At 39.2% G+C, this 144179-nt stretch overlaps 5 protein-coding genes and 1 non-coding gene across 7 annotated transcripts in view; 4 read left to right on the forward strand and 2 right to left on the reverse strand.

The window, feature by feature from the left end:
- The first annotated feature begins 334 nt into the window (after window positions 1–334).
- On the forward strand, window positions 335–17484 carry LOC134541483 (uncharacterized). Its single transcript, XM_063384968.1, has 5 exons — window positions 335–452; window positions 4494–4618; window positions 5098–5189; window positions 8687–8797; window positions 15907–17484. Exons 1-5 carry the CDS (start codon window positions 354–356, stop codon window positions 16038–16040), a joined length of 561 nt encoding a protein of 186 aa, XP_063241038.1. The 5' UTR covers window positions 335–353; the 3' UTR covers window positions 16041–17484.
- A 9391-nt stretch (window positions 17485–26875) lies between these two features.
- LOC134541484 (succinate-semialdehyde dehydrogenase, mitochondrial-like) lies at window positions 26876–71387 on the forward strand. Of its 2 annotated transcripts, none has more exons than XM_063384969.1 (9): window positions 26876–27051; window positions 46989–47222; window positions 48346–48516; window positions 50758–50841; window positions 58180–58420; window positions 59417–59580; window positions 61841–61996; window positions 70013–70185; window positions 70958–71387. In XM_063384969.1, the coding sequence occupies exons 1-9, from the start codon at window positions 27019–27021 to the stop codon at window positions 71226–71228; spliced, it is 1527 nt and encodes a 508-aa protein (XP_063241039.1). In that variant the 5' UTR covers window positions 26876–27018; the 3' UTR covers window positions 71229–71387. The 2 variants fall into 2 exon arrangements, with proteins under 2 accessions (XP_063241039.1, XP_063241041.1); XM_063384971.1 differs by having other exon boundaries at window positions 26948–27051; window positions 46995–47222.
- On the reverse strand, window positions 40690–40843 carry LOC134541751 (U12 minor spliceosomal RNA). Its single transcript, XR_010076686.1, has one exon. It is a non-coding gene; the product is annotated as a U12 minor spliceosomal RNA (small nuclear RNA).
- A 26191-nt stretch (window positions 71388–97578) lies between the features above and the next one.
- LOC134541491 (porphobilinogen deaminase) lies at window positions 97579–121715 on the forward strand. The gene is made up of 7 exons (XM_063384981.1): window positions 97579–97928; window positions 102908–102980; window positions 103928–104111; window positions 104654–104739; window positions 106741–106922; window positions 109515–109837; window positions 119484–121715. Exons 1-7 carry the CDS (start codon window positions 97881–97883, stop codon window positions 119764–119766), a joined length of 1179 nt encoding a protein of 392 aa, XP_063241051.1. The 5' UTR covers window positions 97579–97880; the 3' UTR covers window positions 119767–121715.
- A 9181-nt stretch (window positions 121716–130896) lies between these two features.
- LOC134541741 (mitochondrial import receptor subunit TOM20 homolog) overlaps window positions 130897–144179 on the reverse strand; it is a 16174-nt gene continuing 2891 nt past the window's right edge. The window contains exons 3-4 of the mRNA XM_063385393.1: window positions 137217–137390; window positions 130897–131647 (exon numbers count right to left, since the gene is read on the reverse strand). Of these exons, the coding sequence (XP_063241463.1) occupies window positions 131588–131647; window positions 137217–137390 (234 nt within the window). The 3' untranslated portion in view covers window positions 130897–131587. The remainder of the gene's footprint in view (window positions 131648–137216; window positions 137391–144179) is intronic.
- LOC134541740 (uncharacterized) overlaps window positions 142444–144179 on the forward strand; it is a 3399-nt gene continuing 1663 nt past the window's right edge. The window contains exons 1-2 of the mRNA XM_063385392.1: window positions 142444–143156; window positions 143243–144179. The exon at window positions 143243–144179 is cut by the window's right edge and continues 1663 nt beyond it. Coding sequence (XP_063241462.1) covers window positions 143856–144179 — 324 coding nt within the window. The 5' untranslated portion in view covers window positions 142444–143156; window positions 143243–143855. The remainder of the gene's footprint in view (window positions 143157–143242) is intronic.

Here is a 144179-nt window from a genome sequence, read left to right on the forward strand (position 1 = left end):
AACTTTCAACACAATTAAACAAGAGGCTATATTATTGCAATAACATGGTTAAATTTCAGACTTGCTTCCATCGCAAAATCGTGTTTCGACCGTTATTTTTCCAAATTCAGGTATGGCATTATTAGGATTGGTAAGATTGGCAGATGTTGTTTCCATTGGCAATCTTAACTCAATTTCACATTTTTTGAGATATGGCTCTATTACTTTGACAGTGCGAATGCATGTTGTGTACCGAATGAAATGTTTGTTGTCGCGAGCGGGTGTTTCCAGCTGACGGCGGCGGGTCGCGAGATGACCCGGAGGGGAGGCGTGTGTGATAAGAGCGCCGGCCAGAGACATGGCGGGCCAGAGTCATGGCTGGCTCGTCTGTGCTCGGAGCTCTGCTGCTCGCGGCGCTGTGCGCGGCCAAGTGCGCAGACAAGCCGACCCCTCGCCAGCTCGAGCTGCTCAAGGTAACACAGCCTGCGCTGGGCCAGGCCCTGCGCCTCGCAAGCACCATGTGGCCACATGCCAGGTGTCATTGGTCTGTGAAGTCGCTTTACGGACGATCATTTCACGTGATAACGTCATAAGTAGAGACCTGCAAAATTCGCGGTTTCGATGGCCTTCAGGATAGACTGCACATACCCCTGTACACGGGAAAATAACGCAAGTTCATTGGCTGCCGACTTGTAAGTCGTCTCAGCTGGTTTGTCGGTGATTCGATCCTTCTTTGGTTGAGGGTTTATAACTGGTTGAAATTCGTCCAGATGAACAGTAAGCCAATAGCAAAATTATCTAAGAGGTATATGTGTTTGAATTCTAGCCTACCACCGAATGAATCCGCATATTTTGCAGGTCTCTAGTCATAAGAAAACATTGATGAAAAAATTGCATACTTTTTTAATTTTCAATTACTATTTACAGTTTCTGCCAAATTTAATTTTAAATAATTTGTTTAAATATAATCACGAACAATTATTTACATAAAAATAAACTGAAATCAAATCAATGTCAATAAATTGTTAATTTGAAATGACGAAAATTGGACAAATAAATCAATTTTTTTTAATTGCTGCTTTTCAAAAGCCCGCCTTTACCTGTTTGATATTATAAAAGATTTTCTCGCACGGTGGTTGGCAGGTTCTAGCACGTTCGGCTCAGGCGGAACGTGACAATGAGTCATGCTTTTGTTTTCGTGCGTGCAGCCGGCGTTCATCGTTTTATGAGACGTTGTCACGTCAAAAACCTTTAATCATAATTAGTCACCTGACAAACCCTTAGACAGAACACATATTTTTTTTATTACTCTCTAAGCTTTGAAAAAATGTGTCTGCGGAGAAAGCGGTTCTGTCCTTGCGAAAGTATAGTTCCGCAGTCCATGAACTGCAGGGCACGAACCCCGACCAGGCCAGGTGAACACTGGGCATCGGGCAAGAGGGACTATGTCGTTGGCCATGCCCTGAGAAACTATAGTGTAGATCCGCAGAGCATTAGATTATCTGCTTGGACCACTATAAGCAGCAGTCTTTGAAGACGACGTGTACTGAGTGCTGTACGGAACCGGGGAAAATATCTCTGTCTTGCCACGTCAAGAATGAGTCTACTTTTGGAAGTTCTTCGAAAACATCTAAAATTCTCAACAACAACAAAAAACAAACATAAAAGACGATAATGTAAGCAAAAATTTAAATTTCAAATGCACAGTGGTGGGAAGTGCAGCCAACAGTTCGCTCAAAGAGATGCTGGAGCTGTAAAGCAAAGCTGATTTGCAATTATAGTAGAGCTTCATTGCTAAAAACAATTAAATGAGATAAAAAAATTAACTGTAAATAACAACTTTAAAAATAAGTTTATAACCATTCCTTAGCACATTCCAATGGCCGTGTGGTAAACTTAGGTACTGGTTTAGAGGATCTAGATGGTGACAATAGATATCTACATCTATTTCTATTCAAGTACGTGAAATTCAGAAAAATTAATGTCGCGAAACATTATCACACATTTCAGTCCTTTCCTTTGATTTATTTCGTTACAATTCTACATTTAATCATTGAAATTAGTTTCTATTTAAGTACATTTATTTCTTTATAAATGAATTGAAATTAGTTTCTATTTAAGTACATTTATTTCTTTATAAATGGGTTCTTTTGATGCTTTTTCATGTAATTTTACTTCATTTTATTTATTTAGTTTTATTTAGGTACAAATAATTCAATTTGTATTGTATTAAGTGATTTTATTTGTTATATTATGTTACCGACTCATTTCGGTGTATGTGGATTTATTTCATTTCCATTTGTGGTAAACTTAGGTACTGGTTTAGAGGATCTAGATGGTGACAATAGATATGTACATATATTTCTATTCAAGTACGTGAACTTCAGAAAAATTAATGTCGCGAGATAAAAGACTGTTGTGTGGCTGTGATACAGAATATGCAGAAACGTCGAGGAATCCTAACAATAAATACCTCTGTTAATAACTATGAATATAGTGGTGTGAATGGTTTTCATTATATTATTCGTTAACATTTCAAGAAAGTAGTTGTAAGTGAATCACTTTATTAGACGTCGTAGTTAGATTGAAACTACCTAATACTACTTACATACCTCGCAAAGGGCTGGTGAATTTATCTGTCACAGCTGAAGTATGTACTATAATCACAGAACTCAAGACAGCAGGCTTATAATAAAATCTATCTTAATATACAAAGTTATTTGATTATTTTATGTTGTAAAATGTTGAACATACTTTTATTGTTAAAAATTTCAATTACTTTATTTAAATTTTACTTCGCAACTATGCTGTACGTGTATTGTGAAGTTAGGGTAAACAAAGGGAATTTTTTAATGTAGGCCTATGTAAAAAAAACTTGAGAGTTTTGCGACAAGCTCGTGATTGTAGAACTTGTGTTATGAAAAATGGTAAAATAAAACTGGAAAATAATTTCTCTATAATATACAGTGTACATCATGTGTACGCTAAGATTTCAGATTGAGTAATGTGAAATGAATTACATTAATACATATCAAGTTATTCACTTGTGATTATAATGTTTGGCTTATTTTTGTAGTATTAAAGCTGAATTAATTGCAAGAATTTAATTTAATTGGTATTTTCCTGTACATCTAGGCAAAAATTGAATTAAAGACTAATGAATGCTATTGCTATTCCCTAAACTATATCTATATATAAAATAGGATTTTGGTGTGTATGAAGTCGATAAACTCCGAAACCGTTTGACCAATCGCCATGGATAAACAGAACATCATAGGTCATAGACATACAAACATTAATTGTGTGTCATTTCTCTATGACCACCACACTGTCATGTAGCACCGCGTACTGCAGCTATGGATAACTATTATTCTCTTTATTTGTAGGCAAATGATATTTGTATTCCACGTAATTAAATAAAATTTCACAATTTATTGGAGCCACCTGGAATACCACCCCACAAACTGACGTAGAAAATTGGCTCAATAATATTGCTCCTTCCGAATTTGAACACACCAAAATTATGCAACGGAACCAGATTTTCCGTGAAAAAACTGATGCCAAGTGTGATCGAAGCAACAATAATTATTAACGGTAAATGTAAATGAGAAGATGTGCTGTTTCAGCGCATTCGAATGATGCCCACTGATTTGGCCTTCACGTTCAAACCTTCTGTGCGACTTGCGTTCGCGATGTCAATAAACAAAGTTCAAGGGCAGTCACAGCGCGTTGCCTGCATGCTGTACTTTGTTTTTTGCCTCTAGTTTTGGTGAATTAGAATATCTGCGTTTCCTTCTTAAAATTAAACTCACCCTTCTTAACACCCCTAAAATATAAGAATTTGCAGAATTGTAAAAAAGTTATGATATTTGGGTATGTTTAGTAATGATGCCTTATAAATTTTATTTAGCATGAATACCAACAGCTATATGGTCTATTATTTTAAAAACAGTTTTTACAGTTTTTACCCCTCTTAGGTTTGGAATTCTGTTTATGCGTGTATGTGTGTGTGTGCATATATATATATATATATATATATATATATATATATATATATATATAGCCTTGTGTTAAAATTAGCCATAGGCATCATTTAAAAAAAATCTCATTCCAATCCGTCAAGTAGTTTCCGTTTGCTTCCGGAACAAATTGACAAAAATACACACAGACAAACATACAAAAAAATTTAAGAACCTTATATGTGATTTCAAAAAAATTAATAGCCTTTTTCAATAGGTTTTATAATTACATCCAAACTACAGACGTTTAATCTCTTACAGTTTTGTTATTAGCATACATGTATAGTCTACAGCTGACGGTTACTTAATGTAATGGCAACTCCAAGATTTACATAGACTACGCACTAGATGTTTACCATCTCCGATTTAATAATTTTAAGTAATGACGTGTGTTGGAGTAACACGTTCGATACAACTGGCACAAAATTATTAGGAAAAAGTGCCTCTTCGCTCCTTCTTTAACTTGCAACTGCGATATGTATCGACTTGTTCCAGATGGAAGGCACGTGGTACGTCTTGAAGCATACAAACGGCCTGGAGAAATATTCATGCGGAGAAGTATTGGTTCACGCTGGGTTCAACAATTCAGTTAGTTGGAGCGTGAGGTACTTTGACAGCACGTAAGTAAACTTACATCGGCAGCTTGCAAAGTTCTAAATGGCCTTGAACTCATGGATAATCCATACAAGACCCTTAGATCCCTTATTGGCATCTGACGTTTTTGGAAAACTGTGAACAGTCCAACAAGGACTTCAGGAGCATAAGGGGGTGTTAAGCAGCACAACAAATTTCACCTGTGATTATTATTTTGCAAATATTAAGTAACTAGCGACCCGCCCCGGCTTCGCACGGGTGCAATGCTGATACTAAATATACTACAGAATGTCTTTATATAATATTAATATAATAATAATTTTCTGCTCTCAATTTAGTTTGATTATTACGGATTCAGGCCAAACAAGTGAGACTGATACTGTACAATAGCTTAGGCTGTGTTTCAGACGAAACAAGTGGGACTAATACTGTACAAAAGCTTGGGCTGTGTTTCAGACGAAACAAGTGGTACTGGTAATGTACAATAGCTTGGGCTGTGTTTCAGACGAAACAAGTGGGATGGCTTCAGCGGGCAGGCAACCAAGTCAAGCGGCAAAGAAGGCAAGCTAAAAGCGAGTTTCTGGAAACCGGCAAACAGTAAGTAATCATTTTATTAATGGTCAAAGTTTGTCATCTTTATATAGAAGGTAATGATAAAACATAATATAAAAATTAACTCTTTGTTAGTAATATTATGCTCAGATGCACTCTCACACTTTTTTTATGCACCAATAGCTTAAATGAATAATATAGATTTCTACAGAATTTTGAAAATCATAAAATGATGCCCTTTTAACATAAAAGACAAATTCTTACCAGGAATCAGATAAAAATAACATCTACTATGAAATTATATTACCATTGTCTCAAAATACCAATGTAATGTGCCATTAAATATTAAACAGTATAGACAATGTGTATAACAATTTTTCTTTAGTAAAGTTCACGTTAAGCATCACATAATATAACACTACACATCATTGTCTTTATCAGACACTGGCCCATCCCATAGGTCTTTGTACAGTTGAGACTACTCCTCTGGTACATATTTTATCAGACGTCTAATATCACTCACTTTTTTTGAGTGCAGAGGAATTTTCCAAACTCATCCTGCATTTTGAATGCATGTAACTACCCACACGATGCTCTGACCGATGCCCTTCCTACATCAATCATTAGGTCTACGTTTTTTGATCGGGACGAAACATATAATTGAAAATCGTCAATATACTGACTGATGCCCTTTGAAAACAAAGCAATTCAAGTGCAGTCTCTTGTGCGACATTTCTTCCACTCCGGACTGGGGAGTTGCTACTTCGAGGAGACGCACGGAGAGTATACTTGGACAGCTCTATTGATCTCGCTGAGTGGCGTCCATTCTCTCCTCAATTACGGTTGACCGTCCTGATCGCTAAAGGGTGGTCAGACCAAACTCCCTCCATATATTTCGCTGCACAGTTATCGGTATTTTTGTCTTATGTACCATGAGTAGAGACCGGAACAATTAGCGGGTTCAATTACCTTTAGGATAGACTTCAATATCCTTTACACACTCGGGCAAATGCCAACTGTTCATTGGCTGCTGACTTGTGAGTCGTCACGACTGGGTGGCCTGTGATTCGACACTTCTATGAGTGAGGGTCTCTAATTGGCCCTCAGTCCTCCAGATTAACAGTGGACCAATGGCAGAAGCAGCACTAAGGTATAATTATTTGAATTTTAGCATAGCACGTAATGAACCCGCGAATTTTTCAGGTCTCTAACCATGAGACACACGCAGCTTTATCGTGCTACAACAATACTCGCAGTTTCAGCTATTGTAGCGCCTACAATTGATTGACTTCCTTTTGCCAAAAAGCCTTAGAAATCCTACTCTAGTAACTTCTATGTAACATACTCCCCATAAAATTTATAATTATCACAACATGTAAATTCAAGTTGAAAAATTAATTTAATAACAACAGCAAAAATCAACTAATGCCGCTCTATTGTTAACAAATATATATAATGGTTTTTCTTTTCTTAAACTGTATGCTCCGCCCAAAACTTTGAACAACACCATAAACGGGTGTAATCAATGGGCAGTTGCCTTCCCCTCTTCTAAATATTTCGTCTCTTAGTTAATGAAATTTTTAATTCACTTTTGCTGTTCACAACCTTAGTGAGAGAGAATATGATTGAGGAGCATACGTTGTACCCATGGTCTTGATTTTGAGTTATGTTATGGACTATTTAAAAATTGAAATATTAAGTAAGGAAATTTCTCAAAAAAAGAATTGCCATCCCATATATTATACTGTACTTTATTAGTCTCACTGAAAATTGAGTTCCCTTCTCTTACCAGAAAGATATGTGAGTGTCATAAAAGTAATTTTAACATAGGCATACCCAGGCGGAGTGTTTTGGGGGTTCAGACCATCCCTTCACAACCCCCCCCCCCCCAACAAAGAGTGTAAAGTGAAGAAAATGTCTGAAGTTCCGCACCGAGCTACGAGGGATGTGACGTCACCAAGCAGCCCCATTGGTGAACAAATGTAAACAAAGTCCAGTCGCAGTGGTTGCTTCGTGATTGGTCAGTCTCAATTTTAAAATTGTGGTGATTGAATAATCAGTACAACTCAATTTGTATTATGTTTTAGTTTTGCTTCTTAACAGAATTGGAAAGTGGGTAGCAGAAGTGATTGCAACACTGCGATTTAATTTCGTACAAAACTTCACAAAAATGTTAAAACACGAAAGAAAAAAAAAGTTTATTGGTCGTGGTATGAAGTCAGGTGAATTCATTTAAATATTGTACGTACAGCATGAAGAAAAACGTTAGATTATCGCGAGATGCGTAAATTTAAACGACAGTTACAAACAATGGAAAACTGAAACTTGAGTTTCCCGCCTTAGGTGAAACGGACCATATTGTGTGCGACGCGACGTGAAGTTGTGTTTGAGTCAGTAGCTGAGTGGCCTCAGCTCAATGCGTAGGAGTTCTGTAGATCAGTCATCGCTAGGTCGTTAATTGTAGCGCACACATTTTTTTTTTAACTTCTACGAGTGACAAGTTTAAAATTCTGGCCCTGTGATCGTAATTACATCTTCCAACACACTTTTTTAACATTTTAATACATATTAATATGATAGTATAGTACAGAGAATATATTTGGCTAATCTCCACTAAAACAATTTCTAAATCGTGGCGCATAAAAAGAGGTTAGTTTTAAAACTTGTTTTTTAAAATTGTTTTACTGCACTTTAATTGTTAACACCCTTACAAACAAATTATACGTCAATTTTATTGGCTTGCCAACATCAAATTACTAGGGATAAGTTTGTAAAGTGCCTACTTTGGACATTTGGGTTAATTAATTAATTATTTTGGCAACAGTAGGGAAAGTACTTTAATTATTTTATGTATTTTTTTCTATTAAGGTTGTATTGGTATTAAATATAGTAATGTAAAGTTACTTAGGTGAATTGAAATAAAAACTGCATACAAAATACAAACCTAAAATAGCCCAGGTTAAAAAATAATAATTTCCAGATATTCTATATATTTACTTAAGAAATAAATACATTTATTGGAATAAAATCAAAGTTTGAAGATATTTTTTTACTAAGTTAAAGTTTTATTCCAGTTTAAAATTTTATTTTGTTTAGTGTTTTTTTCCCCAGGTAGGTCAGTCAACGACCGCTTTCCTTACATAAACTAACATAATTAAAATATCACACGTGTTCCCCAAGTTCCAGGTTATCAGGATGTTTAATTTTTAGGTTCGAATATTTTTTTAACTTTTAAGTTATAACTATATTTATTTGTTGTTTTTATAGGTCACATTGTAGAATAAATTAATGGAAAAAGAAATGGAAAATGAAAAGTCTACGGTCTTTTATATATTATTATAAAGAATTATTATTGCCATCCATGGAGTTTTTCTTAACAATCTGGATCGACAACCCCAGAAAAAAATCTTGGGCACGCCTATGAATTTTAAAAATCATCTCTTATCGTTTTCTGTGCCAGACAAATTTTACTGCCAACGATTTAATATTTTTATTGCTATGCACTACAGTTAAATCTCTATGAATTAATCTGAATGTTTCAGGTGATGACATGTTCTCGGAGCTCGTTCAACATAACTTGGACACTTGGTTGCTCAACAAGAAGTACAATGACTGGGCTGTCTTGCGGACATGCAGGGAGGATAGCGATTCAGGTAAGGACTGGGCTAACACGATAGGACAATTTGCAAATGATATGCTTATTGACCCACCAGCTAAACACTGCAATTGTTGTAAGGTCCATATTTGGATTGCGGTTTTCGTGATATTTTTACAATGGTGAATCTAGGTTAATGCATTGCGCAGCCATGATATGGTGCACTAATGTGCAGTCCACAGGATAAAAGCACTTGACAAACCATGCGCGGGAGAGCAGGCAGTGGGCGCTGGTTCACCGCATAAAGGAAAACACTGACAAGGCTGAAACCCAGATAAATTAAAATGACAGTTCCTGCCAATTTTTTATATTACCTAAAATATATAGCGGGCTTCTTAGTTCCAGCGCTAGAACAACCAACTCCTAAACAACGAACATGTGAATCTAAATATTTACTAACTGTAAGAACTAACAATTGCAAAATTATTAAAAGTATATTGTACATTTACAAAATTTAAATAACTTAAAAATGTATAAAATTCATAATTCATTTTTGTAAGTTGCCCTAAGTTTACAGCAATATTATAGAGCTTGCAATGGTAAGCTGGAATTTGGATACTATAATTTTTTAAATAATTAATAATCACTTTTAACAAAAACACTTAAACCTGTGCATGCCGTCTATATCAATACTTACGAATTTAAATCGTTGTATTAAATTAGTCGTCCTTCTTATTATGAGTAAGTATATGTCGTTCAATAGAAGCCTTTTTGCACACTCACGATTGAATCAGGAATACAGCAATTTGCGAGAGTGTTCTGCTCGTCAGCATTTATTTAAACACAGAAACTTGAAGACATTGAGTAGAAAAGGTCTTTACAGATATTTCACTTCTTTAAAAGACCATCAGAATTCAAATACAAGGGATATTATTAAAATAAAGTCCGTTTAGTCACTAAAAAAAATTAAACTGGCGAGAAAATGTTTTTGACAGTTTTAGTTTAATTCATATATACTTAATTTTTTCACATAATCGCCATTCAATTCCAAGCACTTTTCGTAACGCTGCATAAGTTTCTTTAGCTCCTCTGCATAGAAGTTCACCGCCTGGAAATGAAACGGTAGCCTTGACCATAGGCATCACGGACTACCGATACGCAGTGCGTGTAGCCTGAAACAGGCGCTCAGTAAACATCTCCGGTAAACATTTCAGCAATCTCCGTGTTAAAGAAACTGGTGGAGCGTTACGAAAAGTGCTTGGAAATGACTGGCTATTATGTGAAAATGTGAAGTAGATATGTAGTAAACTAAAACAGTCAATAAATTTTCATCTCAATTTTTTAGTGACCGAACCGACCTTACTTTGAGAACATCCATCATAACATAAAAGTAGTAACTCTTAATTTAGCTATTCAATATATAAAAGTGATTGTCCATTTCGAAGCATTTCTTGTTGCCAAAAACAATATTATGTAGTATTAAAGATGAAGAATGTTTATTTTCTTCAATCACTAAACTGGTCGTTCACACGATGAATATTCAGCACAATATGCTTATATGAGTTGCACTCAGACGTCCAGTTATGTATTAAATTTAAAAACCAATCTTCATTTTGGCAATTTAAACAATACTATTTTCAACATATGAGTACAAACGACAGTAGTTCTGGTTCAACTTCAGAATATCGCTACACACACATCTATTATTGATGGTGTTTGAACACATACTAAAACTTTCTTAAAAAAACCAACTTAATATCTTACACTTAATAAATATTTGTTTTACAAATAGAATTCAGCTGGTAGAATTATAAAAACTAAAAATTCCAAATGAAAAATAATGACTAGCAAGTTCAAACTTAAAATGTTAATGCGGGTAAAAGAAAAGCATATAGACTGAGACAAAATTTTTAAATAGCATTTTATAACAAAATTAAATTATTTGTAACATAAATCTTTGAGATTATTTCTCTGCACATTTTAAATTTCCTTTTAAAGAAGTCAATTTCTCAAAATCATGACCTAGTAGTTATGATCAGGTGGACTTCAGAATAAAAACTAAGAAAAAATATTTATCAACAAATACGAAGAACAAAAACCGATGCTGTAACGGAAAAACAGCATTTTCTTTAATTATAATATTGGTTTAGACTGGCCAATTACGTTTGCTTGATATTTGTCACTAGTTAAAGCTTCACAATAGAGTGTATACTTATTTACTAGTAAGGCTGGAGAGTTAATAAAATATTAACAATTATTATGGTTTTCAATTTGTGCTAAAATATTTGTACCAGATTCTTGATTGGATGCTACCTGCCTCTTGATCTGCAGCATTGACATTTTTTAGAATAATAATTAAAATATGAGCAATCCTTTACATATATGTTTGATTTAATATGTTTCTGTAAATTAATAACAACTATTTGCTTAAGTTCATAATAAATAAGTATATTACTAGATTTTTTTAATGCTGGCACATAGCTTTATTGACAATTTATTGCAAGTTTGAGGAAAACTAAACGGGGAGACCTACTTTAGAAACGTCACCAGCAATCGCGAGGAGAGGGGATGGAATACCCTTGAAACATAACCACCACCTGTTGGGTTAAAAAACATCACCTTGTGAATACGAGCCAGACATGCTAATTGGTATCTTAATATTGTAAGTTACACCTGAAAGTATGCTCAATTTATATAAACACATAAAATACATGACAAATTAAAAGGAAATTACTTAATCAATTTCTTTAAATGCCATTTAAGTGCAAACTCTCCATATTAATTACACGTTGTATAATAGCTGCAGTAAAAGGCTTGGTAAATTCTTTAAAGCACGATTGAAAAGGTGTTACTAATTGTTTGCGAGAAGGGAAGGGGTATAGAAAAAAAAACATTCAGCAGCAAAGAAAGCCCTGAATGCAGCAGCTCTGAAATAAAAGTCATCTGCGCTGGTTGTGTGAAAACTGTCCAGACTCAAGACTCTGCCGCGCGCTGTCATGTCTCAGCACTCTGCCGCGCGCTGTCATGTCTCAGCACTCTGCCACGCGCTGTCATGTCTCAGCACTCTGCCGCTCGCTGTCATGTCTCAGCACTCTGCCACGCGCTGTCATGTCTCGGCACTCTGCCGCGCGCTGTCATGTCTCAGCACTCTGCCGCTCGCTGTCATGTCTCAGCACTCTGCCGCGCGCTGTCATGTCTCAGCACTCTGCCGCGCGCTGTCATGTCTCAGCACTCTGCCACGCGCTGTCATGTCTCAGCACTCTGCCACGCGCTGTCATGTCTCAGCACTCTGCCACGCGCTGTCATGTCTCAGCACTCTGCCACGCGCTGTCATGTCTCAGCACTCTACCACGCGCTGTCATGTCTCAGCACTCTGCCGCGCGCTGTCATGTCTCAGCACTCTGCCACGCGCTGTCATGTCTCAGCACTCTGCCACGCGCTGTCATGTCTCAGCACTCTGCCACGCGCTGTCATGTCTCAGCACTCTGCCGCTCGCTGTCATGTCTCAGCACTCTGCCACGCACTGTCATGTCTCAGCACTCTGCCGCTCGCTGTCATGTCTCAGCACTCTGCCACGCGCTCTCATGTCTCAGCACTCTGCCGCGCGCTGTCATGTCTCAGCACTCTGCCGCTCGCTGTCATGTCTCAGCACTCTGCCACGCGCTGTCATGTCTCAGCACTCTGCCACGCGCTGTCATGTCTCAGAACTCTGCCGCGCGCTGTCATGTCTCAGCACTCTGCCGCTCGCTGTCATGTCTCAGCACTCTGCCGCGCGCTGTCATGTCTCAGCACTCTGCCGTGCGCTGTCATGTCTCAGCACTCTGCCACGCGCTGTCATGTCTCAGCACTCTGCCACGCGCTGTCATGTCTCAGAACTCTGCCGCTCGCTGTCATGTCTCAGCACTCTGCCACGCGCTGTCATGTCTCAGCACTCTGCCGCTCGCTGTCATGTCTCAGCACTCTGCCGCGCGCTGTCATGTCTCAGCACTCTGCAACGCGCTGTCATGTCTCAGCACTCTGCCACGCGCTGTCATGTCTCAGTACTCTGCCACGCGCTGTCATGTCTCAGCACTCTGCCGCTCGCTGTCATGTCTCAGCACTCTGCCACGCGCTGTCATGTCTCAGCACTCTGCCACGCGCTGTCATGTCTCAGCACTCTGCCACGCGCTGTCATGTCTCAGCACTCTGCCGCTGGCTGTCATGTCTCAGCACTCTGCCACGCGCTGTCATGTCTCAGCACTCTGCCGCTCGCTGTCATGTCTCAGCACTCTGCCACGCGCTGTCATGTCTCAGCACTCTGCCACGCGCTGTCATGTCTCAGCACTCTGCCACGCGCTGTCATGTCTCAGCACTCTGCCACGCGCTGTCATGTCTCAGCACTCTGCCACGCACTGTCATGTCTCAGCACTCTGCCGCTCGCTGTCATGTCTCAGCACTCTGCCACGCGCTGTCATGTCTCAGCACTCTGCCACGCGCTGTCATGTCTCAGCACTCTGCCACGCGCTGTCATGTCTCAGCACTCTGCCACGCGCTGTCATGTCTCAGCACTCTGCCGCGCGCTGTCATGTCTCAGCACTCTGCCGCTCGCTGTCATGTCTCAGCACTCTGCCACGCGCTGTCATGTCTCAGCACTCTGCCACGCGCTGTCATGTCTCAGCACTCTGCCACGCGCTGTCATGTCTCAGCACTCTGCCGCTCGCTGTCATGTCTCAGCACTCTGCCACGCGCTGTCATGTCTCAGCACTCTGCCGCTCGCTGTCATGTCTCAGCACTCTGCCGCTCGCTGTCATGTCTCAGCACTCTGCCACGCGCTGTCATGTCTCAGCACTCTGCCGCTCGCTGTCATGTCTCAGCACTCTGCCACGCGCTGTCATGTCTCAGCACTCTGCCACGCGCTGTCATGTCTCAGCACTCTGCCACGCGCTGTCATGTCTCAGCACTCTGCCGCGCGCTGTCATGTCTCAGCACTCTGCGGCTCGCTGTCATGTCTCAGCACTCTGCCGCTCGCTGTCATGTCTCAGCACTCTGCCACGCGCTGTCATGTCTCAGCACTCTGCCACGCGCTGTCATGTCTCAGCACTCTGCCACGCGCTGTCATGTCTCAGCACTCTGCCACGCGCTGTCATGTCTCAGCACTCTGCCGCTCGCTGTCATGTCTCAGCACTCTGCCACGCGCTGTCATGTCTCAGCACTCTGCCGCTCGCTGTCATGTCTCAGCACTCTGCCGCTCGCTGTCATTTCTCAGCACTCTGCCACGCGCTGTCATGTCTCAGCACTCTGCCGCTCGCTGTCATGTCTCAGCACTCTGCCACGCGCTGTCATGTCTCAGCACTCTGCCACGCGCTGTCATTTCTCAGCACTCTGCCGCGCGCTGTCATGTCTCAGCACTCTGCCGCTCGCTGTCATGTCTCAGCACTCTGCCGCTCGCTGTCATGTCTCAGCACTCTGCCGCGCGCTGTCATGTCTCAGCACTCTGCCGCGCGCTGTCATGTCTCAGCACTCTGCCGCTCGCTGTCATGTCTCAGCACTCTGCCACGCGCTGTCATGTCTCAGCACTCTGCCGCTCGCTGTCATGTATCAGCACTCTGCCACTCGCTGTCATGTCTCAGCACTCTGCCACGCGCTGTCATGTCTCAGCACTCTGCCGCGCGCTGTCATGTCTCAGCACTCTGCCGCGCGCTGTCATGTCTCAGCACTCTGCCGCTCGCTGTCATGTCTCAGCACTCTGCCACGCGCTCTCATGTCTCAGCACTCTGCCGCTCGCTGTCATGTCTCAGCACTCTGCCACGCGCTGTCATGTCTCAGCACTCTGCCGCTCGCTGTCATGTCTCAGCACTCTGCCACGCGCTGTCATGTCTCAGCACTCTGCCACGCGCTGTCATGTCTCAGCACTCTGCCGCGCGCTGTCATGTCTCAGCACTCTGCCGCTCGCTGTCATGTCTCAGCACTCTGCCGCTCGCTGTCATGTCTCAGCACTCTGCTGCGCGCTGTCATGTCTCAGCACTCTGCCGCGCGCTGTCATGTCTCAGCACTCTGCCGCTCGCTGTCATGTCTCAGCACTCTGCCGCTCGCTGTCATGTCTCAGCACTCTGCCGCGCGCTGTCATGTCTCAGCACTCTGCCGCGCGCTGTCATGTCTCAGCACTCTGCCGCTCGCTGTCATGTCTCAGCACTCTGCCACGCGCTGTCATGTCTCAGCACTCTGCCGCTCGCTGTCATGTCTCAGCACTCTGCCACGCGCTGTCATGTCTCAGCACTCTGCCACGCGCTGTCATGTCTCAGCACTCTGCCGCTCGCTGTCATGTCTCAGCACTCTGCCACGCGCTGTCATGTCTCAGCACTCTGCCGCGCGCTGTCATGTCTCAGCACTCTGCCACGCGCTGTCATGTCTCAGCACTCTGCCACGCGCTGTCATGTCTCAGCACTCTGCCGCGCGCTGTCATGTCTTAGCACTCTGCCGCTCGCTGTCATGTCTCAGCACTCTGCCGCTCGCTGTCATGTCTCAGCACTCTGCCACGCGCTGTCATGTCTCAGCACTCTGCCGCGCGCTGTCATGTCTCAGCACTCTGCCGCTCGCTGTCATGTCTCAGCACTCTGCCGCTCGCTGTCATGTCTCAGCACTCTGCCGCTCGCTGTCATGTCTCAGCACTCTGCCGCTCGCTGTCATGTCTCAGCACTCTGCCACGCGCTGTCATGTCTCAGCACTCTGCCGCTCGCTGTCATGTCTCAGCACTCTGCCGCTCGCTGTCATGTCTCAGCACTCTGCCACGCGCTGTCATGTCTCAGCACTCTGCCGCGCGCTGTCATGTCTCAGCACTCTGCCGCGCGCTGTCATGTCTCAGCACTCTGCCGCTCGCTGTCATGTCTCAGCACTCTGCCGCTCGCTGTCATGTCTCAGCACTCTGCCGCTCGCTGTCATGTCTCAGCACTCTGCCACGCGCTGTCATGTCTCAGCACTCTGCCGCTCGCTGTCATGTCTCAGCACTCTGCCGCTCGCTGTCATGTCTCAGCACTCTGCCACGCGCTGTCATGTCTCAGCACTCTGCCGCTCGCTGTCATGTCTCAGCACTCTGCCACGCGCTGTCATGTCTCAGCACTCTGCCGCTCGCTGTCATGTCTCAGCACTCTGCCGCCGTGCTCCTCCGTGTGCAGTGATGGTTTGTTCCAGAGTTCTACCTCGTGCTGTCCCGGAGACGAGGCCTGATCACGAATGAAGACGTCACCGCGAAATTCACACAGGGGGACATGACAGACGCCAAGCAAGACAACTGTGATACGTACAAGACTTTTGGAGGTTTATAAGCAGATATCTATTTACTCTCATTTAAATACATTCTTACATTTAACTGACATGTAAATTATGCAATGCCAAAAGTTTTAAAAAACTCGGCTAGAACTGTTTTTGACAGTAAAGTTCTAAACTTATAGTTTTTTTTTTACAAAAGATATTTGAATAAATGTATAATGTATTAATTTAGATGTACTTATTCAACTAAACTGTCGTAGTTAAACATGAAATAAAAGTTTAAATTTGCACTTTTAATCACAGTGAAGGATAACATTAAATGAACAAAAATCATAACTGGTTGATGATTATTTTTTAAAGTATTTTAATGCATTACAGAATAAGTTCTTTTATGGTATTTTTTTTCGTTTTTCAATTAGTGTATGTATCTTTCATGCGAACATAAAATGTCTATGTAATTAATTTATTTCTCTTTGTTGTATTTTGTTACTATAATGTTAAGTTATGATGGAAATGTACAAGTTTTTAGTTTTTTTTTCTACTGAAATTGATTAGTTGATTCTGTAAAAAATCCTGAACAAATTAAACTTTGTCATATTTTACAAGTTTGATGAAAATTAATTAATAATTCATAATTGATTAATTAATGAATAAATAATTTTGCCTTCCTATACCACGTTTTTGGTGGTGTTCCTATTAAATTGGTCAAAATAAAATGAAGTTTGAAGAGATATTTTTACAGTGTAACAGGGTTTTAACTAACATTTTTCTAAAACATTTTGGGTCTACGCATGTGTTTGCCTTAAAGAGATTGACGGGAAGAGAATTTTATAGAACAAACTAACTTAAAAATATGAATATCTTGGAGTATTGCCAATTTTCTTCAAAATGTTTCGCTACAAAAATGATTACAAAAACTACTGTATCACTGAGACAAATTTGTATTTTGTGTGTATAGTAAATTACGTACTGAGAGTATTATATAGGTCCGGTTAATAAAATATAAGAAATTTATTGTTAAAAATGCTTTATGTTAATTACGCTTATAAAGCTATAAAAAACTTTTTGTGTATTATTAGAAGCTTTGTTTTTAATTAATTCCTCTAGTTCATAATTTGTTCAAAATTGTAAAGAAATACGCGAAGAACAGTAGACAACTAATATATTTATACTTATATATAATTTGTTTTTAATTTTTAACCTCTTCTATAAAAATGTTTAAGAACAAGGATTACATAACTGATAGTTGAACGAGAGTATAAAAGTCCTATATTACTGGATTATTTACGTCAAACCACGCTTCGAATTTACTTGTTACATGGGAAAAAATATGTACCATTTATGCGTTAAATATTTCGGTAAAAAGTGTCACATATGTTTAAAAAAGAGTATTTTGATGTGATGTTAAATTTTATATTTCTACAAGCACAAAAGTAGTACTATTAAACATGTTTGTATACAGACTCAAGGAAATAAATAAATGTTTGTGTTTCTTCTTAATTTGAAATATATTGCTGGCTGTCTACTAAGTAAGGTTAGTAATTTAACAAACCGAAGGTAATGTTCATTAATGTACAGGGTGTTTGAAGTCACATCTGGGGACTTCACTCACGGGACTCTGGGCTGGCTGCTCTGTTCACGGGAAGCCTTCATTTCACAGACGAGAGAGCCACACCCGAAGTTCCCCGAAGTTCATGCTCGCTTTTTTTTCCCCCGTTCAATCTCATTGTATAAACCGGTGTGGCATTAAATTTTGCGGTCGATTAGGATAGGTTAGCTACATTATAAATACTTTAAAACATTGTGGATGGTTGGTTACATTAGGTAAAAGTATAGCTGCATTAAAAATACTGTAAAATCATTTTATGGTTGCTTAGCAAATAACTTTTTAATATGTAGCTATCCAGGGCTAGGAAACCGTTTACCTACATGATTTTACAGTATCTTTAATGTAGCTATACTTACCTAATATAACCAACCATCCACAATATTTAAAGTATTTATAATGTAGCTAACCTAACCTAATTGACCATTAGTTATCATGAGTTACAATGAGACCAAAAAAAAAAAATCCCGAAGATGCACGATCGGGAGTTTGGCTCTCTCGTCTGTGAAAAGAAGGCTTCCCTCTGTTCACGCCCGGCGCAGATGACGTCATCTCGCGACGGCCGCGGGGCCGGGCGGTGCGCTGCGGGCATGCACATGCACATGCACATGCGCATGCCTCGCGCTCGCGCAGTCACGAGCCGTGGTTGTCAGGCTATGCTTGCGCTGCAGGCCGCGCCCAGGGGAACCACACATAGGTAACTTAGAAACACACAACTTAGAACAGTCATGACTTAGAAACCTCGAAAAAAATCCACGTAACTTAGAACTGTCATAAGTTAGAACGATCATAACTTAGGAACACGTAACTTAGAAACACGCGACACAGAACCACACAACTTAGAAACTTCGTAACGTAGAAAGTCATAACTTAGAAATATCACAACTTATAAACACACAACTTAGAACTGTCATAACTTAGAAACACGTAACTTAGATACACGAAACGCAGAACCACACAAACTTCGTAACGTAGAAAGTCATGACTTAGAACTACAGTATCATAATTTAGAAAATCAGAACTTAGAACTGCCATAACTTAGAAACACACAGCGCCGAACCACATAACTTAGAACTATCATAACTTAGAAACATACAACTTATAAAATTCTATCTTGTGTGTTTCTAAGTTGTGACAGCACCCGCGCGTAGTGGTGGGGAGGGAGGTTGGCTCAGCTGTCCTGGTTAGTTGTGTTTGTAAATTATTTGGTTTCAACAACCGAGGATTGTTCTGGCATAGGCGCGGGGCGCGGACGGTTTTCAAGCGACAGCGAAAGTAGGATCGAAGCTCACTCTGGCGGAGGCTATGCCTCTCTCCAGTGGTAACGAGTCCGATAGTTTGTAATGTGTTCAAGTTGAAGCTCACTCTAAATGGTAACAAGTCGGTAGTCGTGTTTAGGCTCACTCGGCCGGAGACCCTGTTCTTCGAACAATGGCACCGAGTCCTTTTAAGGCAAGAGTTTTAGTCGATTAGGTCGTGATGCTGTCCATCAGGATATTTAAGTCGAGAACTCGTGACTGTTTGAATAAAGGCAGAGTTCGTGTTTGGAGGGGCATAAGAGACCCTTAAATTAATTCTTATCGGGATAAATCGAAAACTGGTGCAATGGAGTTGAAAAAGTGAGTACTTAACCATCTAATTTTTAAGTTTAAAAATAAATCATGATTTTAGAGGAGATTAATTTAACTTGTAGATCAGACTTATCGAAGAGTTAGGTGATTTTTTCCCTCTAATTACATAAACTGACTTGTCTTAATTTAATTGTAATTTACTACTGACGATACAATCGTAGCTGTTTACTCTTTATTTTTAATGAAGATTAATTTGACGTTGTAATGACTACTTGTCCAGGAAGACTGAATTTATTTCAAGTACTTGTTAAGCCTTAAGATAAATGATAGCCACTTTTGAATCACTTTAAAATAAATTTAAGTTGTTTTCTAAATGGTATTAAGTTATTTAATAGCTTCCATCAGTAACCGCACTGTATTGAGCGTAGAAAAATAGTCGATCTTGTGCTCTCTCTCGCTCTAGCCAAGCGAAGTGTTTCTTTTGTTGAGAGCTACATTCCCCCCAATTTTATTTGAGATGTATTGATAAAGTTGTTGTAGTTACTGTAATAGTGAATCTCTAATGTATGATTGTAAAACTTACAAATTTTTTATTTTTACTTTCATGTATTAATTGTAACACACCACATTACAATATTCTTCCTTAACATTTCATAAAAAGAAACATTACTGTACTGCACAGTAATAATCTCATTTTAAACACCGAATAAAATCGAACACGTTATAGTACTACCATGAAATTACTTTTAAAAATTTATGTGAACAGCTTCCTTTCTTGCATTTGAAGTGTTCTGATACTCGCTTGATCCCAGTACACAACAAACTGTTTAATAAACATACAATAATAGCCCCGTTCTAGTACGGGGAGGCAACAAGAAAATGAATTTAAAACATATTGGATCCACGGAGCATACATAAGTTACAGTTCTGCTTAGTCTTACAGAAGCCGATTACTAAATATTAACGGCTTAGGGGACCTAGTTCTGATACAAGGAAGCAGAGAAGTATGTGTGGTACACAGAAAATTATCAATGCAAATACAATACTTTTATAATGAAATATATTCATTAATCGTAGTTACGAGATAGTTGAATGACAACTCGGAGTGTGGGGACGAGCCTTAATAAGGGAGAGTTACACTAGACGCCACACGCGTGGCACAGCCAGTCGATGGTGACTGTCCAGTCGCGAGCCAGACGCAGAGGACAACACATGCCTGTGCAGCTGCGTCAACATCTGCAGCTCCTGTCGGGCCTCGGAGTCTGTGAGCCTGTGTACATGTACATATACGCATCTATACACTGATGCATTGTATATACTCGACTGTAGCGCGTGCGCGTTGGGCTCTTTTTTGGATGGGTAAAATCTTGTGAGTTCGCGTCACCGACATGCTGTAGTAGCAGTGAGTGAAGTAAAATTGACAGCGTTGAGTGATTTTCTTTTATTTATTTACTAAGTGAATGTTGGTTATTTGTGGATTTAAGTTCATATTATTTTTCGATTTTTCAAGGATAAAACTTCATTTACTCTAATTTTAAAATTATAAGATTTCTAATTTTTTCCCGCGGAAATTTTAACGTTATTGTGTGGTACGTATTGCGGGTATAGGCTATTTTTAGTAGGTAGTTAAGTCGAGGTTATGTTTTTTTTTCTTTTTTATATTTATTTACGTAGTGAATTTCTTCTAATGCCAGGTTATTGATTTATGAGAGGTAATGTTTATTATTTGTGGATTTAAGTTCTTTTTTTTTCAATGATGTAAATTTAATTTCTCTAATTTTAAAGTTATTATTGGTAGGGGAAAAACTTATGGGTCATAATTAACGATGGTGTGCAGAGAATATCTGTGATGGACGCACTATAGCAGTTTCCTGGCGTGACTGGCCACCCGGCCTCGAACCCGGGCCCTCTGGAGTGCGAGTCCGGTGTGAGTGGTACGAGCGTGAATGTACACTGTATATATTTTTTGTTAAAAGAGGAGGAGGGGAGAGACACAAGAGAGAGAGAGAGAGAGAGAGAGAGAGATGCAAGGAGACTAATCTAGCATCTAGAAGAGCCAGACGAGGAGCAAATGCCATCAACATCCCCCCTCCACCTAGGGTTACCAACTATTTCACCCTGACCATAAGGGACACTGAACCCCACCTAATAGAGTTGGGGGGGGGGGGGGGCCTCCCCCGGAAAAATTTGAATTTCTAGATGCAAATTGGTGCTGTTTTAGCAGTTTTCGTATCTGAAAATAAATTATGCCCCTGGTTGAAATATTAATTCTTTTTTTTGTATTGGCGTATAATTTTTTGAGTGATGAATTTAATACATAAAGATATTTTTAGTAAACAAAGTATAAAAATTCCAGACAACTCATATGTGAATGAACATTGGTAAACTACTCTCCAATGCAAAATGTGATCAGGAAAAAAGTGGGGGAAGGGGAGGTTGCTAAAGCCACTTAGCCCTTCCCCCGCCCCCCTTAGATTAGAACCACCTCTAGGGACACCATAACAAGCAATTTAAAAAAAAATATATTTTAATAAATGTACCTATGCCTAACATATATTTTCTCATTTTTCATTTCACCAAACCCAACTTTAAATTAAATGTCATCTCGGGTATAAAGTACACAATATGCAACATGCAAGACACAAAAAACAATGTTTCACAAAAAAACTGAACTTTGCAAAAAATGTTTTACACAACTATTTACATTGACACGGGGCTATTCCCTACTTGCATGTAGCAAACTCATATTTTTCTACTTTTGTTGCTTGAAGGAGTATTGCTTGGTTTTTTTTTTTTTTTTTTTTTTTTTTCAAAATATTCCTGAAAGCTGTAATTGTAATTAAGTGTGACAAGAATTTCTGATTTAATCAGTTTCAAGGAACACCTGTTTCTGTCATTGCACCATTTTCTTTTTTTCATAATAATGGTTCAATTATTGAAAACACTCAACAAATGAGTTTGAGCCAGGTATGCTCAACACAAAATAAATTAGTGTGTACATATTGGGGATTTCAATGATGGAAATTTTTTTGAAAATATATAACCATTTCTTCTCTACACTATCAAATGACAGACTAGAAATTTCTTTCAGAGTTTCTTTACACTTGCAAAATTCTTCATAAAAATCATCCGAATTAAAATTTTCGAAGCACACAAAAGATTTCAAGGAACTGACTACTTCTTCAAACATTGAAACTCTAGTTGGTTATGCGTTAGATTCACAACACATAGTTGTTTTAAAATATTTCCATCACTGAAATCAAAAGACTTGTCCAAATATGAAAGGCTGGCATGGTAAAAAGTAAGAAGATTGTCAATAACTATTGTTGTTAGTGGGGCAGAAGATTTTTAAGCGATGATTTTGCCTCTGTACCCACAATTTTGTCATTAATTCTGTTATCAAGTTTTTCTCTGAGGTCAACCATAACATCGAAAGTTTCAGTGACAGCTAATTTACTTTCTTCTAATTTAAGTATTGCTGAATGAAAAATTATTGAAACATTACAGAAGGCTAAATAAACTTTAAGCTTGTCTTCCCTTGTTCTGTCGTCATTTTGAAAAAAAAACTGTTTCAAATAATATGGACAGTCCGTTATACTCTTAAAATAACTAGATACTGCATCAAAGTTCTGCCAAAGTCTGTCGACAGCTTTTCCTAACGAAAGCCATATTGTTGGAACATGCCGTAATAATTCACTGTATTCAATTTCCACAAAATCAAAAAAATTATATAAGCTCTGCCCTTTTCTTAGCAGGACATGAGAAATGACCATATGTTTTTATGATAACATTTTTTACATCAATAGCAAGAACATCACTAGCATGTTTACAACAATTATGAATCACATGGGCATTGCAGTTCGCTTTAACTATCGTACTATTTTCAGATTGCAAAAGTTTATATACACTTTAATTTTTATCCAAAATTCACATTAGCATTATCTGCGGATTATGACACCATTTTGTTGGGCGAGAGCTCAAATCGCTGAATACAATCCAGATTTTTGTGTATTTTGGCTGAAGACTCGTCAGAATCTTCTATGAAATCCAAAACCTAAAAAAAGCAAAATGAGTTGTGAGTGAAGAGTGTTTTACAGCTTTTTAACAAGAATCTTAAGAGATCTTAAGAGCCGATGTGGATATGGAGCTGGAATAAAGGGTGGAGGTAACGGGACTACTCAGAGAAAACCCACCCAACCGCATCTTACAGACACGATTCTCACTTGCAAAAATCCGGAGATCCCAAAGCCGGGACCCCTTAAATGAGATAATGAAGGCTAGGACTACATAAAATGTAGATCGACAAAATTAATATTAACGATAAATTGCTTACCTTCCACTGAATTCCCCAGCAGGCATCCAAATAACGTACACAAACCGGAAACATTTTTCTATTTCCTTTGTTCGATGCATCTGTAGCAATCGAAAATAACTGTACACACTTTTCCGGAGATTTCAGAATTTTTACGAAATCATCTACACTTTTAGGAGCCATAACATTCATAACAAATGCTTCAGCTTTTGTTCTTCCATACGATAATTTCCGCGCTATTTCTGAATCACTGCCAAAAACATGCCGTATCATTTTTGTATTACAATCAAAACTGTTATAATTTAAACCATGCTTCGTATTGTGATAACATAGAGATAGTTCAGATGCTACAACAGAATTTTGATCGCTAGTGCCTTGTTTTACGAAATAACTGTTTATCTTAATTTTTTCACTCTCATTTGCTTGTTGAACCGTGTTTCTATGTAACAATGTTGAAGCGTGCTGTTTTACATCGTTTTCGCCGCCGTGTGCTATTGAAAACTCTCTTTTGCAAAGTACACATTTGGCTTTGTAACTATTATCACTATATGTTAGCCACTTATAGTCATGTTCCCATCGAACTAAATAAACGCACAGGCTTATCTTTTTTCGCGGTGGCGAAACGCACATTTTTTCAACTCAACTTTACCCGATTTACTCAACTTTATTCGTTTTCAACTCAACACAATATCAACATAAACATAACAGACTAAGCGCGGACGAGTGATGCCACCTGTCGGCATCAAAATGAACTATTTGGTGGCCAGTGAACTGCGGAGTAAATGGAGACTCGCATTGTCGCAATAGATATAACAGGTGGTGCGGCGCAGGCGGGAAAATACTTTTTCAATTTTATGCAGGTGTATGAATTGAACTTTAAGCAAGATACGGGGTCCTGCCTACGTACGGGATAGTTCTTTTAGTCACAGAATAAGGGAAATCCCGTACAATACGGGACGGTTGGCAGCCCTACCTCCACCCCTCCGCCAGGAGACGCGGCTGTCCATCACTTACGAGGATCTCTCACGCCGGAAGCTGGGACGGGCGGGGCTGGACCCGTCCTGGCCTCCAGAGGGCGGGGGTAGTCTCGGAAGTAAACTCCACGCCGCGCTCGGATAACATTTGGCTCATCGTCCGAGACATCCCACCCCGCAACATTCCTCACCACCTTCACCAATTGCGACGTTCGGCTTGTGTTGAGAAGAGCTCTGATGCGCTGAAGCAGCTCGTTTCCCGCGGGGAATCACGCAACCAGCAGCGCCCCCCGTGAGTCGGGATGACGTAACGTGCAGCGCTACCAACACCACTGGCGGTCCAACATCTGGTTCCCCAGATATCATTTTCGATGCTTGGGTTTACCCTGGTAGGATCGGTATAAACTGTCCGACTGTTGAACTGTTCGCCAGTGTGTCGAAGACACGCCTACTATTCTACGAGCCAATAGAAACAGATGCAGCCCCCGCCCACCAACATGTTACTTTTCTGGTAAGCCAATAGGAACTCTGTCACCCCCCACTTCAACACCTTTTTGGGGGATCTAGGTTATAGGACGGGAATACAGCTTTTCGGCCAATGAAAATGACTTCACCAAGGGCTCATGCCCTCTAGTAGTCCGGGGATGAAGCACCTAATGCAAGGACTAAGAACAACCCGGAAACTTAGGTGATCAGTTTAACAGTCGAACAGTTTATACCGATGTTAAACTGTTATACTATCACAAGACTAATGCTAATAGAGTTCGAATAGCATCCAAAATACGTGTCAAGTCACATTAATACTGTCTCAAGTGCCGAAATGGCCAATAGTAGGGGTTATTTTTCTAAGAAGTTTTCAAATAATGAAATTGAGGTTTTTGAGATTGCTGTGCCTGAGTGGTCGCGCCACTCACATGCGACCCAGCTACTTTGCCGGCTGGGTCGCACTGGTTACTTTGCACTAGGAAAACATGGCGGACGGTGCTCACAAAAGTGGAGAACATAGCCCCAAAAGACTAAATATACTTTAAGTTAACGCTACTTGTATTCAGGAAATAATAAAAAATTGCTACTTTGTGACTGTAACGTAACTAATGCATTTAACAATTCATGACTAATAATATTGCACTTAATTAACATTGAAAAAGTTAAACACTCATTTAACATGTAAATGAAAAAAGTCCTACCTTCTTTCTCGGTGACCAAATAATAATACCATTCTCAATGCACGATACATAGCTGATGTGCGGTATCAATGACCACTTACCTGAAAAAAAAGAAAGAAAAGTATTAAACACACTCGAATGTTTCCTTAATAACTAAAAAAATTATAAGTACATAGTGGATCTAAATGTACTAAAGATCACATGTGTGCTAAATTATAAGATACACTCACGCTTCCAAACACAAACCCCATTCAGAGGACGGGCATCGAGAAATAATGTCGTGGTTGGAGGGATTTTTATCTGCTTCGCGAGTGTTTACGTTGACTTCCGTTTAAATCAGTTGAATAATTGTTAAAAGCATTTGAAGTATGTAGGTATATACGTTTGCTAGCTTGTATTTGGAATTCTAACAGATCCACGCTTGTCTATAATTATATACACACACACATATATATATATACATATACAGTGCAGCAATTAAATGTTTTACATAACTAATATATTCGAACTATTAAAAACTCTCTCTTTTTTAATTTGTACAAAGTTTTATAAGATCGTATATAATCTCAACAACGAGCCTGCTGAGTGAAACATGCTTACGACTGTTCTATTGTAAGATTTAGTCGTTAAAGTTTGGGACCACGCGTTTTCTAAGGCTCAGTGTGTTCCATAATCCGTTCATGCATTTTGATCTAGAAATGCTTCAATTTTTAATAAATTAAATATCTTATTATAAAGGTTTACCCATGGCTTAACTACGTTTGTTGTTTGCATTTTTACGCTTTAGAATACCAATAAGCACTTTATGCAGTTAAGCTGCTACAAAATACTAAAAAAAAAAAAAAATGGTAAAATATCGTCCCGACACTTAATTTTCGGTTGATCGGATGGAAACAGATAACAACAGGCACGAATTATCAGATATAAAATAATTCGCTGATTCCTTATTTTGTAAACGCTATTGAAGCTACTAGTCATTAATTAGTGAAAAGTGGTAAGGGAATCATGAGTTGAATTCGTGTCTTATCTCATGCTTCGAGTCTCAATATGCACTTTTCTAATTTTTTTTTCCGCACTGACAAACAATTTACTACTAATGTAATCGTATTTCGCTGACGTGTTTTTTTGATGATAATGCTTGAGATGACTTAATATCCCAAAGCGCCATCGTAAGCAAACATAATTAATTGCGATAAGCTGTTATCCGAACATTTTTCATCTCTAAACGCAACGCAGTCAGTCGTTTACTGCAAAATCATGAAAATAATGACAGAAAGGCGCTTTTCATAGTAACAAAAAAGTTTTTAAATGCAATAAATAACCCTTAGTCATCAGGATTGGCCATGTAGTGTGGCGAACTGAAAACTGACAGGTTACAGTAGTTCGCGAACACTTGCTGTGGTGAATGGCTCGAACGGTTCGGTTTCTAACATACGAGGTGAGTGGAAATCCTTTCCGCCACTCTTCAGATTGTATTCACATCACTTGATATCTGTGCATCGTGAATTCTATTACCACGATACACATTTACAGCTTATAAAGTGGAATAATCGCTGTTAGCAGAGAGTGGCTCTCAGGTCAGTTCTATCTGTCTGTTCGTTCACTCTACGATAGTTGTTTATACACTAGGGGCTGGTATCTGTCTAAAAACATATATTTAAGCGATTTCACAAGTTTTTGGAATATTCTCCCCTGACATGCCACTTTTGCACACTGTAATTATGTTTTTAATGTAACAAAATATGCATGTAAAACTCAGATATTTGTAGAGTTTTACATTTACAGCTGTATCACAACAAAATAGTGTTCGCAGAAATACTGGGTTCGGAAATTAGTACTTTGTGTTGTTCCTGCGATACTTGCAATAGTTAAAGTTATTTGTAAAACTTCCCCTGAATAACTTTCCAGTATTAACTGCGCACATTAATAACCCAAAATAAACAAAATATAATCCAGTTATCGAATATTCAATTATATTTTCCATGGTTTAAAAAATTATGCTTGAATGAAATATCAAATAAAATATATAATTATGGTCCAAATTTTCGTAAGAAACGGTATAATGTTGAAAGAGAATTTCGTATATGCAAAACAGTCATAGTGTTTTTCAAAATTACAATATATTTCCTGTAGTATTTGAAACTATTTCTTGGCAACTGGAATCCAAAGAAATCTATTGTGCAAGTACAGATATTATTTTTCTGTTAGTAAGTTATTCTTCGGAGAGCCCTTATCGCGTGCATCTTCTCCGCTGAAGTGCTCCATGCATGTGTCCAGTGCTTGCTGACTCGACTGGCTGTCACTAGATTGTGACTGCGCCCATATCGTGTGCATCTTCTCCACTGAAGTGCTCCATGCATGTGTCCAGTGCTTGCTGACTCGACTGGCTGTCACTAGATTGTACAGCGCCCTTATCGTGTGCATCTTCTCCACTGAAGTGCTCCATGCATGTGTCCAGTGCTTGCTGACTCGACTGGCCGTCACTAGATTGTGACTGCGCCCTTATCGTGTGCATCTTCTCCACTGAAGTGCTCCATGCATGTGTCCAGTGCTTGCTGACTCGACTGGCTGTCACTAGATTGTGACTGCGCCCTTATGGTGTGCATCTACTCCGCTGAAGTGCTCCATGCATGTGTCCAGTGCTTGCTGACTCGACTGGCTGTCACTAGATTGTGACTGCTCCCTTATCGTGTGCATCTTCTCCACTGAAGTGCTCCATGCATGTGTCCAGTGCTTGCTGACTCGACTGGCCGTCACTAGATAGTGACTGCGCCCTTATCGTGTGCATCTTCTCCACTGAAGTGCTCCGTGCATGTGTCCAGTGCTTGTTGCCACGACCAGGGGCTGTCACTAGATAGTGACTGCGCCCTTATCGTGTGCATCTTCTCCACTGAAGTGCTCCGTGCATGTGTCCAGTGCTTATTGCCTCGACCAGGGGCTGTCACTAGATAGTGACTGCGCCCTTATCGTGTGCATCTTCTCCACTGAAGTGCTCCGTGCATGTGTCCAGTGCTTGCTGACTCGACCAGGGGCTGTCACTAGATAGTGACTGCGCCCTTATCGTGTGCATCTTCTACACTTAAGTGCTCCATGCATGTGTCCAGTGCTTGCTGACTCGACTGGCCGTCACTAGATAGTGACTGCGCCCTTATCGTGTGCATCTTCTCCACTGAAGTGCTCCATGCATGTGTCCAGTGCTTGCTGACTCGACCAGGGGCTGTCACTAGATAGTGACTGCGCCCTTATCGTGTGCATCTTCTACACTGAAGTGCTCCATGCATGTGTCCAGTGCTTGCTGACTCGACCAGGGGCTGTCACTAGATAGTGACTGCGCCCTTATCGTGTCCATCTTCTCCACTTAAGTGCTCCATGCATGTGTCCAGTGCTTGCTGACTCGACCAGGGGCTGTCACTAGATAGTGACTGCGCCCTTATCGTGTCCATCTTCTCCACTTAAGTGCTCCATGCATGTGTCCAGTGCTTGCTGACTCGACTGGCAGTCACTAGATAGTGACTGCGCCCTTATCGTGTGCATCTTCTCCACTGAAGTGCTCCATGCATGTGTCCAGTGCTTGTTGCCTCGACCAGGGGCTGTCACTAGATAGTGACTGCGCCCTTATCGTGTGCATCTTCTACACTGAAGTGCTCCATGCATGTGTCCAGTGCTTGCTGACTCGACCAGGGGCTGTCACTAGATAGTGACTGCGCCCTTATCGTGTCCATCTTCTCCACTTAAGTGCTCCATGCATGTGTCCAGTGCTTGCTGACTCGACCAGGGGCTGTCACTAGATAGTGACTGCGCCCTTATCGTGTCCATCTTCTCCACTGAAGTGCTCCATGCATGTGTCCAGTGCTTGCTGACTCGACTGGCCGTCACTAGATAGTGACTGCGCCCTTATCGTGTGCATCTTCTCCACGGAAGTGCTCCATGCATGTGTCCAGTGCTTGCTGACTCGACCAGGGGCTGTCACTAGATAGTGACTGCGCCCTTATCGTGTCCATCTTCTCCACTGAAGTGCTCCGTGCATGTTTCCAGTGCTTATTGCCTCGACCAGGGGCTGTCACTAGATTGTGACTGCGCCCTTATCGTGTCCATCTTCTCCACTGAAGTGCTCCATGCATGTGTCCAGTGCTTGCTGACACGACTGGCCGTCACTAGATAGTGACTGCGCCCTTATCGTGTGCATCTTCTCCACTGAAGTGCTCCATGCATGTGTCCAGTGCTTGTTGACTCGACCAGGGGCTGTCACTAGATAGTGACTGCGCCCTTATCGTGTCCATCTTCTCCACTTAAGTGCTCCATGCATGTGTCCAGTGCTTGCTGACTCGACTGGCCGTCACTAGATAGTGACTGCGCCCTTATCGTGTGCATCTTCTCCACTGAAGTGCTCCATGCATGTGTCCAGTGTTTGCTGACTCGACCAGGGGCTGTCACTAGATAGTGACTGCGCCCTTATCGTGTCCATCTTCTCCACTTAAGTGCTCCATGCATGTGTCCAGTGCTTGCTGACCCGACTGGCCGTCACTAGATTGTGACTGCGCCGTTATAGTGTGCATCTTCTCCACTGAAGTGCTCCATGCATGTGTCCAGTGCTTGTTGCCTCGACCAGGGGCTGTCACTAGATAGTGACTGCGCCCTTATCGTGTCCATCTTCTCCACTTAAGTGCTCCATGCATGTGTCCAGTGCTTGCTGACTCGACTGGCCGTCACTAGATAGTGACTGCGCCCTTATCGTGTGCATCTTCTCCACTGAAGTGCTCCATGCATGTGTCCAGTGCTTGCTGACTCGACCAGGGGCTGTCACTAGATAGTGACTGCGCCCTTATCGTGTGCATCTTCTCCACTTAAGTGCTCCATGCATGTGTCCAGTGCTTGTTGACTCGACCAGGGGCTGTCACTAGATAGTGACTGCGCCCTTATCGTGTCCATCTTCTCCACTTAAGTGCTCCATGCATGTGTCCAGTGCTTGCTGACTCGACTGGCCGTCACTAGATAGTGACTGCGCCCTTATCGTGTGCATCTTCTACACTGAAGTGCTCCATGCATGTGTCCAGTGTTTGCTGACTCGACCAGGGGCTGTCACTAGATAGTGACTGCGCCCTTATCGTGTCCATCTTCTCCACTTAAGTGCTCCATGCATGTGTCCAGTGCTTGCTGACTCGACTGGCCGTCACTAGATAGTGACTGCGCCCTTATCGTGTGCATCTTCTCCACTGAAGTGCTCCATGCATGTGTCCAGTGCTTGTTGCCTCGACCAGGGGCTGTCACTAGATAGTGACTGCGCCCTTATCGTGTCCATCTTCTCCACTGAAGTGCTCCATGCATGTGTCCAGTGCTTGCTGACTCGACTGGCCGTCACTAGATAGTGACTGCGCCCTTATCGTGTGCATCTTATCCACTGAAGTGCTCCATGCATGTGTCCAGTGCTTGCTGACTCGACCAGGGGCTGTCACTAGATAGTGACTGCGCCCTTATCGTGTCCATCTTCTCCACTGAAGTGCTCCGTGCATGTTTCCAGTGCTTATTGCCTCGACCAGGGGCTGTCACTAGATAGTGACTGCGCCCTTATCGTGTCCATCTTCTCCACTGAAGTGCTCCATGCATGTGTCCAGTGCTTGCTGACACGACTGGCCGTCACTAGATAGTGACTGCGCCCTTATCGTGTGCATCTTCTCCACTGAAGTGCTCCATGCATGTGTCCAGTGCTTGTTGACTCGACCAGGGGCTGTCACTAGATAGTGACTGCGCCCTTATCGTGTCCATCTTCTCCACTTAAGTGCTCCATGCATGTGTCCAGTGCTTGCTGACTCGACTGGCCGTCACTAGATAGTGACTGCGCCCTTATCGTGTGCATCTTCTCCACTGAAGTGCTCCATGCATGTGTCCAGTGTTTGCTGACTCGACCAGGGGCTGTCACTAGATAGTGACTGCGCCCTTTTCGTGTCCATCTTCTCCACTTAAGTGTTCCATGCATGTGTCCAGTGTTTGCTGACTCGACTGGCCGTCACTAGATAGTGACTGCGCCCTTATCGTGTCCATCTTCTCCACTTAAGTGCTCCATGCATGTGTCCAGTGCTTGCTGACTCGACTGGCCGTCACTAGATAGTGACTGCGCCTTTATCGTGTACATCTTCTCCACTGAAGTGCTCCGTGCATGTTTCCAGTGCTTGCTGACTCGACTGGCCGTCACTAGATAGTGACTGCGCCCTTATCGTGTGCATCTTCTCCACTGAAGTGCTCCATGCATGTGTCCAGTGTTTGCTGACTCGACCAGGGGCTGTCACTAGATAGTGACTGCGCCCTTATCGTGTCCATCTTCTCCACTTAAGTGTTCCATGCATGTGTCCAGTGTTTGCTGACTCGACTGGCCGTCACTAGATAGTGACTGCGCCCTTATCGTGTCCATCTTCTCCACTTAAGTGCTCCATGCATGTGTCCAGTGATTGCTGACTCGACTGGCCGTCACTAGATAGTGACTGCGCCCTTATCGTGTGCATCTTCTCCACTGAAGTGCTCCATGCATGTGTCCAGTGCTTGTTGCCTCGACCAGGGGCTGTCACTAGATAGTGACTGCGCCCTTATCGTGTCCATCTTCTCCACTGAAGTGCTCCATGCATGTGTCCAGTGCTTGCTGACTCGACTGGCCGTCACTAGATAGTGACTGCGCCCTTATCGTGTGCATCTTCTCCACTGAAGTGCTCCATGCATGTGTCCAGTGCTTGTTGCCTCGACCAGGGGCTGTCACTAGATAGTGACTGCGCCCTTATCGTGTGCATCTTCTACACTGAAGTGCTCCATGCATGTGTCCAGTGCTTACTGACTCGACCAGGGGCTGTCACTAGATAGTGACTGCGCCCTTATCGTGTCCATCTTCTCCACTTAAGTGCTCCATGCATGTGTCCAGTGCTTGCTGACTCGACCAGGGGCTGTCACTAGATAGTGACTGCGCCCTTATCGTGTCCATCTTCTCCACTGAAGTGCTCCATGCATGTGTCCAGTGCTTGCTGACTCGACTGGCCGTCACTAGATAGTGACTGCGCCCTTATCGTGTGCATCTTCTCCACTGAAGTGCTCCATGCATGTGTCCAGTGCTTGCTGACTCGACCAGGGGCTGTCACTAGATAGTGACTGCGCCCTTATCGTGTCCATCTTCTCCACTGAAGTGCTCCGTGCATGTTTCCAGTGCTTATTGCCTCGACCAGGGGCTGTCACTAGATTGTGACTGCGCCCTTATCGTGTCCATCTTCTCCACTGAAGTGCTCCATGCATGTGTCCAGTGCTTGCTGACACGACTGTCCGTCACTAGATAGTGACTGCGCCCTTATCGTGTGCATCTTCTCCACTGAAGTGCTCCATGCATGTGTCCAGTGCTTGTTGACTCGACCAGGGGCTGTCACTAGATAGTGACTGCGCCCTTATCGTGTCCATCTTCTCCACTTAAGTGCTCCATGCATGTGTCCAGTGCTTGCTGACTCGACTGGCCGTCACTAGATAGTGACTGCGCCCTTATCGTGTGCATCTTCTCCACTGAAGTGCTCCATGCATGTGTCCAGTGTTTGCTGACTCGACCAGGGGCTGTCACTAGATAGTGACTGCGCCCTTATCGTGTCCATCTTCTCCACTTAAGTGCTCCATGCATGTGTCCAGTGCTTGCTGACTCGACTGGCCGTCACTAGATAGTGACTGCGCCCTTATCGTGTGCATCTTCTCCACTGAAGTGCTCCATGCATGTGTCCAGTGCTTGTTGCCTCGACCAGGGGCTGTCACTAGATAGTGACTGCGCCCTTATCGTGTCCATCTTCTCCACTTAAGTGCTCCATGCATGTGTCCAGTGCTTGCTGACTCGACTGGCCGTCACTAGATAGTGACTGCGCCCTTATCGTGTGCATCTTCTCCACTGAAGTGCTCCATGCATGTGTCCAGTGCTTGCTGACTCGACCAGGGGCTGTCACTAGATAGTGACTGCGCCCTTATCGTGTGCATCTTCTCCACTTAAGTGCTCCATGCATGTGTCCAGTGCTTGTTGACTCGACCAGGGGCTGTCACTAGATAGTGACTGCGCCCTTATCGTGTCCATCTTCTCCACTTAAGTGCTCCATGCATGTGTCCAGTGCTTGCTGACTCGACTGGCCGTCACTAGATAGTGACTGCGCCCTTATCGTGTCCATCTTCTCCACTGAAGTGCTCCATGCATGTGTCCAGTGCTTGCTGACTCGACTGGCCGTCACTAGATAGTGACTGCGCCCTTATCGTGTGCATCTTCTCCACTGAAGTGCTCCATGCATGTGTCCAGTGCTTGCTGACTCGACCAGGGGCTGTCACTAGATAGTGACTGCGCCCTTATCGTGTCCATCTTCTCCACTGAAGTGCTCCGTGCATGTTTCCAGTGCTTATTGCCTCGACCAGGGGCTGTCACTAGATAGTGACTGCGCCCTTATCGTGTCCATCTTCTCCACTGAAGTGCTCCATGCATGTGTCCAGTGCTTGCTGACACGACTGGCCGTCACTAGATAGTGACTGCGCCCTTATCGTGTGCATCTTCTCCACTGAAGTGCTCCATGCATGTGTCCAGTGCTTGTTGACTCGACCAGGGGCTGTCACTAGATAGTGACTGCGCCCTTATCGTGTCCATCTTCTCCACTTAAGTGCTCCATGCATGTGTCCAGTTTTTGCTGACTCGACTGGCCGTCACTAGATAGTGACTGCGCCCTTATCGTGTGCATCTTCTCCACTGAAGTGCTCCATGCATGTGTCCAGTGTTTGCTGACTCGACCAGGGGCTGTCACTAGATAGTGACTGCGCCCTTATCGTGTCCATCTTCTCCACTTAAGTGTTCCATGCATGTGTCCAGTGTTTGTGACTCGACTGGCCGTCACTAGATAGTGACTGCGCCCTTATCGTGTCCATCTTCTCCACTTAAGTGCTCCATGCATGTGTCCAGTGCGTGCTGACTCGACTGGCCGTCACTAGATAGTGACTGCGCCTTTATCGTGTGCATCTTCTCCACTGAAGTGCTCCGTGCATGTTTCCAGTGCTTGCTGACTCGACTGGCCGTCACTAGATAGTGACTGCGCCCTTATCGTGTGCATCTTCTCCACTGAAGTGCTCCATGCATGTGTCCAGTGTTTGCTGACTCGACCAGGGGCTGTCACTAGATAGTGACTGCGCCCTTATCGTGTCCATCTTCTCCACTTAAGTGTTCCATGCATGTGTCCAGTGTTTGCTGACTCGACTGGCCGTCACTAGATAGTGACTGCGCCCTTATCGTGTCCATCTTCTCCACTTAAGTGCTCCATGCATGTGTCCAGTGATTGCTGACTCGACTGGCCGTCACTAGATAGTGACTGCGCCCTTATCGTGTGCATCTTCTCCACTGAAGTGCTCCATGCATGTGTCCAGTGCTTGCTGACTCGACCAGGGGCTGTCACTAGATAGTGACTGCGCCCTTATCGTGTGCATCTTCTACACTGAAGTGCTCCATGCATGTGTCCAGTGCTTGCTGACTCGACCAGGGGCTGTCACTAGATAGTGACTGCGCCCTTATCGTGTCCATCTTCTCCACTGAAGTGCTCCATGCATGTGTCCAGTGCTTGCTGACTCGACCAGGGGCTGTCACTAGATAGTGACTGCGCCCTTATCGTGTGCATCTTCTCCACTGAAGTGCTCCATGCATGTGTCCAGTGCTTGCTGACTCGACCAGGGGCTGTCACTAGATAGTGACTGCGCCCTTATCGTGTCCATCTTCTCCACTGAAGTGCTCCATGCATGTGTCCAGTGCTTGCTGACTCGACTGGCCGTCACTAGATAGTGACTGCGCCCTTATCGTGTGCATCTTCTCCACTGAAGTGCTCCATGCATGTGTCCAGTGCTTGCTGACTCGACCAGGGGCTGTCACTAGATAGTGACTGCGCCCTTATCGTGTCCATCTTCTCCACTGAAGTGCTCCATGCATGTGTCCAGTGCTTGCTGACTCGACTGGCCGTCACTAGATAGTCACTGCGCCCTTATCGTGTGCATCTTCTCCACTGAAGTGCTCCATGCATGTGTCCAGTGCTTGCTGACTCGACCAGGGGCTGTCACTAGATAGTGACTGCGCCCTTATCGTGTGCATCTTCTCCACTGAAGTGCTCCATGCATGTGTCCAGTGCTTGCTGACTCGACTGGCCGTCACTAGATAGTGACTGCGCCCTTATCGTGTGCATCTTCTCCACTGAAGTGCTCCATGCATGTGTCCAGTGCTTGTTGACTCGACCAGGGGCTGTCACTAGATAGTGACTGCGCCCTTATCGTGTCCATCTTCTCCACTTAAGTGCTCCATGCATGTGTCCAGTGCTTGCTGACTCGACTGGCCGTCACTAGATAGTGACTGCGCCCTTATCGTGTCCATCTTCTCCACTGAAGTGCTCCATGCATGTGTCCAGTGCTTGCTGACACGACTGGCCGTCACTAGATAGTGACTGCGCCCTTATCGTGTGCATCTTCTCCACTGAAGTGCTCCATGCATGTGTCCAGTGTTTGCTGACTCGACCAGGGGCTGTCACTAGATAGTGACTGCGCCCTTATCGTGTCCATCTTCTCCACTTAAGTGTTCCATGCATGTGTCCAGTGTTTGCTGACTCGACTGGCCGTCACTAGATAGTGACTGCGCCCTTATCGTGTCCATCTTCTCCACTTAAGTGCTCCATGCATGTGTCCAGTGCTTGCTGACTCGACTGGCCGTCACTAGATAGTGACTGCGCCCTTATCGTGTCCATCTTCTCCACTGAAGTGCTCCATGCATGTGTCCAGTGCTTGCTGACACGACTGGCCGTCACTAGATAGTGACTGCGCCCTTATCGTGTGCATCTTCTACACTGAAGTGCTCCATGCATGTGTCCAGTGCTTGCTGACTCGACCAGGGGCTGTCACTAGATAGTGACTGCGCCCTTATCGTGTCCATCTTCTCCACTGAAGTGCTCCATGCATGAATCCAGTGCTTGTTGACTCGACCAGGGGCTGTCACTAGATAGTGACTGCGCCCTTATCGTGTCCATCTTCTCCACTTAAGTGTTCCATGCATGTGTCCAGTGCTTGCTGACTCGACTGGCCGTCACTAGATAGTGACTGCGCCCTTATCGTGTGCATCTTCTCCACTGAAGTGCTCCATGCATGTGTCCAGTGCTTTCTGACTCAACCAGGGGCTGTCACTAGATAGTGACTGCGCCCTTATCGTGTCCATTTTCTCCACTTAAGTGTTCCATGCATGTGTCCAGTGCTTGCTGATTCGACTGGCCGTCACTAGATAGTGACTGCGCCCTTATCGTGTGCATCTTCTCCACTGAAGTGCTCCATGCATGTGTCCATTGCTTATTGCTTCGACCAGGGGCTGTCACTAGATAGTGACTGCGCCCTTATCGTGTCCATCTTCTCCACTTAAGTGCTCCATGCATGTGTCCAGTGCTTGCTGACTCGACTGGCCGTCACTAGATAGTGACTGCGCCCTTATCGTGTGCATCTTCTCCACTGAAGTGCTCCATGCATGTGTCCAGTGCTTGTTGACGCAACCAGGGTCTGCCACTAGATAGTGACTGCGATGCGCTTATTGTACACTAACGATCCCCTACACACCAACATCCGAATGTCAGTCACATTCAGAGATAAATTATGAGTATTTTTTAATAATGTGACTTTATGAATAAACTGAAATTATACTTTCTTAATATTATTTTTATTCGTACAGTATTTTAATTTTGAGAATATCTTTAAATGTTTTTTTTAAATACATTTGCGAATCAACACATAATAGCCATCAGATTGAAGTATTTGAATTTTTATATTGTTCTCGTCAAAAGATCGTATTTTGCATATGCCTGTCTGATGTATTTAAAATAAGTAATAGGATGCATGGTATTAAATAATGTATAGCGCCTAAATTTAAACGATTTGGGAGACCTATGTTTAAATACCAACATTTATGTTAATTTGATTGTGCCCATTTGTGTTGAATGTAAGTATCAGTTCATTTTTTAAGGCATGGTACATTCCTTTTTGCTTATTAGTGATATTTAAAGCTATCACTTTCAATAAATCACATTTGTGTGTTGTGTTGGATGGGCAATTATCTAAATTAATATCGCGATTTTACGAGCCAAATATGGTTATGTATTGTGAAACAACTAGGTAAACCTAACATTCTTTAAAACCATCAGCGAACACCACTTTCTGTCTCTAACAAAATCTTATCAAAATCCTTAATTTTTGTGTAATTAATATGAAGACACGAAAATACAATTTCGACGACATTTCATTAAAACGTGTAAATGTATTAAACAGGCCTATATCTTGAATCCGAAGAATTCGGTAATATAGCCTAGATCCTGATAGCGTTCGGGACAAAACTAAATTTTTTTTAGTGTGGTTTGTAGTGTTAGAATCGTTTGTGAGGGATTTCAGATAAAAAACTTATAGTTTAAAAACTAAAAAAAAATAATAATGCCTGTATCGTGGGGTGAATTAAAAAATAAAATTTTAATTAAGATTTTAGTACAACAGCCAAATAATGCACCGCAACTCTGTATAACTAAAAGCTTGGGTGCATTCTTCTTTCATTTTCGTAGAGACTATATTTTAAAATTAGTGACAGAAAATTGAAGACAAATTATATCCAGCAACCTATTACTAATTTTAAGTTCAGTATTGTATTAATTTCATATAGTCATTTTAGTAATATCTATATCCTAAAATTTACGACTGACTATGTCCTGAAATTTTCGTACTGACTATATTCTAAAATTGGTGATAGATAATCTATTACAAATCATATTATTATTACTGATAGAAAATTTAAGACAAATTTATGAAGCCCCCCACGCTTTAAGTTGTACAGAGTTGTGGTGTATTATTCGGCTGTTGAAAAAAATTAAATTTGAATTTTATTTTTTAATTTTTAGTTAATTTAACGATAAAAGTTTCTTGTTTTATATTTTTTAACTATAAGTTAATTTTATTATTTTTAGTCTCAAAATAGAGGTTATAGTATGTAAGTTTGAATGTAGGGGGTAAACTATGAAACAACAGAATCGATTCTGACAATTATTTCACTAATAGAAAGTTACATTAGCCCTGAGTTTCATAGGCTATTTTTTAAATCTGATACAGATGTGTTTTCAGTAACAAATCACAATAACTGTGATTAAAAGTAGTATATGAATGTATTTCCCAGCCCAGGCTTCAAGAATTATGTGCCTGGTGCCGACCGCCATCATGGATTGTGACGTCACGGCTGCCATCTTTGACACAAAATTCCTCTAAATGACTCAAATATGAATCCAAAAAAAAAAACTCAAAATTCCTAGAAATTTCCCTATTTCAAGAGAAAAATTCCCTTTTTGATGGAAAATTTTCCGTTTTATTCCTCAAACATTCAAAAATTCGGAATTAGAAAACTCCCAAAAAACTTTTGCCTTAGAAAAAAACCAAAATTACTTAAAACTGCTTAAGAGTCCTAAGAGCAAGCCGTCCCTAAGCCTCTGGCGGGCATCTTGGATGACCTTGACCTTGACCATAAAATTAATATTCCTTAAAATTGCCCAAAAAATTCCGAAAGAATTAAAAAAATATATATATAAAAAAATCCTACTTCAAATTTTTAGTTACTTAATCTATTTCGGTCCTTGGTTTGATTCCCAGCGAGAGTAAACATATAATTTATTAATAATATATTTTTAAAAATTTTAATAAAAATTTCTTACGTCACAATCGCCATCTTGAATTATGACGTAATCGCTGAAATTATCGTTAAGAAAGCCATCCTGAAAATCAGTAATTTTTATGTTAGAAATTCTGGAAAAATTTTAAAATTCATAAATAAAATTAATAAAATTTGAATAAATTATTATTTAAAAAACACCATTGCACATTTAGTTACGGTCACCATATTCGATTCTAGAAACGGTACACGTTTCTTTATGCCCGCCATCTAGGTTGTGTATTATGTCATCGTTGCACGTTAGTTAGGACAGCCCTCTTGGTTTAAATATCGTTGCAATTTTCGTTACAGCCGCCATATTGAAAATCCCTAATTACGTAATTAGTATTCTATAAAATTGAGAAAAATTATAAAACTTATAAAAAATTAAAAAATTAAATAAAAACTCTTTGCTATCTTGGATTATGACGTCACGGTTGCCATCTTCAAAATCCGATATTTATTATAATTTTTAATGGGAAAAATTTAAAATTTATAAAAAAGTTATTTACCAAATTTTAATAAAGCATTATTTAAAAAACCCACTTACGTCATGGTATCCTCGGTTCGAACATTTAGAATATTTTTGTGATTTTTTACTGATCTGGATTTAAGAAAACGGGCGTTAGTTTTCTCCGTGTGCTCCTGATTATTCCTGTCATTATTTTGTTGGTTTTCGCCATGTGCTCCAGATTAGTCTAGTAAATATTTTGTTGGTTTCTCCAAGTTCTTCTGGTCATTGATCGTGACGATTCTTTTGGTTTTACAACGTGTGCACCTAGTTATTCCTGCCAATATTTTGATGGTATTCTTCGATTGCTTGATATTATTCCTATCGAAACTTCTTCTGATGTTCTCCGAGTGCTTCTGGTCATGTCTGTGAAATATATCTCTGCATGAAATTTTTTTTACCTACTGAGACATGCAATTTTATTCAGTGTTACATTTAATTAGTGAAATCTGTTCCAGTAAAAAAAAAAAAAAAAAAAAAGCACCTTACGCAGTTTGGTATGTAATGTATAAGTATGTTTTCTACAAATTACGAATGTTGCGACGCCGCGACGTCATACTGTACGCGTAAGCAATACGACTCGATTCGTTGCTCTAACATAACATAGCATGTTATGAGGTATCAGAAGTAACGAGTAACGTAACGATACGATAGTAACGAGTTCTAATTGTTATAGTAACGAATACATACGGGTACGCTTTTTTTCGTTACTTTTACACCTCTAGCGATGTTACTTATTGATTACCAACACTATCTGAACACAAAGCGGCTTTAATGCTTTTATATATATATATTATTACCTTTAGAATTATGGCAATTAGGATGTTGAGTAATGTGATCAGGCAGATCGCTATCACTCGAACAGGCAGCAAATGTAGGCTGCCCACTCAGAGGACGATCTGTACCTATACAAAAAGTCAAATACTAGATCTGCCTAGCTGAGCCAAGCGTCACCAAGGCTCTATATTTTCCTTACTCATTAGTTTAAGGCACGACGAGGATAACAAAAATGTTATTTAATTATATTTTAAATAACTTTTCATCATTTAACACAATGTACGTATTTTCCATATTTAAACAGTTATTTTTATTAAAAATTAAGTAGGTCGTTATAATTTGTAAAATAAAAACATTTTTGAAAAAAAAATTGTACTTTTCCTTGAAAAAATATATTGTATTGCATTCTTATTTACTTAAATTTTATTAACTAAATATGTGGCATCTTTACTGTAACTTAAACACTAAATTATAAGTTTATTTATAATTTTCACTGTTAGATAGCAGAAGCGTTTTTCTTTCACATTTAATTTAGCTGCCTAGATGGTGCGGCTGCCGCTTTATTCGGTCTTTAAAGTTCCATATGCACACAAGAGATCGCAGTACTATACGATGGCACCAAATTTTTGTCATGCCATTCGTTTGGTATTGGGACCATTATTATGGTACGCAAGTGAATGGTTCTTGGGTTTAATAATACAAGGGACAGAAGCACGGCCACAGTCAGTTTAGTTCGAGGTCCAACCACGTCGCTTAGTATTGACGCTAGTGGCAAGTTTTTTTTTCACCGCCATAGTTCCGGCGGCAATATTTATTGATATGGATAACGCATGGATCGTGTTTGCATTTTGAAAATAGATGTTTATTTTTTAACGTGACAACGTCTTATAAATCGATGAACGCCTGCTGCTGCACCCACTAGCGGCGCGTGGCGGTGGCGCACAGAACCAATTCATAAGCTGTCCAAGCCGGCCGCCAGAGCACTCGTAGCTCGCTGTTGTTTCGCCGGCTCTTCGTTCCCCTCGAGGCGTCCGTATCTAGAACGGCGCAACTAAATAGGCGGAATATGACCAATAAACAAATTGTGCGTTTGAGAAATGTCAGCATAAAAAATTAAGTTTTACATATAAAGATAAAATAAACATGACTTACATTAAAAAAAAATGTAATTTCACAGACATTATTATTTCAGATATTATGGAATGGTGTATAAACGGAGAGGTGTATTGAGTAGGTATAATTGTAAACTATTTAAATTAAATTTTTTTTGAGAATGTTCAATTGTCTTGGTTGCAATGAAATAAGCATGGCTACCATGTGCACATCAGAGATTAGGAAAGTATACAGATGGAGCCTAAGGCTGGGTTCACAATTTAAAAAATTAAGCGAGTGCATAGCAAGCCATGCACACGACCTGTGCACACGACCTGTGCGAACTGCGAAATCGGTTCACAGTTGAATTCTTACTGTTAATTTCAGCAAATGAAATTTCGCGAACTATGCGACATCTGTTAATTCATTTCACTCCTATGCGCACGACCTCGCTCCCATGCACACGACCAACTTTCTGCTATTGTGAATCGTTAGGTTAGGAAACATGGCGTTCATATCCTATGCACACGACATACTGTTACTGTTACTGTTATTTTTTCAATTGTGAACCCAGCCTTAGCCATCCCCATCAGACATAGCTTTTATTTCCCCCTTTTTTTTTTCTGATTTTCAGATACAAATATGGCGGATGATTGTTTATATTTGTATTAGCTGTTCTAGCCTGCTTTTATTAACGACTGTATTTAAGCTGTTAGGAAGAAAATTAGACCAAAATATTTATAACTGTTAATATATATATAAGTCCAAAATAATGGTCATTTATTTAAATACCTATAATGATATGTGTTGACATTTTGCTCCAATTTAACCTACAATACAGGTACAACTGATACATTTGTAAACAAATGGCCGCCATATTGGTACATGCTGTACACTGAAATCCCACTACCCTTTTGGTTTCAGTCCTCTTGTCGATAATCGGACCTTATGCTCTATCTTTAATTTTCCCTCATCTCTGGTGCCATGTGCAGGCGTGTGCTCATGTGTATTTTTTTGCTATTCAAACTGATGTATGATTTTCATCATTCATACTTTGCAGCTATGAAATTTTTTAGTTTTGAAACAAAAGATAAATCACTTTAACATAGTGTTTTGGTTGTTTCGTATTGGAAAAAAAAATCTGAAACATTTATGGTGAATATTCTCAGCAATGGATGACCAAAAAAAAAAAAAAAAAAAAAAAAAACAAGGTAGCCAACATTTTCTTCAAAACTCTAACGACTTTTAGGTAGTTAGGCTGCCGAAAAATACCGCACAATTCACTGATTTCCGAATAAAAAAAGAGCGCTAGTCATAACAGTGAGTTGCGACTCTCTATCTCCCTTGCTTTGTGTCTGTATACATCTGCCGATGAAACTGTTTTAACCTTTCATCTGCACCACAAGGAGCCTGGCAGGTGATGTGTGAGCTCTCCCACTCGTGGGATCTTCTCACAGCCGGGAAAACAACAGTGATTCTCTTCAGATGGTCACCTATCTACTGCTCAATATTCCCAGCAATCCTGATGCTCCTCAAGGCTGGACACAGCCCCCGCAGGATTTCCTGTTCAACCCGCTGTTTACTTTCAAATTTTTTCCTTTCGTTGGTGGGAATCAGGGCCTGATTAATCATTAGGCTAATAAGGCTGCAGCCTAGGGCGTGAGGATCGGGAGGGGGGGGGGGGGTCGCTGAAATCGTGTCTCCGCATGCACTATTGATCTAGCATCATTGCATCTACCCTACATATTTCAACTAGACCGAGACAAAGCACTAAAACTAAATGCGCTGTGAACTGAAAAATCTTGGGACTCCCTGATTTTAACAATAAATTTTGAAATTTTTAAAAAAGCGCGTGTAAAACGAACACTGACTTGTCACTCTAATCGGTCGGTGGTCGAGCGAGTGAGTGAGCTGGCAGCAGCGCAGCTCGCCGCGCGAGATGAAACACATCAACTTCCCGGTGGTTAAAAGTTAGTATACTTTGCAGTCACTTGTCATGACTTTGGTCGTATAATGCGTGCGGTGCTTTGCCTTTATGTACGGTCAGCTAAAAAAAAAAAAAAAAAATGGTTTGCCACCCTAAGGTTGAATGTCGTGCAGATTAAAGGACAACGTTACTTTCGCTTGCAGATCGATCTGAAAACTTTTATAGGTATTTTGAACCATGTTAAAATTGTCACACTGGTAAACAAAGTCAGAACTAATATACTACATGTTAGGTCGACCGTAACACACACACCTGGCGGGGGCGCGTCCTCATATTTAGCCCAGGGCGGTCAGGACCAGGGGCGCAACAACTAAATTTCCAAAGTGGGGGCAGTATACCTTTTTATAAAGAATCATCGATCCCCCCTATTGAAGCGGGGGGTCCGGGGGTCCTCCCTCGGGAAAATTTGTATTTCAAGGTGGAAAATGGTGCTATTTAAGCAGTTTTATTATCTAAAAATTGATTACACAGCACTTTCTTTGCCCCCGTTTGCTCCCACTTCAAGGTTTCAGAGGGGGCGCAAAATACCCTTGCCTCCCCCCCCCCCCTGTTGTTGCGCCCCTGGTCAAGACTCTTGATCAGTCGCCGGTGGAAATATTAGAATTGTGAGTATTTGCGGGGGATCGCCTACCTCCCAGCCCCCTCTGCAGCAAGAACAAGCCATCCACTGGTGCTGCAGGTTGCGATGTGCGATGTTCTCTGCTCCTCTGTGCAAATATTATACCCGCCTTACACGCTGTCACGGGAATCAACGCAATGACATTGAAGCTAAATTACGTACTTTTAAACTTATGCCATGTTTCCAAAACAGCCTTATAGAATTAAATATTAGTCAACAATGCTATATGTAACATACAAAATTTCACAGCAATATCGATTTCTTTCTACTGTTGTAGATTTGTTCTAATTTCTATATAATAATAACCCATTAAAAACATCGTTACAAAATATTTTAATAACATAAAAGCATTGACTTAAATAACTGCATGGGCAACTTAAATCATTTGTCAAAGCTATTTTTCATAATTTTTTCAGTAAAATTAAAATTGAATTTGTGACCTTAGAAGTTATTGAAAAATATATTTAAAAACAACATAATATTTGGATGAAAATATATGTTCTCCTTTTTTTTTTTAATTAGTGGGAAATGTCTGATATACCCGAACTATTGACAAATATTTCAGATGAGTTGTACCCTAAATGCGATCTTACCAACTAATTATTATATTTAAATACTAGTTTACCACCATGGCTTCACATGTGCAATTTTCAAAAGAAGTAGTATTAGTATCTTAACATTGTAAGATAATTATCTGATTAATTCAAACATACTTAACTAGTAGTTTAGGAATAGCGGAGCTGGGACAGCGTACAAGATGAGGTGTGAGTTGGGGTTCATGACTGACCGACCTCTGATGTCACTGCGGCCATCTTGGATGACCTTGACCTTCTAAATTCCTCGAATTTCTTCAAAATTTCCTAGAAATTTCCCTATTTTGATGAAAAAATTCCCATTTTGAGGGATAAAAATTTCCCGTTTTATTCTACAAAATGAAAAATCGCCATAGCGACTTAAATTTCTCGTAGTGTAGCCGCCATAAGCCGCCGAGATCATGACCTTGACCCTGATCATAAACTTGAAATTCTTTCATTTATAACCAGAAAATTCCAAAAAAAATAATCCTAAAAATATTTAAAAAAAATGATTTAGGCCTACTTCAAATGTTTAGTTACTTAATCCATTTCGGTCCTCAGTTCTATTCCCAGGCGAGAGTAATGTTATTTAATAAAAAATATTTAAAAAATAATACTTTAAAATTTAAATAAAATTTATGAAAAAATGTGGTTTACATCACACCCCTATCTTGGATTCTAGAACGTTGTAACTTTCTTTCTAGCTGTCATCTTGAAAATGCGTTTTTTATGCTATAAAATTGGAAAAATTTTAAAATTAATAAAATAAATTACTTAATAGAAATTTGATAAAAAACATCCTACCTTTTTGAAAACAGTCTGCAATATTAAAATTCCGCAATTATTATCCGATTTTAATGGGGTAAAATTTAACATTCATAAATAATACTTAATTAAATTTTGGTTAAAAATAATCACGGAGTCCGCGGTTCGAACCCGGCAAAGACCAAATAAAAATGAATACAGATCCTTCACCACCGAAGCCACCGGCAGACTGACCTCCCACCACTAATGCCAAGGCAGATATTACCTCAGTCAGTATGACGTCATGCTGGCCATCTTGTTTTCGTGGTAGGCTAGAGGCCACCATCTTGGATCTGACATAATGTTTTTGTCTGCTAGATGGCACTGCCGTAATATTAGTTTAATTTTTACCCGCTAAAGTGCAGTATTCATTTATTGCCAATCTTGATATTTGGACACCATATTGTAAATATGTAATTATAAGAATATAGTTTTAGAAAAATATTCCAATTTGATCAAAATTTCAGCAATGTATTTGCTGTCTGTTTAAATCGCTTTTGTTTGATACTTCACTGATACAAAAATTACTATAAAAAAGTTCTAGGTTTGAGAAATAAAACAACAGAATTGCAAATAAATAAATTTTAATGTAATTTGTACAAATATAAAATTAAAGGCAATTTATAATCGTTTTTTGCTTTCTACAATCTTCTTAGAAGGTGAATCTAAACCTTAACATGCCTTAAAATGTGTTTTCAAGGCAGTTCTACGTGAAATTATACTAACTAGGTACATCCATATGTTGTGGTCAGCAACATCCAGTTGTTGGCTAGACACCTCACGTCAGGAGGTAGACACATCCAGGCAGTGACCAGTCACGGCTTGATGTAAGCTAGACACGTCTATTCAGTGGTCAGGAATGCATGTCCAGTAGGTGGCCAGCCACATCCAGTCAGTAGCCAAAAGTATTTTTCGTCGATACTCGGTGAACATTTTAAACAGGCCATGTTCAATGTCAGACGTATACACCAATTATCTCCGATTAACAAGGCCAATCATGACCTGAGTACAGAAATATCTATGCTCATTCGTCCTCATGAAGGAAGCAAGTTATGATAAGGACACAAATTAAAAAGGTTGACGACATTAAAAAAAATGTGAAATGAATACATACAAACCATATATAGAGGGGTCGTATGAGCCGATCTGTGAAGTTTATAAGACGTTATTTTGTCGAAAAAGTTAGTTTAGTCGGTAGTATTACTGATGGGAATGTGCGGCAGTATGTGATAAGATAAGCTGTGTAAGTGACATTTGAACTGAAATGCAACCCCGTGTGAGAAGTTCCAGATCCGAGCGATGCGCCGAGCACACAGCATGACTCTGCAACTGAAGCACGACAAGGCGTTCGTGAACCACAACTGGGTCGCAGCTGAGAGCGGCCGCACCTTCCAAGTCTTCAGCCCCAGCTCGGAGGAGGTCGTCAGCACAGTTCCGGACATGGACGAGAATGACGCCGCCAAGGCCATTCAAGCTGCTCACAAGGCGTTTTTAACATGGGGCCAAACCACTGGCAAGGTAAACTCTAAATTACTCACGCAGTATGCTATACTGTGGCAGTGATGGCGCGAGGTGGCAAATTCCAGTCCGTCATCCTGTTGCCATGGTCCATGGCTTCAACAGCCATTCCTGACTGTGCTGTGGCACATTCCTTCCCCGATATCCTGCTGAGAGTCGCTGAGTGTTGCCCACCAAAGTGGCCTAAAGCCCAACTTCGTTAACAAGAATTCTGTAACATTTGACATTCTCTTATGTAACATGTCGATTTACACACATACACTCCTTAAAATTTAAAATGCTAAGTACATTTTTAAACTATTTCAGTATTTGGATTGCTTACCCACAAGATACGTTCTCCATCATTCCACGTTGCGTTCTCTCCCCCCCCCCCCCCCTAGAATCCTTCTGATTTTCATCCCTGGTTATAGGTAATGATCATAAATTTGATATTACTTATATCATATCCATCTGAATTTCTCTTCCTCTAATTTTATAGTTTTCAGCTTACAAAGTTTCATATGTCTGTTTAAAAAATACCTGGCAATGTATCGTTATACCATATTAATAAATATCTAACTAAATCAAGAAATTTTTTCTTAACGACTATGCTGAGCATCTACAGTTGAAGAATATATAAGCTTCACTATATTGTAGCTATACAATTGTCATGCTTAAGTTTAGTAAGAATTTGTCAGAGGCTGAGTTTGTCTTTAGGTTTTTTTTTGGTGGACGATAATTTTACGTGATAACGTCATATGAAAACATTGAAGAAAAATTGCATACTTTTTGATTTTCAAATATCATTTACAGTTTTTGAAAATTTAATTTAAATGTTTTGTTTAAATATAATCACGAATAATTAGTTAAAAAGCCCGCCTTAACCTGTTTGATATTATAGAAGAGTTTCTCGCACGGTGGTTAGCCGGTTCTTGCACGCTCGGCTCAGGCGGAACGTGACAATTTATCGTGCGTGCAGCCGGCTTACATCGATTCATTAGACGTTATCACGTCAAAAAAAATGAAAATCATGTCCTCACCTAGATGTGCAAGTTTAAGCTAACGCTGCGAATGTGTTCATTGTAAGCGCACAGGCATGTTGTGATACTTGCCCAGTATATAAGAACTGGTGTTTGTGTTGCAGGAGAGGTCTGTGATACTGAGGAAGTGGTACGAACTGCTGGTGACGAACCAAGAAGAGCTCGTAAAGCTGAACTCGACAGAGTCGGGCAAACCCTTGTGCGAGGCGCAGGCGGAGGTCAGCTACGGCAACTCTCTCATCGAGTGGTTCTCGGAAGAAGCGAGGAGAATACACGTAAGTAAGGACTATCACTGTTATCTGGATACCTACTGGTTCACCTGCTCGCTTAAAATGGATCATTTCGGTGTCACATACAACTAAAAAACATTCCTAAAAGGTATATGCAGGTTGAAAATTCAAATAACCAGTTTCAGTTTTCTGAAACCATATGTAATAATTAAGAGGTTAAACTCTAAGTTTTATAATGATGGCCCAACTATGGGATACTTGTATAAAAGGAATTAATCAGGTACTTAATAAAAAAACACAAAATTTTGTTCAAAATCTTTTATTATTTACTGTCTTAAAATGTTATGCTAAAATAAGATTTTTTTTTATTATTTTTTTTGCTTCCAGAAGTCACACTCTTTTTCCATTCCAGCACATTCGGAATGTGCCAGCCTTCACACTTGTAGTACTGAATCCACACCTTCCCTCTAGCATCATCTGAAGAGTCCTCACAGAAAATGCAGACTGCATTGTCGTCACCAGGTTTGCCCCCAGGGGAACCGCTAACTGGTCATTGTCAGTGTTGTCATATTAGGAGGGTCCCTATGGTCTTCTTCCGAGCCCGACTCATCTCACTGAGCTTTCCTCCTTGATATCTTGGGCGCTTATAGACTCTTTCTCTTGGTTCCAACACCTGATTCCACATTCACAATCTTCCGGCTGTTGCTCAAGGCTGTATGCTCCACACTTTACTCGGTTCTAATTAGTCAGGTGATCCAGTTAATATGCGAGTCTTGGCACTCTTGCGACCACGATTTCTCTTTCTCTTTGCAATGATGGGGATCGGAGCTACATCATATGGACTAACCAATTTTGATGTTGAAGCTTAAGAGGTTGGTTGTTTATCCGGAGTGCTGATATCTTGATGCTTACTTGTCGATGGTACATCCCTTTTGTGTGTAGTGGAAGGGTCAAGCGAACTGACAGGAGCTGCAGAAAGTGGTGGGCTGCAAGTTTTATCAGCTTCCTGTGCAGCAGTCAAGAAAGCACTTTCTGAGAAAATATGTTTACCAAGAGGATATATCCCTGTTCTGAAACCATTTTACAGCAATTTCTCCCGTCTGAACTTTCAAATAGGCTTTTCAAGAGCTCCGTTGTGTCATTAGGTGTGACAGGATGGTTATAATTCCTTAACTATTTCCTAACTTCTTCACCCTTCAAAGGACCCATGAAACTCTTGTCCAATGTCTGGAGTTTATGGGTCGAGTGAGGAGGGAGGCGCACAATGGTCACAAAGTTAGTTCATTCAAAGTCGTGATGTCATTGTTTTTTTTTTTTACAAATTAATTGACAGTGAATTAAAACGAAAACCTCCTAAATTCATGATGCACTCACATACAAGCTTGCTTTCGTGAGTGCTAAACTGCCTGTTTAATTAAGTGAATGTTGTTAACAAAGTATAAAAAATGGGAAATAAATTATTAGTTTAGTTTAGTTGGTTCATCAGCAGAACTACCAGCTCACGGTAACGCCAACCAAGTTTCCCGCCAACGCAAACTGCGGCTTGGCTATGCCGAGAATCCTCCCCCTTCCCTGACTGGAGTTGTCTTCACAGCCATTTTTATGGTGCATTGTATTTTAAAAGCTAATGAACTGTCATGTTTGTTGTTGACCTATGTGATTTATTGTACATTTTAAGTATTGTTTCGCTTCGTACGGACTAGCGGACACTATCACTATTTATAGTTTTATTTGTAGTTGTTATGTATATATTAGAGGTTTATTTTGTTGGTATATTTATTTACGAGGTGTAAGTGTTTGGGAGGCTGCGTAACAGCTGACAATATCGTCCAGCGACTCTCACGATCATACGTTGATATTTTTAATTGCAAATAATGTTATTGTTCAGTGAGAATGTTCGAATCTGCCCTTTAGTTCTGCAAGTGTGATCTGAATAGTTAGCCGGTAACATTAGGTGTTCGTCATGTACATACTGTGTTGCGAACAGTGACGTCAGATCTTTTGTGTTGCACGTGATTACTGCAGTGACTGTTGAGTGTGTCCGTGTATTGTTTGTCCGTGAAGGTCTCCCATGTTTTGACAGTTTGTCTTGACACTGGAAGAGAGACAACCCCCCACCCCCCGAGTGTTGGCCGAGGGTCAAGGCTGAAGCAGCGGTCTCGTGAAGCAGCTTGGCTTCACCATGGTGAATCATTCGCCAAGGACACGGCTACAACCCAGAAGCCAAGCTACTTCAGACAACGGCCGTGAAAGCCTGCGAACCTTATCAGTGCTCTCGTGTTTCAGGGTCAAGTTATCAGCAGCCCAGTCAAGACCAAGGAGATCGTGCTGATACGGCAGCCTCTGGGAGTGGTGTCGCTGATAACACCGGTAACGTCATCATTCAAGTGATCACCTTTATCACAGCGACCTTTTGTTCCAGTCACTTTTGCTGCGAAAGCGTAGTATTATACGATTTCATGTTTCAATGGCGTAGAGAAAACATGTAATATGTCTTATTGTGTATTCAAATATATGATATAACGAAATAATACGAACTTAGGTTCAACTACACATTGATTCTCATAAATAATGCAAGTAAGTAAGTCATGGTGATGATAGCTACTGTTTCTGATATACAGTTATATTTGTAACCTTAATGGCACATGCACAGGTAGTATGTGAATGGAGGTATGTGAAATGATTCAGGACGAGGTGTAGCTCAATGAATGGAGCCCGGCGTCGCCACCTTGGATTCTGGTGACTTTAACGTTGACCTATGACCTCAACCTTGAACTCGGCCCTGAATTCTGACAGAATATGTAAAATATGGAACCTAGGGTGTAATTTTACATCCCGACTCCCTTTTAACTTTAAAATTATTATTTTTGAAATAGTTCTTAAAAAATAAAATAAATTAAAATGGTACTTTACACATAATGTAATTTGGAGATACTGGGTTAAATACTGGCAAGAGCACTTCCACAAAATAATTTTAAAATTAAAAAAATAATACCAAAAGTAAAAAAAAAATATTAAAATACTTTAATGAAAACCACTGATGACAATGGAATTATATTTTCATTTTATCTCCACACTATTCACCAGGTGGCTGAGCCCTACTACTAATGCAAAGGAATATATTATTCCTGCCATTATCACGTTATGGCAGACAACTTGGATGCCAACATGATGGATTCGCTTATCTTCTGCTAGACTGTGCCACCACCATTATTTGGTTTAATTGTTTTACAAGTTAGAAAGCAGTTAGGTCAATCACCAGAATATTAAATAATGTAGAACCATACTAAAATTTGTAATTATCAACCAAAAAGTTGCCAAATTTCCAAAAATCATTCAGATCTTCTTATTAATATATTAACTGACTCGAGGGACTCCTGACCTTGGTTTTACAATAGGAGAAATTGCAAGAAACAAAATGCATATATCAGCAAATTATACTCATTGCAAAAATTCTAATCTAATAAAAGTACAAATCGTATTTTAGAGTATATCGATTCCCGCATCTGCTATCCAAGAATTAAAGCGAGGCTGGAAGCCCTACCACTTGTCTTAGGGTCATCCATTTCTTCGTTTGAGAAAAATTCTCACCAAACAAGTGTCGGGATACATCGTATAACTAATCTCTTTGGCATAGAAGCCACCACGAATATGCACATGGTTAAAAAAATTCGAAGTAGTAGGACTTAGGTTTCGAAAGCAAACTGGGTCTCACGAAAAAGTTCGAGACGCCAATTCGCAATGAAACCCTACTCTCCACTCTCCGCTTATCAAGGGGAATAGAGGGGTAAGGTAGCTGTAGATGTAAAAAAAAAAAACTAGATTCATTTATGACGGATTTAATATGCTGTGTAAAGAAGCCAAAACATTATACAACAAATATAATATGTGTCCAGTGTCACCCAAAGGACTAGAAGTATCACAAACTTGACTCGATTACAGCTCATATGCAAAATAATTAACAAAGAGAGGACAGCAACAGTTAACATTTAGAGCTCTCCGAGTTGAATCAAACAAACTTGCAAGCAGAACGATATCGCCTATTCCCTGGGGAAGGACCTGGAATCTAGACACCAAGATGACGAGATATTGACACAGGAAGCCAAAGATATCAGTGGTTCACCATGCACAGAACTAGGGGAAAATATCGCATATAAGAGATGATGGCCTAGACTAAATTAGAAATAGGTACTCACAATAATCGAGCTATAACTCGCAAGACTAAAGAAGCAGGCTCTGGCAAGATGAGTGTAGGTGTGCAAAAATTCAAGGAAAAAGCACAAACTCTCAATAATATGACTGGCTGATTTATACCTCTGCTTATGCCTGAATTGCTGGCCTTGGGTGCTTCAATGGTGCAATGAGTGGAATATTTCCGGCAGTCAACACTTCGAAGAACGAGCACAAACAGTTGGGAAGCACATCGGCAAAATATCAATGTGTAATCAATTGCCATCGGTAAAAAAGAGACCCTCACAAGATAGGTTGATGCATGAGAAAGAAACAAATGATATTAACCTTAATTTTCTATTGAAATGTACGCTCACAAATATAGATTCAGCCAAGTATGTACACAAGATTCAAATACTCTATTTCCGAGGAGTGTTCAAGTGAGATAATTAACCTACTAAGCCAAAAACTCGCAAGTGTGTCATTAAATTTAGATACATCGGCAGGCTTGACAAACAATGAGTGGCGTAGGTATATCAAGTCGGGAAGAAGGCTGAGTACTACAATAGTTTTGCTTATTTGAGGCTGCCTACAGAACAACATCGTTGCAATCGCATAACTATGTTGTATTATAATTACTAAACAGGACAGTCGACTAACAAAAAAACTGGACTCGCAGATTTCCAAAAATATAATGCCATACTGAATATCGATGAAGATAACTGCAAGATCTGCTTCCTTAAAAGTGATGGGACCACTCAAGAGATCAGTTACCGGTTGGCTCTTAAGAAATCGACAACATTGCAAGTTACATCAAGGAAACATTACCACCGAATGTAGACTTTCATCTACATCGAAAAACAAACACCCCAAAAAACATTCTAACATACAGCAAAAATGGCAGCTTTACGAATCCAGGGACCATAGGAACGATGCTAGGTTTCGAACCTAAGCGAGCAGTAAAAAATTTGCCTGTGAATGGCTTAATGATAAACTGTAATTTGGCAAGTCGAATGTATCACAAAGGAAAACTAAACAATATGCTACACGAGTTTTCACGAATGGTCCTGCCAGGATATAAACTGGTCGAAGGCCCACAAAGTATCATTTACCTTCCAGTCCTCGTGAAGAGCACACACGAAGTCGTCCTCAGAATCGTTAACCAGCGATAATGCTTCGAAACCGAAGCATTATAAAGTATAAAGTGTGTTAGACCGAACAGTTACAAACGAAATAGAATTGGTGTGGAGAAGAATATTTCTCTACCAGATGTTGGTGCATTAACACCTGACACAGTAAAGTTTCTTCTTAATACAGGACAAAAGCTAAATAAATATGGGAGATGAAATCCTCATTGTGGAAGATCTGGTATTTATTGATGAAAACATTGCGAAAATGAAACAGCACAAGTACCAGCCTTTCTTGTTATGTGCTTGTAATATGCTGCCATCCTAAGTATGCATCGCCATACGTATCTAGAGCTGTACAGCTCTAAGATATCTGTACCTTATCTTCGCAGTAGTCTTGTATGCTGACAAATGCAAATGAAGGCCACCAGACTACAACAATATCTTGCAATGGTATTCTTCATCAAACTGATCGCATTGCGTATGAACTTAATGGTGTCAAGGCAGACCAGACAAGAGATGTGGGTATTACATCCATTATGAAAAACTACCTTTAGCTCAAGCCGAATGAACTATCTGCTGATAAGATGGCCAGCTGGAGCCTCGAGGACATAACAGCTACATATTTATGGGGAAGGAAAGTTAGAAGGAAGTGTTTCTCTGTCCATGTTGCTTGAATTCGCAGAAGACTACAAACATATAATCATTAATAATTCGAAACAATAGCTCGTCTGCTTCTAGGAAACACACACATTAATGCGGTAGAAGCTGCTCCAGATAATCTGCAGGAAGTTACACTAATTCTTAATTATATCAAGTGTATGTGACCTCACATCCAATTTTGCATGGTTGAGCATCTCAAAATGGGAATAACATAGAAAATGTCAAGAATATTTACATACTTCCAATCCTGGAGCGTCGAAAAGTATCCTGGTTTGCCTAAATGCCAGCATATCAACTGAATAGTAAAGTCTAGCTTCGCTATGGAAAAACCCAAATACATAATCGTCGGGCTTCATTCTGGAAAAGAGTTGAATGCAGTAGCCGATTGGTGTTCGATAACTGCTAAATATGTAATGCGAAAATATTTTTAAACAGTGAAACTACACGTATCTAAACATGAACATGGACTTTAAGAATCAATGATTTCTTCTTGCATATCAAATATATGTCGCTAATACTTGGTCTGGACAGTTTTAAGAATATGGCTCTGCTAATGTTACTGTATGTTTACAAACAAGACAATCAAATAAATTGATACCTCATGAACTGTAAGATCGAGATATTGACTAGCAAAAATATTCCACCAAACACTTATGCTTTCTGCCTAATAATTCACATTCGACTTACATCGTGCAACTTCGGAAAAGGCTGGTAAAATTTCTCTCATGACTACTGGCGTGTTTGTTAAGTTTGATTAAGTTACGATCGAGCATTGCTTGTGTCAAGATGTACTGCAATATACAGGATTTCAAGAACCAAATCAGTTTCGTACTCAAAGAGATTGCCGTCACCTACGAAGACTACAGCAGGATTCAAACCTGCACCTACTGCCCTCCATTTCCTTCGAAACTACTAGACGAATAAAGCAAGATGACTAAATAATGGTTATGCAAATTTTACAATGGCCTAGAGAAGGATTAAAGAAAAATTCCGTGCCACCAAATTAAAAACACTCTTGACGATTTACTACTTTAGAATCTATGTGACATTATTTATGTTGCTGGAGTCGTACAGAAGAAATAGCTGAGAAAGATGTATGAGGGAGCTGCTGAAATCGTCGACCTGTAGGCTGACTATGGACACCATTGCGCCTGCAATATAGTAGTTAGATAGCACCGAAGACATCAAGAAAACGATTTAAGCTAAGCTGAAGATAACTTTTAATATGACAACAATAACAAGAAAATTTAAACCTAGCATTACCATATTAGAATTAAATCTAGGAATACCTTAAGATAAACAGTCATATGGAATAATCTTACAATAATCGTACTTTCCTGCCCAAGCTTAGCGCTATGTATGGCGAGAAACCTCATATTTGCGACAAAATTGAACGAGAATGGACATGTGCAAGGTGAAAATCGCAACAAATGCTGAAATAGTTCTCTTAGTGCAAATAGACTTGTTTGAACCTGCACTGTTTTTAAAATATAAAGGTGTGCAACAGTTCGTACTTTCAGTTTTCATCCTACCTGCAGGATGATATTTTCGTCCCAACTTGTCAACATGCATGTGAGCGCAAGACCAAGCTTTAGCAGTGTAAACTACAGAAACTGTTATGCCGCATAGCTACGCATATACACATAAAGCTGCGATGAAGGCCCTTATCACTGGTAATTTTTGAACTTTCCTCTCGTCTACGAACCAACTCAGCAGCCGCAAAATTGTTGTGATCCCGAAAACTGAGCTGACTATCACATGAGACCACACATCCTTCCAGCCAGGACTGACGGTATAATCACTTCGTCTGCACGTGCAACACCAAACTGCACAGGACAAGATTTGTTGCAACCCGTTTTTTACCCGTAATGCAACTTCACAGTTGCCCAAACGACAGAGAAAACGCACATCTCGTCATTTCTCTGAAGATATTCCTACACATGAAGAAGATGCACCTGAGATCAGCAGCACCCAACAAACAGCGAGTCAAAGCCCAGTCGTGGATGTGGTTGCAGATGTCATCAATCCTGTCTCACTAAGGTAGACATCCCTGTGAGCATTTCCGAGGATAAGCAGTCGAATGCCTGTGTTTCTGAGCCCGACATTAGCAAACCAGTAATCAGAATCGTGGAGGCAGTGTCAAGATTCGACGTGGCAGTCTGTGCTGCATTAGACTCTGCTAACGAAAATGTTCATTGCCTTTACCTTATATGTATGTGTGTCTTGTATTTTTTATCTTCAAAAAATTTGAAGTATTTAATTTGATCGGTTTTATTTCTAGATTTTTAAGGTATCTCCAAATTAATTCTACATAACAGTTTTGACTCGTATATCATACCAACAGCTGTGTGAGTATTTAAGTGGGAACCAAATGGCAGGGTTATCTCTAGCTTTAGTGAATTACGAATTTTCTGGTTTGACTAGCCTAGTACATAAGTGCAGTAACTGGCTATTATTATTGTGAACTCGATGGCATTTATACCATCATAAACATCAACTTTGATGGAAGTTGTACCTTTGATGAGGCAGACATTCATGATAGCAACATCGATGATGGCGAAGATCTCGACAGTAATGGCACAAACAGCTGAAGAGATCCCGGCATCTGCTGTATCTACTGTCTCTGCACTGCAGGAGACTAAAATAGCCGCATTGGAGACATCGCGGACTTCAGATGTTGAAGTTTCGTCAGTGCTGCCAGAAAACTAGGAGATATTATTTAGTACAGTATCTTCAGCAATGGTATTAAACACAGCAACCTCGGTGAAAATTAGGGACAGGATTCAGGAAGAGGTGCAAGTTGGAACTGAAAGACCGGAGCCCGGAGTCACCATTTTGGATTCTGTTAACCTCAACCTTGACCTCTAAACCTGAAATTTGATACATTGGGTGAAACCAAGGGTGTACTTTGACACCTCCCTTCACCCACTACATATGTATACCAGAACAAGATTGGCAAATCATTATATCAATGCATTTTTCATCACTACAATTAAAATAATTAATGATAAAGCAAAGATAAGAAATATAAAGATATGTCTCAAGTGCATTGACTTGCTCAATAAATAAAGATTGATTCTTGAACTTTGCGCATAGGGTTACAGATGGTTGTCAGAAGCATGAGCCACTGAGGATGTAAAAACTGACGAGAGGCAGATGAAGACAGTATCTCATGGATGTAACCACTGACGAGAGGCAGACGAGGACAGTATAAACTCTGACCAGAGGCAGACGAGGACAGTATAAACTCTGACCAGAGGCAGACGAGGACAGTATAACCACTGAAGAGAGGCGGACGAGGACAGTATAACCACTGGAGAGAGGCGGACGAGGACAGTATAACCACTGACAAGAGGCAGACGAGGACAGTATAAACTCTGACCAGAGGCAGACGAGGACAGTATAACCACTGAAGAGAGGCGGACGAGGACAGTATAACCACTGAAGAGAGGTGGACGAGGACAGTATAACCACTGACTAGAGGCAGACGAGGACAGTATAACCACTGACTAGAGGCGGACGAGGACAGTATAACCACTGAAGAGAGGCGGACGAGGAAAGTATAAACACTGAGGAGAGGCAGACGAGGACAGTATAACCACTGACGAGAGGCGGACGAGGACAGTATAACCACTGAAGAGAGGCGGACAAGGACAGTTTAACCACTGACTAGAGGCAGACGAGGACAGTATAACCACTGAAGAGAGGCGGACTCAAACAGCCGGGGTGATGCGTGTGCCGGTTGCAGTGGAACTTCCCGCACGCCATGATCACGCGCAAGGCAGGCGCGGCGCTGGCCGCCGGCTGCACGTGTGTCATCAAGCCGGCCGAGGACACGCCCCTGACGGCGCTGGCCCTGGCCAAGCTGGCCGCCGAGGCGGGCGTGCCCCCCGGGGTCATCAACGTGGTGACCTGCGACCGGCCGGGCGCCGCCGCAGTGGGTCGCCAGCTGTGCCAGCACCCGCTCGTGGCCGGCATCTCCTTCACCGGTATGCCCGTGCTGCTCTCTGCGTCCAGAGCTCCCCGTGACAGGAGTGGCGTAGCTAAGGTGACTGGCGCCCCTGGCCAGAATCGAAAATGGCGCCATCTCTTGGATTAAAGAAGGGAGGTGGGAGGGAGGTGTCAGTAATGCGAAACCGTCGCGGCGGCGCCCCCTCCTGCTCCAGCGCCCCTGGCGGGGGCCATCCCTGCCACCCGCCTGCTACGCCACTGCGTGACAGTGCCTGCGGAGGGTTCTGTTTGACCAGCAACTCGTAAACTTACCATATATTACAATGAGCAAAGGGGTGAGGTTGAACTCCCGCCTGTGGCTTGTCGCTGGTATCTGAGGCCCTCAGGCGGGAGAACTCGTCATCGCTCCGCCGAGCCGACCCACGTGTTGTAGCATAGACATATGTATCCCAACTCGTAAACATTAGGGGATGCGCCGATCCATTGGTGTGCCAAATGAAAATTTATAGCAGCAAAACTACTCTCGAATACATATTGTGCCGCCAACTAGTATTTTCGGCACAAATTTTTAAATTTGATTTTTTTTTAAATTAAATAATAATGTCACCAGTCATTCCTCTGCTGTAAAGAACTTAAACTTGTTCACCAGTACGCCGGGCTGCTGGTCTTCCCAAGTGGCCAGGCTGTGCCATTCACGTGGCCGGCGGCTCAACTCAGTGCAGTTAGAGCTGCGATGGTTCGAATTACAGCACTTCCAATGTATTATGCATAAAACATTCAATTTAATATGTCGATAAGGACCATAATTTGCTCTGGTAGGTAATTGAACATCGACCTTATGTGATGAGACAAAGTTACGCTGGTGCTCTCTAGGAACAAACAGGAGGAACAAATATGTCGGTATCCAATATGGCGGCCTCCAGCATACCAGAAAAATGAAACAAGATGGTGGTTGTTTCGTCATAAATATACTTTAAATTTGGTGGTGAAACGTGCCAAACGACTGTGATGCCAACGTTGCGGATGTGATGCAGGTTCCACAGCTGTTGGGAAGCTGTTGTACAGCAACTGCGCTGCCGGCGTCAAGAGGATAGCTCTGGAGCTGGGTGGGAACGCGCCCTTCATCGTGTTCTCCGGAGCTGACCTGGACAAGGCCGTGGATGGAGCCATCGCCTGCAAGTTTCGCAACTCCGGACAGGTGAGGCAGCAGCACTTGGTGTTGTGCAGTAGTACTAGTCCTTGGATGGCAGATAGTTTCTCTGCCACGACAGTTGGATCCTTTATGGCTGAAAATCAAACAGGTATTACATTTTTGACGTGATAACGTCTTATAAATCGATGAACGCCGGCTGCACGCACGAAACATTGTCACGTTCCGCCTGAGCCGAGCGCGCAAGAACCGGCCAACCACCGTGCGAGAAAATCTTCTATAATATCAAACAGGTTAAGGCGGGCTTTTTGACTAATTGTTCGTGCTTGTATTTAAACAAATTATTTAAATTAAATTTGCAAAAACTGTAAATAATATTTGAAAATTAAAAAGTATGCTATGTTTTCTTATGACGTTATCACATAAAATTATTGTCCATAAACCGACTTTACAGACAACCCACTTTTTTATGTTTTACTTTTTGTAATGAACCGAAACACAGATGTGCGTTATTAATTGATTTTAATTATCGGGCTTACATTATTTAACCTGTGTACTGACAAACGCCCAAGCTCTATGCCTCTAAGCTAATATTGGGGAATATTAGGCCTACAAAAAAACTTAATATTATTGAGATATTTGCAATTCGTGAGTTTTACTTTATAGATTTTTCAAGGTTATGTCTGGTATCACTGTAATAGAACTCAGTGCAAATAATAACAATAAGCAAATATGTTTTCACAGATTTTCTCGTGAAGACAGTGACAAGCATTTGCGAGAATTTTCCCACTTTCGGAACACAGCGAGGAGATCATAATCGTGAAAACAGAGCTTGTACTAAGATCCCACTGTATGTTAACTTTGCCTTTAATGAAACATGGAAAAAATGATCAGATATGAGAGGATAAATGGAGGAGTTTTCACGTTGATCTTCCTGTAACCTGGCTTATGTTTTATATTTTTTTTGCAGCACTCTTAACCACACAGCTCTACCGCTCTTGCCACTCTGACCATTTTGTCCACTCGGACCTTTTTGTTTGCTCTAACTACTCTGGCTGTGCTGACCGACCTGACTACTCTGAAAATTCTAACCGCTTTGGCCGCTCTGAACTCTGACCACTGAAGCCCTCACTAACGAGGGAAACTGATACACACACTATTTCATTGCTGCCGAACATCTCACTTCTTCGTCCAAACGGCACAGATTTTATCGTAGCTGGCATGCTTGATGAACTGTTACTACAATAGGTACTGACTGAAGGTTGCGTGCATTTATAAACGTCCCTTGCCATGACGTTTGGCGCGAACAGTGGGCCTAACCTGTTGTTGGCCAGAGAAAAAGCTACATGGTGCCGAGTGATTCTTAACTTCCTCTGGGATCCCTCAGTCTTCCAAGAACCGCTCCTAGCTCCATCGCATCAGGAGTAAGGATCGCAGGCTTCAGCGACCATTATCTGGGATTGCTTGGTTGTGTGTTCTAGCGGCTCAGTTGCATTAGAAATTTTATTCGCTATATTCAGGTTAGCAGTCTCCTACTGGATTAGTTACCCTAGTGTTTCCTAGTGGACTGACACCCTGAATACCGTGATTACAATATCGACCTAAACTTCAGTAAACCTGTCGCTTTCGATGCTGCTAGAACCTACAAGTTAAGAAACATCATTTATTCATTTATTGTGAACGGTTGCCAAATATTTTGCATAAGTATTTATACGTTCATATTCCTCATATTGCAGATTACCTCAAATATTTCACTTCATTGTATCTAGTATTAGGGTAATTTATTTACTGATATCATAAGTATATATGGACGTAGTTATGCAAAAAGGAACCAACCCACATAAAATCTATTCTGAGTATTTTGAAGTAAAAGTTAATTATAAATTGAAATTCTCCTATTGATAATATAATGTGGGTATAATTTTAATGGTCTAGTATAAATACTGATATAGTAATAGCAATGACGGTACGATCAACCTTGTACTATTTTAATTTATTTTCAAATAAAATATAACAAAATTGTGGGTTGGTTCCTTTTTGCATAGCTACTTCCAATGTAATAAAATATCTAAAAACGTATGAAGTAAATTTATAATGTGGGTGCTTCATTATTTTTATTATTATTACAAATTTTATTTATGATACTTAAAATTGTGTGTTTTGTTACATTTATGGTTTCCTATCATGTACTTTTAATAAAAAATAATATATAAGTTACAAAAATTAATTAATTTTTTATCTATCTTCTTATTTCCTGCACCAAACAAACATGTAATGCCATTATTGACTTTAAAAATGTGATTTGCAGACATGCATCAGTGCCAACAGGTTCTTAGTGCAAGAGGACGTATTTGACGAGTTTGTCAACAAGCTGGAGAAGAAAATGAAAGATTTAGTTCTTGGAGACCCATTATCCACCAGCTCACGGATCGGACCACTCATCAACCTGTCTCAGACCGCAAAGGTATAACAACAGTAACTAGTTGGCTCAAATCACATTGTGTTTTGAAAGTTTTAGAATATAAATAGAAACTAAAACTATATAAATAGTATATATTGGCTCTTCCTGGCTAAGGAGTTAGTGTGGATTAATATTTTCAGTGTCGGCCATCTGGGATTGTGATGTCACGGCGGACAGATTATATGACCTTGAACTTGAACGTGATACCCGGCTACGATCTTGCATGACCTTGATTTCAGCCATTATGTTGTGTTTCGCCATTTTGGATTAATCTATCAAAGCCACCATTTTGGATTTCGCCATCTTGGATTCTACTATCTTGTATTCTGCCTTTTTGTAGTCCACCATTTTAAATAATTACATCTCATATGCCATCTTGTAATATGACATCACTGCTGACAACTCTTTTCGTCTGGTGGAGGTCGCCATCTTGTTCTCTTCAGCTGGAGGACACCATCATGGATGACATAATGTCCGCCATTTTGTTCTCTTCTGCCGGATGTGGCCATTAATGTTTAGGCGGATTGTTCCTAGAGGGCACCAACATCGCTCTGTCTCATGCACGGACGGTCGATGTTACATTTCCTACCAAATCATTTTATTCTTATATACATTTTAAATTTAATACATCCGAAGTGAGGTGATTTGAAACACGAAAGTTTGGACTTAAGGTATGGAAAATATATGCCTTTGACCACAGGTCATCGAACATATAACAGGCTAAGAATTAACTAAGGTTTTTATATAAAGTAACAAATATTCAGATTTGTATTTTTTTGAGGTTGAAGGGATTATATTTGCACCTGTTAGAGGCCAAGCCACCATCTTTGTTTTCAGTGCTTGCTACTTGAAGCACTATAGATCGTCCCACTCTTAGATTCGAGTGTGGGAGTAAAAAATGGGCGCTTTCTCTCTCTTTCTAACACATGCCGACTGCCATTAGCACTGCCTTGCCTCTGCGCGCACTGTTGTCATAACTATATCATTCGAATTTAAAATTGCATTTATTGGACAAAGGGTTTTTGCATATTGTAAAGCATAAAAAAAACACCAGGCGATGTATATCCTCTGTACTTAATGGCATTTCAAGAGGACCAAAAATTTTTTTGAATGTAACTTCTTCACTGGTAACTTTTTTGAAGTATTCTAAACTGTATCACATCATAAACCTTAACCTACAGGTGTATTCAATTCATTTTATTTTCTGTTTATTAAGTCATTTTTAGTAAGCCACAGTATAGATCTCAAGGCAAAAATCTTAATGATTATTTTTAATTTTTTTTTTATTAACAGGTATTTCCTCAGTAAATAACATATCAAAACGTTAAACAGCGGCCAATTTTTTTGCTATTTAAGTTGGTTGGAGTTCTAAAGCATGAAGGATGTTCACAATGAATAGAATTTGATTTAAAAACCACACCATCTCAATTGCTCCTGCAGTTTTCGTGTCCATAGCTGTGAAGACGTGTCTTATCAGCGTTAGAATGCGCTGCAATAGAAGGGCTCGCTCCCAAACTACTGTTGAAAGAGGAATCACGGCTCTTTGTCTTTGGATGAGTAGGATTCTATCCTGAAGACAGTTTCAAAGATGAACTCTTCCTAATCAGCTATTTCCTTCCACACGCATTTCTGAATACCAGCCAGTCAGTTAGTGCCGTATCTCGCGTCCAAGCGACGAGGTGTGTCCAGTGACTCGTTACAGTTACAATTGTGACGGGTTATTTATTCACATATGTGATTTCATTTTCTGCATTTATGTGGATTACATAAATGAATGGGCACATGCTTAAATGGCCTCAGTCCAAGCAACCCAGTTTTGATAAAAACGAATACATCTGTCTCTAAGCAACCCTTTTAGCGTACGTTATCCCGCGCGTGTGACTCAGTCCTTTTTAGCATAGATAGTTGAAGCTATCCTGTAACATGCGATTTTCATGCTTGACTCACCTTGCCATTTTGTTGTGACTGAGGTCCTTTTTGCATGTGCCAATTAAAATGTAAACCATGGAAAGCAGAACACTGAAAACAAACTACATTGGTAGGATTCAAGGGAGTGAGTACAAGATTGAGTTAAAAGTATTGAAGTTTTTTTCCATAGTGATAAAGATTATTAAACTCGTCAAAAGTTAATAGGAAAAATGAATTTAAATATGTAATTGTTTTTAAGCTTTAATAACTTCTAGTAGGTACTGATAAATAATTGATTAAACGCCGGAAATCATTCGAATAAATCAACATATTAATGGATATTGTTTTAATAATTTTAAATGTTTAATTTTTTAAATATGTTTATTTTATATTTTCAAAATTGTGGTCAAGATGAGAGCGGTGTCTTACGGGCGGCTTTTAGAGGGGGGAATTTAAGCCAATTCTGGAAAATTTTGGAATATTTGAATAAATAAGTATTTTTTAAGTTAAAACAATATTTTTGCATTAGTTAAAGATAAAACTACGACAGAAATAGAACGAATCAATGAAATATTAAAAGGTATTTTTTTTAATGATGTTCGTTCAGTTTGAGAGTTCTGCTGTCACAGGTTTTCATTACAAGAATTCCGCATTAATAAGTCAGTGTTTTATCAGGGGTTATCATATCTTTGGTGCATTCAAAACTGTCACATGTTTTCATAACATAACATTAAAATTCATCAAATTCCACATTGAATATCTCACTGTTTTATCAGTGGTTATCATATCTTTGGTGCATTCATAACTGTACATGTTTTCATAGCATAACATTACCGTTAAAATTATCAAATTGGAACATTCAGTGGATTTCAGGACGTAGTTAATTGATATAAATGCCACCAGTGAGGCACAGAAATATTAATCGGCGCACCCACAACGCAAGCCAACTACATGATCGTCGAGTAAATGAGACTAATTCTGGAATCACAATGCCACGACGGCCCCGACATGACAGGCCCGACAAGTTCAATAGCCAATGAAATACAAGCTCGCCTGACGTCAGCCCGACAAAATACGCACCCCGACGGCCCGCAAGGAATAGATTCTATTTCTAATTTCGTCGTGTCGGGCTGCCCGACAGAAAAAAAAACGGTAACGGAAAGGAAACAGTACAGAACTAAATTTCAATAATATTTACCTACTTGGTAAATCTTTTTGCTGAAAAGTGAAATTTCGTTTTACGTGTGGGTGAATTGAAAAATTTGTAGCTTGCCTTAGTCTGTTTGTATAAACATAAACAGATATCGTGTTTATGGTTAAATACGTTATTTTAGAATCCATGTTTTCGTTTCTTTTTAATTCTTCGCACAGCTAACATCAGGAGTATTTTTCTGTCCCTCACTGACATATCTTTATCTTGTTTCCTTGTAACTAAAATAAACTACTCTTTGTTTTACGAATCAACTTAACCTTACTTTGTATCGCAGACGACTAAATGATTTTATTTTTGCACTTCAACTGTCAATAATAAATAAAAGAGCCTACTTTGTTTTTAGCGCATTATATAATGCATTTTAATTGAAGTATTTAGCTTGGAACGATTTGCCGAAGGCCAAATTGAAAATCGTCGGGTTATTTTTGTCGTGGTATTGTGACCCTACGCTTTTAAATCTGTCGTGCTGAGATGCCGCCCGACAGTTTGTCGGGCCTGTCGTGTCGGACCCAGCTTAAGAGTGTAGACACCGTTTGGAAGAAAATCGAATAAGAATTTCTCAAGCGCGATCCATTGTGACTCCAGAACAGCAAATACAGTCGAGTCCAACTCGCACAGTTGGAGCCTACACACTAAATAATTTGGAACGGCGATAAAACAGACTCTTAAGCGTCACATTACGACATAAACGTTTGGAATTCAGTTATGACCCAACAGTCTATTACGCCACGGATGTATCGGTCGACTACGGAACAATGAGCACTCGTTGTCAACATTGCAATGCTTTGAGATTTCCACATGAACCACCAGGATTATGTTGTGCGAGCGTAAATGTCATTTACCGAAATTACACCACCACCAGAGCCACTGGCATCATTGCTTTCTGGCCAAGAACCTCTATCGAAGTATTTCTTGAAGAAATTTCTTTCAAATGAAATCTTTTTGAGCGAATATTATCGAAGAACGAGGTTTCAACCCAACTTTTAAGGTAAATTCTTTTTAAACTGCATCACACATCACAAAACGTTTCACCGAAACTCATAAATCAAGTTCTTTTTTCTATTTTACAGATTAATCACCAAGCGTTGCAATGAACGCATTGAAAACACCAACAAATTATTATCAAAATCGGAATCATTTCATTAAGTTAATTATTTTGCTAAAATTTAGTATTTTTATTTCAAAAAAATTTTAGAAAATTTTCTGTTGGTTCAATTCCTAATATATATTATAAGCATATAGAATGAAAGATGCATTCCCGGGCATTAGCTAACATAACAAGGTACGTTAGTCATGTTTAACGTAGGTATTTTAATTGTTCCGACTTTCCAAAAAAAGGGGGCAAATGACATCTCACCTGAGGGGGCAGGTTGGAATGTTGAGGAATCCGAATGGTTTTGAAACATTTAAAACCTAAAGAGAATAAATTTTTGAAATTTTCGAAATTTTGTGGTTTTGACCCCCAATATGATTTGTATATTTATATACACCAACCTCCATGAAAATCAGTAAATATGGATTTTTTAACACGGATAATATTTTCGCAATATCCATTTTGCTATAACTCGCCACTAGAAGGCGCTGCAGCGCATCAAATTCTAAACCCTCCATTCGATCACCCTGAGTAAACAAAAAAATTAAGTCATAGACATAACTAAATATGAACATTTTTTTTATTTCATAGGTCATAGACATACAAACAGCAATTGTGTGTCATTTCTCTATGTCCATCACACTGTCATATAGCGCTATTCATTTTGCTTCAACTCGCAGACAATGTATCGCCCTGTGTTCAGCCCGGGCAACGCAGGGTACTGCAGCTCGTGTGGTAAATGTTTCGATGACCGTGTGGTAAATGGTGTATGTTTTCCATACCAGAGCTTGGACCTGTCATGGTTCGAATCACATCGCTCGTGATTCATTATGTATAGAAAATTAAATGTAACATATAAGGTTCATAACGACACTGGTAGATATAGTAACATCGACTTTACGTGTATGAGACAGAGTGACGCTGGCGCACACAAGGAACAAACAGCAGAAGCAAAGATTGCGACTTCCTGCAGAAGTAAACAATATGGTGGACGCTATGTCATCCAGAATGCCGAACTTCAGTAGTCGAAAACAAGATGGCGATCTTCAGCAGACAAAAAAAAAGGGGGGGGGGGGTTGTCTGTAAAGTCGGTTTACGGACGATAATTTTATGTGATAACGTCATAAGAAAACATTGATGAAAAATTGCATACAAACCACATTAACCTTTCACGTCACTTTATAAACAGTTGACAAAACAGATCACGTGTAGGTTGTGTGCACCGCTGTCTCTCTTCTACTCGATGGAGTACACTACCGATGTCCCACTACGGATGTGTCCTGTTTGCTCATTGTACGCATGCGTGGCATCTCTCTTCATGCTCATTGTACGCATGCGTGGTATCTCTCTTCCAATCGATTGGAACAACCATCGATTTGACTTTTAAATCATATTTTCGTCGTTTGAATTATTAATATTATGTAATTTAACGATCGTCCGCCGATTTTCAGCACAATCGGTACGGTTATTTAAACGTAATGTTGAATATTCAAATACGTTTTGAACCAACAATGGTGTTTTACAGTTACACATAATAATTCAAATTACACCCGGGATCTTTTGCACAATGTTATAAAAATATTGTAACACATTATAAATAAGTTTGGTGTATTTGGGATGCGTATTTGTTATAAAATCGTGTTATAAAAACGAAATAATATTATTCCCCTACCGTGGACAAAATTTTTATAAATTACTATATAATATCTAAAACTATTAGTTTCCAAGTATGGCCTCGTGGCAATGCGGTCAACATCGCTAACTTCCATGTCAAAGGTTGTCTGTTAGAATTCTGGCAACTGCGAAATTTTTTTTGTACTTGTAAAAATAAATACGGCACACGCAATATTTCAAAAGTAATAAATATATTTTAATTAATGAATGCAAATAAAAGTAAATTTATTATTTAAATTGTACATTTCATTTCGCTCCTTCTTTGTATCCATACAAAATAGTGATAATTCAATAAATATTATTCAATTTTATTCATAAAAGTATTCAGAGGTATATTTTATCATACAAGAGATAGAAAAATTAAGAAAATTTCTTCCTCAAAGAATATAATATTTTTAATGCCTAAATGGTTTGGTTGCAAAAACCTATTACGGCTGTCTCAGGCCGAATATGATATTTCCTTTTCTTCTGGATCAATCATTTCATCAATGTTTTGTTATGACGTTGTCACGTTAAACTATCGTCCGTAAACCGACTTTACAGACAACCAATTTTTTTTTGTGTGTCTTCACGTGGATTCGAGAATGGTTTAGATTCACAATTCAGTCCACTGGAAAATGTTTACTTAATTAATTTTTTATTTATAAATTATGGTTGATCTTTGGATGGTTTAGGTTCACAGTATATATATATGTGTGTGTTGTGTATTTATTTATGTGTTGTTGTTAATCTTTGGATGGATTCTATGAATTTTTGTTATTACATTAAAATTAAAATATAATTGCTTATTGAGAATATTATATTATTATTTATTGAAATAATATTTTTAAGTGTAATTAAAAAATATGCATTGTGCAAAATTTGTAAGGTACAGTATTTAAGTGATTATTTTACACGATTTTTCATGACTTTTAATTATGTATACACGTGCATTCAATAACAATCAACTTAACCTACATATTTAAATTGTCAGTTCTCATTTTATTCTATGCAACTTATGACGTATTGAACGCCTCTTTGAAAATAAAATAAAAAAAGTTTGAAAAAGAAATTATAACATTTATAAAATACTAGCTGCAGTACCCAGCGTTGCCCGGGCTGAACACAGGGTGAAGGGGAACTGTTTAGAGAACAGATGTAGTTAGTAAGTAATTGTCTTCTTAATTTGAATGTCAAGTGTGAAAAATAGTTTATATCACTTTCAGATCCCGACAGACGTTGTTATGCCAGTTTATAGTCATTTACCTGGTCTGTATGTAATCTAGACTCTATAAAGCAATATAGAAAAAAAACTGAAAAATAAGGGATTACTAATATTGAAAATATTCCATTATCTAGCTAATGCTCGGCATGCATTGCAATGCCTCATTCAGTTTTGTTTTGTAATATGTTTGAAGTAGTTACACATTAACAAATAATATATCCATGTCTCTAAATATATATTTATCTCTAGCTACATCTATAGTCCTATATATCTATGTATCTCTCTATCTGTATTTATCTCTTTATATCTACATATATACCTCACACTATCTCTATGTATTCTATATGAGGGCACTGATTGCTTCGTTGTTAATATCACACGGGTGTTTTTTACTTGTATGGGATATGGGATAATTAAGAATGATAAGGCATCTAGTGCGTGGCAACAATGTTAATAGGCAATAGGAAATAAACTTCTAGCGCCTGCGGCATTGTCAACACACACTTCATACGTGTACTGCATGTTGTATCTAACCCCCTCCAACGCATTTGATTCTAAATTGGACTTTTTTTAAGGATCCCTAATGTTATTGATAACATAATATAGCCTATAGCCTTCCTCGATAAATGTACTATCCAACACTGAAAGAATTTTTCAAATCGGACCAGTGGTTCCTGAGATTAGCGCGTTCAAACAAACAAACTAACAAACTCTTCAGCTTTATAATATTAGTATAGATAAAAATAAATTACTTATAATAATTATAGTTTAAAGTATATATAAAAATTGAAGTTATATTTTTTAAATTTAGATATAGGTTATTTGAAACAAGTTATCATTTTCGAATTTAAAACGTTTGAACATAACAAGGTCTGTCGGGTCCGCTAGTCATGGTGTGCACCGGACATATGGTGTGACGTGTTGCAGGTGATCGGCATGGTGAATGACGCCATAGAGAAGGGGGCAGAGGTGAGGCTGGGGGGGAAACTGGCCACGTCTCTCGGCCAGAGGTTCTGCGAGCCCACCCTGCTTCTCAAGGTCGACCCGTCCATGCTCTGCTACAACCAGGAGATATTCGGCCCGGTGGTTGTGTGTGTCAAGTAAGTCATCTTGCAAATGAAATGTTGGTTTTTCCTTTATATTCTAGGCTATTTTTTTTCTTAATTATACTTTGTGAATCATTTGAGTTTTTTTTTGTGTGTTTAGTATTTTTGCTTGAATAAAGTTGATTACTTAAAAAATTCCAATTATGACTCCTTTTGCATTTATGAATTCTCAATATGAATATAATAAAAATTTCATTTTTATAATATTTATTGAATTATGTTATACATATGCCTAAAATTTGTTAATCACTTAATCAGTTCAAACATTACAAAAAATGTTAAAACGATTTTTTTTACTTCGATTTTCTATTTTCCTTTGTGAATCATTTGAAAACTTTCCAAACACTGACAAAGCACAAAATAAAGATGTTATGTTTATTTTTTTTATTTTTCAAATTACTGTTAGCATAAATGCGTCTTACTGAGGGAAGCCTAAGATGTACATCAAGCTCTGTCCCTGCCCGATTACACCCGAACAATTCACCTTCGGCCAACCTCGGGTTTATTTATATATATTTATATTTCTCTGTTTATTTTAATGTAGCTATACTAACCTAACTAACCGTCCATAGTGTTTTAAAGTGTTTTAAGGTACCTAGTTAACCTAACCCCGACCACTTTTAATATTTTAATTCATTTTTCCTGCGCAAAAATAAAACAAATCCCGAGGTTGGCCGAATGTGAATATTCGGGCGTGTTCGGGTAGGGACATCTTAGGCTTCACTCTTGCTGAGGTAATTGCAATGTTCTTTGGGATGGCGTGAAGGTTCAAGACTGAAGAGGAAGCCCTGTCCATCGCGAACAGCACCAAGTCCGGACTGGCGGGGTACTTCTACACCAACGACATCAACCAGGCGTGGAGGGTGGCCAAAGCGCTGTCCACGGGAATGGTCGGCATCAACGAGGGACTCATCTCCACAGCGGAGGCCGCGTTCGGCGGCATCAAGGAGTCGGGGTTCGGGCGCGAGGGCTGCCACCACGGCATCGACGAGTTCAGCTACGTCAAGTACCTGTGCTTCGGGCTGTCGCAGCTGTGAGCCCGGCGTTCCGCGAGCAAGTGATCAGCTCAGTTGAAACAAACTTCAAGCAAATGTTATCAATGTGTCATTTTTTTCTCTTTCACAAACTTTAAAAACCTTTGCATGCCAAATGTTTGATTTTAATGAAAATATTAAAACGTGTATTAAAAATAAAAATGTTGTTTTAAATTATCACATAACTAGCGACCCGCCCCGGCTTCGCACGGGTGCAATGCTGATACTAAATACACTACAGAATGTCCTTATATACCGGCCCCAACCGCTATGTCCCTGCATTTTAAATATGTAATATCTTCGAAAATATTCATTTAAATTACTACATGCTGTAAAGGGCCATATTGATCTATATTAATTTCACAATGTATTTAAGGTACTTATTTGGATAAGGATTAATGCTGTATTGCTTAAAATCGCTTCGTAAATAAGCCATTATTTCTCGTAAAAAGTAAAGGATAAAAAATTGTTATTGTGGGTTATCCCTAAGAGATAGACGTATACCATCGGGGACTTTTTTGTAGACCTTTTTAAGGCTGTACAATACTGTAGTACATTATTTTAATCTATCTCGTAGGGTTCAGCCAGCGTTTCAATGTAAGCGCAAAAAAAGTGTTTATTTACGACATCACATTAGAAACTTTTAAAGTTATCTGTTTTATCTTTTATATTATGCATGTATTATACATATGAACCTTCCTCTTGAATAACTCTATCTATTAAAAAAAAACGCATCAAAACCGTAGCGTAGTTTTAAATATCTAAGCATACATAGGGACAGACAGACAGCGAAAAGAGACTCTGTTTTATACTATGTAGTGATACTTCCAGAATATTGTAATGTTGTGATTATCTCATTCTTTTAACTTTTCTTTTAGTTTTCTAGAGTGGTTCAGATGGGTTAAAATACAGGTTAATTAATGCAGAATGGGCAGCGTAGTGTATGTCGGTGAGATTTGACACTGCGCCGTATTCACGCCGCTGCGCTGTACAACATGAGGGAACTGGAAGCTATGCCTACAGCCAGAACCAGTTATTGAGATGAATGTAAACGGAGGACAGGAAAGGAAGGAGAAAGGAAGGTGGGTTGCGGGGCTCTGGTCCAGAGGTTTGGAAGTCTCTCAGTGACCACAATGGTTTGCAGTTAAATTGACAACGAAATAACATCTAGAAGCAAGTCACAATGTACACTTGGTAATTTAAACTTCCTAAACGATTATTAAAGCAGTGCCTTTCCCTATCCCAAGTAATACTTTCACATTAAATGAGAGTCAAGTTATTGTTTGATTACGAAAGAATGTTTCGATGAACTAGAAAAATTAAAAAAAATTAAATTGCCTATTAAATTGTCTCTTATTCGTTCTTCATGTAAAACTTAGGCCTACACATAAAAAAATACAAAACTGCTTATAGTTGTAAAAATGTTATGCTAAGGAAGTTTAATTAAATTAATATGTCTATATCAGACATGAGCAAACTTTTTAAGGGCAAGGCCAAATAAAAAAAATATATATAGGTGGGCCGGAAAAAAAATTTGACATAAATATTTTATAAGTGATAATCTTTATTTTTTTTTTATTTTTACATCACACACAACTTATATTAGACACTAAAGGAGAGAGCGTGTTGATACCCCGAATCCTTATCATTTCAGGTAATTTGCCATTTCAATTTAAGATGCAGCAATTTCCTCTAAAATCGGCATTAATAAGGACCATTATTAAGTCCCAGGGCCAAACGCTTAAATTGGCATTAATTCATTTGGGCACTCCTTAATTCTCACATGTTCAGCTTTATGTCGGTTGCTCAAGAGTGCCCAAAACTTACACGAACTGGCGGAAAATAATAAATCATACAATGTCGTCTACATAAGTATATGTGAATCAAATAAAAAAAAAATATATACAACAATATGATTGGTAAAATATTTTATCCAATTATTTTTTTACTCAAGTGAAAACTTCTTTAGCCGCGTTGAGCGTTGTTTGGTAGGGGCAAAACTTATGGGTTCGCGTCACCGACATGCTCGTGACGTGTTGCGCCAGACTGGCGAATCACAGCGACCTGTATACATGTATAAGTATGCATATATACACACTAATACATTGTATATACTCGACTGTATCATGTGCGTGTTGGACTCTTTTTTGGATGGGTAAAATCTTGTGAGTTCGCGTCACCAACATTCTGTAGTAGCAGTGAGTAAAGTTAATTTGCAACGTGAACACATGACCTAAGTCTGACATCACTGGTAAGTCATAGCTATGTAATGAATTTTACGTAATTTTGACATACCACTGACATCTGTTGTGACTAAAAAAATGATGTAAGGATAAATGATATCATGCTGACATCGTACTAATATAATACCAAAATCATTTTCTTACGTACATTTGACGTAGAAATGATGTCATATTACACATTTAAAAACAAGTTTTAAGTTTTCTCTTCTGTTGACAGTCCCCATGACTGGATATATTTTTTTATTCTTACATTTACCATTGTTCTCTGGATCCAATTCTGAAGTACACGCAGACAAAGTCGCGGGCATATGCTAGTGTAAAAATATTTCTTCGAGCACACTAAATCAGAAGTTATAAAATCATATAAATAATCTATGCAAAAAATTAAAAAGAGTTACGCAGTACCAATAAAAAAATATATAATTTTTGAACAGTTTTATTATGAATGAAATAGTTTATGCAGCTGACAATTTATTGTGACTATATATTTAGTAAATAATGTTTTCAATAAATTACACACATTTCTTACAGTGAAATTGCGCGTGCTACAACAAACTATAACAGAGTGATTTAGCGGAACTGTATCCAACCTTATGTGAGAATTATCAGCAGAAGAGCTCGTCGGTATTTAGAACTGGTTCTTTTCTTTGTTCTAGTTGGTTTTGGAAACATGATTCTCTTAGTTCATGAAACACGCACGGTTTCAGAGATGGGTCCCTACAGGCACTGGGAGGCGATTTTTTTTCCTAACTTAGGTAATAAAACTAATTGTATTTGGGAAGGGTCTGGGTTAGGGAAAGACTCTAAGTGCGTCTCAGGCCGAAGCCTATACGCTCTAATAATGCAGGGTTTATAACATGCGGGAGAGGAAACATGCATCATGTGCTAGGAGGGGGATTGGCCAGCCATGGCAACGTTTTAGCCATGACTAACTCCCCTCACTGACCGTTATAGACGAGAAACTAGATAAGTTGGGCCCAGGTAAAACCTGCATAGACACAGGGAAAACCCTGTGCTCAGACATGCGGGATGCATCGAGCAGGTTGGTTACGGGAGAGAAGTGCAGCAGACGGACCAGGCAGAGGACTGTGTGTGTCCCGGGTGGGGGTGGTGGTAGCAGAGCGGGGCAGTGCCCTGGGCGCGTGTGGAGGTCACACCTGCCTCGTCCTCTCAGCGCGGTCTCCCCGCAGACACAGGAGTGGCTCTAGCAGCCACTCTCGCTGTCAGCCAAACCACGCACGTGTTCTGTGTTTGTTTGGTAGCATTAATACACGGGGGAAATAACATGTTACTGCCGGTAGCGATTTCTGCCAACTGAACTCGTAATACAAAAACATCAATGGAAAAAAATATTTGAAATTTGCTTTACGTTCTGTCTTGCTTCCGTTTTATTATTATTATTTCTTTGTCAATAACAAGTCTCTAAGTTTTCAAAGCCTTTAATGTCAAAATTTTAAACATATTTGAACAATAAGTATGTTCTATTTTTTTTTTTTTTAGATTTAAACACTTCTGCCTATTCATTCCATCGAAGCTCTATTCTTGTCTCATACCTTTAAATACCCCGACGTCACCAACATGTTAAGGAAATAGTTTAGTAATTTATTGTACTCCAAAAAAGCAGCACAGGTTTTCAATGGATACAAGAAACAATCGAGTAGGTTATTTCCATCGAATACGTTACCGATAATAATACGAGACATTTATATATATACATACATATATAGAAAAAGAGAGGGGGAGAGAGAGAGAGAGCGAGAGAGAGAGAGAGAGAGTCGTTATATTCCATACAGTATTTTTGTTAGGTCTGCAAGGATTCCAACGAACTGTAATAGAGATAATATTTCATACGCTACATTTAAAGCACCCCATACACTAGCGGACATGCTCGCCGACTTGGCTAGTGTGTCGGCCAGTCCGGCCTCTGTCAGACCGAGCATGCTCGGCTCGCCGTCGGACGGCAGTTCCCTCCGAGCCGAGCCCCGGACCGAGCATATCCGCCAGTGAGTGGCAGGTCCCAACATGCTCGCCCCGAGCCCACAGCGAGTTCGCTGTCTGTTGCCGCATCATCATGTATTTTAATGACAATAAAGCTTTTTGTGAGGAGTTCATAAATTTATATCGCACTCCTCGGCCAGTGTGGGATATAAGGAGAAAGGAATATCTCAATAGGCATATAAAACGGGAGTGCTACGAACAGCTAGTGAAAAAAAGGCCACATAAATTTTTCCAGGTGCCGACATCGACTTTGTGAAGAAAAAAATTGACAATTTATGTGCAAGCTTTCGTCGTGAACTGCGAAAAATTAGAACATCGAAAACAACAGGTAGTGGAAGTGATGATCTTTATCGGCCGACATTGTGGTATTTTAATTTACTACATTTCACTGTTGACCAAGAATGTGTGCGCAAAGGAATTTTTTCATTGCAGACAAATTTCACTACAAATACTATAAATATGGCGGAGCATGTCTCAGGAATAATTCGTCCGAGCAACTGAGGGTAAACAGCACAGCTGAACTAAGCCTGCATATTGTTGTAAGACTGGATATCATCCTAAATCCAAGCGTTTCATTCCTCCCGTCCCGTACACATCCTTAGAGACTGTCGTGCCACTGGGACCAATGCTTCAGGGCCTAGGAGTCACACCCATGAAGCACAATCTCAGACGGCAAATTGATTACTGGAGACGCTTCGTTACGAAAATATTTATTGCAACTAAACAATTTTAACGCCTGACCAGGTATAAGTTTGTGAGAATTACATCAGTTCCCAAATACTAACCTCTCAGTTACAATGTGTGCCTTGAAGCAATCACAAAGTCGTGATCTGGCAGCGGCAGTTTGTATTCAACGTGCATTAGCAAGGGCAGCTACTTGTTTGCCTTTGTGAGTCAATGGCCTCTCTACGGCCCTCGTTGGAGGACGGTTGTTATCATACCTCGTATCTCTGTTTACAGTGTTAACAACCGGTTAAACCAAGAAAACAACCTATAGCATTTACATTTGATACAACATACACATACAATCATAATTGCTATTACAATACTAATAGCATACACTGCCCAAGAGAATTTATACATGAGGTTTGCATGATTAAATTTCCATTGTTCCTCATTTATTGTCTTTTCAACAGCTTCTACTTTATGTCCAGCTAGTTTTAAGTCTTCCAAACTAAGAGTATTTTTATTTAATGACAAACTCAGCATTACGTCATCAACTTTTACGTTATTGTTAACACCTTCACAACAGTCATAATATATTATAATAGGCGGCACAATGACCTTATTTCTGAGATAAAAATAGTCATGGAGCAAGGGCCACCTACTGAGGATACCGTCTCCAGCGACCTTATGGAGGTCACATAAATGTGTTGGTCTTGGTGTGCTTTATGATGGCCAGCTTCCAAAACGGCCCAGTTTCACCAGGACAATCACTGCGCGGAGCATAGCCTTGCGCATGTTATCTGCCCGTCTAAGCAGCGATCGTATATAAGTAGCACTCCGTGAGATATTGAACCCCCAGCTCAGTTAGTTTATCAGCGAGCGCTGAAAGCGTATGGACAGTGCCACTCCTCAGCAGATGCACCAAATTAAGCTAAATAAACTATTGCTCTCAGCAATCTAGGCTACTCTTCCTCTAAACGTGGACCTCCAGTGTCAGTACGAGGCATCAAAGACTTCGCCTAGTTGGGATTCTTAGAACATATTTAAATTATTTTTTCCTCTTATTTTCCCTTGGCTTCACAGCATAAACTCTCTGTTTTTCTTTAAGCTATAGCTTCTTTCCACAATCACCGATTGACCACCGCAACTTACGTGCTTTCTCGTGTTCCGTGCCGTCAAGCGACGAGAGACCCTTCGCGCCCTTCCGTCAAAACCATCTCCACACACAGTACAGCAATCTTTCCATTCATAATGTCTTGTGCCGGGGTGGGACACTGGAGGATGGTGTAGAGTTCCAAGTAATTTCATCCTAATCGTCACTGATCAAAAGAGGCTTCGTTTCGGAGCACTTGTGAAGTGAAGACCATTTTTATTTAAACAGGGGAAAAAAAAGGGGGGTTGTCTGTAAAGTCGGTTTACGGACGATAATTTTGCGTGATAACGTCATAAGAAAATATTGATGAAAAATTGCATACTTTTTAATTTTCAAATATTATTTACCATTTTTTTTTAATTTAATTTAAATAATTTGTTTAAATATAATCACGAACAATTAGTTATAGAAATAAACTGAAATCAAATCAATGTCAATAAATTGTTAATTTGAAATGACGAAAATTGGACAAATGAATCAATTTTTTTTAATTGCTGCTTTTTAAAAGCCCCCCTTAACCTGTTTGATATTATAGAAGATTTTCTCGCACGGTGGTTGGCCGGTTCTCGCACGCTCGGCTCTGGCGGAACGCGACAAAGAGTCATGCTTTTTCGTGCGTGCAGCCGGCGTTCATCGATTTATAAGACGTTCACGTCAAAAAAGATAACGTTACGCAAACGAAGGAAGGCGAATTAATAACCCGCTGGTTCAAGGTCATCCTCAATATCTTGATCCCTTGGCTGCTGGTCAGTAGTCCCATGCTGATCCACGGATACCACTACTTGAACACTGAGGGCTCGTCCCAGACTGAGCCGAAGCCACTGTGGAGCTCTTAATGTTTCCCTGAATTATAACATCACGTTGAAGACATGAGATGGACAAATTAAGAAGATAGTTTGCTTTAGAATTTTTTGTGATTATAATATAGCTTTAAAATTCTAATAGCGCTCTTCATGGAATGCGTTCAAAATAATAAAATAATGCATTTTTGTCGCAATAGAGTGCGTAATGCACTTAAACATTCACATTGAAGCACAATTTTCTAAAATACCTCTGTTACGCCCATTTCAATGGGGAGCGCTTACTAGAGAAAACTAAAACGTACTTATTTAGTGAATTAAAATGCACATAGTACTAGTCATCCATTGTTCATAGTTGTAAATCACATACTGTTAGCTTTCCTGTAATAGGTCGAGAATATAAAAGTATTTTTGTTGAGTAATAATTTTTTTTTTCCAAGTATGCATATTTCCAACATCTCTCTTCAGTTGTATTGTACTGAAATATTAATAATTAATGTAATAGTATTGTCCAGACTATCTCTTCTTGTTTGAAGTGGAGGATAGGCTCTCTGGAGTGTAAGATGGAAGACAACTTGCACGTGAAATTAGGTAGTCAACACTCGTTCATATATATTTTATTCCGTTAAATGCTTAGTGTGTAAGCCCAACATGTCTACAACCCTCGCACTGCGGGCAACGGCCATGAAAGCTGTTATTGTTAACGCCCATTCGCCCGGTTGCTGCGCACGCCATTGCCAGGATGTTGCAGGTAGAGACTTGTTTTTTTAGTTATTTTACGAACGCTTTCAGTAGTCACAGCGCGGAACATGCCTGAACGCAGCATGGGCCAGAAAAGTCTACAGCTAACTTCGGACAGACTCAATTTATTTGACGTGGTAACGTCTTATAAATCGATGAACGCCGGCTGCACGCATTAAAAAGCATGACTCATTGTCACGTTCCGCCTGAGCCGAGCGTGCAAGAACCGGCCAACCACCGTGCGAGAAAATCTTCTATAATTATCAAACAGGTTAACGCGGGCTTTTTAAAAGCAGCAATTTAAATAATTTGATTTATTTGTCCAATTTCGTCATATCAAATTAACAATTTTTCGTCATTGATTTGACTTCAGTTTATTTCTATAACTAATTTTTCGTGATTATATTTAAACAAATTATTTAAATTAAATTTGCAAAAACTGTAAATAATATTTGAAAATTAAAAAGTATGCAATTTTTCATCAATGTTTTCTTATGACGTAATCACGTAAAATTATCGTCCGTAAACCGACTTTACAGACAACTCCCTTTTTTTTTTATCACAAACACTATTGCGGAATCATCGTTTAAAAACTTTGTAATTAATCCATGTTTTAACCGACAGAGGATATCCTTCCCACGACACTAAGTGATATCCGCCATGTTTTCTGTGACTTTTATTCACTAAATAAAAGTCAGGTTATGATGTTACTTGCATTTCAGGACCATAAAAAGCACCTTTAATCTCGTTACCATCTAAATCACTGAAATTAAACACACATGGAAAACTTGACGTAATCCTTATTACTTTGAAAACTTCGTGAGACCACTTCGGTGTAAACACCTTTTAAAAAATTGTCTTGTGTTTTAAAATACGAATGTATGATCTCACGCGGGCCTTAGGTCTTCTACAATATATTTTCTTAACATATTTGTAAACAGTTTGTAGCAAAGAGTTATCCCTTTGTTCAGAGCCACACCAATGGTGCAGTGGAACCTATTATTGAAGATAACTTATGTAGAATTTCAGCAAAAGTTTAAACTCCTTATAACTGCCTTGGGCTGAAAATACACGATAAATCAAATCTTCCTATTAAATCGTTCTGAAACAGAAGCTTTGACCTTGCTATAACTAGAGTAATGATTAATTGCATACTTATGCATAAAGTATTGACAGTACTTATTATAAATTTCCGCTCATGCATCACTTTGAATATATTTGTAATGTCCCGCCTGTTTTATAATATGTTCCATGGCTGCGGTGAATAGCAACCCTGTCTTTTTTTTTTTTTTTTTTTTTTAACTGGAAGTGCATAGCCTGATTTGCTATACACATCTATAGTTGTATGTAATCGAAACCACTATTCACTTTACTGTATGGAATCATCTCCACTAAATCGATCTGATATAAATCATGAAGCCCATTGGTCAACTCTCTTCTACGAGGAAATATTTTACGAACTCCACGATGCAGTTCGTTAGCAATCACACATCGAGCACTGCTCATTTTGCAATATATCCTGCTTCTTTCAACTCTTCAAATATCGATATCACTTCGTTGCTGTGTCCAGTATGGATAGAAGAAGCTTGCGAAGCCATTAGTAATCTGAGTCGAGCAACAATCTGACTTGGATTAACCCAATAAACAAATTGTTTTGTGCATTGCAAATCCAATGTTTTTTGTAACAATTCACTACCTCTTTACTAATCCAAATTACAAGCAAGAACTTACTGAAAGTATTGGTGATGCATCAAAATCTATAATAACAAACTTAAGTTTTTGATTGTCGCTTCTATAACTGCAACTTAAGCCTACTTCACATATCGTTTCTGAAGTATAACCTCCATAGGACTTAATTCTCACATTAGTTTTTTTTAGTTTTAGTCTTGTCATTGAATACTTTTAATAGTAGAACATTCAAATCACTAGTGGTATTAAGTTTAAATTTAACAGGAATATTATTTATATGTATGTACTCATTCCACTCATTTTCGTTGCTTTTATAAGACAGAGTATTACAATCTTTGAACACCGCTTTTACACTTTCACAGTTAAAGAGTGAGTCATCCGAATCAGAACTTTTATCAATTTCATTAACTTTACTTTGTCTTTTCTTATTTTTATCTTTTTGCTTTCTTACAAAACAACCAATCATAAAATGATTTGGCCTATTACAATAGGAACAAATTTTACCATAGGCTGGGCATGAACTCGGTCCATTTTTATTTTTAAATTTGTTTCCCTCTGGGAGCGAGAGGTGGAATTAAATATGGCGGGCTCTATTTTTGAAATTTAAATATAGATAGTAATATTGACTTAAATACATACTTTGATATCTTATATTCCTTACCAAATATGGCACACACTATTTTTTTAAATTTTAACATAGCTAGTACTGTTGCATACTTTGATACCTTAAATTCCTTATTTATTTCTTTAATCTTCGACTGACCTTGTAGTCTAGTGGCTAAATCTCTGCTTTCGAACCTCGATGTTCTCATGTCTCCCAGATGAAATCCCCTCCACCCCCAGGTTTTTTGTATAAACAGCTGGCACCACCTACCTTCAAAACAATATGTCGGATGTCAACAAGATAGCGGCCACCAGTAGACGACGACAACAAGATGGAGGCCACCAGGAGACGACTTGTTTCAATACCCACATGTCATGTCACCAAGACTGTCTAATCCCTTACCCCCTCAAAGGTGGCTCTATTTAACATTGCTGATCATTACCCCTCTCCCCCCTTAGAAGCCACTGTTTAAGAACTCCCTAACTACCTGTACTTACATTAAGTTCTTAAAATGTTTCAGGAGTTTATAAACGTTTCCAAAATATTTTCAGAAGAAATGGGTTTTCTAAATCTACCTACGCATGTAGGCTGTACCAAAATGGATTTTTTAAATGTGCTTTTATATGTGCTTTCTTTTTTTAATGTTCTTCCAAATATGCTCTCTTTTTTCGTTGATTGTGCATCGTCAAGTATGTACTCATGACTGAAAATTTATTGGATAAAATATATTGGTCCTGTTGTAATTGTAAAGTATTTTTCAGATATTCTTGTTTATTTGGCTAATTTCTTGTAATATATGTTATATCCATACCATAGTTCTGACAGCTCAGAGTACCTTGTCTTGTCTGCTTGAAATAGAACATGACTGTAAAGCAATAACAGGGGTCATCAAAGAAGGCCTTGTGATTCGGAGATGGTTGGCCTACATGCCTGACATGGTACATGGCATGTTTGAAATTTCCGTCTAGCATCGAAGAAAAAGGCCGCTTGGCTACTGATTGTACGTCCCTGACCACCGACTGGTCGAATTAGCCTGCTCAAGCGGCTAGATGTGTGTGGCCAACTTATTTAATGTTCTTAGACATCAACTAGACCTGCCTGGCCACCGATTATGTGCCAGGCCATAGGCTGGATGTGCCTGGCCACAAGCTGTTCGTGTTAGCCTGATCAAGCGACTGGACATAAGTAGTTTATAATAGCAGGTTCTAGCCCAGGGTTCAGGGCGAGGATTGAAGATTGTCGCCGCCATTATTGATTCCATATATCTAGTCTGGGTAAATATGTAGTTGGGCGATATGTGTTAAAAAAAAATTTTAATCCGAAAATACTTTATTCTATGTTCTTTAACTTCCTCTTTTCATTAAACCTGGCGGAGATAAGAAATTCCAAATACTTTAGGAGATATCGATTTTTTTAATTTTCATCACAATACATGTGCATTCATGCGGCGTGGACAATTGTTTCTTGTTTACGAGTATGGAATTGTAACCGCCCCTAACTTAGGTGAGTTTTTAACGTTTCAAATTTTAATGTTTTATTTGTTATTTGGATATTGTTGCGCAAGTAATAAGTAAAAAAAAAAATTACGTGAGTTCCTACTGTTCATCCTTTGTCCCGGTTTGTTATGTAAGGTCAGTTACATTATAAATAGTTTAAAACTAAACAACCATTAAAATTAATTCATATTATTTTTAATGTCCGCTTAGTTTGAAAGTATTTATAATGTAACTGACCTGACCTAATCGACCATTTTAATTAATAAGGCATTCACGAACACACGGCAAAATACACATTTTTGCGAAATTTGACCTTGAATAATTTTTTTTAATGTCGGATTGATGGGGACTTTTCACATCTCATTTATAACGGTGTTTCGAACATTCGTACAAAATTTTCAGCTCTATGCGAATTTTTTGTAACCTTACCTCTATTTGTTGGGCTAACTTGACTGGGCTATGACTGCGACTCGCCGGTGATGGAGTCGCCCCTGTGAAAGGACTTTAAGACGTGACCGGTTTGACTGAGCAGCCATCGGAACAGCAGAGCCAGACTGGTCGGGAATGCTGCTTGTTATTCAAGGACAACATCTTGCCTACACGTGCCGCTCCGTGGCGCAAAAAAAATATTAGGTTCCTTGCTGTAGGGAATCGTCTTGCAAGCCCAGTCTTACATAAATATGAATGTAAGCGGAATTCAACTGCAAAACTGATGAAACTGCTTCATTCTGAATCAGTTTGGAGCAATTTTAACATTTTTGTACAGTAATTTGACTAAGTATAAGAGAATTGTTTTTGACGTGATAAAGTCTTATAAATCGATAAACGCCGGCTGCACGCACCAAAAATATTAAATTAGTATATTCAAATAGCTAACTAGCTTGATATGCATTGCGATGCCTCATGATAAAATATTTTTTGTAATTTGTTTAAAGTAGGCAACATATCTAAAGAATATCTAATTCACACACTATTTATCTCACTATGTATACCTCTATATATCTTTATAACTCTATCTGCATATATACTCCTCTATCTATCTCTCTTCATCTCTCGGCCAGATAGCTGTCAGCTTTCAGCATCTGGCCGCAGTGAGTTCTGGCCAATCGGAAAAGAGACTATCAAGACTGTAAGTAGTGGCATATATTCTCAGACTGTAGGAGCCTATAGGGAGTGAGAGTCGTGGCCTATCGGGACTAAGAGTCGTGACCTAAAAGTACTGAGAGTTGTGGCATATGGTGACAGACTGTAATTGTATATAGGGAATGAGAGTCGTGTTCTATCGAGACTGAGATTCAAGGCCTGTCGGGACTAAAGAGTCGTGGCATTTCGGGACTGAGAGTCGTGGCCTATAGGGACTGAGATTCGTGACATATAGTGTAAGACAGTAGTGGCCTATAGGGACTGATAGTCGTGGCTAATAGGGACTGAGATTCGTGTCAAATAGAGACTGAGTGTCGTGGCCTATAAAGACTGTGTGACGTGGCCTATCGGGACTGAGAGTCGAAGCCTTCGGGCTGAGAGTAGTAGTCTATCGGGACTAAATGTCATGCCCTATCGGGACTGAGAGACGTGGACTACAGTTACTGACAGTCGAAGCCTGTTAGGACTGAGAGTCGTGGCTTTTAGGGAAAGAGAGTCGAAGCAGATCGGAACTGAGATTCGATGCCAATAAAAACTGTAAGTCGTGGCCCGTTTGCATCTGATAATCGAGGCCTATCTGGAATGAGATTCGTAGCCTATTGGGACTGTGATTCGTGTACTATCATGACAGATATTCGTGGCAAATAGGGACAGACTGTCTTGGCCTATAGATAATGAGAGTCGTGGCCTATTGGAACTGAGAGTCGTGGTCTATCGTGACTAAAAAATAGTGGCCTATTGGGAATGGAGTCGAAACCTATCGGGAATTAAAGTTGAGGCCTATCGGGACTGAGAGTCGTGGCTTATCATGACAGATTTGAGGCCTTTTGGTACAGATCAATGTATATGGGGACTTAGAGTATAGGCCTATCGGGACTGAGATTCATGGCCTATCGGGACTGAGAGTCGAAGCCTGTCGAGACTGAAAGTTGAGGCCTTCCTTGTTTGAGCGCTCTCCCGCCACGAAGCTGCCATCACGGGACAGGCACAGTGCCGTGGGTGTGATATCAGCACGGGCTTATCATGCATGGTATCACGCGCTGTGCAGCTGCGTCACCCAGCCTCACTTAGTGCTTCAGGCTCGGAGCTGTATTGCTTTACTAAGTATGTTTAGAACTGATCGCATTCTTTACTTACTTACAACATTAGCACTTAAACTGAGTTCACGTTAACGAAGCCGAGACTTCTCTTGCGAAAATAACATGATGGGGCTAATATTGCAACATATTTTAATTAGTATATGTTAAATTCCAATCATCTTTACGTAGGGCAATACATGCAACAGTTCATCAGGTGTGGCTATAGTTCATTTCATTACAAAGTCATTCAGGGATGAAAATTGTGAATATTAACACAAATATAAAATTCATTATCTTCCATAGTGTATTCATAGATATGCTGGGATGTAATAAATTCAATATTTTAAATTTCTTAACCCTTCATTTGCTTTCCCCAGGGTGTACATGAAGGATAATAATGTATCTTATTTCATGAGCTGCTCCGCGGGCTCACGGCGAACACACAGCGTGCAATAAAGTACAACATGTCTCAGGCAGTAAGGTCGAGGAGAGAAGTGGTCTCGGTGTGCATGTTGGTACTTAGGCCGGCCACAGAGGTCTGTCTCAAGGAGCAGAGCCTTAAGGTAGACCGGAGTGTGTGCATGCTATTGTACCTTGAGGTTTCCTGGAAAGAGGCGACCGGAGTGAAAAAAAATATCGAAAATACCTTGGTTCGCCTCAAGGTACGCCCCTTCCTCGCAGATTTCAGGAGCGTGTGGACCAGAGATGAGGCAGACCTTGAGGCGACCTGTCAGTGCCTCCCCCCTACATCCGCGAGTGAGGTTAGTCCGAATACTTGCTGTGGTAACCATGTCTTCTCGAACACGCGACGTATTGGAGGAATTTATTAAACTGTTCAAGGATTATCCTTGCTTATGGGAAGTAAAGCGAAAGAATATCATGACATCGGAAAGAGGGGGGCTGCATACGGACGATTAGTGGAAAAAATGAAAGAAATAGAGCCTACTGCCAACAAAGATGTAGTAATTAAAAAAAAAATAATAATTTTAGAAGCAACATCCGCAAAGAAGCGAAAAAAAGTGAAGAATTCGAAGAAAAGTGGAAGTGGTGCCGACGAAGTTTATGAACCGACATTGTGTTATTTCCATTTGTTTGATTTCCTGTTGGATGTCCTATTTCCACAAGCGACAGGAGTTTCAAGTATGTATCTTCGCCCATCCTTAAGTAACTATGCCAATCTTTTGGCGCGAATCTCAGCTCGTTCAACAAATTTATATGTGATTTTTTTTTTTTTTTTTTTTTTTTTTTTAACCAGTCTTTGCACCACACTTTTCGTTTAACTTTCTGTGTCTTCATTTTCACCGTTGCTATAAGCAATCCAACGACAGCGAGAGCCATGCTTGCAGGTGTACTACTGACACGTGCGCCTCAAGGTGACTCTAGGAGACCCGAACGTGTGAGCGCACCCCTATTCCAGGTCTGCCTTGGGGCAGAGCACCTGGAGGCAGACCTCTGAGGAAAACCGGAGCGTGTGAGGCCGGCCCAAGTTGCACGCAACCACTTCAGGCGAACGCTGGGACCAAGGAGTATAGAAGTAGAGAGAGATTTAACTCCAAGGTTGAACCTCTTTCCTTATTTTTTTTCCTCGGATAACCGCCACTATGTTATGTAATAATACTAACAACCAGCGTGAAATAAACCATGCAAAAATGTATTTTAAATACGTATTTTATTAATGCGTAATGTTAAATTATGGTTTCAAAATAGTTTTCGAACGGTTTTTTTTTATTTATCTAGGGCTCCATATTGTATAGTATCTAGGGTGTTATTTTTATTCCAGATTAATGGAAATATTTTTAATTACGCCCCGCCCCCCCCCCCCCCCCACACACACACACACAGACACAATTTGTTAAAATTAGAATCGTTCGGAGAATAACTTAGGTTATCATCTATCAATCAAATTAATAACTTATTCTGAAGTCCAACAAATACACATAACCTAACAAACCCATGTTTACTTGTAGATTGTCAAATATTTATTTTCAACTAAAATTTTTCACATCATTTCTAGGCTTAATAATTTCACGGTGCGGCACCCAACATCTTCTTCCAAAAGTTTTCTTCTTAACTTTTTCCATCTCAAATTTTCAAATAACTCAAAGTAATACCAAATTGCATTCGTTTCAAATTCAAACTACCATAACAGTTTTAAATTTTTAAACGAACGGTGACACCAACACCTACTACATTCAAAATATCAAAGAAATAATGTATTTAGCATGGATGATTTTAAACTAGTAAACTAAAGTTCGGAAATAAAATCAGATTCCTTCATCAAAGTCAAATTATTCAACATAAAATTATAAAATTATTTAGTTTAAAATAGCTTTCCCACGTTGGCACAAGTCTTTTCCACAGTCTTCAATAAGCCCTCGCAGGCCCTATCTAGTGACAAGAGCGTCGCCTGCCGATGGCCAGCCGATGGCCTAGGGGGGGGGGGGAAGCTGTGGGAAAAGTATGTATTTTTTTGCATTTGGCTACATTATTTTATATCTCCAATGCTCTAGGGGTGGGGGCAACTGCCCCTCCTACCCCCCCCCCCCCAGGGGCGAGCCGGGGGGGGGGTTTAAGGGGTTCAACCCCCCCCCCATTAGCACCAAATCTTTATTTAATTTCTTATTCATCACTCAAACAAATTTCATATTAAAATTAATAAAAATTTTACCATTACAATATTTAAAATTAAGAACAGAAAACTGCTAAAATAGCACTATTTTACACCTTAAAATCCAAATTTTTCCCGGGGGAGGACCCCCGGACCACCCGCTTTAATACGGGGGGGGGGGGGGGCATGCTTCTTAACACCCCCCATGCACAAATCCTGGCTACGCCACTGGCCCCCCCAGTGACTATCCCCTGGCTGGGCGGCTGGTCGCTGCTGGTCGCCTCCCCAGGAAGGGAGTGCGCGTGCACACCTGGGCGAGGGGAGGGGCGAGGCTGCACGCGCGGCCTTGAGGCCCAGGCTGGCCGGACCAGGAGAGGCGGGTGACCTCGGCAAGCACTGACCTGGGCGCCACGTGTCGAGGTCGCCGCTCTGCTAGGGGCAGGCAGTTCCTGCACTGGATCCAATCCTGGCCAAACTATCTGAACCGGCTGTTTACATTACCGGTACTGAGAACACCAAAGCATTGTTGTAGTTTTTTTTTTTTTTACGTGATAACGTCTTATAAATCGATGAACGCCGGCTGCACGAGCGAAAAATTGTCACGTTCCGCCTGAGCCGAGCGTGCGAGAACCGGGCCAACCACCGTGCGAGAAAATCTTCTGTTATATCAAACAGGTTTAAGACGGGCTGTTTTTAACTAATCGTTCGTGATTATATTTAAACAAATTATTTAATTTAAATTTGCAAAAAACTGTAAATAATATTTGAAAATTAAAAAGTATGCAATTTTTCATCGATGTTTTCTCATGACGTTATCACGTAAAGTTATCGTCCGTAAACCGACTTTACACTTTTTTTTTTTTTTTTTTTTTTTTTTTTTTTTTTTTTTTTTTTTTTTTTTAGAGAAGTCTCGTACGAATGTATCGTCTCTAATATTGGATTTGTTAACTAGGCAAATAGGAGGACTCTTTTAAGATGAAACATAATTAATAAATACTTCTACAAATTAAAAGCATATATATATATTCTATTTGGGCTTTGAACTTTCTTACTTGGATTAATTTGTAAAATCACGTTTTTAATAAATATGTCTCTTTATTCGTAGTAATTAAATATGTTACAGATAAAGAAATATTAACCTAAGTATAAAGATTTCCATACATTTTGAATTAATCTTTGTGGAATAAATAGAAAGGTATCTTGGGTCGTCGGTCTATAACGGTTTGGATTCGTATCAAACCAATGAAAAGGAAGCAAAATAGCCATATTAAGGGTAAATGATTGTATATAAATTTTATCACAACCAAAAACTAAAGTATTTAATAAAAAATTAGAATATGGACTTGTTTATTTTAAAACTAAAACATAAAACTATAATTAAAAATATTTCTTCAAAAAAATTATATATGCGACATTTGTTTGATAGAAACACAAGCAGAAGTAGACTTTCCCTTAGAAAATTCTTTATTTACTTAAAAACATGCATTTAAATCATTATAATCACCATCATATTTAACTAATGTTTCTTGCTTAAAAATTTGAGGTTATTTGTGTCTTTTTTTCGTCTTCAAGTATCAGCTGACACTGTTATGCAATTCGTTGCCAATCGATGCTTAAGAGTTGTTAAGCTCTGTTTCAAATCTTAAACGATGGTGGTGAAATTGTCCCTAAATATAAGTTATTATTATTATTTTTGAGTTAATATCTGTGGTAAAATGAAAAAAGGGAATTTTTTGTTAACATATATTGCCATATTTAATTAATTCAGAATTATTACGTTGGCTTATGTGTAGGAAAAAGAAGATGGGTAAAACGTTTTGGGATTTTGTTGAAGTAATACTAAACAAACTAAGAATAAACTAATACCTTGGATAAGAAATTTGATATCTCTACATTTCAAATAAAGATGCGAATGTTTCAAATATCCTTAAATAATGGGAGGTATTTGTAAACAGATGAAATTTTTTAATTATTCTAAGCAAAGTATTACCCATAGTAAATGAAAGTGTTAATGTAAACGGTGGCATAAACTTAGTTAAAATAAAATAGGTGTTTGTTTAACAAATTTCAATTGTATACCTCATGAAATGAAAATGAGGTAAATGTGATTTCACAAGGGTAAAATATATTCTCGAACAGTATAAAACAAAGGTATTAAAATCAGTTACTTATCTATAATAAAATTTTTAAAAAGCATATGCATAACTACTTAAAAAAAATTCTTATACTGTTTTTTTATGAAATACATTTTTATGCACTTGACAAAAAATGTGTCTATTTTTTTGGTAAAACATATTTGGAGTTAATCACATACTTTTCTTGCAATGGTAATATTTTAAAAATACTTTGTAATTGCGCAATTGAAGCCGCGGGTTATTAGCTAGTTAGGTCATAAACCTTAGTAGTCTAATATGGCATACGATATTCCTAACATCCAATGGCAAAATGTTGTTTACAATAAATGGGCGCCACTCATGTTATTTTGACAAAGGATGCTGGGATTATTAAAAAGTTGCTATCAATGAAAAAAATCATCGGTTTGAAAATAATTAAATTTCAGGTTTTGTTATCTATCAGCTAAAAAATGGTTTTCAATTGTCTGTATATTTATTTATTTAAATTTAGAAGGTTAAATAATAGCCTATATAATTTATACCTCTTTTTTTTCTTCAAAGAATAATCTGCCCGAAATATTTCAAGTAAGTTTCAAAACAACCTGCATGTATGTGTGTGTGTATGTATATATATACTCATATATGTATATACATACTCATATATGTAATCAGAAATGCCACTCACTACCAGGCCAGGGTTGACCGCAGTTGCGAGGCAAGTGTAGCTTCAGCATGTTTCACCTGCAGACTTGACCACTCCACGGGTCCGAGCCGTGATCGTCTACCCATTCCACTGCAAGGCCAAGACAAGACTATAATTCTGCAGCCTGCATAACTGCTCCGAGCAATGAGAGTCTGCACATTCCACTGCAAGACCAGGTTTGGATTACATAACTATAGCCTTCATTACTGCTCCGAGCAACTTGAGTCTACACATCCCACTGTAAAGCCAAGCAAAGACTAAACTACTGCAGCCTTCATTACTTCGCCGAGCAATGAAAGTACGCACAATCCACTGCAAGGCCATGAAAAGTCTATACTACCTGAAGACAAAAACAGTTTGCCTGTGACACATCCTAAACTTAAGCAATTCCTCACGCCTGAATTATCTCCAAAGTAGAATCAGATGTTTTCGAATTCTATGAGAACAGATCTTACAGATGAGCGTTCTGTCCCTGTAATTGTTTTTTTTAAATTAAATATATATATATTTGACCATGTGATTATAGCAATGTATATAATCATTTTAAAATTTATTTTACAAAATAATTATAAATATGTTTTAAAATCCAACAAAACTAGTTAATTGGAAGGCTCCGATACGACCGTTGAAAAATGATGAATATTTCAGACTCTGTAATTTAATATAGGTACACGCAATGTTTATTTTAAAAAAAATTATTTTAATGTTGTGTAAATGAAAATTATTTCTGATATGCATAGTATAAATAATAAAAATATATTCCACAAAAAGGTTTTTAATTAAGAACCTATTGAAAAACTATATTGCATGTTATTTGTCTCTGGTCATTCAGAAATGTTCCTTGTCGTGGATTCGATTCAATATACACCAGGATGACAACCATATTGGCAGTGCGATTCGTATGAAGGTGCTCAATTGAACAGAGTTTGCAACAACATTAGCATGCTACAACTAAAGTGTGCCTTAACATCTCTTCGCGATCAATTTAATCCTATTATTAGCGCTGGAAAATTGACACAACAGTGGTTGGTAGATTGATATTTGCAAGTGTACCGAGTGTAAATCACCTCAAACTACAAGACACGTACAGAAGTAAGAAATTCTTCAACCCAACATACCCGAACAACTTGTAAAGCCCATATGGTTTTCAGTCCATTGTGGTTTGTTGATCACCTAGCTAGCTCAGTGAGTTGCAAGTGTTTGTCAGTTAGAAATGTTGATTGGTTTACTGGGGAGTGTGCCGGTCGTCAATTGGCATCTGCAGTTCTTTCACTCGCCGGTCACTCCTGTCCGATCCGCGCCACCAGAATCTCCCATAACGGGCTTAGGGCCGGTTTTATGACCCCCGGCTAAACCTCCGGCTAAAATTGAACAGCAGGCTAGCTCTTATTTCGGTTTTATGACTTCCTGTTAACGTCTACCTTCCAGTTAAAGTCCCGGCTAACCTAGCGGGTGGATTAACCGGCCGCTAGCTGCTTAACCGGAGGCTAAGCAACAGAAAATAAAATGGCGATGTATCAGGCGAGGTTAGTTGTTGATAGTGATGATGACTATGTGAGGAATTCTATTGAATATTTTCAGGATGCGATGGAATAATTTATTACTAAATATAAAATGCTTCGCCGTATTCGTCAAAGTTTTATTAAAAATTACATGAAAGTGTAGTCACGCTTTTCGATTCTCGTCGAGTCGTATATTATTATTTGATCACGAAGTACATAAACTAATGCAATGTATATAAACTTAAATGTTCCTGCTTAAGAACATGTGTAAATTGTAAAACGAGGGTTATTATTACCTATAAAATGCGTGTTTTCGTGGAAGTTGTATCTGTGAATTTTTATTCTTAGACTAATACAGTGGACATATGCCGGGAATGAAATGCACTTCATACGACTTCAGACGTGGTTCTAATTCAATTAACACAATTGAATGTGAAAATGAATGTTACCCAATTATCCCTTCCCTATCTTACAAACCTTTAGGTACTTATTATCTACCTGCCACGCAAGTGCAAATCGAAAACAGCACTGGAATTATTCTGTTACCCGTATCCAAGTTTATTCCTTGATCTTATCGGCATGACCCTTTATATGTTGGTCTTGTGTTACATTATACTTGCTGTTTTAATTTAGAATGTTGAAAAATCCTGTACATAACACAAAATACCTAACATATCACGATACAAACAAATTATGTCGGGCCTTGTAAAAATGTATTTCTTTCGTATACATTTTAACAATCATAATTATTTCACCAGTGAATATGTCTAGGATCTCTCGACCTAAATTAAAACAGCAAGTATCCTATAGGTACCACAAACTAATTCCATCAGGATCGGATTAATTTGGATACGTGATACGAAACTATTAGTACAAAAATGAAACCTACACCAGTGAAATGAAAATCGACGAGTATTTTCCCGAAACAGGGTCTATATTATTTGATTATGAAATAAATTTATGAAAGAAATAAGTGTTCTCTAGCAAAAATGTCTTATCCCTATTTATTTGTTTGTATAGAATTGCTTCGTTAGTTTTGGCTTAATATATAACCTAACAAAATAATGAGTTTAAATACAAGAGTAAAGTTGAAAACACACGGTTTTGAATCTTAAATTGTAATTTTGTGGTTTAATACAAAACAGGTTTGACGTCGAAGTAGTTTTTGGTTAATTTAATTATATCTGTTGCAAGATAAAGTTTGCGGCATATTTCTTTACTGCAGTTGTAAACATTACGATTCACAATACAAACAAACAGCTGACTAACATTCTACCAGAAAAAAAAACTGTCTCGCAACAAAAGTTACCAAATTCTGGTTTATTTTATTACCAACACACCCATTATTACGCCACACGCTTCATCAGGTTCCGGTTAGCCAACTGCAGGCTAAGTATGGGTCATAATACACCCCGCGTTCGTTAACTGGAGGCTAGCCTAACCTGAGGGATAGCTAACCTTTAGATTTAGCCGGGGGTCGTAAAATCGGCCCTTAGTGGTGAGCACCTCGTGATCCATCCACCGACCGAGGCCATCAATAATTTTCAACTAAATTGAAAGAAACCATACATAGAGTAATTTGGAACTCACGTGGTACTTGCTGGCAGCCCGAAAGATAGAGGGTTCGACAAGTGTCCATGTCCGATTCTTAACTAAAAAATACTCTACAGCCGGCCTGCCATGTACGCACAAAGCCTGCCCGTGTTAATAAAAGTTAGGTTAAACAAGAATAAAGCTATTGCCATTAAATAGTGAGGAACCAAAGATGCTAGAGCTCTACGTGACAGTGCCAGACCCCGACTGTGGCCCAAGCTGGACTGCCTTCAGTGACTATAAGGACGCCCTTTACGTTCCGAGGGGTGGAAGTGTCGTCCAAATTATAGCCAGTTTTAAATATAAAAAGGGGTCAGTCTTTCTCGGCATACCTGAAAAAACACACACATTAAACACTGTAATTTATATACCATCCATATTGCTGAGTTCTGTCACAACACTATATCATTAATACACAATACTGGCGGTGGCTGGCCATGACGTTACAGGTATACTCCGACAGGAGCTGACGGTACAAACAGTGCTGGGACCCGGGTTTAAAATAAGGGCCAAGGAGGTAAGAAGTCAAGTTGTTAAGAAAAAATATAACCATGTCAGTTCTATAGCCAACAGCTGAATCATGCACAATTCGTCATGACCTGCAGTGGTTTATGCAAAAAGGGCTGTAATATGTTACTCCCCTCCCCCTCAATCCATCAAACCGGAATCCTAAATGAGTTATTATTACCAAAAATTGGAAAGACTTTAAAATAAAACAGCAGATAAGGTGGTTCTATGCCCCCTACCTCCTTCAACGAAATAAAAATTTGTGTATGCTCTTGGCGACCTGCACAAAAGTCTTAAGCAAAGTATGTTGAACACCCCTAGGTGGGTTGGTGAGTGCAGTAATGTGCATAACACTAGGTGCATTGACAAGCACTGAAAATTACCTTAACACACTATTAAAACAAATTATTTTGCATACTATGACGTGCATCGGAGAGCACAGCGATGTATATAACACAAAGTGTCCTGTGGTATGCCGCACAATTACCCTAACATATTACTGAAACAACTTATGTCGCACACTCTTGTAAACCTTGGAGAATTGGTGGGTGCACATGTAGTAGTGCAGTAGTAGGTGTAGTCTGAAGTTGAAGTTCAAACAAGGCTGACAGGTCCTGGCAACAGCATCCAGTGCTGGAGTGGCTTGAGGTGTGATGTCCGCAGTCGTCACTGTCGTACAGCTCCTGTAGGTGGGCAGTCTGCCGGGCAGAGTGGGGCTACTAGGAGGAGGGAGGGAAAGGCCATTCCAGCAGGAGGGTCCTCGAGCATTATCCTCAAGAGGCTGCTTCAGGGGAAGAGGGATGCTAGTGCTAAATTCCAAGGGCTGCTCCAGCGGAAGATTCCAGAGCATAATCTCGAAGACCACTCCGAATGAAGGAAGGAGAGAGCAGAAAGTAGAAAGCAGAAAGCAGAAAGCATCAAACCGAAATTCATTTCCCTGCTTTAATTCTCTAGACATTTCTCGGGTAAGGTTCTCTGATTGGTGCAGTTTTTTTTCCTAGCCTAAGTCAATTCTAAGTGTGTAGGGGAGGGTCCAGGTTAGGGGAGGACCTAAGTGTGTCTCAGGCCGAAGCCTATACACTCTACCATGCGGGTTTTAAACCATGCGGGACAAGGATGCGTGCATCGTGTGCTATTGGGGTTTACTGGCCAGCCATGGCTGCGATTGGGGCCATGACTGACGCCCCATTGGTCGCCTAGCTTAAAAGCTAGCTAATGTGCCCAGGTAAAACCTGCATAGACACAGGGAAAACCCTGGGCCGGTTCATGTGGGGATCAAATAACATGCATTAAGCAAGCAGGTAACTACTGGACAAGAGGGAAGAAGGGTCCAGGTAAGAAGAGTTGGAGGGGCTGAAAAATCAACCATGCTGGAGTTGGGTGCTTGGGCCTTGCGGCCCACATTTAAAGTTGGGAGCTCCTGGGTTATTATTAACCAGGGGCGCATGCGCCCCCAGGGGCGGGCGACTTCACACGTCAGCCCAGCCACAGCTGCCCAGGCAGCCACAGTTAAAACAGAAGTGGGCAGACGAGCCAGTAAACCGGCTCGAACTGCTGGCTCTCGGAGCGAAAGGCAGCCTGACATTGCGCCATCTTCATCGTCCTTCTTCCATTCAACAGCCAACGGCCTTTCAAGCCAGGGTGGGGGTAAGTCGTTCAGGCGAATGAAGTATCTTGCGAGTCGGACCCTCTTGCCCCCCAAATTCCCGGGTCGGTTGAAGGTTGAGCCGCCCAGGCTACCACTGGCTCCAACAGGGCCCCAACTTGAAGGCGCCGCCATCTCTTCCTTCAGAATTCCTATGCTGTTCAGTTCCGGTGCGCGCACAGCAGTCCACAGCTCCGCAAGTTCCAGTCCGCAGTTCGTCTTCACTTCGCATCCAGGGCACATCGAGTTCCCCTGCGGTGCCTTCGCCGACGGAACTGCTTTCTGCCGCGCGCCGAGCTACATTCAGGCTACTTTTCTCCCCGACAGCCGTGATAACGACTCCACAGGCCGGCCATTGGTCCGCGGACTGCTATTGGTTATTCACAGTCACCCCAGCGAGATTGCAACTCTCGATCTGGGCTCCCGTATCCGCCACCCGCGGGACGCTGTCGACAGCAGTTGGCACTGCTAGGCCGCCTCCCGTATGCACACAAATCCCGCACGCACTGCCAGCCTTCGGTTACCCAATAGGGCGCAGGGAACTCCCAACCAACAGCCCGCGAGAGAGATGCGCACGCCCCGAGAGATGACCGCCGACCTTGGTGCAGAATTTTTGTTTTCCTAACCTAACTAAAACTAAGTGTATTTTGTTTGGGAGGGGTCTGGGTTAGGGAAGACTCTAGGTGCGTCCCAGGCCGAAGCAATGCACTGCCTTGTTCTGACTACATGCCTTGCTTTGGTGTCGGTGGAGAAAAATGGCCTGGGTGTTTATGTTGGTGGTTGGAGTCACATCTATTAATTCAGCACACAATAACATTGATATTTTGTGTTTTTTTATAGTTAAAGATACATAATTTGCTTTTTTCTATATATAATAATTTTTAATATGACATTCGTATTAACATTATGTCAGTTATTTCACATTTATAACATATTTCTCATTTTGTGGCAGAAATGGACACCATTTCCGGTTTTGCACCATTCTGATCAGCTGAGTCCAGCCAAATCCCAAATATTTTAGAACCAGTCCTATATGTAAAATATTTTATGGAAACTAAAGTCATCCAACTTACCAAACTAACATGGTTGTGCTAGTGACGATTTCTATTATATAATAGCCCTCTAACATTATTTTACCAATTTTATTATAAGGTGTTGGAAGCGAAAGTTTGACAGTGTGACAGAACACCAAGTCTTGTGCTTAAAATTTAACTTATGTATTCGAACGAATAGTTTATAAGTAATGTGCTAATCGTGAAGCGCCACTCGGCATGTTTTGTGTTTCTGGCTCCACCACACTTTCCGCACTTTCCCCACATTCCGAGTACTTTGTCTTGTATCCCTTGCTGCTGGTTGGTCAAGACAGTAACCATACTGTAGGAGATCCTACAGTGGCTAGGCGACTCGGTTGCCTTCCGCCCGCCACCCTATGATGTGCAGCGAGTCCCCGACTCTGTGTAGGGAACAGGTCACGGCCATTTGTAAGTGATGTAAAGTGTGTTCATCAATAAATAATTTACGCTAGTACTTTGAGTGTCATTCATAGTGTTAGCAGCATCCTGAAGGGTTTCAACACCCAGAGTATCTCTGTCATGGTGATGTCACGCCCCTCACTAGAGTCTGATTGATCTGTGAGTTGATACACAGGCAAACACATGTCAATTGGAGCCCTGGCTTTCTCGCCCTTGTAGTAGTCGTAGGAAGGCAGTACATGTCAGATGTTCAAAAAGTTAATAAATGCTCAAATATCAAAACAAGTTCAAAACTTCCAGCCAGCACTTAGTAACTCTGTTTTGATTTTAAAAGAAGATAAAATTAAAATGTTTAGCTTATCGAATAGTGTTACTTGATAATAAATATTTTTGAGGTTATCTGCCCAAATTTATAATGGAGAAAATTGGAAGTCATATATCTTCCAGTATTTTCCTTCCAACTCTATTGTCAAATAGATTTGACAGTGTGACAGGACCTCAATGATTATTCAGCCAATATATTTTTGTAGCAAAGATCGATACACTAAGAATCGATCTACACATTTACTGCTGACGATAGTCATGACGTAACGTATCACACACACTCGCACTCTCGCAAGCCAGGCACGGACTTTTGAAAGTGGTTCTTGCGAAGTTCAGTAGTTTTGCTGCATCATGGCGGAGTGCAGAAGATAATGTGTTGGTTATCGTAGTACAGGTTAACACAATCTACTGCAGTGTCAGTAATTGTGTTCTACCACATATATTGCGTATACATCTACCAAGCCAAATCGTATCATAATATTACAAAGTTTGTGCATAAATATTGAAAATATGTCGATTATAGTACAAAAGTGAAAGTGCTATTTTAACTCAGTGTGAGTTTACAATTATTTAAAATGAATGACAACAATAAAACGATACGGGTGGGATCAAGGAAAAGTCAGGTAAGTAAACCTATTATTTAGTGTTTGGTTAAGTTAAAGTTCGTTAACCAGCTTATTCGTTTTTAAAGATACTTTAGTGCGAAAGGCCTTGAGTACCGGATATTGCTACACAAATGGGTTCTGCTAACCCAATTTCTAACAAACAAGTAGATAACTAAGCTATAAGTCATTGGCATAGCTGACGTAAACATATCTCAGGATGGATGTTAATTGAGGGGACTACAACTAACGTAGCTGTTTTAATTACAGGCGATAACACATACCCCAGCCTTTTTCATATGAATTGCAAAAGCTCACTGCTAACATTGACTTTTAGTGTGAATCTCATGGGATTATTGCTAACATAGCAGGTTTCAATGAATCAAAAGGGAACCTAGCTAACTTTAAGTATGTTTAACAAGAAATATGCATCCTAATGCGATGTGTTACGCCTGATATCAAATGATTGAAATATAGGCCTAGTTTATTTGTTGATACTGGATATATTTAAGGTAATGTTCTTACAGAAGAGCTTTTACATAAAGTAAAAATAAAAATCTCAACATACTTTTTTCGAACACTAGAGACGTTCCTATATTAACCCTAAAAACAGCTTTTTTATATTGTTGCTGGTTTCTGAGAAATCATTGTTCTTAGGTTTAATTACAATACTTGTGCACTGATTCAGACACAGTCATTTTTTGCTTTACTGTGTGGGTTTCTGTGTGTATACGATTTAGAGAAATTGAGTTGATTTGTAAAAATGGTCGATTATGTTAGCTAAGAAATTTAAAAAAAATACTTCAAAACAATGACTACCGTGTTTTCAAGTAGCCGTGCAAAGTTTCAGATCGCCTTGTTCAGATAAAATAACGTTATAAATGCTGAATAGTTGTTTGAATGGTTGGTTGAAAGTTACAAATATAAATTGCAACTAACCTAACCAAACATATACACAATTTCAAAGTATTTTTAATGTAGCTTCGATTTTACGCTATTTTCAATGTATCCAACCCAACCACTTGTGAAAACCATAAACTAATAATAAACTACTCTGACCATCACAACACCCTTTTAGAGAATTATTGAAAAACATGTTAAGTAGTAAAAAAAAAACTTTTTTATTTTGCTGGAATGAGGCTTTTCTTCAGAAATACCAAGAAGTGTTGCTGCATAAATAAAATTATGACTAATACTCCAGAAAGTGTGAATGTAAAGCAAATATAATAGGTATAAAGTTTGGTGTTAAATGGCATCTCATTACTAAAGAAAATAAATGGGCTACCTAATGAAGTAGTTGATAAGTGATTTAAAAAACATAATCAGTAGATAACATGTTGCGGTTTGGATAAGAAAATTTATTAAATATTTGACATGAGAACGTCTAATAAATCGATGAACGCCGGCTGCATGCACGAAAAAGTGTCCCGTTTCGCTGTGTCCCATTACACTCAATTTATATTGCTCTTTGATAACCTGAAACTCCTAGCATTGCGACCGAGTCCGTGGTGTAATTCTGTTTTCGTGCATTTCAATGTAACATTTTCATTGCTCTTTGCTAACCCGTTCCTCCTAGCATTGCTGCAGAGTCCGTAACGCAAATATCTCTCTTCCACTCAATTGGAACAACCATCGATTTGACTTTTTCGAGGCACATTAAACTTGAAACACTCCCATTCATTTCCTACTTTTCCTATCATCGTCCTATCCTTAACAGAATAACACAGATTGGAAGAAGTTAAATAGCAAACATGTATAAAAGTTATAGTTAAAATAATCTCTTCGTTAAAGTAATAAACATATTTGAATTAATGAGTGCAAATAAAAGTAAATTTATCAATTAAATTGTAGATTTCATTTCACTCCTTTGTATCCATACAAAAAAGTGATAATTCAATAAAAATGATTCAATTTTATTCATAAAAGTATGCAATCATTTAATCAATGTTTTGTTATGACGTCACGTTAAACTATTGTCCGTAAACCGATTTTACAGACAACCAATTTTTTTCATTAGTAATTTGGGTGAATAAAAAATTAAATATGGAAACATGGAAAATTGAGAATTTCGTAATGGTATATTTGAGTTGCTATAATATATACAGGTAGTATTGTGTCACAATTACTTCACTTGTAATGAAAAAAATTTCAGTGTAATTCTTTTTAATGGTGGTACAGTTATGTTTACTTTTTACGGGCCATAGTGATGAAAATGGATTTTGGGTGGATATTAATAATAAACAATATTTGTATCATTGGAATATTAAAATGGAGACATTGTAATGTAGGGCCCATACTTAGTAGTTATTTTAGTACACAATGTGATTATGAAAAATGTTTAGGTTGGTATTGTACACAGCATTAGTCAAATAGGATTCCAACCATTGTAGTATAGATATTGTGGAATGCCAAATGTATAATTTTTTTTTTTAAATTTAAACTTTTAGAATCACACAGTTAAAGTGTTGATGGTGATATGGCAATAAAATTCTGTATAGCAAAATATTCAATGGTAACGGATGTAGTTTAATATTTTATGGTTATTTATGGTTACAGGTATAGTTTACAAAATGTGCCCTAAGTATTTTATTTTTATAATGTTCGGTATTGTGCACCTGCTAGAATGGTTAGGTTTCTAGTATTGTTTCTTTTTGATATTCATTATGAATGTTCCTTAAGAAAATTAATATGTGAAATACAAATTATATCTAGAAAGACTCTTGTTTCCCAATACTTGTAGGAGTGATGACGCAAGCACCACCATGTTGTCATCGATATTGTCATGGAATCTTATATATAAGTCCCAGTTAGATCAAATTAAGCATAATTGCCAGCAAAGTTATGTAGGTAGTATTATTTGTGAAGAGATGATAAATCACATGGAGTCAGCAGAAGATAGTGTAGATAAGTTTGTATCTTATCTGATAGAATAGCTATGGTGAAGTACCCACTAATTTGTCATGCAGTGCCTTACTTAAGAATTATAAACCTCTATTCCACTGTCTTTAGAAACTACATGTCATTGATATATGAGTTACAGGGTTTTATATTACCATCTTGAAATTTAAAATTCTAACAAGCTTGGTAATATAATTTAGACAAAAATAAGTGGGAAATAACTAGTTCAGGTTATTGCTTCCATTAGATATATTTATTGTGTTCAACTTTGAACACAGATATTGGACAAATCTTGTGCAAAATGCAAAGTTACTACGAGGCGTGTTAGGAAAGTAAGGATCGTTTTGGAAAAAAACAGATAAAAAAAATTTTTTTCAACAGGAAATTAATTTTTACATGAAAAAGCATTTCTTAAACAATTTTTCTACATTTGTCACTGTGGGAAACCAACTTTTCTACACCCTCTTCAAAGAAAGATGCAGTCAATGAAGTTTTTGTTTTGGAAATTTGTGTAAACTCATCATAAAGCATTCTTATTTTGAACTGTCGGTTTTCACAAATTTTCTCTATCACTTTTGCAACCAAACCATCACTGACCACAGAAGGCCGCCCACTCTGTGTTTCGTCGTGAACATTGGTGCGTCCATAATTAAATTGTTGAACCCACTTTCTGACCTTTCCATCAGGCAGTAAGTTTTCAACATAAATCTCTACACGTTGACGAATTTCAGCTGGCTTAACATTCTTTGCGTTCAAAAACAGTGTTGCAGAACGCACTTCGCAGTCGGCGGGACCTGCAATCGTCTGAAACGTTTTGAACACTCACTAACACATGCAAACACAACACAATCCGGCTGTAATGGCGTCGGTGGACAGGCAATGTACCTACCAGAGACACGTGGAACTGTGACACTACCGATGCGGTGGCTGTAGAACGAAACAGTACTTAACTTTCCGGACACTCCTCGTACTAACTATTCCAATTCTCAAACTGTCACTGCTTCTGCTGTGAGTGTAACCATTTTGCATATAAAAGAAAAAGAATAGGAGACAGAAAATGCACTGAAATCAATTTACAGTTACTTTTTTTGTTGTTAATTACAACAGGTAATTATTCGTTTACATTACCTATAGAAAGAGTGGCCAATAATGGAGTGATTTTGTGTAAATGTTGATGCAGCTTCTATAGCTTGCTGTGTAAAAAAGGTCATGTTTGTTGCAAATTTAAATTCTGAAGCATGTTTAACAGTACAGAAACAAGCAGATGAAGTGGTATGATGAAAGGGCTGGCTCCAAGAACCCTTCTTAAGATCTATTTCGAGTATCCTTACACCATAGCCTAGAAGTAGCATTGTCACTAGCTCAGTGACCGTTAGATGAAAATGTGAATTTTTCAACTATCAAATTCTAACAGAGGGCTCAAAATTTGCGTTTTTTCATGCTGATCAACAAAAAGAAATGAAGAAATATGATCTTCAATTCATGCAAATGGTTTAATTTGTGATAAAATGATTTAAAAAAACCACCATATTTGTTCAAAAGACATAGGTAACCTTTACCATTTTAGTAGCATCTTTGTACTTTATTTTATATGTTTGATGACCAAAAAATTATTTTACAAACCATGCTATTAATTTTTAGTTCACGTATTAGGGCTAAAATTTTTGTAATTTAGATTAAAAATCAGTTTTTTACCATTTTACAAACAGAAGTACTGTGGTAATGTAAATTATAAAAGGCCATCATTCTTAATAAATTATAAATATGAGTGATTTTATTCATTCTATTTTTATAAGATTAAAGCTCCTTCCTAATTTCACAATTTTTTTATGAATTAACCCAGAACTTTTAAAGAGCAGGTGGTTGCAATTCATGTTTCACCTATAGGTACACTATATTGTTATTCTCTCTAAATATCTATTTTTAATATTTTTTTAGATCCTCGATTCTGTGTGGAAAATGTTAAAGATGTCTTCAGACGACAGAAAAAGAAAATTGAAAATAACAACTGTTTGTTTATAATTTTAATTTTTCACTTCTGTCAGCAGTCCTCATGACTACATTGAAACTTTTTTTTTTTAATGTGTCTTGTATTGTTTCAGCTGGCGTTGATACAAACAAATCAAGTGGTGGACTTACTGAAGGAACTTTATCCAGATAGAAAGTTTGAAGTGGGTAAGTTCAGTAAACTGTACAAGAGATTGCCTCCTTTTTTTTTTTTCTCGTGCTGGTTCAGTGTGTGAGTAAATTTCAGTTACACCATGTGGGAAAATTGTCTCACTCAGGATGCTGGAAAACTTTAGCCAGTCCCATTTGATTGTCTGTAGCTTGTTGCCAGTTGTGTGTTAATAAACAACAATTTAATATTGTTTTAATTAGCAATGTGAATGTAATCGAACAACTTGTTCACTGTAACGAATGTTAGTTAATGAACATATGAGTGTTTATTATTTTACTCATTGCTCGAACCATGTTTCTAAGGAACTGTGTTTAAATTCCAGTCTTCTCACCTTAATTTTGATTTCCCGTGGTTTTCCAAAATCGAACCAGGCAAATGCTGGAAATAGTTCATAACTACAAGCCTTTGGCAAATTCCTCCCCAAAGTCCCTGTGTTTTCATCTCAAATATCCTCGGTATCGAAGAAATTTATATAACCTAATTTAAGAAAAAAAATAAGAATAATATTTTGTAGATATTAATTATATTTATGAGTACTTCTTTATAGTGTTATATTTATGAATAAAAAAATCATAAATTCACGTAAATCTAAATAATATTTTGCATATTAACCAATACCTAACCTCTATGATTTTGTACATAGGTATTCAAGGCTGATCTTGGAAATACCTGGTTTATACCATACCTTAAATGTTTTTCTTACCACATATGTGATGTTTATGTAGTGGTGACGGATGACAGTAGCGTACAGGTGCCGCGGGGCGGGATGTGACGTGCCTTTTCAATTTTACAAAGTGGATAAACTGGCTACAACACATGATGCACTGGTTATTTATTCCCGTCGCGTATCACACACCCAGAAACAATTCAAGTATTCACAGTATGCACAGTTTAGTGACGGAACACCGCCGCTTTAAGTGACGGGGGAGTGCGGCGGTTGCAGTGACCATGTGGACGCTGGGGGACCGCGTGCTGGACCGCCCGCTGCCCAAGATCGGGGAGAAGAGCCTGTTCACCAAGGAGCTGGAGACGGCGCTGGACCAGGAGGTGGTGGACCTGGTGGTGCACTCGCTCAAGGACCTGCCCACCGCGCTGCCCGACGGCCTCTGCATCGGCGCCGTGGGCCGGTGAGCGCTCGTTACCTGCAGGGTGCTTCCTCGCACCACCTCGTCGAGTGATTCATTAATGTTTGATGGGTCTACTGGTTTAACATGTCGAACATGGCTACCAATAGTGGTGCCTGTTTGGAGGCATTGGTGCTGGCGTGATGGCAACGCTTTTCGGCCGGATGTTCTTTCCAGGGAGCAGGTCTTTTGTCAGGCCTGCCCGAAAAAAATGTATGTGTGTGTGTGTGTGGGGGACTATGAAGATAATTAAACAACTCCAAGAAATCACACTTGGTCTCTGAGACATTTCGCCAGTTAACCCATTTGCAATTTGACCTCATTAAAATTTAATGCAGGGTATAAAAGTAATAGGGGTTTCTGCTAACGTATGTTTGTTTGAAATAACTGTGCTAAAAGTGTAGCTTGAGTCATTTCCTTTTTATTACTTTGTGTTTTGTTTGAAATGTTGGTGACGTGCGGGTTTGGAGACTAATGAGTCGTCGTGTGTACTGTCTGTTGTTGCTGTTGTGGAGCAGACCTCGCATGTTGCTGAATTGTTGCAGGCGGGAAGATGCCAGGGACGCATTAGTTCTGCATTCTCGGCACGAAGGGAAAACGCTCGGCACGTTGCCTAAGGGAAGTGTCATTGGTGAGTTCTAGAGTTTCACCTTCCCTGGATGTTGCGTAGCTGCTTAGTGCAGGGTCTGTGCTTTTTCACTGCATTATTGCTACGAATTTCAAATAAAAACTCGCTATATTGGTGACAACAGCAAAGAAATTGGGGAAACAGCACCCTTTAGTCATAATTTCAAATTGAATTCTATCAATTTTTTTTCCCTCGTAGAGACATTTCTGAATTGATAGCATCATTGTTTTTTCTCAGTTTTGAGTTGCTGCACTGTATCAGCATATTAATGAAACTGTTATATATATATTTTTTGTGATTTAATGTTCTTATATTTTAGTTTATCTGTGTCTCTTCAAAGTAGGTTCAGATATCATAGGGTTGATCTATGATTTGTGAATGATGACATGATCATCCATCATCTTGTACGATGAGAACCTTCACAACATTTTTGGATGTCGTGCGTCCATTAGTTCTAACATCAACCTACTGAGACATCTAACTGCTGTGAAGGTAGGCAGTTACGACAAAACCACAGCCTCATACAAACCCACATATGGCCTCTTTCAAACCCCGTTAAGTGCTGCAAAATCTATTTGTCATCACTGAGGCATGCCCTGTAAGAGAAAATGCTACCGATTGACCAGCAGCTCCAATCAATCACAGATGCCTAGCTCTGATTTGACAAACTAAGATTGAGAGACTGATTAGAAACTCTTTCGATGATAACAATATATAATGTAAATAATCCTAAAAACACATGCGATGAAACCAAGCGCCGAGATACCTCAGTTGATGCATAGAATTCATATTTGCACTTAGTGTATAATTGCAGTTAACATTTAATAATTTCAGATTTTCATTGGAAATAATACTTTTAAACGAAAGCAACTACTTTCAAAATGATTGTTTACGGTTAGAAACTAAGAGTGAGAGACATTTTAGGTAAAAACAATCATAAATTATTATTTTATCATTGCTACCAACATTATTAGAGTGTTTTATCGCATAATCCTAGCACCCATATATTAGGGCGTCAAAATTTGGATAAAATAAAACTCTCGCGTAAACATCGCATGATGTTTTTGGTCACGCTATTAGATTCAGAGCGCTTTGTGTAGGTATCTTTTCCATATAAAACTATTTTGTATTTTAAAGTATAAATCTAATATTCATTCAGACATTACCAATTACTTATTTGATTAAGGAAATACAAAGTTGTCTGATCTGCAAATTTTCTTTTAAACACATTTTTATACATTATAACCTTTATCTTGTCTGCGTCGCCGCAGTGTACCGCTTATAAAAATGTAGCCAGCGCTAGTTGGTACCATTCATGTTTGGTTATGTTGCTTCCCGTATAGAGCGCACACACGTAGTCAAATATCAATATCTCGCAGATTCATGCAACGCGCGCACTCTGTCGAATTTAATAGTCCGCACTCTTTCGTGGTAAGTGTGTACTACGACGATAGTTACGCGTTAGTTCAGGTCACAGATTCAAGTGGCTCGCATTCGGGTCACAGATTTTGTTTTTCTATTTAAAGTTGAAGAAAGGTTTTTGTTGCATTACTTATTAATATAAATTGTTTGGCATGGTCTTGTATACTCCACTTTTTTTTTAAAATAAACGTACTTTCTGTAATTGGGTTTTGTTTTTATGAATAACTTTACCTAACAAAAAAAATTTTTTTTTTTTTTTCCCTTCACTTTAACGTCGCACCCCTACTTTTCAAACTTGATTTTGGTATAAAATGTGCGACGGAAATGCAATAAAAAAACTGTAGATTTAGTCATTGCTGGACTCGTGTTTCTAAGGATATGGGTTTTAAATTCCAGTCTTCTCACCCTAATTTAGATTTCCCTTGGTTTTCCAAAGTTAAACCAGGCAATTGCTGGGATAGTTTGTAAGAGGGTACTTGCTGATTTCAGAAACATGCTTCGAACGTGCAGCGGAGGAAATGAAAGCCAGTTAAGAGAGAGGGGAGAGGTGAGGGTCTGAGCCGAGGTGTGTGGTCGGTGCAGGCACCAGCTCGCTGCGCCGGACGGCACAGCTGCAGCGCAGGTTCCCGCAGCTGCAGGTGAAGGACGTGCGGGGGAACCTGAACACCCGCCTGGCCAAGCTGGACGGCGGGGAGACCTTCGACGGGCTGGTGCTGGCGGCAGCCGGCCTGCAGCGCATGGGCTGGGGCGACCGCGTCTCGCAGGTAGCTGCTCCGAGCCGCCCCGAGCGTCACAGTCGCCGAGAAGAAAAAAAAAATTCCCGAAAGTACCGTGATGCATCGCTGAAAAAAAAAAGGGCTGAAACAAGTTGATTCTGACGTTCAATACCATAAGAAGGGAAATTATTTAACAGCTTGTAGATTAGCTTGAGCATTGATACCGTATGTTACGCGAAATGTCCCTACGTGCTGCGGCGCACTAAATGAGATTTAAAAATTCACATGAATAATATTTTTTCCCTTAAATGATTTCCTAAATAGATAGGGCTAATCGTTGCATCACCATACTTAACTTCAACAAACGATGCTGTTGGTACCAACGCGTAGCAACTTTAGAAATAAATAAAGATAAAAATATTAGGGATGGGTTGAGTACACATTTTTATCGATTCCGATACCAGTACCGATTCCTAAATTTCGATTCTCGATTCCGAGTCATTCCAGTTTTTGATTCCTGGTAATTCTGGTCACATAATTAAAACTACTTAAGAATTGAATGCATTACATAATGATAATAACATGTATAAAGGATAATTATAAACTTAGGATGAAATGTTGAGAGTTGTTTTTTTTTTTTTTTTAATTACCAGTGAAGAAGCATCTTCACATAAAGTTTGTTTGTTAGTAAGTACTAGGCTGTGCACAAAGAAGTTCAACATTTAGACAGGGTTATTTAACAGGCGATAACGCTGATAACATAACATCTTTGTTCAAAATGGGTTCAAAGGTAGCACTATTTTTTTCTGTGGTACCTTTTGACTTAGTTGGTGACAGTGCTGTAAACAAAAGTTTGTTTTTCTTCAAAGACTTATTTTTTCTGGTAGTAATGTGTGCGGGGATTTCAAATGCTTCATTAAATTGGTTGTAGATTTATAAGTACCGCTCCGTAAAATTTGCGCACTACCATGATTACAAATTGCATATTTGTCATTTTCACTATTGATGCGAAAATGTTCCCAAACTTTAGACATGTTGATACAATATCAGACCATTCGCATTGTAATTTGAAACGACAGTCGGCGAACATTTTTTTACTAACAAACTAGCAAAACACTTGAAAATAGTTTTAGCAAAACAATATTTGTGCCAAATAAATAGCATAAATGCGAAACAATTCACAGTAACCTCAATAGCACGACGGTGAATTACGCCGTAATTCACCGTTGTGCTATTGAGGTTACTGTGAATCGTTTCGTATTTATGCTATTTATTTGGCACAAATATTGTTTTGCTAAAACTATTTTCAAGTGTTTTTCTAGTAATTATTACGGTTTTCCTTTGCAAGAAATAAACACGAGCCTCTGTTGGCGGTATGGCCAGAGAATTCTTTATTATCGATTGTTGCTTTCATTATACAATTTGTCCCGTACGCAACGAATCGATACATTTCGACTTGACTTTATATTTTATGGCCACCAGAGATTTTGTGGAGGCCATCATCCTTGAATGGCTCACAACTAAAATGGTGACGACACGTGATGTGATCTCGTTTCATAACCGTCACTTTCTTCACAAAAAGCAATGGACTTTTCTTAACTGCAAATAAAATTAATAACCCTTTTTACAATTTATTTACGTCTAATACATGAGTGAGGAATAATGTTCTTCGATCGTGGAGTTTTAATTAAAGGTTAAACATGCCCGGTAACATTGTTTTTATTTATTTTTATTCGTATAAAATTAATATTTAATAATAATGAGCATTATTAGGAATTTTATGCGCATACGGCAGGTAAGATATATTAAAATAAGTAAGTAAAGTTCAGACGAAAATATATTACTACTGTATTTTCTTAACTTCACCGATTCCTAACCTACCTTGCCCTTTTTTAGTACCCGATACTGAGTACCCAAATTTTTTAATAATCGGTGGTATCGAGGAATCGGAGAATCGAATCGACCCATCCCTAAAAAATATACAATAATTAGGTATTAAGTGATAATACACAAAACTCCCATAAAAAAGTCTGAACAAAGTTTCTACAAGTCCCAGTTACTTTGTGTACATTGATCTGTGCAGCACAAAAATGTAAAGAAATTTAGGGTCCAGAAAATTTGTTGGTATGTTAGTAAAATTTGATGATGAGTACATACAATTTTGTGGGTGGGGAATTGTTAGAGTTATTTGCGAGTTCTGAACATCAGAAATTGTATTTCGCTTGCATTAAAAGTCATTTCCTTTTGTTCGATAGCATCTGGTAATAATGAAATAGTCTTTGTATCATGTTATTTAGGTTCCAGAAAGTTTTGTTGGTGTGTTAGTAAAGTTTGCTGATGAGTACATTAAAATTTATGTGCTTGTTGCATAAAAAGGGTTAAGTCCAAAATCTTAGTTTTGAAAAAATTGTGATTAAAATTTTTTTTCACATGTCCCAATATTTCACTAGTGAATAACTTGGTTTTGGAGTTGAATTGGACTTATCCTCCTATACCCAGCAGAAGCTCTGCATTTCGCAAACTTGCCTGTGATAATAACTCATTTTTAACCATTTGTGACTTAACCCCCTTTACGCAACCAGTAGATTTGCGGGTGAGGAATTGTTTGGCTGGCAGTGAAGGTTGTTCCGGGGGCGGCAGGTGCTGGGCGAGGAGGAGATGCTGTACGCGGTGGGGCAGGGGGCCCTGGCAGTGGAGTGCCGCGAGGGCGACGCCGCCACGCTGCAGCTGCTGGAGACCCTGCAGCACGGCACCACCATGCTGTGCGTGGTGGCCGAGCGCTCCTTCCTCAGCACGCTGGGCGGGGGCTGCTCCGCGCCGGTGGCCGTGCACAGCCGGCTGGCGGGCGGCCGCCTGTCCCTCACTGGGGCCGTGTGGAGCCTGGATGGGGCCGTCACGCTGCAGCACTCGGCCGGCACCCGCGTCCACTACGACGAGCTGCAGGACGACGGGGAGCCCCTCAGGTATACCGCCGCCGCCTCGACACACTCCCCACTCCACTCCACTCCACTCACCTCTCCTCCCCACTCCCCTCCCCAGCACTCACCTCCACTCCCCACCACTCACCTCCACTCACCACCACTCCACTCCCGTCCATTCTCCCCTCACCTCCACTCCCCACCCCTCTCACCTCCACTCCAATCACCTCCACTCTCCCTCCTCAACACTCTCCCCACTCCACTCCCTCCACTCTTCCCTCACCTCCACTCTCCTCCCCTCCACTCACATCACCTCCACTCACATCACCTCCACTCACCTCACCTCCACTCCCCTCCACTCACCTCACCTCCACTCACCTCACCTCCACTCACCTCACCCCCACTCACCTCACCTTTACTCACCTCACCTCCACTCACCTCCACTCACCTCACCTCCACTCACCTTACCTCCACTCACCTCACCACCACTCACCTCCACTCACCTCACCTCCACTCACCTCCACTCACCTCACCTCCACTCCCCTCCATTCACCTCACCTCCACTCCCCTCACATCCACTCACCTCCACTCACCTCACCTCCACTCCCCTCACCTCCACTCACCTCACCTCCACTCACCTCACCTCCACTCACCTCACCTCCACTCCCCTCCATTCACCTCACCTCCACTCCCCTCACCTCCACTCACCTCACCTCCACTCACCTCACCTCCACTCACCTCCACTCCCCTCACCACCACTCACCTCCACTCACCTCACCTCCACTCCCCTCCATTCACCTCACCTCCACTCCCCTCACCTCCACTCACCTCACCTCCACTCACCTCACCTCCACTCCCCTCACCTCCACTCCCCTCACCTCCACTCACCTCCACTCACCTCACCTCCACTCCCCTCACCTCCACTCCCCTCACCTCCACTCCCCTCACCTCCACTCACCTCACCTCCACTCACCTCACCTTTACTCACCTCACCTTTACTCACCTCACCTCCACTCACCTCACCTCCACTCACCTCACCTCCACTCACCTCACCTCCACTCACCTCACCACCACTCACCTCACCTCCACTCACCTCACCTCCACTCCCCTCCATTCACCTCACCTCCACTCCCCTCACCTCCACTCACCTCACCTCCACTCACCTCACCTCCACTCCCCTCACCTCCACTCACCTCACCTCCACTCACCTCACCTCCACTCACCTCACCTCCACTCACCTCACCTCCACTCACCTCACCTCCACTCACCTCACCTCCACTCACCTCACCTCCACTCCCCTCCATTCACCTCACCTCCACTCCCCTCACCTCCACTCACCTCCACTCACCTCACCTCCACTCCCCTCACCTCCACTCCCCTCACCTCCACTCACCTCACCTCCACTCACCTCACCTCCACTCACCTCACCTCCACTCCCCTCCATTCACCTCACCTCCACTCCCCTCACCTCCACTCACCTCACCTCCACTCACCTCACCTCCACTCCCCTCACCTCCACTCCCCTCAACTCCACTCACCTCCACTCACCTCACCTCCACTCCCCTCACCTCCACTCCCCTCACCTCCACTCACCTCCACTCACCTCACCTCCACTCCCCTCACCTCCACTCCCCTCACCTCCACTCACCTCACCTCCACTCCCCTCACCTCCACTCACCTCACCTCCACTCACCTCACCTCCACTCCCCTCACCTCCACTCACCTCACCTCCACTCACCTCACCTCCACTCACCTCACCTCCACTCCCCTCCATTCACCTCACCTCCACTCCCCTCACCTCCACTCACCTCACCTCCACTCACCTCACCTCCACTCACCTCACCTCCACTCACCTCACCTCCACTCACCTCACCTCCACTCACCTCACCTCCACTCCCCTCACCTCCACTCCCCTCACCACCACTCACCTCACCTCCACTCACCTCACCTCCACTCCCCTCACCTCCACTCCCCTCACCTCCATTCACCTCACCTCACCTCCACTCACCTCCACTCCCCTCACCTCCCCTCACCTCCACTCCCCTCACCTCCACTCACCTCCACTCACCTCACCTCCACACCCCTCACCTCCACTCACCTCACCTCCACTCACCTCACCTCCACTCACCTCACCTTTACTCACCTCACCTCCACTCACCTCACCTCCACTCACCTCACCTCCACTCACCTCACCTCCACTCACCTCACCTCTACTCCCCTCCGCTCACCTCCACTCCCCTCCACTCACCTCACCTTCACTCACCTCCACTCCCCTCCATTCACCTCACCTCCACTCACCTCACCTCCACTCCCCTCACCTCCACTCACCTCACCTCCACTCACCTCACCTCCACTCACCTCACCTCCACTCACCTCACCTCCACTCACCTCCACTCACCTCACCTCCACTCACCTCACCTCTACTCCCCTCCGCTCACCTCCACTCCCCTCCACTCACCTCACCTTCACTCACCTCCACTCACCTCACCTCCACTCCCCTCCATTCACCTCACCTCCACTCACCTCACCTCCACTCCCCTCACCTCCACTCACCTCACCTCCACTCACCTCACCTCCACTCACCTCACCTCCACTCACCTCACCTCCACTCACCTCACCTCCACTCACCTCACCTCCACTCACCTCACCTCCACTCACCTCACCTCTACTCCCCTCCGCTCACCTCACCTCCACTCCCCTCCACTCACCTCACCTTCACTCACCTCACCTCCACTCACCTCACCTCCACTCCCCTCCACTCACCTCCTCTCCACTCACCTCCACTCTCCCCTCCACTCCACTCTCCTCCCCTCCACTCCACTCACCTCCACTCCCCTCCACTCACCTCCCCTCCACTCTCTTCCCCTCCACTCCCCTCCACTCACCTCCTCTCCACTCCACTCACCACCTCTCCACTCCACTCCGTGCACGCAGAGCATACTGTCGAACTAAGCATAACCACAGCAGACCCTTGATTTTACCTTACCGCTTTTAACGTTTTTCCCGTTGTTTAAACCATTATATTTCGAGCCCATTTCAATCTCATTTGATGCAGTGCAGTAACTTCCAATTCCCATTCATTACAACTAGGGATGGGATGATTGTAGGGCTGGGCGATTCCACAGATTTAATTTCGGTTCGATTCCTATTCTATTTACTGTAAAAAATTGAAATTTCGATTTCGATTCGATTCTTTAATTCTAGAGCAAATGCATAAGGTAAACAACCTTTAAATGCACCTTTCACGTTTTCACTCATTTCTACAATCAGCACAGATTGTTTTCACACGAGAAACTCAACACGGTATTGGACGTGACAAAATAAAATAAACATGATGGATCATTTCTCATTTCCACAGTACTAACGCTCTTGCATTTTCCATTAATGTCGTCGGCATCTGTGATACTGCAGTGAAGGCATATATGTTAAGACAAAGAAAAAGAACACAACTACCACATGTGTAGCTATCAAACTTCCTCACTTAAAAAAAAAACGTATAAAAGCGGAATCCAGAATCAAAACAAAGTGGTTATCACAGATATAGTGCAACAACTGCACAGCTTCGATGGAAGAATCAGACTTTTTTATGTCCAAGCCGTGGTACTGAAGTCTGCCACCATTAGCGCTCAAGTTGCAGACAATTCGGCAGCCATTTTGTGGAAGTGTTGCGTGCACGTCGGTATCATATCTATGAAGCTAAGGTAGTGTTTATTTACCGCTTTCGGTGATTGAGGTTATATTCACAGCCCAGAAATGAAACTTATTGGACGATTGGGTCGTGGACTTTTCAATTGCATAATTAATGTGTTTCCCGGCCGTTTGTAATAAAGATTTTTTTTTTCCCATTTTGAACAAAATGAGTGTTGTTATTTAGAGGATTGGAGGTAAATATTGCTTATGAATCATGAGTGTTTGGCAGAACCAAAGTTCGTAGATATGAAGAACGTCGCTAAATGGAATATTCGTTGAGGATTTACGTACATACAAAGTTTATGTGCAATTTAACGGAATGTGTGGAAATTGTCACCATGCAAATGACCTAGACAAAGTTCGAATTTTTCGAATCTTAATTTTAAAGAAGAAACGATTTCGATTATTTACGGAATCGAATCGAAATCGTTATTTTCGATTAATCGCCCAGCCCTAGACGATTCCAAAATTTTCGATTCCGATACCCGATTATCGATTCCTTAAAAAATCCTTCGATTCTCGATACTCGATACTCACCTAGTTAACTTAATATTAAATAATTCAAATTCTATTTGCACATTTTTTTTTTTTTTCAGCTTTCAATACATATATGATGTAGCATACATCATAAATTCATATTTATCAAATTTGAGTACACAACTAAGTTATTAACATTAACTCATATAAATGTTTACATCATTAGAAGTTAATGGTTCATATGTCAAAGGGGTCACACTAATCTAAAATTTGTAGGGATGTGCGAAAGTGACTTTATCCACACGAAATGAAAGTGAAAGAAAATTTATCAAGTTTCGCGAAAGTGAAACGAAAATGAATTTTTCTGTGAGATAAATATATTCTTAACTAAAGTTAAGCGAAATTTTTTAATTAACAAAGAAAAAAGTGCCCCAAAATTTGCTCTTCAGTAATAAATTCTATTACATAAATCATTTTGGTACCTTTTGATGTATATATAAATATTACTATTTAATAAAATCAACATCCGCCCTAGACCACACAACACAGCCCCATGTCACTCGTAAATTTCAAGAATCAATCCAGATCTTTCAGCGCACAGACTATTTCCTTTACAGTCGTAATGTCGCAGTCTATGATAATATATTTATCACGTGCATGGTACTGATGAAAAAATACGTGAATACTGCGGAACGGCCGCCATCTTGCACCACTGTCACACATGGCTAGCTCAGGAAGCTGTAAACTAGGCAAGGGACATGGTCAAAACATAACAAATGGTTGCTGCCAAGTGGTCATTACATGCAGTGACTTGTTGACCTTTTTGTCTAATTGGCTGTATATTATGAGGATTTTATATGCCAGTCAGAGTATGTAAAATTTAAATAAAGCAGACGACAATGTTTTTGTTTGGCTGTGCGCGAATAAAAGTAGGTACGTTCTTTGTTTATGTGTATACGGTAAATACTAAATAGTGTACTAACAGTTCTGGAATGTATGTTTTACGAATATAGTACCTACACTACTGTTTGAAAGCAAATGAATCAGGTAATTTTTCAAATATTGCATGATTTTGTTTTGATACCTAGGCCTACTGTAATCACGGTATAATTTTGTTTACTTTATCTGCCATGTTTGTTCAAATTATGATTTTACCGTATTTTCATTAACGTGAGTTTTTTTCATCACCACGTAAATTAATCTTAATGGAAATCTTTTTTCTAATTAATGTCTTTATATGATTTGCATATGTTATTACATTATTAGTAATAACAAGCAAATCATATAAAGACATTACAGTAGAATCTCAGTGCTAAGTACTTACAGGTACCTCAAGTTTTTGTACTTAGCACTGAAACATGCATACATATCTTTACAAAGAGAAAAAAATATATAAAAAAATAGCTACAGGAGAGCCGCAATGCCATATGTATTCGCAACTGCGACTTGCTTTTTTCCCCGTGTCTAGTTCTCTGAGTATATCCACTTTTTCCTTAAGCGTGAATTGCTTTCGTTTCTTTTTATCTCCAGGATCATTCATATTGTAGCACAAATACAATGCGGTGTTTAAATAACGTAACCTGAAAATAAACTCAACAATAACAATAAACAATCCCGGCACAGATATCAAACAGTATTTTTAGCGTAGCGTAACACTTTTGTCTAAATAATTAATACTTCTCTCAAACCTCCGTCTTTCGATGTATCGAATGTTGTTGTGTTGCTCACGTCGCATACTACGTACGGTATAATCTATGGTTGTGCGCGCAACTGTTTGTTAACTTTGTTTTGAGAATTTAGAGGTTAGAAAATACGTTGCGTTGGTATTTGTGTATCTTTGTTCTACTACATTAATCATTTAGCTGGAAATTTATTTACCAGTTTAAGTAAATTTTGGTGTAGTAATGCCACGCTACTAGTAGAATTTATACGTTATAGTGAAAATGATACTTAAAACTGAAACCGTTTTGCATGGCGAAGATACGATTTTTGGCGGGGACTTAAAAAAAATTCGTTAAGTGAAATATACTTTATAATAAGGAACGTTATTGTACCGGTATTATACTGTACATTTTTATTAAATTACGATTTCTTTTTCAACTAGAACAAACGAACTTCGGTAAGCTATTGAACTTTCGTTTGGCTCGAAATATTTCGCTAAAAACGAACTTCGACAGATGAAATTCTTACCGAAATCGAAAATGAAAGTAGCAAAATTTCGATTTCGGTATCGGTATACCGAACATTCGCACAACCCTAAAAATTTGTTTTGTAATACGGGATAAACTGTATAAAAAAAAATTAAGCTTTCCTTGAGCAGTGTGTATAAATTATTTTCGTTCATACAACTTGCCTAACTTAGAGAAGGGTACAAATTAACTAAAAAATTTGTGAAATTAAACAGTAACAAAATTAAGCAACAACTAGAGAACTAGCAAATGAAAGTATTGTACTTGATTGTGGTATTTCGGCGTTAAGTTACATTTAAGAAACAAAAATTCATTCGTTGTTATTGTCATCGTCACACCATTCGGAAATGAATGTTTGTTTACATTTTCCCGCTTTTTTGCGCGATTTAAAATGCTTGTGCTGCCCTGTACGGCTGCGTGACGAAGTAGCAATGTTCGCCCAATAATCTGCTTGATACTACGACGCTGTTCCAACTATATGCCAGCGCCCCCGGCTGACGTGGTATGGCCACTCACGTAAGGCTGTTCCAAACACCGTTCGCCCAATCATCTGCTTGCTTTTGTATTTATTTGGTGTCGCTATTCCAAGCTGACGTCAGTGCCCCGAGCGGTGTGCGTGGACTTTAAAACTTTGCCTGTTTGTCTTATCTATTCAAACATTATGCCGGAAAGGAAAATAAACGCCGTAGTTTTGCGTATTTTTACAGTATATTTTTGGGTTTAACATTATAACGTGAGCGTGTGTAAGCTTTTGTTTGCTTTAGTGCATTTATGATTAATGTTCAGTGGCGGCCATGTTGCGGTGTTTGTTTACCAGTGACGAGACAAATCTTCTACCCAGTATTTAAATTTACCGTAAAAACATTGCGATTTCGCGTTTTAATACTAAATTACGTGGAAAAACGCTGTGTTGTGGCGATTTCACGTAAAAACTGTATTTTACGGTGATTTCGCGTTTATTGTCGTTTAATCGCGAAAAGAACAAGCCCCTACTAATACGCAGTGATAATTTTTTTATAAATAATTTTAGTACTTTGACTTGTGTATAACATCGACCCAAGTTTTAGATATTGTTTATTTGGGGAAATATGACTGTTATATATGCGTCTAGTCAGTCATAACCCCTCTCAAAGAGTCGTTAAATAATTGTATCTGACAGTTTTACAATGTTGTGAAATAATTTTTTTTGACTACATGCGGGAATCTACTTTTATCATCGATTCTCGATTATCGATTATTTAAGTAGAATCGGTAGGTATCGATGAAATTGGGAATCGGTTTTTCCATCCCTAATTACAACACACTTACAATCTGATTCCTGCAATTTACGCTATTTGTTTGATGCTATACCTACAATAATATTCATTATTCCCATGTTTGTCATGTACATCGTACACATGAATATAACACTTTCGTGTGAAATACAGTGGAACCTCGCTACCACGATAGTGGATAATGGCGGGAAAAATCCTCGTAATAACTGAATATAAAAAATAAAAGTTAAGTTAGATTCTGAACCTTCCAAACAGTCTTAATTTCACACCGTGACTTGAGAATGGTGCACTATAGTGAAAAAATATGTTGAATAAAAGTTGTAGCAAATTTAATTACGAACAGAAAGTGTCTCTGGAATTTTTTGTATCTACAACGGTTTTTTATTTAATCGCGAATGAAATATCCGGATACAAAGACTGGCGCCGTTCAAGATCACGGAGGGAAGGTATGTGAAGAAGCGGTAAAAAAAAAAAAAAAAAAAAAAAAAAAAGGAAGAAAGGAAGGGTGTTTGGTCTATTTTTAGATTTATCCCTCAGTCGACTTAGGAGGGGAAGCAACTGGCGCCTTCAAGAGAAAGAAAGAGGGGGAGAGAGAGAGTGTATGATGTTTGTCACCAGTCTTGCCCGCATCCTTCCTCCCCTGATTATTGCTTATACCTGCTAAAGACCCAGTCCATCTGGCGGCCGTGTATTTACTGCGTGAACGTTATTTTTTCAATTGACTTGTGTTTTTCCTTTTTTGAAGATGCCATTAAAATCACTTGTACTTACGAAAGGGCCAACAAGGAGGCGCTCGTAATAACCGGTTTAATTTAGTATGATTTACGTAGTCAAACTGACGGTGCATTACAAAACTGTCGTAACAACGAAGGTCTCGTAGTATCCCGTACTCGTAATAACGACGTTCCACTGTACCAAATCCAAATTGCTGTTGAGAACACTAGTGCTCTAGCTCCGTTCTTTTAATAAAAGTGATATTGACAGGCTTCCATCACTGGCCTAATAAGTGCAGACTTTGAGAAAATGTTAGCATGCGATGCTGGTGCTACAGTTTATAGAAGTCCTGACTGTCCATCAGTAACTTATACAAACAGTTTATACTTGTGTTCATCTTTGTCAACATCTGTTAAAAATAACTGGGTCTGTAACAAATTTAAATGTAAATTAGTGTAAAATTTTGTCTTTTACTGTGAGTCCTGTGTTTTCTCGCATAATCGTCACACTTTATATTCTAAAATCAAGTTTGAAAAGTAGGGGTGTGACGATTATGCGGGAAAAAAATTTTTGTTAGATAAAGTTATTCTTAAAAACATAACCAATTCATGGAAAGTACGTTTATTTAAAATGTGAAGTATAAAAGAGCATGCCAAACAATTTAAATTAATAAGTCATGCAACAAAAAAACTTTAAATAGAAAAACAAAATCTGTGATCCAAATGCAAGCCGAACGAACTAGTAACTATCACCACAGTAAGTACACATTCCACGAAAGAATGTGGGCCATCAAATGTAGTTAACTCTGCACTCGACAGAGAGCGCACGTTGCATGAACTCGGCGAGATATCGATATTCGGCTACGTGCGCGCGCTCTATAAGGGAAGCAACATAACCAAACATTAATGACTGCAACGAGCGCTGGCTACAATTTTGCACACGGTACACCGCGGCGACGCTGACGAACAGATAAAGGTTATAACGTTTAAAAAGTCTTTAAAAGATAATTTACATGTCAGACAACTACGTTTCTACGTTTTTTTCCGTTAATTAAATAAGTAAGTGGCAATGTCCGAATAAATATTGGATTTCTATTTAAAAAAAAACACTGTTTTATACGGATTAAATTCCCACACAAAGCGCTTGGATTCTAATAGCGGGACCAAGAACATTATGCGACGTTTACGTGAGAGGTTTTTTTTATCCAAATTTTGATGCCCCAAAATATGGGTGCGACCGTTACGCGAGTGCGACCATTATGCGATAAAAGATACTGTGTTTGTGCTCGAGTTTAACGCTGATTGGCTCGGCCTCGCTGTTGAGGATGCAGTGTGCGATGGTGCGCAGGAAGTGCCCGTACCGCATCCCGAAGCTGTTCTGCGGGGCGCACCCCGGCCGCATGAGCTACTCGGACCTGGGGGCGGCGGAGAAGCTGGGGCGCGACGTGGCGGTGGAGCTCATAGAGCGCGGCGCCGTGGAGCTCATGTCGGAGGCCAAGCAGCACGTGCACGCCGGCGCCAGCGCCTGGGACCTCAAGTCTCCCGTCGCTCTCGCCCGGGGCGACCCCCCCGCAGACAAGCCCCTGGTCAGCGGCCTGGTGCACGGGGCGGCCAAGTTCAGCACGTCCTGACGTCACTGCCACCTCATTGTTGTCTGTAAGTACGTACAGAGGGATTTCCGGTCGGGATCGTAATTTACATTAAATTACACACTTGACGACACAACGATTCAAGTTTGTTTGAAGGGATGCGTTGCACGTGGTGGTTGGACGGAAAAAATGTGTCTGCCTCGGCTGCATGTTCTTATGGTTCTTAATGTCGGGTCTGTTAAGAACAAATATTGTGCTTCCGATCAAACTAAAACGATACTTGTATTTGCTGGTGACGTATTTTATGCCTTTCTTGTTACGTATTTAAATGAGACGTTTAATGGATTGATGACGATGAGCCGTTTAAATAAGTTTTATTCTCGTTTTTTCAACACTCGGGTGTCCCAGTATTTCAGTTACAGGCAGTTCGATATACAAAACTTTCTGTTTCGGATGTAAAGAAATTTATTATGTGATTAAAAAGTCATATCCTAATTTTTTTCAGTATAAATAAAAGGCAATGACAGATGCTAGTCACGTCTTATATTGCGGAAGCATGGGCAAAATAATGGTAATAAAATTATTTTGTGCTTTTTTCCTTGGAAATACCACTTATCAAGTTAACAGATTTTTCAAAACGTACAGTGATTTCATGCTCAGTTAAATTTGCAGCTGTTCAGAAGTTTTGAACTCAATTTGACTTCATCCGTAAAATTTTTATTTCCTAAGGCAGCTTCAAATAAACTTGAATTATAGAAGAGTCACACAAGCCTTTTTAAAACTACAAAATGGATCCCATGTAATTAACTTTTTATGTGCCCCGTTTATATTTTTATAGCTATATCTTAATTTATAATAAACTTGCACTGTACTGGGCATTTTATCAACTACATTGTGCAGATTCAGACAAATACAATTAAACTGCATGGCTCATATTATGATCAACATAATTTTTGTAGTAGGGTTGTGTTTGTTTGATTTGGCTCATAAAAGATATATATGAGATTTGTTGTTTTTATATTTTATTGTTGTTGTGGTTATAAACCCTTTTATTTTTGTAACATGTGTAAGTAAATAATCATGATTGTAATTTTTGTTTTAGTAGAATTTGTGAATATATTATGAAAGTTGCAATAAAAAATCAATATTGTTTTTAATTTGAACACTTTGTGATAAGGGTGGTTGTTAGTATTGGCACCATACTTGTATGCCTTGCCAAGTTCTGTGTGCCTGTGGATTGGTGGTGGTTTACAGTGGTGTATGTCAAGGGCAGTGATGTACTGAAAAAGCACCAAAGTTAAAGGCAAATTAAAAAAAACTGAGAAAAAAATATTGCTTGGACTTAATTTCACTGCTAATTTCCCCTCTCATCACCAGGAATTGTTGGTAGCTGGAGGAACGGTGTTGATGCTGGCTTTGGCTGTGATGATACGTTTATTCGATGTTCTTGTGAAGTAGCAGACCTGTGTAGGTTTTGTTTTCATAAGTAAACTACATATTTGTTCACTTTGATCAAGACCATTCCAGTCGTGACCATATAAACATTTGTCAGTCTTAGAATATTTACTTCTAAAACTGAGATTACTGTAATCTCCAATGTTAACATTGTTCAGTTTTAAAACTATTTTCATATTAAATAAATGATTTTTTTTCTTATAGCAAAATCCTTGCAAAATAAGTTTTGTTTGTGTGTGTGTGTGGTTGTGGTTTGTTGTGTTGTGTGTGAATTTTGAGTTTAGTGACTGAAGTCCTTAAGAATGAATATACTTTTAAAGGTACTATATTAATTGTCTATGAAGATGATTGTACTGTCTGCATTTTTGTAAAGTGTGTAACATATAAAATCATCCAAGAACCAGTACAATCAATATACAACATAACTTCAAATAATCTATTCAGATTGATTGTGATGCTTGTTTTACTATTTTGATTAGCATATTAATTAGAACTATTGTGTTGAGCGGGTAAGGACCTCTTAGAATAAACAAAAATAATATACAAATAATTTTATACGTATAAAACTATGTAAACATATGTTAAAGACTGAAATAAGTTAATTCAATGACATTGTGATACCTAGTTATAAAGCTTTGGGACCATTTCATAGCAGCAGTAATACAAAAAGACTGCAAAGACTATTATTTTAACTTTAATTCATATACAGTAGAATCCCGCTGGAACGACCCCTCACGGTTCCCGAAAAAACGGTCGTACTTACGGAAGGGTCGTTCCAGAGAATTTGGGCAATTTTTGGCCAATTTCTCCCCCCCCCCCCCCCCCCCCCTCCCCGGCCGTTTCACGGAAAGAACCGTCCTTTATTTGGGCAGCTTAAAAATAACATCGTGCTAACGTTATGTAACGTGGGTAGTTTATTTTTTATTCATTTATTGCCCCCCCTTCCCACTCTTTCGGCGTCACCATTCGTCCCGCCGCGCCGGATGCCTGCCAGACACGTCTCTCGGCGCCAGGCGAGCTAACGGGCGGCGGACATAATAACCAACCGACGTGAGAAGGGAAGCGGACATCAGAGTATTTTCCCTGGGTTTTAAAAGTGTGACAGCTGAGGTTGTTATAAATAAGGGTCGGGCCAAAAAGCTATTTTACATGGTACGTAACTGGGTACTGCATTCACAATTTCTTCTCTCTGTTTGAGAATCGTGAAGAGAGTAGACTTCGGAATGTTGTATTGCTGCGCTATCTTAGTCTTGGAAATTGTTTTCTTATCCACTTGCTGGATGAGCTCATATTTTTTCATTAGCGAAAGTGTATTTCGCTTGGCACTCATTTTCACAAATGCAAAACGAAAATCCCAAAAAAAAAATCAAAATCCGTGTAAAACTGCGTGTGTCGTCAACGATCGTTCATAGAATCAAGCCAATAATTTTACCAAATCAAAATCCAAAAACAAATGCGTGTGTCGTCTACAATATACAAAATTCACAAAATCAAACCACTAACCAAATCGGCGTCCAAGAAACAAAGCGTAATAAGTCGTCAACAATAATAAAAACCAAGAAATATCCGAATCAACAAGCAAAAGAAGCGTATCCACCAGCGAGCAAGATCACACTAACAAGCCACAAGACAAAGACACGGGATCGAGACGGCAACAGAAATGCGCATGCACACCACTGTTTACCGTTATCGCTAGGGTGGCAGTCTGAACTCTGGAGGGGTGGTATCTATTTTTAGCCATGCGTGCGCCTGCCAACAGTACAGCGCTCACCAAGAAAAACGTGACGCGCAGCGCCGTACATAGTGTGTAGCGCACTTGTTTTTCATCCGATTTTACTCATTTTTTTTTCCGAATTTTTTCACGGTTCCTCGAAAACTGGTCGTTCTTACGGAATGGTCGTTCCAGAGGGGGGTCGTTCGGGAGGGATTCTACTGTAGTTGTCTATGCAATTTCATATTCTTTTCTTAATGCACATGTTAACTGTTTTAATATTACCATTGTGTAGTATATACATAGAAAAGAGAGAGATGGATAGAAAGGCCACTCTCTGAATAACAGCTAGAACGCTATTTGCAGCGCTGTTGTGGCCGTACACAGTACTAACCGTATAAACATTGGTGAAAGAATGACCTAAGTAGCTATTTATGCTAAAACCACCTATGTCACAAGCTAGCATTACTATTGAAGTTTGCAATCACATCTACAGCATTAAGAGGGTGGAGAGTTTTCAGCTTCTCGACGTTTATTCTCTGTATCCATTCATTGTATACCGTTTCTTCATAAACTGGGAAGCGGTGTCTAACAGCAAATTTATCATCGCAACCAGGCACACAGCATTTTCATACATGTGGCGGCATTGTATTTTACTTAATACGTAATTTCGTACTCAATTTAACAATCTTACCTCAATGAAAATATGACCACTAAATAATTGAATAAATAAACGCCGGATATTTTCCAGTTTCCACCTACGAAGCAATAAGCAAGTAGCATGCAAATAACCTAAAGTCCTAAACAAAATACGAAAGAAAAATTGCCGCCATTACAAATGAGCCTTGGCAACGAATCGTAAACAAACATTGAGCAGTGAGCACACTAGCGCTCTTACGGCCGTGCACACAAACAAAACGTTGTTCAAGCATCTCTCTAATGAGTGCACATCCCGTGAGTATATATATATATATATGTAGTTATAAGTGTTTCTCATTATTTTAAGCTTTATGGTAACTATGACCTCAGGCCATAGAAAAATTGGCTTGACCAGTATGATTTGGATTGTTAAAAAGTTTGGAATCATGGCAATCAGAATAATGTAATACTGAATTAAGACATCAAGATGGAATTAAATGATTGCAATAATATTTGTGAAGAATATAATGCTTATTATGGGTAAATTGAGGTGCATAAAATTAGAACTGAGGTGAGCTGATTATCGTCACTATTTCCGAATATTGGTTTGACTGAATATATTGGATGGCCACAGAAATTGTCGCTATGGAAATAATCACCAATATCCAATATTTTTTTCCTTACCACAACTTGTGTTAAAACCAGGAGTCTTGTAGACTTTACGAGTATCTGAATCTACCGAACTGAAGTCGAGGCAACATTGATATACGAGAATATTTCTAGTTCAAATTTGGTTTCTTAATAATTATCATAAACAATAATATTCGATTAGATCTGAACTTTTGATAAAAGCTGGACCCCACATAACTTCCTGCTAGTATACCTACCAAATATAATTTAAAACATGTGTTTGGTTCATTATATTAGGTATATGATTTGTGTATTGGGCATTCCAAAACAGTAATATATACCAAACACCTTTACTGTTTACATATTTGACAGACCCGCAATCAAACTCAATATATGTATATATTATATAAATAAATAATAATTATGTAATAGTAAATTTAAATAGATACTGCATAGTAATGGCACACCACCATAATACACCCTTACAGTGTGTATAAAATCATCATTGTTTACAACCTTATGGAAACAAAATCAAAAATTGCAGAATCAGTCATTAGGGTAATATCAACATTTTACCATCAATGCTTCAAACTTACATTTGAAAATTTAAAAAAAAAAATGGTTGCATGGTCCCCTACAACAAGAACCATCACCGTATCGTCACATGCCATGCCGAGGGCTGGAACAGCTTATTTGGAAAACTACGCACTCTGTGCCTAAACTGTAACTTATGCCTGTTTTGAAAGCCCCCCCCCCCCCCCTACACACACACACACACACTTTGAAATGTCCTGTCGGGTGACAGATGGCAGAGATAACACTTGGCAATTTCTTGAAAAGAGAAGGGGGAAAGATAGCACTAATGGACATGTCGCTAGATCCTTCTCCCTTCCCCTCCTCTCCCTGTTACGGCTATGAAGGCAGCCTCTGCTGACACATGCCACTCCCAAACCATTTTGACGTGACAACGTCAAATAAATCGATGACGCCAGCTGCACGCACAAAAAAGTGTCCCACTACGGATGTGTCCTGTTTGCTCATTGTACGCATGCGTGGTATCTCTCTTCCACTCGATTGGAACAACCATCAATTTGACTTTACAATCATATTTTCGTCGTTTGAATTATTAATATTATGTAACTTAATGATCGTCCACCGATTTTCAGCACAATCTGTACGGTTATTTAATAGTAATGTTGAATATTCAAATACGTTTTGAACGAACAATGGTGTTTTACAGTTACACATAATAATTCAAATTACACCGGGATCTTTTGCACAATGTTTTAAAAAATATTGTAACACATTATAAATAAGTTTGGTGTATTTGGGATGCGTATTTGTTATAAAATCGTGTTATAAAAACGAAATATTATTCCCTACCGTGAACAAAATTTTTATAAATCTGTATATAACATCTGAACCTATTATATTTCAAGTATGGCCTCGTGGTTGTGCGGTGAGCATCGCTAGCTTCCAATACAAAGGTTGTCGGTTCAATCCGGCAGCTGCGAAATTTTTTTTTGTACTTGTAAAAATAAATATGGCGCACGCAACATTTCAAAAGTAATAAATATATTTGAATGAATGCAAATAAAAGTAAATTCATTAATTAAATTGTAAATTTCATTTCACTCCTTTGTATCCATACAAAATAGTGATAATTCAATAAAAGTGATTCAATTTTATTCATAAAAGTATGCAGAGGTAGATTTTATCATACAAAAGATAGAAAAATATAAAAAAAATTTCTTCCTCAAAGAATATAATATTTTTAATGCCCAATGGTTTGGTTGCAAAAACCTATTATGGCTCAGTCTCAGGCCGAATATGATATTTGCTTTTCTTCTGGATCAATCATTTCATCAATGCTTTGTTATGTCACGTTAAACTATCGTCCGTAAACCAACTTTACAGACAACCAATTTTTTTTATATTACTGCCTGCTTGTGGTTTTAACATAGGTCATCTACCCTCTTTTATCGCATAATCGTCCCACCTATAATTTAGGCCGTCACAATTGGGATAAAAAATCTTCTCGCGTAAACGTCGCATGTTGTTTTTGGTCCCGCTATTAGATGCTGAGCACTTTGTGTAGGTATCTTTTCCGTATGAAAGAGTGTATTTTAAAGTAGAAATCTAATATTTATTCGGACATTACCACTTACTTATTTAACGGAAATACGATGTTGTCGGACTTATAAATTTTCTTTTAAAGGCATTTTTAAATGTTATTACCTTTATCTGTCCGTTTGCGTCTTCATGATGTACCAAGCGTAGTGTACCATGATGTAGAAAGCGCTAGTTGGCATCATTCATGTTTGGTTTGTAGCTTCCCGTATAGAGCGCGCACATGTAGTCGAATATAGATATCTCGCCGATTGCATGCAACGCGCTGTGTCTATCAGGTGCCGAGTTAACTGCAGCCTGCACTCTTTCTTGGTGAGTGTTCACTACGCCTATAGTTACGTGTTAGATCACTTCACAGATTCAAGTGGCTTGCGTTCGCGTCACAGTTTTTGTTTTTCTATTTAAAGTTGAAAGGCTTTGTTGCACGACTTATTAATTTAAATTGTTTGGTGTGCTCTTTTAAACTTCATTTTTTAAATGTACTTTCTATGAATTGATTTTGTTTTCATAAATAACTTTAACTAATTAATTTTTTTTCTCGCATAATTGTCGCACCCCTGCTTTTCAAACTTTATTTTAGAGTAAAATGTGCGACGATTATGCGAGAAAACACGTAAATAACACAGTCATCAGTTTTTCCTGTCTTAAATGTTAATTGCTCCACACAAAAAATGCCAAAAATGTGGTTATTGCAAGGCAACAAGCTGACAATTTTAAAAGTGATGGTGTTTATGCATCCAATGCTGTTACATTAATGTGTAAATACTCCAACTGAAAATTTATGTTTGAAAGAAAAGATTCAATTGCACAGTATGTACAAAGTGTTAACACCAGGCAGATTTACTCCATACCTGCCAACTTTCGAAGATGAAAATTAGGAAGACATTTCAAAATGTTAATTTTTCGTGGAAAAGACACGCTGCAATTTTTACTCAATATCACAACAATTACGGTGATTAAAAATCATTCTATAACCTATGAGCAATGCCAAATAGCCTAACACAACCATTAATCAACATAAATATAATGTAAATTAACAGAAAAGCATATAAATAGCTTTTTCATTACCTTTTAACTAAATTTGAAGTCGAGCATTGCGATTTCAAAGAGGAAGCTGTCGCCTTCTTTTTTTCAAAAATTCTGCACTATAATTCTGTTCATAACATACACCAGTTTGTCTGGACTTGAGGATAGAAATTGCTTCCAGAGTTTCATTTGACATTGATGACTTGAACTGTCTATTCTTAATTAAACTGAAAGTACGCTCACACTCAGCATTCCTGTGTGGGATGGATAACATTGATAACATTACTCTAGCTATCCGATTATACTTTGCCACTCCATCTACTCCTCGAATACTGACTAACTTCTGTTGCACAAATATCTGAAATGTCGTTGGCCTGAAGAGTTGTGAACTGCTTTTGTATTTCGTCTATAGCAGCATCTTGTGTTTCCCCTTCCTCTACAGCAAGCATAATAGGAAATAATTAATGGACAGAAGAAAAGCTGGCATTCTCAATGTTACCGAGTCCAGCATCTTCTGCATGTTTCAGTACCTTATCTTTTAAAGGAAACTTGTTGACAAAGTAATCGCAAGCTAAGACAAAGTCCTTATGAACAGAAGAATAGAAAACTATTTTTTCTTTGTCTTCCAGTGTTTTCACAATGTTTACTGCCCGATTCCCTACAACTAAATCGGTGTCTTCTTTCTGATTCTCAATGGAGTGGTAGTCGAGTTCAAGTAAGGAGCTGCCTTTAATTACTTTCGACAAAGTTTGATAACAGGTCTCCCAAAAAATCAAACAACAGTTGCTTAAGGACATGGATATGTGGAGATGCCGACTGGAGGGTTGTATTTACCTTATCAAATGATGGTAATACACTAAGAAATAGATAAAAAGCCTTGCTTAGTTTAGATGATAGGAACATAAACAATTTTTCTTCTCGATTAATGAAAGGAGTTAGATTCTTCATAATAGGTTTGTCACGAGAGCTTGCTAAAGCAGCTGTCTTACTACTGGAACTAGGGACACTAATGGAACCTGATTTCCTTTTGCGTTCATTTTCATTTTTGGCATTTAGGCCTACTCCAACAGGGTTTGGACTGGGTTTTTTTTTTTTTTGTGTGGGGCTTATCTTAGGAATTCTATACGAGCTAAGGCTACCACATGAGGACAATTTCTGACTTACAACTTCTCCATTGAAGAAACTAACCAATGGGTCCCATTGTTCAACTAACCTACACAAACTACGCCCAAGAGAGAGTCATCTTGAACTAACGTGTTTTAAAATATTTTTTTGCTTTGCTTATGAAGCTAATGGAATTTGTGGAATCTGTCTTTTCACTTCTCACTCTTTTCTAAGTAATAGAATATACCCACAAGTATTTCATCTATTTTGATGGGTAAACCACCTACAGCTTTTTTGGCAGCCAGATTAATTAGATGCCAAATGCATCCTACAACTATGAGATCATTTTGCTTTTCTTTTAATACAGCTGCATCACAGTTCTTGCGACCTACCATTACAGCTGCATTATTACAACACAATGCTATACAATTTTTAACAGGTACTTTCTTGAGTTCAAACTGTGAAAGCACTAAGTTCCCGATATTACATCCGGTGGAATCATCCTCCAATGCAGAGATGGACAAAACTGTGTTAATTTTCTACTGATTTTCATCATAGAATGTGACAATAGGGGAAAGTTTCGCATTTGAGTCGTTACTACCATCAGTAGCAACAGCAAATGGTCCATCTTGTAAACAATGAACCAGGTCTTCTGTTTTATCAGCAGTCATTTCGCTTACAATAGCTGCAGTTTCAGTTCTGGCACACCCGTACTTTTTGGCTATCTCCGAGTTGGGAAACATTTTCCGTAGCAATACACCTGCATGATCTGCAGCAGTCAAAGGTATATTATGCTCTACAAAAAAGGCAGTAAACAGGCACTCTGCTTTTATCACGTCTGTGTCGGCATTTCTCGATTTGACAAAAAAAAGTTGAAATTTTCTGGCTTTCTTCCTGGCATTTCACATTTGCGACATGTTTGACACTTCGAGCATGAACCGTTATGTCCGTTTTCCCACCATGTGCTATATTTATGTCGGAATGAAAAACTGTACAATATGAAAAAATGTCACCCTTTACAGACTTCTTAATAAAAGGGAATTCAACACATATTTGACTATACACTTTCTGTTTTTTCTTCGTACTCATTTTTACAGCATAGTTTTTAAATCAAACAATAACCTGAGAAAAAAGGTCGAAACCATAATGAATAAAGAAAATCATTAAAATACCAAATCACACTGCACAAATGGTATACTGCTACATTAAAAAAATATTCTTTAAATCAAATTACATCACGCATATATTCTCTGCTAAAACATCGCCATCTTGACTGCAACTAATGAAAAGAAAACCATCAGCATCAAGAAACGGGATAAAACAAAAAATACAACATTATCGACATACACTCATCGAGATATATCGTTTCCCAAGGATAAAATCGATATATCGATTACAATACTCGAGATAAAGCGTTCTGGTACACAAAACTTATCCAAAGTTGTGGAAAATTTGTACGAAATAACACTTATTCGTAAAATTGAATCTATTTTTCTTACATTTTCCGGAAAAATCGTACAAGTTGCCAGGTATGATACTCTCATGATAATGATGTGGAACAATGACCCATCTGTTCCAGTATTCAGGACTTCAAATAAGTGTTTCAACCCAAAGAACATCACCCTTAACAAGTCAGAAGATGTTATTTCACTAATGAAAACTATTCTCAAACTCCATCATTTTGAGAACCCCGAACTTTTCAAGTATTACGAAATCCTTAAATAACATGTGCAAGAGATTTTCAAGGCAGAAAAGCACATAGGTATATTGAAAGTGCTGCCTTCTCCGAGTATAAATTACAATCGGTTTGCACGTGCAGTCTTGCATGCTGTCAGTGGCAATGTTGACAGTGAATAGTTAGTCGCTACAACTTAGTAGTCACAGACAGAAGGCAAAACCTGAAAGAAAGCAATGTTGAAGTGTTCATTATGCTGTATTTTGATGACTAAATTCAACACTTACAGTTTAAATTTTTATAAAACAAATACAAAATATAATTTCTGCAAAATTATTTATAAGTATTAGGTTATGGTTTTGTTTTTCTATTAAATGCTGTCAAATAAAAGTGCACATAAAAATAAAAAAAACCTTGCTTTTTGTTGTGAATTTTGGGGAAAATAACACAACTTTTAAGAAAAAATAAACTACCCTTTTTTAGGTTACTACTTATTACCAATTTCACCAGTTTTGATTGAAATTGTTGGAAATATCATAAAACTATCTATGTTAACTACAATGATAAGTTTTATGTGAGCTCACAAGAATTAAAAGAAAGTAGCTGGTGTGATGCAGCAGACTTTTAATGAATGCTCCCTGTAATTATTCTCACAACACAATCACGCAAGAACAGGAGTTGGATGTAGATAAGGTTAGGTAGGTGGCATGCTGTGTAAATAACCAGTTCACTTCCTCACTCAAGTTACCAATGCATTATTTACTCTGCCAACTCTGAATGCATTAAAATAAAAAAAATCATGTAGTTTCAATAGTTCTCATTTTATTAATTTAGCATCAAAAACAATGCTTTCACATAACAGTGCACTCACACATCCATAACAACTCTTTATGTACTGGTCAAACAAAATTTAACACAATCAAGTAGGCAGTATTATGAAACATAACGCAAATATTATTCGGCCACCACATGCCAACACCAACGAGACTTTCTTTTCAACAGTACTGATGCAGTTCAACTTCAAACCCTTCACATGACAGCCAAGAGTTGAGTGTTTCACAGTAAACTTCCTTGAACAAGGTAGTACAAAAATAATTTTTCTTTCTGAAATGACTATTAAACACTAAATAATCTAGTGATAAGTCCAACTAACTCAACGTGTTGTATCCGGAATTTTTTTATTTTTTTTTTTGAGGTATATACACATGAACTATTTAATTAATGACAATTTTAATGTAAGAACGGTAACATACAATGCTCAGTGCTTAGAATATATGCGTAACAAGCCAATAAGAGTTTCGTAAAAGAAAATCACGTATCCCAAGGCTGAACACTCGGGTGAATGAGGTAACAACAGTGTAGGAGAATGAGTCCTTGTTAAGGTACACTCACAAGCACTGAGGCACTGTACATGAAACAATAAGTTAGCATTGCTGTGGTCCTAGACACTCCCAGATTGTGGAACCGACATAGCTACAAGGACGACGGAGGCTTCACTCGACATCGTCGTCTCCCACGGCGGAGAGCGGCCCCGCTGACTGGGCCATCATCCTCTGGAACACAAACCATCATGTCCCGTCATGTCCCTGCTGCACTTTTATAGACCAGGGCTGAAGCCTTTGAAAATGGTACAAAGTGAAAAAAATAAAATAATAGTAGGATGAAACCCATTGGAAAAGGAAGAGAATACAACAAAAATGAAAGGAAAAATAATTTACGGGCGATCTGTGGTCGGGAAGTGGAAGGGGGTGAGTTTTTAAGGGTAAAAAAAAAAGGTTTATCTCGATTTCCGGCAAAACTACAAGTCCTATGGGAAAAAGTTAAATGGCAAAGTTGTAGGTAATAAAAGGATATACAAAGTTTATATTGACTTTTTTTTTCCACATAACCTCAAAATTTATGTGAAAAATTCAAATAAATTTTTTTGTTTTTTATTTAAATCTTTTACAAAAAGAAAATTTTTTCACAAAATTTGGTGACAACTTACCTTTTTATGTCCCAAACACACTAATTTTTTTGATTTAAAATATTTATTTTATCACCTTATTTTGACTTAATATCGAAAAAGCACCCGTCAAAATATCAGGTTTTTTAAAAATGTCGGTGGGCTTTTTGTTCGTTGAAATCTCTACTTTCTGATGGTGTAAAAAAAAAGTATATATTACTATGGTAAATGTTCTCAGAAAATGCAAAGAAACAAAAAAAACTCTAATCCTACTATTATTTTTTTTGTTTCAAAAATTATCAACCCTGGTCTATTAAGAGATCATATTCATTAGGAATTATTGATTAATCGAAGTTTGGGTGCAGTGTTTGCACATATTTGTCACAATAATAATTTAATTACTGTATGTTTTATATTAATAATGTGGTTTCTATCACAGTAGTAAAAATTCTTACCATTGCATCAGTTATTACTCAAGAGTGATGGATCAATAGATTTGATCATGTTAATGATTCTCGGCATTTTCACAATACTTTTTCTACGAGCAGCGATCTGGTGTCTCATTCAGCAGAAAGCACTGTGTTTGCACTTTTCTGAAGTGTATAGTTTTTTTTACTTTTATAGTGTTTTTATAATTTTTGTATACATTAATACATTGGTTCTGAAATGTTGTCTTTATAAGGATTTATTCTTCTTTAAACTGAAGACTATTTTTTAACAAATTTTCCAAATTACTCTGCAATTCCGAATGATGTAACCTCAGAGTTTTTGTTTCATTACTGTTTAATTAACTTCTTAGTAGGATACTTTATCTTTGATGTTCAAGTTTTGTTTATTAGCCAATTAAAAGTCTCCTTTGTAACTTGTGATTACATGTTTTGTGAATTTTAATTTTATGACTGAATAATAGCAGCAGAATACTCCTTATAGATGATTAAATTTGATTCAGGTAGGATTTTGATACTGTTTGAAAGTGAATTTTTACCTATAACTTTGTAATAAAATAATTTTTGATTTACATGGTATGTAAGAGCTGTGTTGATTGGCCAGAACATACCAGGAAGAATTTTATATATACAATGGCATTTGTTTGGAAGCTTTTAGTCTAGTTTGAACCTTCACAAAGAACACACAAGTGTGGACGGTTTCCAAATTTTTAAATCTTTACTTCCGAGAAACTACATTGATTTTCAAATTTTAAGGACAATTTTACTCGTGATGATTTATTTGGTGAGATATCCTGAACTAGAATTGAAATTTTAGTTAATCGTCACCAAGTTAACTATTCGTTCGACCTGGATGTTAATTTCATCGTGTCAAGTTATGATCAGGCTAAACCATAAGAAGAGGCCTAAACATCATTGTGAATAGTCTACAAAAATTATAATTTGAAAGAACTCATTTCAAAGTGTGTAATCTACATGGAGTCGACTACAGGACAATAATTTTACATCAACCTGAACATATGATTAGGTACGTCGAGTTCACCCATCAATGTTTTCTTCTTGTCTGCTACATTCAAGAAGAAGCCCACGTTTACAGCCGATTGAAACAGTCGCTGTTCCGTGAATACTACAATTTGCTGTCTACTTCTACGTCTCGAACTATCTAGCTTCGTTGCAAATCTTACAGGCGAGTATTGAAAGAACAATCATCGACTTGATGAAGATTAAGATCTGCCAATCTGATGAAAGTCTCTACAATAGGTAATGTTGATTGAAACCGGTATGTACTGTGTTGATACTATTGAGAATGTATGTGTAGTCCATTAACAGTTTTCCAATTGGGTTTGTCACTATAATCATTTTAATTGGATGAATTCAGAGTTTTCCCTTAACTTTATATTCACAATTTCACTGTTTTTCATTGTCAGAGTTATCCCTGGATAACAGATGATCCATGTTTAGTCATAACCCTGTTCATTGAGTTAGCAATAAAATTTTGATTTTAACTTTGTGTTCTTAGATTTTGTGCGATTGAATAGATACAATTTGCGATAAGACATTTCAGTCAAAGTTTTGAAACTTCAGTGGTTTCAGATGATATATTTTTATGCTAACAGTAAATACATAACTGAGATAACCAATTGAGAAATTAAAATGTTAGGATGTGTTAAGGTAATTTTAATAGTTGTGCCAATTCATGTTCGACAGTATCTAATCCTGGCATCATTCTGGACTTTCTGAGAATATTTTTTCTTGTTCAGGTAGTTCATTGAATGATAAAACATTGATTTCATAATACAGTGTAAACTCTTTATAACAACACTTAACGGACTGAGCATTTTACGGCGTTATAGAGAGTGGTCGTTAAATGGACAGAAATAAAAGATATCCTTTTTCTATTCTATATTTTCAATTTGGGCCACACTCGTGAGTTACATTCGTATCAACACTATATGTGCTTCTCCATTAATTTTACCATAGTTGATATGGTGACATTCTTTGAATTTCCTGAGCCATCATTCTGATGCTTTGAAAGCAGTTAATCCTAAATCTTCGGCAAATTTTTCCGCCATAGCTTTCATGATCGGCCCCGAAACAAGCATATTATTCAGGCGTTGTCTATAAAACCATGATAGCATTGCTTGATCCAGATCTTCGTATTGAGGTTTCTTTAATTTCTAAGCAGATTTTCCATCCTCCTCTGCTTGCAGAATTTTTTCTTTGTTTTTCCATATTGCAGACACGGTATGCGGCTAAATCCAAAGCGTCTTCCAACATCACTGATCTTTTCTCCCGCCTATATTGAGCGTATTAATAAAACTTTTTCATCAATACACAAAGATTTTAGTTTACTAGCCATGTTTACAGTTCGAAAGTCTGTAAGCAACTGCGATAATGATAACGTGTAACAACTTGATAAAATTCTAGTGACTGAGGTAAACATGTGCAAGTTCATCATACAAAAACCAAATACAAAATTTCTTAGAATTTCCGGTACGCCAATCGAAGAAAACACGTGCTAGATAATACAACAACAAAACAGCAAACATTATTACTTTGTAACTCAGAAATGTTAGCATCTTCTTAAGAATGCTATGCCCCAGCCCTATTATGTAAATAATATAATATTGAATGTGGTATGTAAAGTTTTAATTTAAATTTTGTTTTTTTTGAAATATAAAATGTTATTTAACATTTATTTCAATGTAGGTGCTGCAAATGTATTTAGACATATATTTGAACTTTAAATTAATTTTAACAGAAGTGTCTTGATTAAAATGGTAGTCAGCAGCACACTTACTTGATTGGAAAACACATTATTTTGATTAACATACTCTTATGAAAAAAAAGTATTTAATTAGCATCCAATTTTCCTAGAAAAAATAAGACCATTAGTTGAAGAGTGCAGGTGACTGTATTTACATGTAATTTTGGATGGACATTGTAGGCCCAAGGAAGATCTGCAAATTTTGATAAGGTGCTAAAGATTTAGACAGTTGCAAAAAGAAACAGTGTTTTGCCCATTTGCGAGAATGCCAAATTTATTTCTAAGTCAGTGGGAGTTGAAACATTTGGAGCCCTAGAACAAAAAAGTAGGCGCTACCATTGATGAGGTAATTCTCAGTCATATTTTTTATGACAAGGCGAAAAATTTGCGTCGTAGGGAAGTGTACGAAGTCTGACATCATCGCCCGCACAGTGGAACAGTGACACGCTAGTCAAACAGAAATCACATCCAAGCTAACACTGCAAACTAGAGGTTTTTTTTATTTTTTATTTTAAGGAATCCTTAAAAAGTTCAATTTCTCTGCAGACGCTTTCAGCGCATTAGTCAGACTGACTCAGCACGACCCCAAAAACGTTGAATGATAAATTTTGTACTGGAGGTTTTAGAGTATTAATAAGTACTTTTAGGCAGATTGTTAATCACTGCAAAATTTTGTTTTAAAGTTTAGTAATGAATATATATTAAGCTGTTACGGCAGGACATTGGCACCGTATAACATTAAAGATTATTTATATATAGGAAATGGGCTCAGACTTTGATGTGAAATATAATATCTTGTATTTATTAAAATAATTTTTTTATCTCTTTTACCAATTAATGATTTGGAAACCTGAAAACATACACAAGCAAGTACAGCCTTTACTCCTCTACTTTGTCCTTTGGAAGCTTGTGGTTTTTTAAATTATTTTGAATTTCGAACACAAGAAACTCCGACACACGTAATCACACCTCCCTGTGGTGGTTTAGGTTGTCACCACTCACCACCTCTGGCTAGCTCAAAATTAGGTGATGAGTTGAACATACAAGTTATGTAGCAGGTCACGAAGAAATTATTACTCAATGTTCGATGTATTACCTGTTTTATTTATTCATTTAAAAGTCACACTATATTCCGAACAGAATAAATAAAAATTAAATATACCTAAAAAAAATATATAAAAACGCAGAGCCATCGCCCGACCACGACCTCACGGCACGGTGTTCGTACAATGACCGATCTCACAGCCTTCCTCTCCCTTCGTGCAGGCAGTGTCCTATGCTCGCTGACATAATTCTCAGCCAATCACGGCGCCTGGCAACAGAAACTCGCACAAAATGCTTACTTCTGTTCCCACGATGCAGTGATTGTCTCTCTCTCTCTCTCTCTCTCTCTCACACTCCAGTGACCGTGATTCACACGCCCAGCGTGAGAAACAAAGCCTCGGTCGTGGGAAAAAAAAACGAAGGAGAATTACGTCAGCACGCCTTCCCACACAAAGACCGCAAAAAAAAAAAAAAATAAAATAAACATATGAATTTTAAAATTAAAAACAATAAACTCTGAGAATTATGTTCGCAATAACTAGAGCCATGGAATTTTCGTGCATTCATTTAGTCGCAAGCTAGAATGCAAACCTCCACACTGTCGCACTGTGTTCATGATTGGACCGCAGTTGTCTGGACACGCCCCTCTACGACCGTGAGCCAACGATGTCCAGCTAGGAGAGAAGTAAGCGAATCAGGTAGTGCCATATAACAAGGATAAAAATGTTCTCGCTAAGAAATCGACCAATGGGAAAGTAAACATGGGTCGAGCACACCTATAACTTTGAATTCTATCCTGAGGCCAGAGGAATCCGCGAAATTTCAGGGACTCTAACAATAACTTCTGAAAGAGAAAAATTTTTACATCTAACCTAACATCTGACCAGGAAAGATGATGGCGCGGGGAAGGAAAGACGCACCTGTCCGACGGCGGGCAGGCTCTGCAGCAGCAGGTGGAACACCTGGGGGGGCAGGCTCTGCTGCAGCACCTGCAGCAGCTGCTGCGGCTGGCCACACACGCTCACGGCGTTGGCCAGGTGCTGCACGCCCGCCTCCACGCTGCCGCCCGCCAGCAGCTCCTCCCCCAGCTGCACCTGCGGGCACGCACACACACACACGCTGTGCTTCCTCTCCCACCACCGTCGCGCCGGCACTGCCGACACCATCCGTACCAGGGGGGGTGCTTGGTCTGTAAGGTCGGCTCACGGACGATAATTCTACGTGATAACGTCATGAGAAAACATTGATGAATAATTTGCATACTTATTAATTTTCAAATATTATTTAGTTTTTTTTTGCAAAATTTAATTTAAATAATTTGTTTAAATGTAATCACGAACAATTTAGTTAAAAAAAAGCCCGCCTTAACATGTTTGATATCATACGAGATTTTCTCTGCACGGCGGTCGGCCGGTTCTCGCACGCTCTCGGCTCGGGCGGAACGTGACAATGTGCCGTGCCTTTTTCAGCGCGTGCCGGCCGGCGCTCGTCGACTTGTAAGACGTTATCACGTCATTTTGGTTCTCATTGTGTCCAAACGAATGCAAAATGTAGCATTCTGCTTTCTGCCACTCATGCTGAACCAGAAAACTTATAACATTAAATACCTAACTTCAGTCCAGCAAATCTGCACATCTGAACGGGACTTAACCACAGAAAGGGTACTTTCGCATAGGAGGAGGATTCTTCATAGAATGGGTGTTTCTCACAAAAGGGAAAATTTAAAGTACAAGGGTGGAATTAGAACTTTCATTAATAAAATTAATAGGCCTATATTCTATTTAAAAAACCACTTGGTGTTTTATGAAAACCACTTGGTTTAAACCATGTTTTTAACCCATTGTGGTTTAAATCAGCCAACCCATGCATAACCACATCACAATAAGCACTACAAACAGACAATAATTCATAAATAAACACCTAAAAGAACCCTAATTTTAATCTAATGAACAAATTAGGATCTTAGTTGATGCCTGAATAGCTACATTGTTGTATTGAAAATAGCAATTTTTGGATTGTTTGGTGTTAAGCCTAAGAAACGTGAAAGTATTCAAAATGGACCATTTTCTTTAGGATTTTTTCACTGTGCAATGATGAGTGATCCTTGAAAGCCCTGGAGAGAGACGCTACAATAGAAACACTGCACGCCCGTTCATGGCCTTGCACGCGATACAGCATGTGATGTCCAAGTCAGCGTCACACTCAGCACTCCTACACAGCACATGAAACACTCTGGCCAAACTGCATCCTCCCATTTCAGGTACAAGATTTTATATTTATAGCAATTACAGATAAACTTGTAGATTTTTTCAATTGTTTAACTTTCACGAAATGAAAAATATATACAGTGCATAACTTTTGCATAATTAGCTGCCAAAGTTACAGTTTTAACACTTTTGGGTTGTACAAATAAGAAGAATTTAATTTATTGCAGAGCTGAAACATTTTAGGTTTAACTGCAATGCCACTGGCTACTTCAAGAAATGGTTTGAATTTCTTTCAGAAAATATTAATTAATTTTACCTGGCATTTCAAAATTCTCAAATTTGTTACGATTTTGACAGCCAATAAACATGAAATTAATAGAATTCTAAAAGTGGCGTTTTTTTTAACACCACTGGGTAATTGTTTCGTATCACGTACATCCAAGTTTATTCCATGATCCTGAATGCATGATCATTTTAATTTATCATTTGGTACATGCAGAGTGTCTACCAGATCTAGTAAATTAAATTCCCTGATTTTTCCAGGTTTTCCAGGTCTAAAACTGAATTTTTCCAGGTTTTCTTTAACACAATTACGACATTCCAAGAAACTGAAAAAAACTGCATAATATTACATTGACGGGTTTTAAAGTATTTCAACTTACTTAAATTAGTAAAAAAATTACCTTCTTCCAAACGTGGCCAAAGAGACTCAATTGATGGCAAATAAAACATGCTTCTACAAATATTTCACACACTTCCTTTTGCAAAAAACATTAGTAAAAGGAAGCTCCCATCAATATCGCAGTGACTCAACTTTTGCGTCTATTGCACTTACTTCAGAACGAGCCAAATCCAACATTCGAGCCTTCTTCAACTGCAATGCCTTGATCTCCTCTTCAACTCTTCTTTTTCTGCCTTCTTCTTGTCTGTAGCTTCCTTTTCTTTTTGTTTTGTTTGCAGGGCTTCCTTACGCCTACAACTAGCATTTCTTACATACTGTAACATGGACTTGGTGATACCAACATGCTCTACACCTCCAGAACGTTGAACAAAGTCATACATCTGTCTTTGTGCGATCAGTATTTCTTCCTGCAAGTTTTCAGTCAGCTGATTAGAATTCACTGAAAATCCTCTTTCCAATGATGCATTTCCATGGGAAAGTACCAACACCATCCTCACAAACTTTAGAAGGCCTGTTTTGGCAGCTACTGTATGTGCCTTAAGAATGAGCATCCACAAGTGATCAAAGCGCCAGTCTTCTCGAGAAAAAGACGAGAACAGTGCTGCAGAATCTTGCGAGGAACATACCAACTGATATGATCACTCAATGTTATCAGCTTCTTGTCCTGATAGCCACCTGTTTTGAAGACAACATTCTAAACTGTACTTCACACGCTGTTTCCTCACACCCGAATTTAAAGCCACAGATGGACATAAGCAGGAAATTCCCTTGGTAAGATTGTACTTCAGGGGACTTTTGTCTTGAAGTTTTTTTACCATAACCTTTAGACAAGTCCTATCATTTTTCTGTAACAGGACAGACTTTTCTGGTACTTTCTCTTTCTTGATGGCATGGCGTACTGCATAACCCAACTTGATATTGTTAGCAGTCAATAGATTTTCCTGGTTATCTACATCCAATCGAGATACATTGCGTTTCTCCCTAAAGCTCTTCAGTACTTCTGGTTTCAAAAACTTTCCTGCCAAAGCTAATAAAATTTCTACCAGTGAATCATAGAGAAAAGGTGCCATGGGTGCTTCACTTTGGAACATTGTGAGAAACAATTCCAGCTCTGATGCCAAAAAATGGAAGAATGTCAATTTTACTTTTAGAAGATTATCTTCAAGAGCACTTTTCACTACACTGAAAGAGAGATGAAATAGAAACTTCACTAACAAATTTCTTTAGGTGGGGTAACGTTTTCATGGCACGCTCAGCAACTGCAGTATTCCATCTAATTGCACAAAATTTCTTGGGAAAAAGCTCTGATCCAGTTATTCTAATGTAATCTGCCCTCCTTGCAGATATGTGCTTAAACAAATAGTAACTGTGCCTCAAAAAACTAAAAACGTCCCATTGTGTAACAGAAATTCCAGTTTTGAAAGCACCATGGACCGTATGAAGCCCACAGCTACCAATTTCTAGCAACGATGGCAAATCTTCACCAAAAGTGTCTGTGATATGTATTTTCAAAGCTAACAAAAATGTCCAGTTTACGTTGAGGGCATCCATAGATACTTAAAATTAAATGCACCTATCGGTATAATCTGAACGTGGGAAGCACATGCTGCAGCACGTCACGTCAGCCGGATAACAGACCATCTTGAACCAGTTTGTATCACGTGATTTGATGCCACTTCCGAATCAGATGGTAAATAAAAGAAAATGGACGTGGGAACTGTTCGTTATTTGCCATTCAAAAATAAAAAAGGGAGGGGATACACATGATGCCACGTCAATGCAAGCTGATCAATAAACAAAAAACGTATTGCCAACTACAACCTACCAAACAAAAATTCCCTGATTTTTAAAAAAATTCCCTGATTTTTCCCTGATTACAAAATTCCCTGATATTTCCAGGTTTTCCAGGGTCAGTAGACACCCTGTACATGATGCTTGCAGTTTTAACTTTTAGTACGTTGAAAGATCCTGGACATAACAAATTATCACAATACAATGATCGCAGGCTTTTACGGCTAGGGTCTAAAGTAGCTTGGCTTCTGGGTTGTAGCCGTGTCCTAGGCCAATAATTCACCAACATTTTGGTCGACATTGCAGTCGCCATCATCAGGGAGCAGTATCGAGTAGACTACAATCCCAACTGGTCTAATCAATTTTGTGGTACCAGTATTTAATTTTGTGAAAGTAAGACTTTGGAATAAATATATTTTCCGTATCATGAAGTAGACTAGTCCCACCCGGTCTAGTCTATTTTGCGATACCGGTAATTTATTCCTCAAAATTTACAACTTTTCTGCAAATTTTATTTTTCCAAATCATGAACTTTTCTAATAAATATAGCACTGTGTTATATTTCACGATACCGCCTTAAATTTTAACATCTACAGACATCATTTAGTCGATAATTAAATATCGGCATCGCAAATAGACTTTAGCGGGATGGAATATAATTTAGTTTACAATACCAAAAAAGCATAGTATTCAAACAATGAAATGTGTGAACACTAGCGTGTGTATTGTTCCCAGCAAAACCACCATATTCCCGCACTTCTCCTGTACAAACGTAGGGGTGGTAATGATGTAAGTGTTGACATCAATATTGTTATGAAAACATAAACAAGACTACTCTTACTCTCACTGTCCAAGGTAGTTACAACTAACACCGAAGCAACAATAGGCAAGAGACTCAATCCTGCGAGCCTAGTGAACCTTATGATACAAAGAGAAGAAAACTGGAATGAAATTGCTGCCTACGTACAGTGCATTCTCAAGGAAAAAATATCTGAGAGAGACCAGTGAAACGGGAACGGACGTCGTTTGACGCAACACGGACTGGGTTGAAGTAATGCTAATTTTCCCTCCTCTAAATAAAAAAATAGTAGTTACAAGAACACTCAATTTTTTTTTTTCACTGCGCTATTTTAGCTAACACTGTAGCCAATATTACATACTAAATTTTTGTTTGTACTACAATTTAATGTTATCATTGGCATTGCTACTTCCATGATGACATACATTTCCCCTACTTTTAGTTCCAATAATGGAATCCAGTATCGTGAAATGAAGTTCACCCCATAATCCTCATTACCAAACTTCATGTAATACAGTGGGAATTGGCAACACTCCTTTACTGACTAATCAAGCAACATTAGAAGTAAACAAAAACAACCATTATAAAAATTTATTTATCAAAAGAACCAGTAAACAATAACTTAAAACTACTTTAAATATATCTTTGGCTCCAGGGAGTAAGAGTATAAGTCAAAATATTGAATTTTTTTTTTTTCGGATATTAGTATTTTTTAAGTAGCCGACTATGTGTGTCTAAGAGTATAAGTCTCTACTGTACTTTGTTTCCAGTGTAATAACGATTTGAACCTAACAGTCCAAGAGAAATAAAGTTCATTATGTTGGGTGTAAGAGTACAAGTCAACTTATACTGTTACACCCAAGTCAAAATTATGTTGGGTGTAAGAGTACAAGTCAACTTATACTGTTACACCCAAGTCAAAATTATGTTGGTACTGTTGCTTGTTTACTGACTTATACTATTGGGAACAACTTCTCCCAGCTGTTGGTTGTGGTTAGAATTTAACTTATAAAGTTATAACAATAGTAGAAGATTCTGCGTTATTTTTCACTATTCCTCTGATTTTTACATTATAATGTATAGTGTGTAGGAGAAATAATGTATAGCAGAGGAAAAAAACTTGTTGAACTTGTAAAAACGAAAATAGCTAAAGAGAATACCTCCAGTTTAAATGCAGGTAAGTGCTAATTAAATTTAGTGTGGTACTCCATTTATGTCTGTAACTGCAGTAAAATCTTTTGCATTATTACTTTTGTCTTTTATTTTATTTCAGATGTGATTGAAAATGTGAAAGACATACCTGTTGTAACAAACGACCGAATTGAGGTTAGGGACGATATAGATGAGAAAGGAACTGTGAATATCGCGGAATACTGGTCAGGTAAGGACAAAAGTTATGTTGCTTTTATAGTGCAGTTATTCTCATGTTATGATAGTGCCCATATTTTATTTGTTTATTTATTGCAGAAAGAAAAACAAACGAGGACGATCATGTCTTTGTTCAAGATACTAGGAACACAATTTCGAATGGTATGGATGAAGAAATTTCTAATGTGACTGAAGAACAACTCGTTAATGTTGATGGCACACAGCTACCAAACACCTCATCATACAATTGGGAACTTGATGAAGTTTTATTTGAAGTTGTTGTTGAGGACACAGGCCTTGCAAGTAAGTTACATAGTATGAGTTGGCATGTAAGCGTAGATGTAAAACTATTATTATATTGTAGTCTTTGGCTTTATTGTGTGGTTATACTTACGTCATTATTTTTATGTGTAGGTAATAATGAAGATGGAAGTTTGACAGTGCTCCAACCAATGGTTATTGAAGACATTGCAGATGCAAATAACAGAAATAAAGAAAATGAACCACATTATGAACAGAGTGAATTTTCCTATGATGTTGTTGATGAGGACAGAGGCCTTGAAAATACGCGGAACACATGGGCAGGTAAGAGAGTTGATACAAAACTAATCATTCTTTTAAAAGTCATTGGCATTATTGTGTGCTTGTAGCTAAAATAATTGTTTTACTTATAGGTAATAATGGAGATGGAAGTTTGACAGTGCTCCATCCAATGGTTACTGAAGACATTGCAGAAGTAAATATTGATAATGGAGAAATTGATCCAGATTATGAACCGATAGAAGAGAAAAGCTCAAGTGAAGATGATGTTTCCGTTAATGTTCCTCGCCAGAGGAAGGCTGGTCTCGGAGAAAAAGAAGACAATACACAAACAATTGAAGCTGAAGTGAAAAAATGTAGGTTTTCAAGAGCAAGAAAAAGAGAAAAGTGTGTAAACCGTAACAGAGGGGTGTCATACACAACTTTAAGCGGTAAAGTTGTCAAAGCTAGAGTAATGAAACCTCTTAGAGACTGTCGAGCAGAATGTAGAAAGAGA

Source organism: Bacillus rossius, assembly GCF_032445375.1.
Source record: "Bacillus rossius redtenbacheri isolate Brsri chromosome 4 unlocalized genomic scaffold, Brsri_v3 Brsri_v3_scf4_1, whole genome shotgun sequence".
NCBI lineage: Eukaryota > Metazoa > Arthropoda > Insecta > Phasmatodea > Bacillidae > Bacillus > Bacillus rossius.

Coding starts and splice junctions, on each gene's coding strand:
- LOC134541483 (XM_063384968.1), top strand. CDS start 354: ATGGCTGGCTCGTCTGTGCTCGGAGCTCTGCTGCTCGCGGCGCTGTGC. Junction 5,190..8,686: donor TTTCTGGAAACCGGCAAACA/GTAAGTAATCAT, acceptor TGAATGTTTCAG/GTGATGACATGTTCTCGGAG. Junction 8,798..15,906: donor CAGGGAGGATAGCGATTCAG/GTAAGGACTGGG, acceptor GGTTTGTTCCAG/AGTTCTACCTCGTGCTGTCC.
- LOC134541484 (XM_063384969.1), top strand. CDS start 27,019: ATGGCTCGAACGGTTCGGTTTCTAACATACGAG. Junction 59,581..61,840: donor AGTTTCGCAACTCCGGACAG/GTGAGGCAGCAG, acceptor TGTGATTTGCAG/ACATGCATCAGTGCCAACAG. Junction 70,186..70,957: donor CCGGTGGTTGTGTGTGTCAA/GTAAGTCATCTT, acceptor GATGGCGTGAAG/GTTCAAGACTGAAGAGGAAG.
- LOC134541491 (XM_063384981.1), top strand. CDS start 97,881: ATGAATGACAACAATAAAACGATACGGGTGGGATCAAGGAAAAGTCAG. Junction 104,740..106,740: donor GCCTAAGGGAAGTGTCATTG/GTGAGTTCTAGA, acceptor TGGTCGGTGCAG/GCACCAGCTCGCTGCGCCGG. Junction 106,923..109,514: donor GGGGCGACCGCGTCTCGCAG/GTAGCTGCTCCG, acceptor CGGGGGCGGCAG/GTGCTGGGCGAGGAGGAGAT.